The sequence below is a fragment of the Emydura macquarii genome, unplaced genomic scaffold (assembly GCF_026122565.2).
Source record: "Emydura macquarii macquarii isolate MOO-44397 ecotype Brisbane River unplaced genomic scaffold, CSIRO-AGI_Emac_v2 contig_820, whole genome shotgun sequence".
NCBI lineage: Eukaryota > Metazoa > Chordata > Testudines > Chelidae > Emydura > Emydura macquarii.
Window position 1 is genome coordinate 731,495 of NW_027130957.1, and position 121,896 is coordinate 853,390.

The window sequence follows — 121,896 nt, forward strand, 5'->3', positions numbered from 1 at the left end:
CCAATCTATCAGCGCTGAGCCAGCAGTCAGGGAACGGCTGTGCGAGCACCGCTGCTGCCGTGACTCCTTCGTTCCCGGGAACCGGCGTCACCAGGCACAGGCGGAACAGCCCCTCACTCCTGGGCTCGCCAGCTAAGGAAACGGTTCTCGCGCCAGCCCCAGCGCGCCCCAACATTGCAGCAGCCTGGCCCGAGCCCGCCAGGCAGAACTGGTGGTTCTGCCAATGGGTGAAGAATTCAAATGCAGCCCGGAGCTCGTGATCGAAACACAGCAGGCCAGATTCTGCTCTCAGTTCTGCCAGTGTCACCTCCCTCCTACACCCCTCCACTGCCCCCCACCCCCTTGGTACAGTGGGGCTACTCCAGATTTACAGCAACGTCTGTGAAGGCAGGTGCTGCAGCCCTCTGGGACGGTGGCACATAGATCCCATTTGTTTCAGCATCAACAGTCAACCAAAGGAGCCAAATAGCAGGGTGACATCTCTCCCCAGCTGAAGCACTTGATTTCCCCCAAGCCCACCCATGTGCCATTCCCCCCCACCAGAAGAGAGCAGTAGGAGGCGCTCTTTTGTGTTTCAGGACTGAGCCCGGACCCCAGCACTGACATCTAGACCACTGGTTCTCAACCTGTTTTGGGCGCGGGACCCACTGAAAACCTGGCTGGCTGGTTGCAACCCAGGAAATAGCTTTAGTGCAAAAAGCAGCTGGTTTACTCAATATTTCTTACCCACAGTACAGAATACGCACATTAATGTAATAAGTACACTGTGTGTACCAGAGCAGCAGCTCCTGCGGCTCCTGGCCCACGGGGCTGGCTAGATTTGGCACGCTGCGACCTCCAGGTTCACAGTGCCACTCAGGTTTGGACTGGCTCCCCTGATAGGGTGCCGGGTGGGCCAAATTTGTGTAAGTGGTGTTGCGATCCGACAGATGGGGTTGCAGCACCACTCACTCAAATTTGGCCCAGACAGCACCCTGCCATCATGATGGAGGGACCGCTGGGCCAAACCCGAGTGGCGTTGCAGCCCTGTGCACCCAGGTCACAATGCCCAGAGTGGGAGCTGAGCCCAGCCCAGCCAGCCCTGCAGCACCAGCGTCTCAGGAGCTGCTGGTGGGGTGAATGTGGGGTGGGCTTTGCATAACGCCCTCCCCCCCTTCCCTCTCCTGGGCCTCCCAGGAGATCTTTCGATGGATTCTGGAGACCCGGTTTTGGGTTGCGACCCACAGGGTGAGACACAACACATTGATCCCCTGGCTTTGCAGCGTGCTCCCTGTCTCATGAAAGCAGAGCCAGGCCTGGGCGCCAGGGGCCAGTCCTGAACCAACGGGGTCTGGACAACGTGTTTCGCCTCGGGAAGAAGGGCCTGAAATGAATCTTTGCACCCAGCTGACAGAGGCTGCCCGTGCATCTCCAGAAGGAAGGCCTTGCACTGGATTTCTGTGCCCTGCTGACTGGGAGAAGACCCTCGCTCGATAGTCGTGCCCACAGGAGGGGTCTCTAATGCTCCTAGGCCCCCATGTCTGGGCCAAAGCGAGCCAGTGAAGGTGTCTGTGAGAACTGGCTTCGGAGCTAGTGTTACCCTCTGCCTCAGTGACACAAGGATGCCCGGACTGGCGCGATTTGAGGCTCTGCCTTCTGTGAGCAAGGAGGTGTTCTGCGAGCTGAGCGGGCCGTCCAGGGGATGGTAGATGGTCCAGCATCCCCCTCCCACCTGCCCTATGTCAGGGCTTAATGAGCCCATCCAGCAGGTGCCTGCGGGGGTGGAGCATCTGCCAGCCATCCGGCAGAGAGGCAATGGTATATCCCAGTGCGGGACCAGGCTATGGAACAGAACCAGCACTGGGCCATAAAGGGGAAGTACTAGGCACCCAAGGGGCTAGTGAAATGCAGGCAGCTTTGGGGGAAATCAGGAAAGCCGCGATCTGAATCCTGGGCTCCACCTGTCCCCCACAGCTCTGCCGATGCCCCTCAGTCCTGGCCCGCGGCCCCCTACGGCCCCGTCCTGAGCATCGCTATGCGTGGGGTCTGTGCCAAACCCCTTTCGGTGAGAGCAAAGCGGCGGGAGGCCGGTGAGCCGGAGGCAGGGACAGGAGGGGGCTCAGATTTGTGGGATGGGCTGCACCCTGACAGCGAGGCTGTCTCCCCGGCAACCTGGCAGGAGCCAATGGCGGGAGAGCATTTGGCCCCGACTTTCCAGAGTTGCTCTCAGTCTTCTGGAAGCTGCATCTCCATGGCAACGGTCCTTGCGCTCTGGCTCCGGCTTGCTGCAGATGGGTTGCTAGGGGCCTTATCAGCTGATCCAGCCTCGGTTTTTCTCCAGCAGCCTCCAATGTGCCTGGGTTACCAGAGCAGGCAGCTTGGTGCCAACGGCCTCCCCAGAAAGGCAGGGCTGCGTGCCCTGAAACCGTGCCAGCTGGCTCTTCTTGTGTGAGCCTTGGAGGGGGGAAGGGGTGCTGAGGGCCCGTCTCCCTAGCATCAGGGCTGCTCACAGGCAGGAAACAGCCTCCCGTGAGTGTTGAAACAATGCTGGGGTTAGTTGGCTCAGGCCCAGCGTTGTACAGCACCAGACACAGCCAGGTCAGCACTATGTAAACTGGCCTCTCCTCCCCCAGCTCTGCTGATGCCCCTCAATCCTGACCTGCAGCAACTCTTGCTCTCCCAGGGCTCCCCAAACCTAGCTCTGCCCATGTACCTCAGTTCCAACCTGGAGCCCCCCCCCCCCCCCCCCACACACACACACTATGCATCTCAATCCTGATTTGTGGCACCTTTTTGCTATTCCAACCCTGCAAATCCAAGTTGCCCTTGGTCTGCTATTTATTCCATTGCTGGGCTCCCTCACACAGCTCTATCAGTGCATCTCGGGGCATTTCTAGTGCAAACGCCTCTTTTCAGTCGCTTATCGCTGTCTCAAAGCTTTGAGTCATCTGGCGACAACACCTCCTACTTGACGAATCTTTTGGAATGGTTGAAGATGGGTCATGCAGCGATTTACTTAATTATTTTGAATGATCGGAGCAAGGAAATCAGGCATGGAGGAAATGTGTTCAGAAAGTGTTTGAAAGCAAAGTGTTTGGATGACTCAATAAAACCCTAGCTTTGCTTTCAGAAACTCAGCCTGGGCCCCGATGCGGTCCTGGCTTTGCACGGTCTGCGGGTATTTTGCTTTGTAACACAGCTAAATGGTGAATATTTGCAAACTATTATTTATTTACAGTGTGGGAGCACCTAGAAGCACCCGTCCTGGATGCGGACCTCTTTGGGCCAGCCGGTGTACAAACACAGAACAAAAAGACAGTCCCTCCCCAAAAAGCTCCCAGGCTGGGTCTCCAATCCAGCAGAGCACGTAGGAACGAGCCTAGCGTTAAGTTCATGAAGAGACCCCGTGAAGTTAACGAAGCCATTCATGTGCTTGACGTTATGCACATGCCCAAGTGCCTTCCTGGGCCAGGGTCCTGCGGCTGGCGGCCACCATGCAATCACCTTCTCCTCTTGGCACATGCTGAAGGTTGACGCTGGCACTACTCATGGGGCAGTGCTCGCAGCCGGGTGAGTTTCAGGCCCGGATAACATCTTAGGCGCGTTGGGCAGGACAGATGCCCCCCTCACCATGTGCCGCTCCCACAGGTGCGGTGCAGAATGGGGCCTCAAAAGGATTGGGCTTAGCCCTTCGTGGGGGATGGCGCATCCCAGACCTGTCCACTGCGGGGTTCTCACACCGTCTTCTGGAGCAGCTGGTGTTGGCCACTGGAGCTGGGATCTGATCCCGACCGGTCCCGTGTAACTGTCTATACTCTCGAATAGGGGCTGAGTAGTGATCAACCCTCTCTGTTCCTCCAGCCATAATACTGAAGGCCTGGCATCAGTGCAGGCTGACCCAGCATGGCCCCTTGGTGTTGCAGGGGAGCCCGTGCTTGCTTTTTCCCTCACCCAGGGTATGAACAAGTCCGGACAGACCCTTAGCTGCTCCCTGGTGGCCGGGGAGGGGGGTGTCTCCTTGATTAACAGAAAAGCCAGAGCAGACCCTAAACAAAACTTTCACCCCATCTCCACTGGGTGGGCAGGTCGTTCTTAGTCCATCTGCCCGCCCCCTGAGACCAGTCCGCGCCTCTACCCAGGCTCTTCCCCAGGGGTTCTCTCAGTTCCGGTCTCTGCCCCTGGTGTTGGGCCTTTTGCCCCTCCTAGGGTAAGATCCTTCTCTGGAGTCATGGGAGATCCATCCATGGCAACTCTTCTCCAGGGACAGCGGGTGATCCTTGCTCGGCCAGGCAGCCAGCCAGTGTCTGGGGGAATCCCTGGCTGAGACCAGTCCCTTGTGGATGCCGGCTGACTGCAGATCTCTGTCTAGGAGGCTCCCTTCTCTAGGGGCACCTCTGACAGGCTCTGTTCTGGTGGGTTCCCCAGCGAACTCACCCTCTAGGCTCCCTGCTCAGCTTTCAGGCTCAGGCCTTTCCTGGGAGCTTCCTGGCTCCCTTTGGAGTTCCCTGCTAACTTAGCTTGGGTGACGTACGTTAGGTCCAGATGCTTGTTTCAGCTCCCTGAGACAGTCCATTACGCCCAGGTGGGGCCTTCATAAGGCAGTCATGGGCAGCCTGGGCCCTAACACCTCATAAAGGGGAGCTGCCGTGCGACAAGCCCCCAGGCCTGAGACTGGATCCAGGTGGGCAGACCCCTGTGTCTGTGTGCTGCCCCATTGACTTTGATCCGCACAGACCCAGTTGTAGGATCTGGGCCTGACTTTTCAGCCTATCACCTGCATGAGCGTTTCACAGGCTTTCCAAGCAGCGTGACTGCTCTGTCACCCGGTCGGGTTGAAATACGTCCGACGCGTGCGGGGCTCCGTTAGCCGGAGCTGGGATGAAAGGCAGCCCCGGCAAATCCTGGGTTCGAGGGGCAGCAGCTAAGGTGTCTGCGAGAGCAGAGCTGAGCTGGTTTGAATGTGGCATTAGGTAGGGAAAGCAGCATGAGCAGGAGCCGGCCAAGGGGAAAACTGAGCCACAATTATACACCTGAAACTCGCTCAGATACGACACTGTGGCTCGGACCTGAGGCCCACTGAAATGAATGGGCGTCTCCATCGGGTTTGGCTCAGACGCCTACCAGAGAGTCGTCTTCAGCTTGTGTTTGTGGACGCCCCTGGGGCAGGTTCTTGCTAGCAAGACTCGCTCCCTGGGAAGGTTAACCCTTCACGTGCTGCTCACTTATTTGCGTGTTTGCTTATAGTCCACAGTATGCCCCTCGGGTGGTGTCATTAGTCCCAGGGGCAGGCACTTAACAGGCGAGAGCTCAGTCCACAGCGTCCCCTGCAGTCAGTGGCGGTTTGGCGAACGGGAGCCACGTAGCGTGGAACTGGAGAAGGAGGGCCAGGGTTCGGAAGAAGAGGCCACGCTCCGTGTGCTGTGAGGCGCTCAGGAACGCACTCTTCTAGCTCCCAAACGTTCGTGCCCCAGCGTGTGCCACTCAGCACCCCTAGCAGAGATCCCTTTCCAACCACTCTGCCTGCTATTGCCCCACTTATTGCTCATGCAACAAGCAGGATCAGACCTTGATCACCCACACAATGACACTCTGGCCTGCCCCTGCCCCTCCTCTCAGCCCAGAGAGGAACATTTGACGGGCGGAGGAGGTGGGGGGTCCATCTGACTGTTGCTGAGCATCAGACGTTCCAGTAAAACTAAGTGGGGCTATTGGCTGTTTCTTTCTTTTATTTAGATCCTGAAATATTCCATTGTGAGTTTCAAAAGGCAGTTTAGCACCACGTCTCCTGCTGCTTTCGATGGCTAAATCCCTGAGACATCTCTGGCACATCTCACGCTTCATTTTATTTTCTCCCTTTATGTGTCTGCCTTAATCAAGAACGTATAAAAGGCACGCGTGCGTGCGTGCGTGCGTGTGTGTGCGCATGTGCACAGAGTGACATTTGAACTGCACAAAATTTAGAACTTGAGAACAGAAATAGAACTCAAATAAATTGCCTCACAGTCTTATGATTGAACAGGGTGATGTGATAAATTGTATATGAGCCAAGACAACATCGTCTCATGGAAAAGCTGCCCCTTTTTCTGTGCAGCTCCTGGAGTAATTCTTTGTAAAGCAATTGTCCTGCATCCTAGCTGATATTTAACGAGCCCCTTTCTCTTGACTCTCACATTTGCAGAGGTAGAACCCGTCCCAGGAGCTGGGGGTGCTTTGCAAAAGGCTGAGGTTATAGAAAGCAACAGATAAAGTTTGCTGGGGATGGCTGCCAGTGCCAAGGCAGACAGACACTGCAGTGTGAAGCACTGTCAGGCCTTTAAGAGCGTGTGATCGCTCCTTCCTTCAGATCCCCGGATGCTACAGTATAACGAAAAGCCCTGTTGTCGTCATGGGTCCAGAGAAGGGGGCAGGGATACGGCTGATTTGGAAGCGTGAGGTAAATATTGGGCTTTTAAAAAGTCTCCTCCCTTCTGCTGTATAAACTGGGGTGAGCGGGAGTTTGCATTGAACTCCTTGCTATAATCTCCAGATGGCCCAGGAGGTGGCGTTCAGAGCTAACCTTAGACAGAGCCAGTCACAAGCTCCGTTTTTCTTTTTTCCTTGTTTTAAACTTTTCTGTGCTGTTAAACAGGCAACGTTGTGCTCAGCGAAGCGGCACTCGCAGGGCCACAGAACTATGGTGCGCGTCCTACGGGCGCCGCAGCCACAGGACCAGGGCAAACGCATATGCCACTCAACACAGCCAGAGACACAGAAAGAGCTCCAGGAGTCAATGTAAGATGGAAAGGAGGCTTTTTAATTTAGGGCCTGATCCAATATGTAGTGGCTTCACTTGGGCTTGGGTCAAGCCCTCCTGGCCCCAGCAGTTAGCTGCAAATTAGAAAATACAAAAATCACACCCTGTGTAAACAGTGCTTAAAGTGATCTGAAAAAAAAAAAAAAAAGCAAGGGTCTGTCATAATGTCGTAACCTGGGAACAGCAGCTTTGGCAAGACAGTGCTTAAAGTGCGCCCCTCCGTGGCCTGGGTGGATCTAAATTTGGGGGGTTTCGGTCAGGTCTCTGAGGCCTGCCCCTTCTTTAACCACTGTGTATAAAATAAAACAGCTGATTGGGGCAGCAAATTCAACTCATGATGCCACAGATGTTCAAATGGATCCGGGGGGAGGTGGGTGCTGGGTGTTGGCAAGAGTAGGGTTGTGCTGATCTGAGCAAATCTGCAGCGTTGGAGAACTGGTGCCACCTACGGAAATGTTAAGAGCCATTTCAGCATTTTCCCAGGAATAAAATGACACTAAGTCTGACAAAGCAACAGAGCGAAATGAATCCTTCTCTGGTTCTTATCTGGCCCCGTTACTGTAGTAGCTGAGACCTTCACAGGCTTTAGGTCTACTTAGCCTCGCTACAGCTCTGTGAGGCAGGGCAGTGCTGTGATCACCCCATTGTACAGATGAGGAACTGAGGCACTGAGAGGTTAAGTGACTTGATCAGGGACACAGAGGAGGTCTGTATCAGAGCTGGGAGTTGAACCAATCTCCCAGGTATAGGCTAGTGCTTTAACAAGAGGGCCATCCTTCCTCTCCTAACCACCATGCCTGACTCTGACGAAAACCAGACCGACCATCACAAGGAGGGAATTCCACGGCTGTCAGCACTGCAGTTTTATGGGAAGTCTTGAGATATTCCATGTTTTTGTTAAAGCCCCAGCTCTTGGAGTCAGCTGATTACATGAGACTCTCAGGTTACATGAAAAAAATTAAGTTTCTAGCGCTCGTGGCTTCTGAGAAAAGTTTCAGAATGCTCAAAACCAGAAGGAAAATAAAAAGAACCCAACTTTTATTATTATTTACAATGTAATGATTTTAAGTCAGCCTTGGGATTTGGGGGTGGTTAGCAACACAGAGCGGGGACCCTCAGCTGGGAATGCTGCTTTCTAACCTGAACATACAAACAGCCATACTACATCAGACCAATGGTCCACCTAGCCCAGTGTCCTGTCTTCTGACAGCGGCCAATGCCAGGTGCTTCCGAGGGAATGGACAGAACAGGCAATCATCAAATGATCCATCCCGTCTTTCACTCCCAGCTTCTGGCAGTCAGAGGCTAGGGACACCCTGAGCAGAGGGTTGCATCCCTGACCATTTTGGCTAATAGCCATTGATGGACCTAGCCTCCATGAACGTATCTAATTGTTTTTTGAGCTCCGTTACTGTTTGGCCTTCACAACAGCCCCTGGCAACGCGTTCCACACGTTGATGTGTGTTGTGTGAAGAAGCACTTCCCTATGTTTGTTTTAAACCTGCTGCTTTTTAATTTCATTGGGTGACCCCTGGTTCTTGCATTGTTTGAGGAGGTAAAAAACACTTTATTCATTTGCTCCATGCCAGTTGTGGTTTTATAGTCTTCTATCAGATTCCCCCCTTAGCTGTCTCTTTTCTAAGCTGAAAAGTCTGTCTGGTTAACCTCTTTTCCTGTAGAAGCTGTTCCATACCCTTAATCATTTTTCTTGCCTTTCTCTGAACCTTTTCCAATTCTAATATATCCTTTTTGAGATGGGATGACCAGGACTGCATGTAGTATTCCAGATGTGGGTGTACCATGGATTTATATAGTGGTATTATGACATTTTCTGTCTTATTTTCTGTCCCTTTGCTAATGGCTCCTAACATTCTGTCAGCTCTTTTGACGGCTGCTGCACAGTGAGCAGATGTTTTCACACAATGGCTCCAAGATCTCTTTCTTGGGTGGTAACGGCTAATATCGACCGTATCATTTGTATGTAGAGCTGGGATTGTGTTTTCCAAAGTGCATTACTTTGGAATGATCAAGACTGAATTTCATCTGCCATTTTGTCTCCCTGTCACCCGGCTTTGTGAGATCTCTTTGTAACTCTTCGCAGTCAGCTTTGGACTTAACTACCTTGAGTAATTCTGCATCCTCTGCAAACTTTGCCACCTCGCTATTTACCTCTTTTTCCAGATCATTTATGAATATGCTGAACGGTACCGGTCCCAGCACATATTCCTTGGGTGATCCTGCTATTTCTCTAGGGTGTTCAGTTCTGTGCTGGAGGGTGGGGACAGAGGTCCTTCCAGCATCAGAAGTTCTGGTGGCTTTCAGCTGGAAGCGTAGAGCGCTTTTAAAGAGAGTGACACTGGCCCTTGGCTACTGGTGTCATTTACTCCTGTACAAAATGAGTACAAATATGCTGCTGTTCTGGTTTGGTAGCTTTACACAGACACACACAGCTGTTTTGCAAGGTAGGGGAGAATTAGGACCCCTCTTCTGTAGGTTTCGCATATGCTCCTCTCTGGCCAGCAACATTTGCAAATAAGTTTGGTTTTTTTTCTTTGCAAGCTTTCACCCCTTTTTTGTGCACCTTGGTTCCCTTTTAGGACTTGTTTTCGCGAGCTGCAAGTTGCTGAGGGTGGGCACAAGAAATAGCGAAGGAGGAGCAAAATGCTAACAGCAGACAACCTTGCAAACAAGTTCAAAGGAAGTTTGTGAATTTCCTGATTTAGGCCCTTCCAGCCAGCAGTGCAACCACCTCTACAGCCCTGCAAAAGGGATCTGGGCCACTGGGGCAGCTTTTCAGACACTCCCCTTTAGGCCCTGATGCAAGAGAGGTCATGTTTTTCCAAAGGGCTCAGCACTCAAGAGCTCCCACACCTGTGGCCTGGTTGATGCAGGAGCTCAGCCACCAGCCTGCCCTTACAGCGCCGAGCTCTCTGGCCTCAATGAGGAAATTCGCAAATTTTGCAAACGTGGTGGCCAACTCTTGGAACGTGCTAGTCCCGCTGCAGCCTGGCCACCCACAGCTGCCTGCTGGCTAAGACCTTTGCCACCCCTGCTGGAGAGATTCAGGGGGGGGATCTTTGGGGAGGAGCCAGGGAATTTCTATTAGCCCGGGGTATGGGGAGGTTGCATCTCGGCGGTGCCTCCCGGGGCTAAAGTGGGGGCGCGCCTGGCGAAGCACCTGCGGCCCGGTGGGCTCGGGAGAGGCAGCACCTGCGGCGCCCGGGCTGGTTTGGGTGGGGCGGCACCTGGCCCGCCCCCGGCCGAGAGCGCTGGCTGCTCGCTCCCCGGACCCCGCCCCTGCCTGCGCGCATGAGCTCGCTCCGCTCCGGCTGCTGCTTCCCGGGCTTCCCCCGCCCCCCGCTCGCTGCCCCGAAAGCGACGCGCGGCCGGAGCCTGGGACTCGCTCCTGCTGCCCCCGGCCCGGAGACATGTTCGCGCCCCGCACCTGGGCGCTGCGCGCTGCTGCGCTCTGCTGCGCCCTGCTCTGCGCGCCTTGGCTGCCTCTCGGCTGGGCAGGTAGGTGGGGGAGCGAGGGGGGGGGGCGGCTTCTCCCCCTCCCCAACTCCAGCGCCTCTGGGGCGCGCAGCGGGCTCGGGGAGCCCCCTCCACCCCGGAGCGCTCTGGCCCGGACCCCGCTGCCGAGCGGGAGCCACGGGCCGGGCTCGTGGGTAAGGGGCTGGGAGCCAGCAGCCGAGGAGTGGCTCTGTTTCTGCTGGGGTCGCATTCCAGGGCAGCCCCTGAGTTCGTTCTCCAAACAGCCCCCGTCCAGGTGACCCAGCTGAGGGCTTGAACCCTCCTGTGTCCCCTACCGCTGCACTCCTTGGCCCTGGCTCCCCCAAGTCCGAGCACCAAACCCCCCTGTCACCTCCCCCGGGGCTGGCAGTCCGCTGCGGTTCTCTGGTGCAAGGCAGAGTAAGCCCCTGGCCTGCATGGCTGGGGCTACACCAGCCTGGCTCTTTGACCCGTTCCCCAGCTGTGCCTGGGGCCAGTTCCGTAGCAATGGAGACGGGGACCAACGACGGGCCCCCCTGTGCTGTGACCCTGCTCAGAGCGGCTCTCTGGGCCGTGGTGCTCAGAGCGGCTCTTGTCTTGACTCCCTGCGCTGGGGCCCACGATGGATTTTGATTGTTCCCAGATAGGGTGTAGCTGTGGGTTTGACCGGAGATCAACATCTGGCCCCCAGTGTTGGGGGGGTTCTCTCTCTCTTTAGGGGGTTGCCACCTATTTGTGCAGGATCAATTTCCTTACTGCAACTTCCAGCTTAACCCCTGTGCCTGTGTCTTCCTGCCTCCCTGTGCGAATCCTTGGGGACTGACGCGTTTCATTTCCCAAATAAAATGCCTGGTGAGCTTTCTAACTCAGAGAGGTGGACGGCCCACGGGAGACCTAAACACATTCCTTCCAGCGCAGCTGAGTGCCTTCCAGCAGGGGAAGAGCTCTTGAGGATTCGCTCACCTTTCTGCAGCTGGCACTTTGCTGCTAAGAACTGGTGAGAGGTCGGTGCAGGTCCTATGAGCTCCAACACCCTGTTCTGTTGTTTCTAGCTCCCGCTGCCTGGCCCCCAGTGTCAATTACTGGAATAGGTGACATTCAGCAAAATGTCTGGTTCTGTGTGTCTCTGCCTGGCATGATAAAAATAACAGAAATTATAAACGGGCCTGAAACCCTGAGAACAAAGTTGTACTTTCCCATTGGTTACTGTACAGATCTTTAACTGCTAGGCAAAGACAAGTGCTTGCACCAAAACACTGTATCCATGGCAATGTGCAGTTCAGCTTGTCACTTAATGCAGGAAGGTAATTGCCTAATTATTTTCTTTTCTGTTTTCATGGTCTGCAATAGTGGGAATGACCTCTGGGTCAGATACTGCCTGGGGGTTAATGGCCAGCTGGTTTGAAGGACCCTGTGTTTCAACTTCGACCCTAAAATACTCACTGGCTGTCACAAAATAATCCTTTGCCCTCCTGTAATGCCTCTCAGCCAAGCTTCCCCCAGGGCTTTGAAATGGTGGGTGTTCCTCCCAGTTTACATGTCAGTAAACTGAGGCACAGAGGATAAGGTCCAGGGAGCCAAAACTCTGCAGTGACCTCTTTGGGAGTGCTGGGCTTTACCTGGGTGCAGCTCACTGCAGGATCCGTGCCTGGATTTTTCCAAAGGCATTGCTGATTTTGGGTGCTCAGTTTGTGATCTGGGGCCTGAGTCTTGACAGTGCTGAGTGCCCGCAACTCCTGTTGAAATCGGCAAGCGCTGCGGGCACTCCATCCCTCGGAGCAAGAGGCTCTTGAGGTCGCACCTGGAGCCAATGCCCCTCCCTTAAAAACATAGGGCCAAGGCTCCAGCGCTACGAAGGTGCCCGCCTACCTCCCGCCACGCAGGTAGCCCCCTCAACTCCAGTGCTTAGAGTTAAGCTCAGGCGCTCGTGTTTGCAGCATCAGAGCTTTGGTGAGGAATCCTGCTGTGTCGTGATGCCGCAGGCCTTGTTCTAACCACTAGATCGTGCAGCCTCCCCTCAACCCCTCCTTACCGGTGATCATTGCTTTAATTTCAAAAAAAAGAATGCAGGGGCAGGAGAGTTCTCATCCGAGAATAAAAACGAGAAGCCTGTTTAATACCCCGGGTGACTCACTTTATTTTCCCCTGGGCTAGTTTTTAAATTGGGCAATTATGAGTAAATGCCGGGGGGAAGAACAGTGGGATCCCACGAGTGACAGTGGTTAAACTTGCTAATACCTGTCAGGGGAGAAGGCAGCATTCATAAGCCAGCAAGAGAGCAAACCCCTGTTATAAGTACGCCTGGCCTGGCTATGGCGGTGGGAGGCAAATGTTGGGGACTGCTAGGAGCTAAGGTGGGCTCTGGTTTTCATCTTGCACTGAAATCCAGATTGTGGTTGTACTTCCCCGCACGAGCTGTTCTGGAATGGACCCTGGCTGTTTCCAGGGATTTGGCTGTTAGCAAGAGAGCAGGCCAGTTTGTGGGAATAGTCACGTAGCATGAAGGCTGCTATTTGTATAATTTTTTCTAGTGACCTGAACTGAGATCAGGGCTCCCTGGAACTGGCTGTTGTATGGACGGGTATTGAGACAGTCCCTGCCCCAAAGAGTTTACAGTCTAAGTAGACAAAGCAAGGGAAGGAACTAATGAACCCCATTTTACAGATAGGAAAACTGAGGCACGGTGCTATTTCAGTGACGCCAAGAGTCACCCAGCAGTGGAGCTGGGAATAGAATCCAGCTCTCATGAGTCCCAGTCCAGTGTGTTAGCCATGAAACCAGCCTTCCACTCCACTGTAATTGAGCCACCCCAGATGTACCTAATTGAATGTCTTTTATGGGCCCAATCCTGACAAGTGCTGAGTGCCTTCTGCAATGTGCTGAGCATTCTCAGTTGCTAGGATTGGGATCCACAGCTGCAGCGAACCCTTAGCTGGGCCTAGACATATCCAAGCAGTGAGGGGAGGTGTTGCTCTCCTTTGGTCAGGCTTTGCACGTGAACGAGGCAGAAGGCCGAGGAAGCAGGCTGTAGCCCTTGGACAGCAGTCCCAGAATGTGGGGCTGAGTACAGGAATCCTGCCAGGCAGACCTGGCTCCTCCCAGAGATGGGTGCAAGTGAAGAGTGCTGCAGTGACGGCGCCCCAACATCTGGCGAGAATTGCCTGGGCTTAGCACAGTCAAGAAAGGCCCTTCAGATCATCACCAGCACGAAGTGGTTTACTTCACTCATTGGTGGGTGAGGCTTTTTTAGCAGGGCCAGGTTAGACTTTTTTGGACAAATGGTTTATTTGCAGTTTCAGTCGACTTGAAACTTTTGGTGACTTTTGACCTAAATAGTTTGAGCCGTTTCCAAACAGCCGGAGGAGAAGGTCACGCAAACCATTGCCCCACACACCCTTGTAACCCTTAGCCCGGTGCTTAGGGCAGTCACCTGAGATTTAGAGAACCTGGGGCCAAATCTCTGCTCCGGAGCAACCCAAAACAGACTTTTTCAGGTCACTGAAAATTTAAAAAAAACCCAGAGTTGGTTTCACCTGAAGTGAATTTTTTCGGTTTTTCAGAACTGCCTCTGATCCCCAAAATCAGCCATTTTCTGAGCACTCTGCGTATTAGTGCTTTGAGATCTGGGATTAAAGGGTCTAGGCCAGCGCACGGTGTGGCTGCTGCTGGGTGTAAAGCTCTGGGGTGCTCTCTCCTTCTATGGAGAGGGCATTCAGCGCGATCCACCTCTCTCTCCGGGCCACAGCCAGGTGAGATCCATGAAAATGAAAGTCCTGCTTGTAGAGATGGAGAAACTGAGGCCCAGATCTTCAAAGCTATTTAGGTACTGAAGTGACTTTCCTGAGGCCACGGGGGCAGTCGGTGTCAGAGAGCTCTGAAGTGCCTGGTTCTGTCCCATGATCAGATCACAAGATTCTGCCTCTCATCATTAGACTCTGATGCTCCTAACTTCCACGAGAGGGGAGTGGCTGGAATGTCTTGAGTCTCCAAACGCTTGCTTGTAGCCGTGTGCTGGGTCTGAGGGGCATGGAGGGCAGCGTCTTTGCTGGGCCCAGCTCGGAGGCTGCGGTACCGAGTCACCCTTGGGGAATGCTGGCCAGGCTTCTGAGAAGGTAACTGCTCGAGTGCTCTCGGGTCAGAACCAAAGCCGCTGGCAGTTCGGGGCAGGAGCTGGGGACTGTGCTGGGTCTGCGAAGGCTTCCCTTAGCAGGTCTGAGGTGCACGTCAACCTCGACACCTCCGGTCCCCACGCGCCGTCCTCCAAGCGGGCGAGTTACCTGGCTGCTTGCTGTGACCTGACACCTGGCACCCTCTGGGCTTTGGCAGGAGAGTGCAAACAGCTGGAGTCCTGTGAGCGGTGCCTCGAAGGAGACGCTGCCCAGAACGTCACAAGCTGCGTGTGGATGCGCTGCGGAGCCGCCGAAGAGCCAGGTAAACTGAGGGAGCCTCTCTCGTGCTCTTGCTTTAACCCTTTGCAGACTGGCCCCGTGGGCCCTGCCCCCGCCATGCTAACAGCCCCTGTGTTCAACCTCAGCACAACTTCCACCATCAGCAGGGACCTTAAAACTGTATCACAAACTGTGTGTGTGGGGCAAATCCAATCTCAGACCCTCCCGAGGCCAGGGATCTGGGAACCAGCTAGAAACACACCCTGGCAGCCTGCGAAGTACCCATGTCTTGAGAGTTAATGGGCCCTGTTCCTTTTGAGCTAGAGTCTATGCAAGGACCCAGCACCCACAGCTGGGACGTGGTTCTCTGAGCTCTCGTGAGAACCTGTCTGTAAGCGTCGCGCTGGGAGCTGAGCACTTGGGAAGTCTGGCCCTTCGTGTAGGTGCCTGCATGGGGGCTGAGCGCTGATTGTGGGCGGTCGTCGCTTTTACACTGGTCAGACCGCGTGGTCTCTCTCCCCATGCCGATGTCTGCGACGGGTCATACGCTGCGCCCATCGCCGTGGTACCGGGAGAGGATTCCTCTGCAAATGGCATCAGGATAGATTTCCTGGCTGCCTTTCCCGTTGGGGATCTGCAGCAGCTTTCTCTGTTGGGGCTGGTTTGCCACCGGACCGGGCATTGCTAATGGCTGTCTTGGGCTCTGCTAGCGGGGCGGGGGGTTACGCGGGGCTGCACCCCGTGCTGCGACCTCTCCCGGTGGCTGCTCAGTGAGGAGGGAGTTTGCAGCCCTTTGACAGCTGACTCGCAGCCCTTTGACAGCTGACTCCCAAGCTCTGTAAGTGACTCTCCACTCCCCGCCTCGTCACGCCCGGCTCCCCTACAGAGACCATCTTGGAGCAATCTCCCTCTCGGTCTCTGGACGCTGGTCTCAGTGGGGGGCGCTGGGAATGCCCCGCACACAGCTCCCTGGTGGAGGTGACCGCCCCGCGGGGGCAGAGTCCTCCCTGCAGGACAGGCGGAGGGGCCCCGGCCGGCCCTGCGAGCTGAGGCTTGCTAGTTGCTAGTCTGGCCGCCTCTCCCCTGGCGGCACCAAAGCTGAGGTCAGGCCCAGCCGGGCAGCTCCCTTTGTGCTGTGAGAGCCCCTGAGGTGCCATGAGGAGCTGGGCGGAGGGATTGGGCCCGGCACAGAGGCGGCAGCTTGGCCTGATGTGCCTGGATTAAGATGGGGGGGATAAGTGTCGTTATGGGGGGGCCTCTCCCCAGTCACGTCATCCCCCCCCCTCCCAAATTATCCAGCCTCCCCACACGCGTTTACCTGCCAAAAATCCCGTTCTCCTCCCACCCTGTCCTGCGCCATCACCGCCCACGGCCCAGTGACTCACGCTCCCGGGTACCGAGCGCCATCCGCCCCCAGCTGCTCCTACTGGCAGGTGCCGCCTGCTCCCTCCCCTCCCCGCCCTTAAAGGGCTCTGGCTTCACACCTCCAGCCCCTCCCCCATTGGCCGACAGCAGCAGCGCCACCCGGTGGCCAGGGCAGGGCTGGCGGGGCGCTAGCCGAGTCGGCGGAGGCTGGCGGTGCTTCGTTTGTAAAGACAGGAGGGCTGGGGATCAAGCGGTAACGGTGGCGTCCTCTGCGCAGCGTGACGCGTGCGAGCTCAGGCCTTGAACGCCACCGACAGGCGAGATGCCGGGGCTGAGCCCTGCCAACCCCGGGCACAAATGAAGCTGTAGTAGCAGGGCAGGCCCGTGCCCCCGGTGAGCACAGAACAACCTCTGCCTGCGGCTTTTGTGGGTCTGCCTCCCGCCCTTCCCCTGCGCACGCTGTGGCCAGCAGAGCCACTTGCCATGCCCGCTGCCCCGTTACTCTGACGGGGGCACCGTGGGGTCCTGGCTTAACTGGGCAAGGGTAGGTAGGATTTCCCTTTCAGAGCCGAGCGAGGGCAAGTTCCAAAGAGCCTGAGCGTCCGTGTCATTCGTTCTCTCGCTTCTGTCCCGTGACGCAGTGTTAAATGAACTCGCTAAGCTGGAGGTTTTGCCAGTTCCCTGCTCTGGGGCCCGTGGAAGACACAAGATATTTGCTAGACAGGGTGCTGAGGGGGGCTCTCTTTTTTCAGATGTCACCCTGGTGCTTTAAAACCCCAGGCCCAGCCAGCCCTGAGCAGAACAGCACGTAGCATCTTTGTTTGCTGGGTGGGTGTTGAGTTTCCGAGTCCTGTTGCTTTGAGTGGAGCTTTGGCTGCTTCTGCTGTTACCTTCAAGAGCAGTTGATGTCATCTGGGGTGGCCGGCAGGGGTGGGAGAGAAGCAGAGATAATGGACGTGAGAACTGAGATAGAAAAGCGTGTGGCAAGAGTATGATGCCCCGCGACCCAAGTGCGAAGACCTGAGGAAAACCCAGTAGCTTAAAAATACCTGCCACATTGTTTAAACTCCAGCCCCTTTGGTGACTTGAACTATTGTCACTTGAGTCCGTCTATTTGGAGATCTCATGTTGCCAACTGCTAGCAACATGCAGCCACTTCTGGGGTGAGATGCATCAGATTCTGCTCCGCTGGCAATTCAGCCACGACCTCTGGTTCTGGAAGTGGCACCTGAAAGGCAGTGGGTCAGCCATGGGGAGAAGCAGTTGGCCGCCTCTCGCTCTCCAGAAATGGGTTTCCGGTGCCTCATGCTCGATCCAGCAGCTGCTTGTCCAGCCGCCATGTGCCAGGCGTGGGCTCCGGCAAGGCTCTGGGTTTCTGGAGTGAAGCTATTCATGGATCCGTAGCTGAAATGGTAAAGTTACTGGCTTTCCAAAGGGGAGGAGGCTGATGCCCCTGAGCTGAAACGAGGGTCATGCAGCTGAGTGCCAGGATCCCAAATAGGCCGGTATTTGTGGTTAGGTGTTTAATGCCGGAGAGTGCCACTTCCGGGGACAAAACAACAGGAGACGTGCTCTCCTGGCGGTTCTTCCACCCTCCAGGAACTGAAATATCTTGCAAGATAAGAGCTGGCTTCTCTCTCAGCCACTGTGTGGCTCTCCCAGGACTTAAAGCAGCTGAGGAAATGGTCAGCACAAACCTTGGGCCTGAATGGAAGCTGCTTGGAGCCAATGGAGAGGGAGGTTTGCAGGTCGGCCTAGTTCCAAGAAACGCGGCCCAGGAAAGCGTCCCAGCAGGAGATCGTGTTCCAAGCCCGGACGCTGTCCGCACAGGCTCCTGGGCGTGATGCTGTGAGGGGCAGGGGTCTGGGGTAGCTGAGGCTGCTGTTGCAAACTCAAAGACCAGATGGTGGTTTAACTTCTGGATAACACCTCCCCTCTCCCCCCAGGACTCGTGTATCTCAATGCTCTCATTACCACGCCAACCAAATGGTCCCTATCGTTGTCTCTTGCTGCCAGCCATGCATTCCCCACTCAGATCACTCTGCACAGGGGAGCAGCAGGGTTTTCTGCGCGGGGCTGGAGGCGGGGGTTGTTTGCTCAGGCGAGTTTTGTGAAAGGCTTTTCCTGCTGCTTTTTTTCCTGTTTCCTTCAGGGCCAGGGGGCTGCATTGGGAAGGGAGAACCCATCAAGGAGACATGCTCCATCTACAATGTCACTGCTGAGTGTCCAGGTAATGCCCTGGGGTGAACACAGCAGCGCGGTCTATGGGTAGAGCACAGCACTGCGACTCAGAGACCTGAGTTCTATCCCGGGCTCTGCCACTGATTTATTTTTCCTTCTGTAAAATGGGGATGATAATACTCTTCTTTGCAAGGCACTTTGGGAACCAATGATCTCTACGTAAGTGCTAGGTGGCATTATCTTTTTTTATTATTATTATTTATTTATCTGCTTTCGTGCAAGAGAATCCATGCTCCACTGCTGTGAAACGGGTCCCGGCCTCTCCCTGCAGGAGGCGCTGTGGAGAAGTGGCAGGATCACTGGCTACAAAGCAGCTGCTAGTTACTCCAGTCCTAGCTGCCTCCAGGACCCTGGAATCATCTCTGACTAAATGGGTGCAAGAGCCTCTGCCTTCACCTACCCCATGCAGAGGGAATAAGCAGGGCTCTCTGTCCTGGGAGAGGAAGGGGCAGTTCCATAGGCTCAGCCCACGGGGTCAATACTTGTATGTCTGATGGCCAATTGATGATGTCCCCAGATACATCAGCTCTAGTCGCTCCCAGCTGGGGGCGCTGTAGGGAATGGGGCAGGAGCACTGGGTGTGGGGGAGCCCCCAGCTACTCCAGTCACAGCCACGGTGAGAGCGAAATAGGATCTTTTGCCTCTAACGGCCTCGTCTTGTTCTTCCTCCCTTGCATCCTCAGCACGGAGGTCACCCACCAAGGAACCCCAGCGAGCGTCCACCAAGGAGCCAGAGATCCTCACGCCAGGCAAGTGGCAGCCGTCTGGGCTGGGTAGGGAGTGGCGGGACCGGGACCAGCAGTGGCAGGCTGGAGGGGAGGCAGGTTCTCATCTGTGATTCTTGCAATAGGCTCAGGTCAGAGGGGAGGAGTCTGGCAGGGTTTCTTTCGGTGAGAACGGGCACCCTTCCCTCCAGCGTCAGACCGGAGTCCGGTGGGGCTGGGCAGCCGAAGGGCTCTTAGTTCTAGAGTTTCTCCTGCAGAAAGGGAGGAAGGAAGTGTGTGCAGTGATTCAAGCACCGGCCTGGCACTCAGGACTCCTGGGTTCCCCTGACAGTACTGCCAATGACAGGCTGCGTGACTTTTGGCAAGTCCTTTCTCCCCTCCCCATGCCTCAGTTTCTCCATCTGTACTAAAAAGGGGAACTATGAAATTCTTTCACTTCCATCCCTGGGAGAGTCTGGAGGATTAATAGTCACCGCCCGCACGCTTTTAGGTTCATGGCAGGAACTATACAAAGTATTCTATTAGTAAAAACAGAGTCACATAGGAAATATCCCCAGTTTGGGGACCTCCAGAAGCATAGTCTGTGTGAAGGCAGGGGTGACATCTCTTCATTCAGAGCTCCCAGTGTTGTGTGCAGTGCCCGGCATGCCTTTTGTTAAGTATACAGCGCTAAATGTTATGTCCATAGTGTGTCGAAAACTAAGGGCCTGATTTTAGAAAATGTGAGGGGTGTGTGAGACGCCCTGTGTACGAACTAATATGCAGTTAGCTGTGATTTGTACGGGCAAACAAGCTAATTGCTCGTGCACAGTATCACAGATTGATCAATTCGCACACTCGGCTTGCGTGTGCGTTTGGGGGCCCAAATGTTCAGAAAAATCAGGCCTGTGTGTGACACACCCCCCTCTGGTTTTATACAAGGATTGCTTCACTCCCCACTAAATACAGCTAAGCCAACGGCAGAGTGGAACTCAGTGCCTGGGTGACAGGGTGCAGCAATGCAGAGCGGGAGAGGACGCTGTATGCAGCTGAGCCTGCTTGGGGAAATGGTGGAATGTGATGGGAACAAACGCGCTTTCCGTTCCCTTGCTTGTAAATGAGATCTTGCTCCTGGGATGAGTAGGGAGGGGAACAAGGGAGGTTGGGGCGCAAGACGGCCCTGTTATGAGAATGAGTCCTTTTCCAGGAAGGAGGAGCAGGAATCGGAGAGCTTTCAGCTAATTAAAATGAGTAACTCCATCCCGGAGCTTTGTGAATTATTGATCCAGTCTGGGCTCGGATGTGCAGTTGCTCTCTTTATCGGTGCAACTTCTCTTCCCAGGAACTCCCCTTCTGCACAGAGCTCCCACTGCCTGGTTGCTGCAGCTGGTTCTCTGTCCACACACAGACACAGCAGTAAACTCTACAGCAGGGCCTGGCAGGCGTTGTGGAGGAGGAAAGGGCTGGCATAGGGAAAGCACTGAAAGGGTTAAACTCTGTTCATTAAACAGTCTCTTTGCAGAGACCCCTCTGGGGTGTGTAGTGTGCGGGGGGGGCAGGGCCCTGCTTTTTTGCAGTTCACTCTGTTATAAAGCATGTTTCTGGGGGCAGAGCACTGCTGATCTGCATTCTCTGCCCCGGCCTCTCACCTCTGCCCAGGGAAAGGTTTAGTTCTTCCTCGCCAGTTAACTGTCTGCTGCGTTGGGATGGCAGCCGTCAGCTTCAGTGCACGAGACGGCATCTGGGTTTGGGAGACTAGATTAGGATAGGAATCCCAGCCTGCCGGCTGCGCTGGAATGCAGCCACCTCTGGGGTGGAGGGCAGCAGCCCACTCGTACACCGCACCACAGCTGGGGTGGGGAAGGAGAAATGCTTCTGGCCAAAGAGATCAGGGGGAAGTGTCATGGGATCTTGAATGACCCTCGTCCCAAACAGCCGGGACCTCGGCATCCTCTCAGCTGTCATTGCCGACGCCCCAGCACGGTGCCAGGCAGGCTGAGAGGGTGGAGTCTCTAGGTGGGATGCCCTGCCACTTACCTGGAGAGCTTTAGGGGAACCTATTCCAGAGCCTGGGGCATCTCCTGGCCCTTTCCCTCCAGCCCTGCCTGGGGGAGCCCTGCTTGGCCAGGGGCAGGAGGGCGTGTTGCATTCAGCACCAAGGACAGCATGCCTGCTCTTGGCTCAGCCCCGAGGGCCCAGAAGCCTGCTCAAGAGACGAGTAAGGAGGGAGCAGGTGGCGTGAGAGGGGAGGGAGCGCGGCGTCGCGGGGCCCTGCGCGTGGTGTCGGCCCCCTGTAACACCGCTGCTGCTTCCCCCAGGGATGACGACCGGCCCCCCGCTGACGGCCACCCCCGGCTTCCACCCGCCCGGCTTCGACTCGGCCAGCTTCGTTGGCGGGATCGTCCTGGTGCTGAGCGTCCAAGCCGTCGTCTACTTCGTCGTCAAGTTCCTCAAGTCAAAGGACAGCACCTACCAGACGCTGTAAGGCTCCCCCTCCCCCCCGCCGGCTGCCTGTGCCCCGGGGACCGGCTCTGGAGAACCGCTCTGTTCCCAGGGCGTGGCTGGGGGCGAACCCTGCCACGTGGGCTGTGTGTGATGGGGTACAGAGGGAGCTGATCCACTGGTGCCGCAGACTCGGTATTGCCCCACCCGTAGCTGTACGTGGGGCAGCTGCTAGATCCAGCCCCGGGGGAGGGGCATGGCACTGTCTGGCACCAGATTTTCCACCTGCGTTTAGACTGCACCGACTGCGCTCTGTCCACAGCCGCCACGGGCGCATTCTCCCTGCCCCGGCGAGGCAGGCCGTGCACATCCGTGGCCTGGTGCGCGCTCGCTGCACCTGCTCGCCTGGGCCCTGAGACCCCCGTGCGTGTGTCGCCGGCAGCTGTGCGCATGTGGCCGGGTCTGGCGTCTCGTCCAGGCTCCCCTGGGCTCTCCCCATGGCCGTGCATCGTTCATTCCTTCACTCTCGTGCAGGCCCCTGCATGAGTCTTCCTGTGTCCCCCCACCCCCCGCCCCACTTGTACTTCCCTATCCGCCCTGGCACAACCACTCCACTTCTCCCCTCCCCGGGGTGCAGGCCCGTCTTCCCAGCTCCCCTGTGTTACAGAGCGCTCGCCCCATGAGCAATAAGCCCCAGCTCTCCCCCTGGTGAAGACTCGTGAAGTCCGTGTCTTTCTCTCTCGTCTAGTTGTTCTTCTGCCTCCTTGTCCACCTCTTGTCTGGCTTCTCCCCACCCGCCTCCCCTGTATCGTCCCCCGTCTCCTGCCATTCTCCATTCCCGGCAGAGGGACGGGATCCGGGGTCCCAGCCCCTCGGAAACCTCCTCCTGCTGCGGACCTGGAGCTCCTTCTTCAAACCGCTCACGCTGAGCACATGCTTGGCCCATCTGGGCGTGGGACAAAGCTGGGAAGTGGCTGGCTGGGACAGGGGAGGCTGGGCCGGAGTCCCTGAAGCTGGGTGAAACGGCGGCTTGTGCTTGCTTCTCCCTGTGCTGGGGTGGGGGGGGTCCCCAGAGGGTCTGGACCAGACCCATTCAACCCCCCAACACCCACACTCTGCTCCCCTCCTCCCCAAGCCTATGCCGCCCTCCATCTCTTGGTCCATCAGGAATCCCCTTCCCAGGAAAAACACTATCAGCCTAACGCCCCTGCTCCAGGTACGATGCTCCACGTAGGAACTGACCTGGGGGCACGCCCAAGTCCTGGGTGCACACTCGCCCCATTTCACCCGGGCCCCTGTCCCTTTCAGTCCCAGCCCTGGCTCAGGGACCTTCCTGGGCCCCTGCCTCCCTCTACGCACCATAGGAGGCCTGGCCCTCGCTGGGATGACTGGGCGGGGAGCTGGGCTGGGGCCGCCTGTGTCTAACGTCAGGGGCTATTCCCTCTCTCTGTTTCCCTTGCACGCTGCCGGCGCCAGGGAGGAGAACCAGTAGGTGTTGCTGTGTGCGCAAGGCGATGGGGAATGGGCTGCATCCACAACAAGAGAAAACTTAACCCTTTCCTGGAGCTGCCTGCCGCTGGGGGGAGGGACATCTCTAGGGCAGGCGGTCTGTGCTAACCTGCTGTTTGCTGTTCGGAGGGGACGGGCAGGCCTTGTAGAGCCGGTTTGCTTGTATCCAAATGCTGTCGCCTTACCCGAAGGCAGGGCGAAGGGAGAGCTGGCGTCAGCCTTCCGAAGCTGGGCATGCACTCAGCGAGGATGGAGTTGGGTAATGCCTTCCTAGCTATTTAATGGGACGCTACCCAGTTCCTATCCACCGCAGGGCCCAGTGGTGCGTCGCGAGTATTTCCTTGGCCCGAGTCCGGCCGTCTCCCTTCCCCCTCCCCAGCCCATGTGCTACAGCAAGGCTCTTTGCTGGCATATCTGTTCCCAAACCGTCTTTGTGGACTAGGAAACCTCTGCCCCCTCTGAAGCATCCTCTGTCTGGCTCCAGCTTGGCATGGTGCAGCCAGGCAGTGGCGAAAGCATGTGCCCCTCCTGATTTGCCTCCCCAGAGCTCACGTGGCTCTGGTGAGGGAGAGTGTAGTCTGGTGGTTGAGTTGGAGTGGGAGTGCCGGGTTCTGTTCCCGCCTGTGCCATTGGCATTGCGGCGCCTCAGTTTCCCCCGTTGTACAGTAGTAATATCTACCTTTAAAATGCTATGGGGTCCTTGGCTGGAAGATGCTAGAGACGTTGTTACAGGGGCAAAGCTGCGTGTCCTATAACAGAGAGAAGCCTCAGTTCTTGGTCCACTGAAATCTGCAGTGGAGTGTGTCCGGTTGGGCGTAATTCTGCACTACCCTCCTCTCTGCAGCCTGGCCCAGCTGCAGTCCTACATACACTGCACCCCGCAGGCAGGGTCTATTCTCTCAGCACAGTAGTGGTGCAGAGGGTTGTACCATGGCACTGAGAGACAGACCCTGTCCCCCAAGATGGTTGATCTTAAATAGAGGAGACAAAGGTTGGGGGCAAGGAAGGATCATCCCTCTTTTACAGAGGGGGAACTGACGCCCTGTGAGCCCATCGGCCTGACTTTTCAATGAGTTCAGCCCCTCTTGAAAATGTGGCCCGCGGTATGTTCCGCTTGGACTCCATGGCACAGCCAGGAATTGAATCCAGGTCTCCTGAATCCCAGCACGGTGCATCAACCACGAGCCCATCAGCCGCCCCCGACGGTGTGAGAACCGCGTTGGCTCAGAGCAGCTCTTGTGAAATTCCTCCTCCAGCGGTTCTTCAGGCAGGAGCTCGTCAGGGAGGCAGCGAGATGCCCGCCTCTCGTGTCTCCTTCCTCCCCCCGCCAGCAGAAATTTCCAAACAAGCCCGTCCTGTAATGCCTTGCTCGATCGCTGAATCCCTGAGGATTTCTGTTCTCTTTAGCCCCCCACCCCCATTCTAACTGTGGCTCTCCCCCCGTGGCAGGGCAGACGACACTAAGCGCGCGGCAGCTGCTGGCTCGCTGTGGGGCCATCTCTAAAATACCCATGGCATGGAGAGGGCTGTATCCCCTCCAGCCAGCGGTACCCGCTCTCTTCCGGATGGATCGATTGATCTCTCTTCTCAGTGTAGTTTAGCAGCAGATGGCTCTAACCCTGGGCCAGTGGCGCTCCCAGCTGTGTTGCTCAGTCCCCCCTTCCCCGATACACCTCTTGCGAGGGGCGGCTGGGGTGAGATAAGGGGGTGCGTGTCTCCCCCTCTGCTGTCTGAGGGACACCGTGTGCTTTTGCTGTGCCGTTTTGTTGCCGTGCGGCTCCGTGCAGGGGGGAGTGCTGTGTGCAGTGGGCCGGAGCCTTGTAAGCGCGGGTGCTGAATTAAAGCTGCGAGGTTTGATTTCTCCAGGGTCCTCGTTGCTGGGCGGATCCCTGCATGGGCCGGTGGGTGTTCAGGACCGCTCGAGGCATGGAAACGCCTGCCAGTGCAAACTGGGCGGCCGACCCGCTGGGCGTGGCCCCGCTAAGCAGCGAGTGCCATGTTGTCCGGTTCCCCTGCCCTGCTGGGCTGAGAGGGAGAATGGATGTTTGTCCAGCTGTGTCCGCCAGGTGTGCGAAGGGCCCCAAAGGCCAGCATGCACCCGGGATATGGCTACAGCGCCGCAAACTCCGATAAGCCAGCCGCTCCCGGAGGTGGGGAGTGGAAGAGCTAGAAGGATCTCCCGGGGACGATCCCCAGCCCCCTGGGTTAGCCCTAAGGAGCAGGGGAGAGGCTGAGAACATTTGGGGTTTTCAGGGACTGGGGTTGGGGTGACAGAGTACAGCCGGACTACGGGAAGCAAGAAGCGGTTGTCCCTGTGCTTAAGGCAGCCGGTGAGACGTGGCTTTCAGGGTGCTGGGGTAATTGGCCTGTTCCTCTGAAAGCAGCCCCGTGTCTGTCTGCGTGCTGCCATCTCCCCACCCCCTGATTTATTTCCCTGTCGACACCCGTGCCCTCTTGGGCCCAGAGCCCCCCGCTGCTGCAGAGCGACAGGGGAGGTTGCCACTCTACGCTAGCCCTGTTTTAAGGACAGAGGAGGAGCCTCAGGAGAGACCTGCCCCTGGGGTGGGGGGATCTTTTCAGGGCGGAAGCTGCTATGGAAAAGATGGGGAGCTTTTCCTAAAGGGAGCGGGATCGCTTTGGTTCATTGAACAGGCCCAAGCCGCCGTACAGACAGTGGCAGTCTGGTTCCCCTTTGCCGACATCTCACCTCCTTTCCCTGGAGGGAGAGATGCCGTCTCATCCCCGAGAGCCACGATCCATTCACTCCGTGGCATCTCTGCCCATCCGGGCACCAGTTGCAGACTCCTTGCTGGGAACTGCACCGTGCCCCGCGGCTGATTTCACAGTGGCCCTCAGACACGGCCTCCCTGGGCTGGGCTTGAACCAGCGACCTGGCTACGAAAGGTTCCCAGTTTGTGCTGCCAACCCCCGGGGAAAGCAGCCTGCCCGGGGGCATGGAACGGGCGCCGAGGGGCAGAGATTGCAGGAGCCCCCTGCCCCCGCTGGTGAGTTCTCTTGTTTGTTCCACCGCCTTAGGATCTGACGGCTGAGGCCTGGGGAGGTGCGTTGCAGTGATTTCCCGTGGGAGGAGGAACGGAAGAAGAGGAGTTCAGTGCTCCAGCTTGCTATCGACCGCGCCGTCACCCTCTCCCTCTTTCGGCGCCATGTGCTGGGGCAGGAGATCTGTGTTCTGTCGAGCTATGCAAAGCGCTGCCAGGCCGGGCCCCCCAGGTTTGGAGACATGTTTTGTCCAGTAGACTCGCCCCGAGGAGGGCTAGCAAAGGACTGGTCCCAGGGCCACCCACGCCCCGTCCCTGGGGCTGCATCCCAGCCGCGTGGCTCAGGCCAGAGTCCAGCAAGATCCACTATCGCTGCCTTGTTTGGAAAGCTCAAGGTGCCCTCTTGGCCTCTCCCTGTCTCTGCATCGACCTGGGCCAGGCCCCCCCCCCCCGGCCCAGCTGTGCCTCCGATTCACTTCCTTTAGCTGCTCCCGGTTCTGGGGCTGGCCGCCTCCCCTTTCCTGCTCTAATTCCAGTGGGTGGGCATCAGCACTCCACGTGGCCTTCCCCTTCTGTCTGCAGGGGGAATATGCCTTCCCCCCACCACATGCCTTGCATTGCGTCCCCCCCACCCACCCAGCAACTCCCCTCCCCCTTCTGCTGTGTAACCCTTCTCACCCCTGCTGACCAGCCCTCAGCCAAAGGGCTTTCCCAGGGCACGGGGGCTGCTGGGGTGAGCCCCGCTCAGAGGCAGGTGTGACCCATAAGCTCAGGTGTGCTCCCTATTGCTCTTTCTCCTGGAGATCGCAAGGGACCCAGGCCCCACTCCTTGTTTCCTCTGCAAAGGCGGCCCAAGGGCTGGCTCTGCTCAGCGAGGGGGCTGGTTGTGTCCTTCCCAAAGACAGCCCTGTCTTCCCCGGGGCTGGCTGCCGGGACTCCAGGCTCCAACCCGGCTGGGGGATGGAGTCAGTGCACAGGGAGGAGGCAAATAAAAGCACTTTTTTTTTCCTTGGGTATTTGGTCTCTGGGTCATGTGTGGGAGCGCCAGGGGCGACCTTACACCCAGGGAGCTGCCAGCGCAGGTGCAGCAGGACTAGCAAGTTCCCTGCAGCTGGGAGCCCCCCGCGGGGATGTGGGGTCTGGAAAGGGGGGGGGAGGAACTGGGCTGTCTTCGGGGGAGGACAGTGATGGACGCGCTGCCTTCTCAGCGGGTGTGTGGCTAGGCAGGGGCGATGGGTTCTCCCCCTAGGCCTGCTGACAACGGGGGCTGTTAGGAAGGTGCCTCCATCACCTTTCCCCCGGGCGGCCCTTCTCCAGGGCTAGGGGCAGGGAGCTGGGCCTCCTGACTGCACCCCCGCCCTTGGCCGTGCCCCAGTCCCCTGATCCTGACCAGAGGTGAGTGGGGCCCCGCGCTGGTGTTCTCTTAGCTCCACTCTGCCATCAATCAGTGGCTGTGGGCCGCTGTAATCAGGAAAGGTGCGGCCGGGCACGTTCCAAGCGGGCACTGGCCCCCCTGGGAGCGAAGGATTCGGTCTCAGTTACACTTTCCTCTCCCTTTACTGCTAGGAAGAGAAACCACAGCCCTGAGTATGTAACCCGTGGAGCCCCTGCTAAACCACGTGCTAGTAACCAGCTATTCCCTTGTGCAGCTAGCCCTTTGGGGGGACCTGCCCCGCCCTCCCCAGGGTTAGATCTGCCAGAGGGTCCTGTCCTATCAAGCTGCCCTGGCAATAATAAAGTCTCCTTCATGGGCCCAGTGCCATCCAGCCGTGGCCATGCCTGTGTGTGACGGATGAGCCTTGAGCTGTCCCCGGACCTCAGCTTCCCTTTCCTTCACGCCAGCTGCTCCCAGGAATTAATTCTGACATGGACCGAACGAAACCCCTGTAACGACAGTGCCTGTTCCCCTTGCCCAGCCTTAGCACCAGCTGCGAAGGGGTGTCTGGGGCACTTCTCCCCATCCCTGCAGCCTGGAGAAAAGCCGTTCCCAAGATACCCCAGAATGCTAGCAGAACAGGCCCAGAGGCACCTGCAGGACGGACCCTTCCCAGTGCCTCCGGCCGGGGATTGGAGCTGGGGCTGAGCTGAGGGACCAAGAGACGCCTGTGAAACAGTAACAGGGAAAGGTGAATAGGCTCAATCTTGGGCTGTTTGTGTTTCACTGAAAGCTCAAGAAACGGGCCATTTTCTATGATCCCCCCCAATGAGGAGGAGTTTCCCACAGGATGATGCCTGCTTGGTGGGGGTAGGTGGGGTCTGGAGCTGGCGGTGACGTTTCCTGTGTTCTCCGTGCAAAGGATGCAGCCACAGGGGTGATTTTCACAGAAAAGGGCAGCAAACGTGGCGGAGGGATGTGCTGTGACCACGGGGAAAGCAGCAGAACCTCACCGAGGCGTTTATCCTGCTCAACGCGCTTTCCAAATGGCAGCCAATCTGCCTTCCCTGAGGGTGCCATTGTGAGCCCCTTTTCACAGATGGGGAAACTGAGGCACGCAAAAGGGGCTGGGGCAAAAAGTTCATTTCAGTGCTAGGAGATAAACCCACAACTGCCTGGCTCCCAGCCCTGTGCTCGGCACGCTCGGTCACCCCTCGTATTCGAGCGCCAAAACCTACAGCTGTCAGACAGCCTCAGCCCAGAGTCAGGAAGCCAGACTCCCAGATCCCCTGCTCTAAGCGCTACATGGAGATTAAACCCTCCTGAAATGGTATTTCACGCAGGTTTCTGGAGCCTGCTGTGCTGCTAGCTCGGTAACAATGTGACCCCGTTACTGAGAGGGGATTTCAGAGTTCCATCAGAAGCCATTCAGTGCTGGTCCTTTCTCCACTTCTGTGCTCCTCTCTCTGGGATGGGAAGAGACCTCAGCCACATTTCCCCAGGGACCAAATTCTGCCTTGAGTGCAGGGCCAAAGACCTGCAAGGATCTTCTGAGCAAAGGGGCATTCCTGAGCGGCTGTCACACCATCTACCCGCCAGACTGCCGGCTGCTGAGGGTCTTCTGCGACATGGACACTGACGGTGGAGGCTGGTTGGTGAGCGCAGCATCCTAGAGACAGAGAGAGATGGAAAAGGGGCATCAGGTCACATTCCCAGCTCCCTACTCCCAATGCAGTGAGAGAGCTTTGTGCACGGGTAGCAGTGTGTGGATGTGACGCGGCTGGGAAGGGGTAAAGAGAGAATCATTCCTTACACGTATGTAGCGCATTTCACCCTGAAGGGCTGGCAAGTGCTTCACACCCCATCTGCACAGGCATCACATCATCCATCACTGGAATGCAGCCACCTCTGGGGGGATGGGGCCGCTGTTTAACAGTGCACAGTAAAGCTACAGTGCAGGGCAGGAAGCAGGGAAAAGCGCTGTGTCTCACTGAAGCAGCAGGAGGGGGTCGAGATAGGGGACGTTAACCCCCAGCTAAAACACAGCCTGAGTTATCAGGCCATGAGTTAGCCGAGATCACTGGAAGGCAGACGCATCTGTCTCACCTTTCCCTGACTGCACTACACACGTGCCTTTCCCTGGGTTGCAAGATTCCCCTTCTGTCACGCCAGCATGGTGTGAGTCCCCCAGGGCTAGTGGCATGCAAGGCTGACACACCCTGAAAGGACAACAGTGCAAGGGATGGTTCTGCCTCTGATAGCTGAGCCAGAGCATCCCGGCTGGCTGTGACCCGTGGGGTGTGGGGGGAAGGGGAGGAAAGTTGGCTAGCGGGCTGTCGCAGGCTCTCACTGGCTTGGGCAAGATTAATTGTCAGCGCTGAACGTGCGAGAGCTGGGGCTAAGCAGCAAAGTCTGGATCCAGCTCTAGATGCCCCAATATGTGGGGAGTGGGAACTGGATCTGGCATTGCGTAGTGGCTCCACCTCCAGACAGATCATTTTATCCTGTCTCCAGCCATAACAAAGGCTGGGTGCTTTCGGGGAGAGGAAGGCATCAAAACCCCATGATGCATCCAACTGCACCACATTTTACTCTAGTGGGGGGATTCCTTCCTGACCCTAGCCAGGGACAAGCTCATGCCCTGAAGCCTGAGACTGGAGAGCCCATCTGATTTTTACTTCCAGCTAGTGTCCCCGTAGCTGCTCTTCTGGATCCTCCATGGCCCAGCTCAGTCAGGGCTGCAGTTACTGTCTGTAGTTCAGCTGCTCCCAGCCCCCGTTCTCTCTCTCTCTCGCTCCCTCTTCCAGGTGTTCCAGAAACGCATGGACGGCTCGGTGGATTTCTACCGCAGCTGGAGTTCCTACAAGAAGGCCTTTGGGAACCAGCTCTCTGAGTTCTGGCTGGGCAATGAGAACATCCATCTACTCACACAAGATGGTACAGAAGCCTGGCCTCTGGCCTGGGGGGGAGAGGCTCTGGCCTGTGCTGGGAACTGTTATTCCACAGTGCCTCCCCAGTGGGCAAAAGTGAGCAGCCATTACCCATCAGAGGCCTTTTAGACCCAGCCCTTAGATGCTGGTTCTCTGGAGGGTGTTGCTGAAGCACTGGAAATTATGCAATATCAATGCCCAGGTTGAGTGGGAATATCTCTTTCCCCCAGATCCCCTCCATCTCCCGCACCCTCTCCTCCAGTTCCCACTGTTGGTGGTCCCACCCTATTGCCATGCAGAGGCCCGGTGTCGCTCGCTGGGATAGATTCACCCTTGGCGTCACGACAGGCAATCCTCCCTGGAGGCAAGAGGGAGCCAAAAACCTGCCCCCTGGCTGACGCTGGGCTCTGTCCTTTCCCCCAGGCGTGTTCCAGCTGCGTGTGGACCTGGTGGATTTTAATGACAGCTACCAGTCGTTCAAACTCAAGGGGGAAGAGGACAAGTCCGAGCTTGTTCTGGGGCCATTCCTCAGCGGTTCAGCAGGTGAGGAGGGTATGGCCAGCTGCTATTCTGCCCTGCACCACCGGGAGAGGCAGCATGGAAGGTGCAGCCCGAAGGGAGGTGGGCAAAGGTGCCTTTAAGCCACTTTTATGCCCTCAGGATTCTGGGCTGCTCCAGAAGCTGAACCAGACCCCAGTGTAAATCAGAGCAACCCCAGGGATGCTCTACAAACAAACTCCCAAGGGTTGCCCCACAGTCCAGAGCAGCACAGAACCCCCGTAGCACCGTATGCTGTGGAGACAACCCCTCCTCTCCCTAGGCCAGAGACTTCACAGGGGGCCTGTGGGCTGCTTATAGGAGACCTACATGGTGCCTCCTCTAGGGAACTGCACCCCAGCCTCTTGCAGCCCTTCAAAGCTGCGGGAGCGGCACAGAAAGGCCAAGGCGGGGGAGAGAATCTGTCCCATTGTGCGTGTGAGTGGGAGAGACGGCACATGTTCTATTTCCCTTCGCTTCTCCTACAGAGAAATACGCAGCCAAACGCCCAGAGCAACAGATGCAGCGAGGCATGAAATGGGCTGCGCTTCTCCAGCGTTGCGGCCATTTGTAATCAAATGATAACGACTGATCATCATTAATACTGAACGCTCTCTGTGCTTCTCTGGGTGGTGTATGGCCCTGGATTATGCCCTGAAAGCCCCGTGCGAGGGCGGGTCTATAGGGAGCCAGGCACCCAGCACTGGAATGCAGCAGTGCTCTCCAGTAATTGGAGATAGGTGGAAGAAGACGTCTGGCTCAAACTGGGCGAGATGGGCCAGCGATGCGGAAGTCAGATCTAAATCTCAAAGGATCACACACACACACACAAATTCACCTCCCTGCTGCCTCCCCCTGCCCACGGATCGTGGGGGCCGCCAGGTCTGCTGTCAGCACTGTTGCCCTGTGTTGGAATTAGGCCAAGACCCTGAGCTGTTCGGAGGCTCCATGCTCAGCCCATGGGGAGACTCCAAATTCCCAAGCAATGTAATCGGCAGATGCTCCCCTGGGCCTGTCGTGCTGGGCAGGTTTCCTGGCTCTGCCCTTCACCCCCTGGCTCTCCCGAGAGGGGTTGGGTGGTCCCTGCATGTCTCCTCCCACATCCCGCAAGGAAGAATCTTTCCTTATCTAGCTCCTTGCTGGCGTCTCTGCCAAAGGCCAGGTGGGGCTCAGGCTCCAGGCAGAGGGTGTGCTGGGAAGCAGGGAGTGATGCCAACAGCCTGCCCCTCATACCGCAGCCTCTGATTCCTGGCAGCGAGGAGCTCACACGCTCAAGACGCTCGGCTTCCTAAATCCCAGGCAGCCCCACCGCAGCAGCCAGCGCCTGGCTATGGTTGTGGTGGGAAAAACACCTACCCGCCTTCTCCACGCATTAACCCATTTGCTGCCAAGGGCGTGTGCAGCCCTCCCATGGGTGGCACCCATGAGTGTGGGGGGCGTGAGAGGGATGCAACAGGTACACGGAGCAACACTGGAGATTGCATCTTGTCACAAACCGAGCCATGGATCATTCGGGGTTAACAATAATAATAAACCAGCCAAGTGGGAGGACAGCAAAGCGGAGGGGGAGGAAAGCAATGGGTCTGTCTCCTCCTTAGGGGCCTCGGAAATCCATTTCCTGCCTAGAAATGGTCCTGAATTACACAGACTCACCCTATCAGCCCTGCATGCTTCCCCGGAGAGTGTCGCTGGCAGGGAAAACCTGACCTGAATACTGCACACGCGGATCTCAGCTACCGCCCAGCTTTGCTAATAACAACACTTAGCACTTCCCCAGCTTCAAAGCACTTGACAGACACCATCTAATTAATGACAACAGGACCAGACTGCCCTGGGTTCTAGTCCTGGTTCTGACAATCACTGTGTGACCAGGGATAGGTCATATCCCGTGCTGTGCCTCAGTTTCCCCCACCATGTAATGGGGATAATGATACTTACCTACCAGCTGGGGTGTGTGAAGATTAATTACTTAATGTGCTATTAACATGCCAGATATTATTAAGTAGGCATGTATTATTGTCATCCCCATTACACAGCTGGGGAAACTGAGGCAAAGACCCGAAAGGCCAGATTTTCCACAGAGCTCAGCACACTGGCAGCACATTGGATGCTGAGCTCTGTGGAAAACCTGGCCCTGATAGTGCGTGCTGAGTCCTTGAAAACCCAGCCTAGCTCCTTGGACAATTCAGTTCTCTAGTGACTTGGGCAAACACAGGTCTCCCAGTTTCATAACTATTAAAGCCACATGGGACCGTGAGGAGCACATCTAATCTGAACTCTGGCATGACGCAGCCATAGAATTAAACCCCGCACGTATGGATCCCAGGCCTGTGCTCAGACCAGACCACTCACCTGTGCTGCCTCCATGGGTAGATCGCTGGGGAGGGAACTGTTCCCATTCTTCTGCTGCTCAAGGGTTGTGGCCTGGTGCTGTTGTGTCCTGTTGTGGCATTGGGGGGGGGGGGGGTCTGTTTTGTCCCACAGGTGACTCCCTGGGCAGCCACCACGGGAAGCCTTGCTCCACCTACGACCGTGGCAACGACAGCGGGATGCAGAACTGCGCCGTCGCTGTGCACAGCTCCTGGTGGTACATCGGCAGCTGCCGTGCCAACCTGAACGGGGGCTATGCGTGGGGGAGCAGAAGCAGCAAAGATATGGCATTGGCTGGGTCTCTGGCCAGGGTGTTGGCAACCCCTACAAGCGCACGGAAATGAAGATCCGCTAGCTGGGGGCCCTTCAAACTTGTGCAGCTGGGGCATGCCTGAGACAGCAGGAGGGAGATGCCCCATAGATCCTCTTGTAGCAGAGCAGCTTCCTCTCCTCCTGCAGCCGCTTAAGGTACCTCCAATGATAAAACACCCCCCAGCGCTTGAAGGCTAAAAGACTCCTTCCCGGGATCATCCCAGATCCCTGTGCATCCTCAGTGTCCCGCTAGGGCAATCCTACTGATGCGATCGCTCCCCTTACTCCAAGGGCAACGGGGCAGATCCTTACTCTCCCATCTGACAGTGCATTGTGTCAAGCAGGTGGGAGCCTGGGGACCCAGCTGATTTCAGCCCGTTGGTTGCCTGCTGGCCTGGGCTGCCTCACTCAGAGGCTATGTGGGAGAGTCCCCTGGCCTGGCAGGGATAGTGGATACTTTGGGCATCCATTATTCTGGCAGTCCACGCTCAGACCTGTTGCTTCTTGACCTGCCCATGAGTCATGTTGTGTCCAGATTCTCCGGAGGCTGCGTAGAGCCATCGCATGCTCAGAGCTTTTCCCCACACAACGTGGCGGCATTTGATCCTCTACAGCAACAGCTGTCAAAGGGAGTTGCCCAGATCAGGGCTATAGAAAGATGAAGATTTTGTGTGTGTGTGTGCATATATGTCACACGCAATTACATGCATGGTCAGGATTGCTCTGGAGCGTATTTCATACAGCGCTGCTGCTGTGTTCTGTGCACGCTGGGCTCCCGCTACAAGCATCCCTGCTAGCTGCTTGTTTGAAATCGCTCTCATTTAAACGTTCCCTGAGAGCAATGCAGACGCTTTTCTGCAGCTCCATCGGCGTTTGCCCAGCTGTGGCGGTGGCTTTGATCCCAGGATAACAGCACTGGGGAGGGCTGAAGGGCTCCACGACCTGTTTTGTTTGTTTAAGCACATTTGCTTTTGGCTTGTCAGTTTCATGTGACCTTGTCTTGTGGCCTGAAACAATTGCAGCAAGGGCAGTCCCTGCACCTACCGCCTGGTCCAGAGCCCAGTGACGTGACTGGGAACCTTTCCACTGGCAGCAGCAGAGCAAACTCTGCGACAATGTCGGCCCTTAAGATTTATCAGCCCAGGTCAGAGGCCAGAGCTTGTCCAGGGTTTTTAAGCCAATGAGCCCTAGGCTGTTAGTCCATCTAGTCTGGTGTCCAGTGACTGCTGTTTGTGGGGACAGGGAAAATCCTCTCTGGACCCTATAGTGTATTTGCACTTTGTGTGTTTCTCCTCATGTGTGTCTGTGTGTGCCTATGTGGTTGTGCTGTGTTTTGTCTTTGTTCTTCTCTGTCACTGCATTAGCGCCTTCATATTTATCAGCACCGGCCACGCCCTTTCCAGCCCATGTGATTCGAGTGTGTGTTGGAGCAAGCTGCTGGCTTGATAGTCCTGGGGCCTGAAGGCATGAGGCAGCAACCATGTGAGCACTTCCCCCCACACCTGCACACAATGCCCCGCCGATACATTGCTTACCCAGATCTGAATGGGGCCATTCAGGGGCGACATGGATTTGTGGCCCATTCAGTTCTTGGCTTCTCCGTGGAAGCTACCAGCCAGGTGCCCGGACTCCCTGGGGGCTCAGGGGGCCGTGTACGCTTTTACTCACTGGGTGAGGCCCACGTGTAACACTGCTCCTGGAAGGCGCGCTTGCCTCCAGGTCACCATGGGCCAGGCTGGACCCTTTGCTCACGTTGCTTAGCAGGGAGTCGTAGGAGCAATTTCTCTCATGTCCACGGTGCTGGTTTTGTGAGTCGCCGGCGCCAGCTCACTAACCTCCAGTCCACGGGCCCTTTGGGGCCAGCCCAAGGAGCAGGGCGACCTGTTTTGTTTCGTAGGTTTGCAGCCAGAACTCCCTGAAGCCGAGGGAGGTCCGGAAGGGGGCCTGGCGCCATGAAACCAGTTCCGGACGCTCCCCCTGGCCTGGGAAGCAGGAACAGCTGGAGCCTCGGGTGCCTGAGGGCTCGGGAGGGGGTTGCAGGAGAGCAAATCTGTCTCTCCCACCCCTCAGCAGAGAGGCTGCTTCCCCGCGGGAACTGCTACAGGGTGATTTGGCTGGGTTTAGCCAGCCGGGGCAAAAGCGTATCATGCGGCTAACATTGGACCCCATCCTGAGACCCTGAAAGTCACTGCAGAGACTCCACTGATTTCAGTGGGCTCTGGATCAGGCTCATTTAGCACCTCTGTGTCATCTGAATTACCAGGTGTTATTCCAAACGTTTAAATGTTGCTCAGCACCGTTCCCTCAGGGACTTCTAAGGGCTGTACAGCCTCCCCACGCCCCCAGCAGGCCAGAAAATGTCTTCCGTCTCCCATCAATGCAGCCAGCCGAATAAAGCCAAACCTCCATGTGCTCGCAGCTTTTTGGAAGTCCTGAGTAACGGGGGAGGCGAGTGGGGATGGACATTCTGCATGAGGCGGGTGCGAAAGGAAGCTAAGCTAGTCAAAACAGCATTTGATGTATGCGTGCAGCTTTCTGGAGCTGAAAGCTGTGTTTTTCCTGGAGTCTTGCCTGTGGCTCACCAGTGCGCTGCTTTCTCTCTCTTTCTCTCACTCACGCAAACACACACACACGTTCCTATACCCAGCTTTCCTCTCCAGGGCAGCCGTCCATGCCGTTTTGCTCCAGCCATCCCTAAAGCTGGGCAAACATCAGGCAGATTGAAACAACCCAAGCCCCTCTGAAGAGAGTGAGAGACGTTTTGTAATCCTGCGAATGAGAGAAATCCCAAGGGCTGGGGCGACAGCATGTCACACACAAGGTCAGCGCAGAGTGAATTCCTCTCTGCCTATTGCCACATCAAAAAAACTTCCCCAGTCTAGGTTTGTTCCATCATGTACAGTGAAAGCCATATTTTGGCTAGATGCAGAATTAATTTCCCTCCACCTCTCTCGCTATGGTAAAACTGAACCTCAATTAACTGAAGCTCCATTTGTCTGAACCACCCGTTTTCCATTACAAGTTTGTCTCCTCTGCTGTATGTTAATTGCATTGGAAATTCCTTCAAAAGGTCGGTTTGATATTTGATATTCCTATAGTGGAGGTTCAACTGCACAACCTTTCCTGCACTTTCATCTTTGCCCAATATGTCTTATTTACCTCTAGTTAATAATAGACTTACTGGAGTCTAAATATCTGTAGCCACATTTGAGGTTGTATGCAACGTAAGTGGTTGCAGCGCTGCCAGAAACGTGCTTGCAAAATTCATGGGTGCATCTGTCATCTCCTATCCATAATGCAAGGGCACACTTGCTCACCTAATTGCACGTGCGTTAGTGCACACACATTTGAAACTTTGCCTGTGCAAAAAGATGCATTCGCTATTTTAGCTGCTGCCTTGAAGCGCAAGAATGAAACGGACCTTTGCTTTGTGGATCGTATTTGCTAAACTTATCCTGAATTTATCATTAAGAGGCAGGGCTGTATTATCCATTAGGCACAATAGTCACAGTGCCTGGGGCCTACGAAACTTTCAGGGCCTACGAAAAAAAAGTTTATATATAAGTTTTTATTTTTAAAACTATTTATTAATAGCTTAAAATCAAATTAGTTATTTCGCTCGGGGGGGCCTACGAAGGCAAGTGTGCCTAGGGCCTATGAAGCTCTTAAAACGGCCCTGCAATGAGGCAAGTTATACTTGCTTGCCACTAACCAACCTCGGTATTTCTTTTGCATGAGTGATACACTCAAATGTTTAATCACTCATATCTTAACTGCATCACTAAACCAATAACCATTCATCTGCCATATTGCAGATTATCTACACTTTGCATTCTCTGGCTTTGGAACCAAACCGTGTCCCTTTTGGATCATCTATGCATTATCTCCAGACGCACAGAAAATCTTTCCTTCCAAAATTCTGTATTTGACCATTTTATAACGTTAGCGTTAATCACGTTTATTTGGGGCCCCAACCCTGCAATTGGATCCACGTGCTTTTGCCCCCTAGGCACCAGTCTGGCTTTGTGGGCCTGATTACAGGATCAGGACCTTGGCAATCAAATGGCTTTGCAAACGTTACAGCCTCCTGGAGGCCCCATAGATCATCTAGCCCCAGTGCAGGGTTGCAACCCAGGATGTTTTTAAAGGCCAGACTCCAGAGAGATAGGGAGGGGGACCAATGGGTGGGGGGACCTCCCAGCCGGAAGGCTCACGCATGAATGACCAGGATGGGTTTGTTTCTCGTTGCACAACAACCCTGGCGAGCCCGGCTGGGCTGCCGCACAGGAAGCAGGGAGCCAGGCGGGGACAGGCTCGCTCGCTCGCTCGCTCTCCCTGGAGTTCACAGGAGAAGTTTTTTTTGTGGGTGGGGCTCGGGGGCCCCACGTGGGCTGCAAACTTGTCGGGAATTGCTGCACCCGCCTCAGGGCAGCGCGAGGCGGAAACGGCCGTGCCAGCCTCTCTGCCCTTTTCGGGGTGGGGGGACAAATCCGCCGCACGCCCCCCCAATCTCTCTGCAGCCTCCTGGGCTGGGGGGCGTTGGAGGAGCCGGCATGGAAGAGGCCAGCCGGCGAGCAAGCGCGGGCGGGGCGGAGCGTGCAGGCAGCTACTGGCAGGACCCCTTGGCCATGGCCATCACCCCCAGCCAGCCGCTGTTCGGGGCCCAGGGCCGCCGGGGGAGCATCAGCCGGAGCCGGGCGCTGCGGGTGGTCTACGTCCTCAACGAGGCGGCGGCGGACGCGGAGTCCCAGCCCCTGCGCTGCTTGCGGGAAGCCTGCCGGGAGGTGCGGGCGGAGCTGCGGACGGTGCCCTTCGACACGCTGGCGCTGGGGGAGACGGGCACGCTGGACTGCTTCTACAACGCCGGTGATGAGTTGCGCTCGGGCTCAGCCTGCGGGAGCGGCGCCTCTCTTGGGGAGATGCAGTGGGCGGGGGGGTGGCTCCGGCTCGGGGCTTGTGTAGCCGAACAGGGCCGGGGAGGGATTTGGGGAGGGCTGCGGCGTTAATCAGGGGCTGCTGGCTGCAGTCCGAGGGCAGCCCCCACCCCACCCAGGCTGACCGGCTTTGGCCTGGGGTGTGTGTGGGTTGTGGGTACCCGCGGAGGTGTGGACAGGGCCCCTTTTCGTTGCTGTTTCTCGGTCCCCAGCCTGTGAGCTGCTGCAGCCAGCGTGGGAGGAAAGCGCGGCTGCGGCTGGACCTGTCACTCCCTCCCTGGCCAGCTGCAATGGGGATTCTCCTTCTTTGGCTTCTCTGAAATAATCCAGGGCCTGGAGCAATCTTCACTAGTGCCGTTATCAGCTGGGGTGTAGGTGTGTGTTTATACACCCTCCCCTGACAGCTGGTAGGTAGAATCAGAACTGGCTCAACTGTGTGTCATAGGCCCTGCGCTGCCAGTGGAGAGTCTTCTTTAGCTCAAATGGCAGGACTCCGTCCTTCTGGAACAGGGAATTCGGAGCTCTATCCCAAACGTTGCTGTGAAGTTCCCAGCTGAGGCGGGGTGGATTGTGAAGTCCCTAGATAGGGTTAGTTGTTGTGTAATATTTAGTCTTTATGGGGATAGCACCTTCCATTTCTAGCACTAATCAACAGTTACATTAACGCACTGTTAAAATGAGGTTTGTCTATATTCTGTTACCCTTATTTAAAAGGTGTTTGAATGTTTGCAGAGAGGTTAAGTGAGTACATTGTGTAGAGCCCAGCCTGCCGGACGCCCAGTGCTGTGCTCTAACCATCAGACCATCCTGCCTTGCGGGAGTGGGCCCCACTCTCAGTGGCCTAATCACTCCCTGGCCATGCTGCTGTGGCTACCAGTTGTGCTGCTGTCTCTGAACTGTGGATTTTTCTCTGACATTTATTTTCACGTGCCCGAGAAGTTTGCCGGAGCGCCTCCTTCACTGGCAATTTTAAAGTCAAGATTGGATGTTTTTCTAAAGGAGACTTTTCTGGTTCAACTAGGAATCAATGCAGGGAAGTTTGCTGGCCTGGGGGTGTGTGTGTGTGTATATGTGTATGTGCGTGTGTGTCAGACTAGATGATCACAGTGGTGCCTTCTGGCTTTATAATAATCTATGAATGAATCTTAAATCTGTTGTGGAGAGAGGTAGTTTTATTCTGCTTGCCCTCTGCTGGCCTGTTAGACTCCCACCCACAGTGACGCGTTCTGGGCATACCCTTCAAGGACAAATCCGACGTGAGAGCCTGGCCCTTTAAGAAGGGCTCCGGGGCCAGAAGCTACTGGAGCAGAAGGATGTCAAAGCATGTGGAAATAACTTGTGCGGTGCGGTCACTGGCTTCCTGTCCTTCTGAGGTTTCCGCACCCGACATTTGCGATGCTCCTCTTTCATCTGGAGCAGAGGGGGGGAATCACAGGCACCCGCATCCCTTGGCCTGGAGGGGGGTGGTGGCATGGATTAAGGCTACTGGAGGAGAAGATTCCTCCCCCCTCCGCTGTAGGAGAGGTTAGGCGGGGCGATGTTCTCTGCTTAACATCATTTATTCCATCTGAGCGGTCCTGTCTCACCTTCAGCCTCTGTCGCTTTCTATTCTGACTTCAGCCCAGGCAGCCCTGCTTGGGGAGGGGGGAAATGCCTTGTTTTGTCGAGAACGCCCAGAGGTTGGCTGGCAGCCTCGTGAGACAACGAGATCCCAAGACGAGAGGCTGGCTACACCCATGGGCAGTGCTCCTGGCCTGCTGAATGAGTCAGTTGCTCTGGGATGCTCTGGCCTCGCTAACTGGAGCAGGCAGGTAGCCAAGTGACTAGAAGAAGGGACAGGAGAGTCAGGATCCCAGAGCTCTGTCCCTGCCTCAACTACTGACTCTGGCTAAGCCATGCCCGGGCCTGAATTTTCAAGAGCTGCTGAACCACTTGTGACTCCGCTTGAAGTCAACGGGAGGTGTGGATCCTTGGCACCTCAGGGGCCCGTAACCGCTCCGTGCCTCAGTTTCCCCTAATGGTGCTATAATACAGCTGGACCTCGCTGTGCGGGCAGCATGTGAGGGTTGGAGTGCTGCTGTTTTTTGATACCCCTGTTGAGAGTGAAGCCCCGTGTGGTCATGGCGTGACACTGCTGCCTGCTGGAACCCTTGGCTGGGGACGGAGGGGGGGGGATGCCGCCTCTCAAGGGAAGGCCTGTTCCTGAGTGTGCAGAGTGATCGGGCTGGCTCTCTGTGTCACAGCGAGGGCAGGGCCTGTGAGTGTGAGACTCAGCATCAGGGTGAGGGACGTGCCTAGTCACTTGCTCCTGGGGTTGGTCCTGGGCACGGCACCTGGACATTCGGAGCCTGCAAAGCGAGTCTCTTTGCTACTGGCTGGGGCCCAGGGCTCAGGGGCTGGGATCGGGGGGAGGGTCGCCAGTGCCCCAGACCTGTCCTCGGCCGCATGTCGGTGCTTGACGGGACGTGGGGGCTGCAGGCTGGTGCATGATGGTCCCTTGCTGCTTCCCCGCAGATGTGGCCGTGGTGGAAGTGAGCAACTCCTGGTGCCAGCCCTCGCTCTTCTACCACCTGGGCGTGCGGGAGAGCTTCAGCATGACCAACAACGTCCTCCTGTGCTGCCGTGCCGACCTGCCGGACCTGCAGGCTCTCAAGGTGAGGGAGGCGGCACCCCTCGCCATTGGGCACTGGGGCCGCCCCGTGCCATCCGCTGCGTCCGAGCTCTGAGCCACCACGTGCGCAAGAAACGGCCCTGGGAGATGTCTCTGGTTACACGTGGGAGATGGAAGCATTAGGGAGGTAAAATCTGGGGGGGGGAACGCTGCCCCTGCTTCAAATCAGAGACCCGTGTTCTGAGAGCATCGCCCAGTGTTGGAACTAGCTCTGCCGCTTGGGGAGGAATTGGGCCTTAAATGTCAGCTCTGCTCCAGGATGCAAAGGCCTGATCCAAAGCCCACTAAAGTTGACGGAGAGACCCCCCCCACAGCTCCAGTGAACTTTGGCTCAGGCCTCGAATATAGCAACTGCTTGGAATTCTTCATCCTCTCTGGACACCTGGGTCCTTTTAGGAAAAAATGCACCAGTGCCTATGAATTCCTCCCACCACCTCTCTTCATCCGCAGCACTGACCCTAGTGCTACATCTAGGGTACAGTTCTGACCCACGCAGGGATTAAAGGACACTCCAGCTCCAAGCCACCGAGGGGTGGGAAAGCGTACAGCAAACGGCTGGCCTGCTGCTTGGCTGTTCAATGCAGACTGCCTCCTTTCCAGGCCTGCCACCCAGGGACCCTGCGCTAGCAAAATATTAAAGGTCTTGTTTTTCCCAGTAATGAGATGACCTATCCTGCAAACACCTTCCGCTTCCCAAGTTGGTGCTGGACCCATACAGGGAGAACATGAAAACAGTCCAAGATCCCGAAATAAATTTACATTTTTTCCATTCCCCTGATCGCTATGGCAGTTCGGATGGTGGGGAGAGAGAACTGAAAACTTTCCTGGAAAGGTCTGGCTGCGTCGGAACAGCTGGATTCTAGTGAATGTCACTCTCTCTCTCTCTCGGTGTATTATCCTGCTGCAGATTCCCAAATTGGCTAGTTTTTAGTGGCTAAAATGCACCGTGTCAGTTGAATGGACAGCGACATATTCACTCTCTCTCTCTCTCTCTCTAGGAGGATATCTGCCAGAAGAACTCAGTAAGTGTAATTTACTATCTGTGAATCGATTTTTCCCTTCTCTGGTTATACTCATTCCCCCCCTCCATCCGCCACAGAGCCCTGAGCTAGGGAGAGGGAAAGAAGGAGGGGTCGTGGGCTATTTTATCTCCTGAGCAGAGCATAGTGGGTAGGCTCTGGGAAAGCTTCCTGCAGATGCACCTCAATCCTTCCTCACTTCTAGCCGCCTCCCTGCTGTTCCAGTTCTGGGCTGGCCAGACAGCTGGGTCAGTGCCTCTCAGCCCTGGCCCGCCGCACCCCCTGCTGTTCCAGGCCTGGCATTTGCAAACTGCTCTGTCAGTGCAGCTTAGGGCTGGCCTATGCGCCCCCGCCCACCTCCTGTTCCAGCATGAGCAGAAACAGGCTGGGGAGAGATTCCCCCCCATGCCCCTGACTCAACTGCAGGGAGCTGATCGCATGGGACAGGCCCAGCTGAAGCTTGGAGCGGATCCCTGCTCTGCACCCCGTTGGCTGTTGTGCAGACGCTCCCACGCACGTATCTGCTGGTGAACCTGACGTCCAGGTTCAGCTGGCTCAATTATTGCAATACGAGTTGGTGGGTCTCAGCACAGCAGCGTCTCCATCCCAAACGCCACCAGCTATGTGGGGACCAAGCGATATCCCTTGCTGGGCAGAGAGTCCAGGGAATGAACGGACCGTGGAGACCGAGCCACCCTGCCTCCAATGCCTCTTCAGAGTGGGGTGTGCGTAGAGAGGGTGGTGCAGGAAGTTTGCACCGTGGCTGCCTGGGGAAGAATAATGTCTCCAGGGCTGGCAAGCCAAATGCCTTTCGGAGGCAAGGGAGGAGCGGTGACAGGTGTAGGGGGAGAGGAGAGGGGGGTAAGGAGGAGAAGCCCAGCCCCCTGACGTCTGACGTGCCCTCTCTTTCTAGCAGGATTGCTGCAGCACTTACACCTTCATCCCCTACGTGGTGACGGCCCAGAACAAAGTCCTGTGCTGCGACGCCAGCACCATGAAGTGCCTGACCGAGCTCTTCCAGCCCAGCTTCAACGTGGAGGCCTTCTTCACCCCGCTGGCGGGGCGTCTCACCAAGCTGTTGGAGGGCACCCCCACCAACTCCTGGTACCGCACCTCCTGTCCGTGCCTGCTCCTGGGGGCCCGTGTGGCTAGGGGCGGTGAGGGCTGGGCTGGGCCCCTGGAAAGTGCTCCAGCTGGAACCTGGGGGGTTGAGTGGCTGCACCCCCAGATCGGCTACAGGCAGGGGCATAAGTGCGACACTGGGGATTGAGAACGGGGGTGTTAGGTGTGGGGTGACACCCCCCAGCTCTGAGTGAGGGAGTGGCCTGGGCCTGCCCGGGGCCCAAAGCCGATGGAAGGCAATGAAAGAACTCCTATTAACCTCAGCGGGCTTTGGGTCAGCCCCTGTTCCCTGGGCAGGGTTCCCCCGACGATCTCTGATGGGTGGCAGCGTGTCGCTGTTTCGCCTTTATTCTGACTTGACCAGGTCGGGTCGCACTGAGGCCAGCCCTGCACCAAGCAGCCATGGAAAGTGCCCTGCCTGGACTCAGCCTCCTGTCCTGCCCCCCTGGAGCGCTGTGTGTGGGTCTGTAAATCTCGGCACGTCGCAGCGATGGAAGGACAAAACCTGACTCTCCCCCGGCGAGTGTCATTGACAGCCAAGCCCTTGACGATTTGCCGCCCCGTCCTGGGGGGTGATAGGCATGCAGGGCGTGAGGACGAGTATAGTGTTGCACCTGGGGTAGGTGATTAGCAGCAGGGATTGAACTGGCCAGGGAAGCTCCTTCAGAGGCCCCAGGTTGGATTCCTGTTGCCAAGGACCCGCTCAGGGCGCGGCGTTACAGAGCTAGGCTAGGTGGACGAGCTTCCCCAGCCTGCAAACCCCGAGCTGCAGGTCCAAGGCCCTCTGGTCCCTCCCCGAGGGCTGGATTCTGTCCCCGTCACAGCACTTTTCTCGGCGAGCAGCCCCATGGATCCCGGCAGGAGCAGCGGCAGAGTTCAGCACTGCTCTGCGGGAGCAATGCCGTGGGCGCTAGACATCCTGCTGTTTCAGGCCCCAGACGAGTTCCAGATACGACCTCTCCAAGGAAATGTGTATACCGCAAACTGGGCAGTTCCCGGCACTCCTTAGCCCCCTGCCCGCTAGGGACCGGCACAGGCTAGGAGCGAACCAATGATCTGCAGCCACTTGAAGCTTCTCAAAGGCACTTTCTCTCCCCTTTTTCTGTCCTCCATCCACCTTGCAAAAATAGAGGCTGGCAAACCTCTAAAGTCTGAGGCTCTCTGCAATTCCCCAACAGGTGGCAAGCCTGTTTCCTGTCAAATAGCCTGAATTTCAGCTATGATCCTTGCACCACACAGGCTTCTTGCATCCTTTTTCCATTGGGCGGGGGAGGATGGGGGAGGCGGAGGAAGGCGTACATGTGGGGCTGGAGCTGCAGAACTGAACTGTGATGCAACGGCTCAGGCATGCCGCAATTTCCTGCCTTTGGCAGATGGGTCAGCTTCTGGAGATCGAAACAAGGAACCCTTCCGCCTCCTGCTGGGGGACTCCCCGTCCTAAGAATGTGGGCTGGGGGTGGGAGAGAGAGAGAGAGAGAGGGCCTCGTGGTGGCTGGGAAATGGGACTTGGGGTGATGGCAGTTGTAGGAAAGGCCCAGAGCTGTGAGATGTTGCAGGGGGAGTGGGAGCTTCCAGGCCCGTGGGACCTGCCCGCTGCAGCCTGCAGGCTCTGCTCGGGCAATCCGCTAGCACACGGCGCCTGCTGCACGCAGCCTTCTGCTGTGGCTGGGTGGTGGCTGGTTGCACTTCCCCGACTGGCCGTTCCCCATGCAACCCGCCTTGGCTCGGTCCCTCTGGCCACTCCCGGGGCCAGTTCCCTGCCACCTGCTTTCCAGGGCTCTGTCCTGCCCACTGACTATGTCAGGCTTCCACCCCTTTCCGTGGGGAGGCAATTGCACCTTCCACTAGACGGCGCTGCCAGGGGAAGAGCTTCCTATGCTCTCCATAGCCCAGCTCCGCTCCGCTCCATCTGTGGCTGCTCGTGGGCCCAGCCCAGATGAACCCTCTCGGGGGGGGGGGGGGGGGGGTGTGTGTGTGTGTGTGTGTGTGTGTGTGTGTGTGTGTGTTGTGCTGCTCAGATACTTGTTCTCCCTTGTCCTTGCTCTTGGAGGAGGGGCGGAGGGTCGAGTGGGCCATGGGAACTGACCTCTCACCCCAGGGTAGGTGGGACCTTGTCCTGTGGATAAGCAGAGTCCAGGCACCAGGGCTGTCAAGCTGGCCCGTTCCACCACCACTGAGTCTCGCCAGGGCAGGGTGGCCGGTTGTCCCGGTCAAAGGCTGCCTCCCCATCAGGCGCCTGATGCAGGAGCAGGCTGGGCTCAGCTGGGAGCATGGTTGTTTTCCAGCGGCTATTTCCGGGAGACGATCCGCCAAGACATCCGCAAGGCCCGGGAGATGTACAGCGGGAAGCAGCTGAGCCGGGAGCTGGCAAACATCCAGCAGCGCCTGGACAGCGTGGCGCTCCTCAGCCTCGACATTGTCGTGAACCTTCTCCTGTCCTATCGGGATGTGCAGGTGAACTGCCCCCGTCCCCGGCCAGCGGGACGGGTGGGGAAGGGGGGGGCTGGGTTGCCCCGGGGTCCTCAGAAGGAAGCCTGGCCTTGGGAACCCCAGCTCCGGTTCCTTGGAGATGGCTGCAGAGGTAGGGTGGCTGCCAGGGATGCCCCGGGGCGGTGCTGGCTGGTGGCTGGCCGAGGAGGTCGCTGGCCCTGGGTCTCAGACACGCGTGTGTAATGCCGGCACGTGGCTCTCCAAGGCGGGGCTGGCATCCGTCGTGGGGATCTCCAGGGTCCCGGATGTGGAGCTCTGGGACGGTCCCGTCCTTGGAGAGCAGAACAGGAGCGCTTGGCGGGTGTGTCACTGCAGCTGGCTGCCCGGCAGGCCTGGCTGTCACGAAGGTGGGAGGGGGGAGGTCTCCCGCAGGACCCCACTGCCTGCCCTGCCCTCGGGTGCGCCGTGAACGCTGAAAGCGTGGCGCAGACGGAGCTGGGATTCCTGGCTGCCGAGCTCCCCGTGCTGCATTCAGCCCCGTGCGTTCCCTGCCGGGGAACCTCCTGCGGGGTGCGGCCCGCGGCCTGATTTCCCTGACCCCCCCGGCCTTCCTCGGCAGGACTACGATGCCATGATCACGCTGGTGGAGACGCTGCAGGCCCTGCCCACCTGCGACGTGGCCGAGCAGAACAACATCCGCTTCCACTACACCTTTGCCCTCGAAAGGTGAGGCGCCTCCTTGGGCAGCGGCAGGCCCCGCTCCCAGCCCCACAGAGCCTGGGGGCCCCCCTAGCGCTGGGACAGCTGGCAGAAGGTGCTCAGCAGGGGAAGGACGGGGTGTCCTGTGTGTGGACAACGCCTGTTGTGTGTGGAGAGGATTGAAGCCTCTGGGGATAGGAGAGGAGATCAGTCCCCATGGCCCGTTCGGCCTTTGGCCTCTGCAGCGACCGAGTGCGGCGGGGGCGTGAGATCACCTTGGGAAGGTGGTGCACCGGCTGACGTGAGAGCCACTGGCCCAGCGAGCGGAGCTTGACTCCTGGTTCTTTCGGGCATTTGCTCATTGCACCTGGTGGTGCCTGGGGCAGCCTGCGACCTGGCTAAGCACATGCAGTGTCCTTGCAGGCGGAACCATCCCGGGGACCGGGAGAAGGCACTCTCCGTGCTCTTGCCGGTGGTGGAGCAGCAGGAAGGGGTGGCGCCCGACCTGTACTGCATGTGCGGCCGCATCTACAAGGACATGTTCATCAGCTCTGGCTTCACGGACACGGAGAAAAGGGACCAGGCCTATTACTGGTGAGAGTCTGGGCGGGAGGGCTATCGGGGGCGGGCTGGTTCTGAGCACAGACACGTAGCATGTACGCTTGCGTCTGGGTGTGCAAAGGGCTGAGTGTGTTCCTGAGCGTGTGCATGGATCTGTGGGCTTTGTTGGGTTCTGGACACCTGGGGGGATCCCAGGCTCGGTCCCTGGCAGGGACAACGTGGAGGCAGATGAACTGAGTTTGTGCGGTCTTCCAGATGAGACCTTCACAGCCTGTCTGCTGCGAGTGGGTATTAGGGATCCCCCTGGCACCTGGAGAATCCTGGCTGCCCTGGCACTGGGATTAATGCCCCTCCCTGCACTGCCGTGTATCGGTTGTTTGCTGCCCACCACCCCACAAGTGGTGCTGCCTGGGATGTGGCTGGGTGACGGTTTTTGTCATGGGCGTCTCCGCATGTTCGAACGTCCCAGGTACAGCAAAGCCTTTGACACGGAGCCGAGCCTCCACTCTGGGATTCTCTCTGCCGTCCTGCTCATGGCAGCCGGGCACCAGTTTGAAACCTCTGTGCAGCTCCGCCAGATAGGTGAGTGGCTCTTCCCCGCCCCCGGTGTGTGTGTTGGGGAGGGGACCAGGTGTGACTAGGTGTGAGGGAGCAGGGGCTCTAGGGTGGGGGCACTGAGCCATAGGGGGTGGGGCGATGGCTGGGCGGTGCTGGGCTGGCTGGGCTGGTGTGGGATCAGGGGAAGCATGGGGACGAGCTGAGGGGACGGGGGAAGGCGGAGCGGGCTGAGGCGGTATCTGCCTCAGTTGCCCGTGTGTGTCTCCGCCCTGCCCTGCCCTCAGAGGTGAAGAGGAGCCTTCTTTCCCCCCAGGGGTGAAGCTGAGCTGCTTGCTGGGCCATAAAGGCAGCGTGGAGAAGATGCAGCATTACTGGGACGTGGGCTTCTACCTGGGCGCCTGGATCCTGGCCAATGACCTCAGCAAAGTCATCCGGGCCTCGGAGAAGCTCTACATGCTCAATGCCCCCGTCTGGTTAGTGGTGGAAATAATGCCAGCCCCCCAACGCCCTTTGGGGTCTCCCATACAGCAATAGCAACAGCATCCTGCCCTGGGTGGGCGGAGCTCTGCCTCCAGGAGAGGGAGCTCTGGAAGGGGAGGGCGGGTCGGCGTTTGACTGACTCTGGGGCTGGGTTCCGCTTGGCCGGCCCTCGGGCAGCTTCTGGGGCCAGGGTCTCCCATCGCGGCCCCTTGTGTGATAGGCGTCACGCGGGCTTGTGTGCTGCGGCGAGCCCAGTGGCCCCGTGGGTCTTCCCCGCTGAGCTGTGGGAGAACTGGTCTGTCCTGGGCACAGGGAGACCGGTGGGACGGCACTGGGGGACTGTCAGCACCCAGCAGCTGTTCCCGTCGGGTGGGTGGGGCGTGGGAGGCAGGAGGACGGGCTGGGGCCTTCCTGCACCCCGGAGTCTCTGTGCCCAGAAGCTGTGAAGAGGGGGGAACGTTGGTGCTCAGCACGTTACGTCCAGGCCCCTCTTTCCCCTAGTCCAGGCCTGAAGAGATCCCGAGTTTTGCCTCACGTGAAGCCGGATTTCTGTGTTGTCTGGGCATGTTGCAGCCCAGCTGATGGGAAGTGGGGGAGAGGCAGTTGCTGGGGGGTCCCCCCCCTTTCCTTCCATCTCACTCTCTGCCCTGGGTTCACTGCAGGTACCTGGCCTCCGTCATGGAGACCTACCTCTTGTACAAACACTTCAAGACCTGCCCGGAGATCAAGACGCCCAAGCAGGAGTTGGCCGACTTCTGGATGGGCTTTCTGCTGGGCTCCTGCCAGCCCTTCGTCTCCATGGAGCGCTGCCCGGTGAGGAGCTCCCCGGCCCTCGGCGCGGCCGTCTCCGGGCGGCGGCTCGGCTCCGGGCGCCGAGTCCCGTTCTGCCGCACCGCTAGGGCCGCCATCTGGCCTGGCGCATGCCGACAATAAGGGACTGCGGGCGGGTGATCGGCACCCGGGTCTGAGCACCTGGGTGAGCTGTGGGAGGACTTGTCTGTCCTTCTGGGCAGGTTTCGGAGAACTGTCAGCGCCCGAGGCATTTCACCTGCGTCCTCAGGGCAAAGCGGGCAGGTTCCCAGCCCCTGGGCAAGTGGGACCCGGGCGCCAGCCCACCCACCCCCGGCCAGGCCAGCTCGCCTGGGCGACGAGCCCCACTGCCCGGGGAGGGGTTTGGGTGTGGCTGGGGAGGGGGCTCGGGGCACAGCCGAAGAAGAGCCCAGCCAGCTCGGCGGTGATGGCAGGCCCGGCGGCGCTCGCTGCCCCGTCACCGTGATAACAAGCCAGGCGGGGGTACAGGCGCTGCGGGGGGGGCGGTGTCCAGCTGGCGCGTGGGGTTCAGTCACCAGGGCTGCTGTGTAGGGGCCCGTCGCTGGCTCCTGGCAATGCTCCTGTCCTCCTGTCCCTCCACCTGCTCCTTCAGCCTCTCCTTCCCGCCTCCCTCCCAGGTGCTGATTCTGGAGCTGACCAAAGTCCTGCAGCCGGCCCAGCTGGTCGTGCGCAACGGCGAGGCCGAAGGGTCGGTGACGCTCTGCCACGTCTGCCCTCCGGAGGAGGTAGGGCGGCTCGGAGCCTAGGGAGCAACCCCACCCCATTGCTACCTCTGATGGCTACGGCTTTCCAGCCTCTCGTCATTCACGTTGTGTGGGGGTTTTTTTGGGCTTTTTCCCCCCCCCCCAGAGAGGGATTTCCAGCTGGACCTTTCCGGCTTCCTCCATCCGTGGAATCAGGTGAGGAGTTTAACCCTTCGGTTCCCCCTTGAGGTAGCCTCTCCGTCGGCCTCAGCGCTCCCTAGTTAACCTGTGTCCACCCGGGAGTCCTCTCTGAAGAGCTCTCCTCTATGGCCCCCCCTGTGCAGTAGGGAAACATCCATCTTGGTTCCCATGCCCAGGGCTAGCTGGGAGCGTGGGGGTTAAGCCTGGCCCAGAGTAGACCTGGCTCCCCCAGCTGAGAGCCTGTCCCTTAGTGGGTCCCCTAGTAGGTGTTGGCCCCCCCAGCTGCCTCTGGCACAAGGAGCCTGGGAGGGACCTACCCGTGGGCAAGGGGTTGGCAGCTGGGGAGGTCCTGTGCTAACGGAGCACAGCACAACAGGCTCTTGCAGTGACCAGCCCCTGGCTTTCCAAGCAGCCTTGAACCTGGAGCGCTCTGGTTGGCTTCTCTGCCCTGCAGGGGTGGAGTGGGGGGCTCAGAGCACGGCTGACCCTGGGCGCCCTAGGGGGCTGGCGCGGCAGGGGGGAGGCAGCCCGTGGGGGGAGGAGCCATGTGAACTGGAGTGGCAGCCCCAGAGCTCTGGATGTGCCTGCACCCCTCCACTGCAACCACCTCCCCAGCCCACCCCCAGGGCCACGCAGCCCCCTGGCTCCCGCTGACGGGGGGGGGCCCGGGCCAACTGCAGGGGCAGAGCAGCCCTGGAGCCGGAAAGGTTTCCTAGGGTGGGGCTCAGGTGGGAGCAGCCCGCCACCCCCCGCCAGGCTCATGGCGGCTGCGGCCCCGCTCTCTCTCCAGCATCTCCAAGTGTGACGAGCGCTGCTGCTTCCTGTACGTGCTGCACACCGCCGAGGACTTCCAGCTGTACTTCCCCACCCAGCACCACTGCCACTGGTGAGCCGGGGGGGCGGGGCAGGGACCCCCCAGCGCCATTGCTGCGGGTGGGTTGGGGGTGCTGGGGATGGGGCAGGATGGGGAGACAGAAGGACCCCCTACCACCATGGCGCTGGAGGGCTGTTGGGACAGGGAATAAAGGATCTGACCCCCTAACCCAGAGCCCCTGCTGGGAAGGGGGGGCAGCTAACTCTGGGCTGGGGTTGGGGGGCCAGGCTGGGGAAAGCTGCTGGTAGAGGAGGGAGCCAGAAGAGACGCCAGCCCCAGCCGGGCATCTGGCAGGGATCCGGTGGTGCCCATTCTGCAGGGCTGCCCAAGGGCCCGTCCCACACGTGGCATTGCCGCGTCTGCCCGGGGATCCCGTGGTTCTGCATGGCAGCAGGGTCGGAGCTCTGCCGGGGCGGGTCACCGGTGCCGGGGCACGGCGGCTCAGTGGCAGGGAGCTTTTCCGGGGCCCGTCCCTCAGCCTGGGAGCGCCCCCGGGGGGACGAGGGGGTGGAGCAATGACGCCGTGCCCAGACACACTCTCCCGTCTCTGGCGGCAGGTTCTGCGAGCTGATCCACTCCTTTGCCTCGGAGCTGGTGGCGGGGGGCGAGGAGGCGGGCAGTGGCTTTGACGAGGATCTGGAGGTAAGCGATCGGAGCGCGCGTCGCTGGTGGGTGGCCTGCGTGAGCCCCAAGGCATGGTGCCAGGGGCAGCACGGATGGCCGAGTCGGGGGTGAGGGACGCTGCTGCACGAGGGGTGGAGGAGGCTCTAGGCAGGGCCTCAGCCCCCCAGCTCTGACTCTGCTGTGGCCTGTGCAGTACGACTACGAGTACACGGAGACGGGCGACAGGGTGGTCCTGGGCAAGGGGACCTACGGGGTCGTCTACGCCGGGCGGGACCTCAGCAGCCAGGTGCGCATCGCCATCAAGGAGATCCCGGAGCGGGACAGCAGGTGGGCGCTGCGGCGGGGGGACAGGGCAGTGCTGAAAGGGACATGCGCCCCTCGGTCGTGTTTTGGGGCTTCAACCCAGACCAGTAAGAGGTTGTGTCGTCGCTTGTCCCGTAACCCTGAGTGCCCCGGAGCTCCCTGTCTGCAGACAAGCACGTCCTGAGTGTCTGTGTGGTGAATAGCCCTGGGTCAGCAACTCTGACTCCAACCTGCCGGTCACACCCCAGCCACACTCTGATCTCCACCGGCTCTGATTACTACTAGCCAGGTGACCTCCCCCTGACTCTCAACTTCCCCCAAACCATCTGCCCTTAAATGTCCAGCCCTCTCCTGTACCGTTCAGAGTCATGAGGTCCCCTGCTCCTTTAAAGAGACAAACCCAGCCACTCTTTGCTTTAACTGGAGTTAATAATCACTTCACGGCCAAGCCAGCACTGGATTGTGACATTCCCCCAATTCCTGCAATCTGGACTGGTGTGCAGTTGTCACCCTAATTCTTCACTCCTGGGCCCCGACTTACTCTGCTTTGCTGTGTGAACCACCCACTCCTGGCTACGAGTAATCAGTCCCCAACCTAGTAAAGGAGCGCTTCTGGCCAGCCACTCATGGGATAGACCCCCACCCAACACCCCCAGTCCCAGATGCTACCCCGGGTACTGCCGTCTTACAGGGTTCAGTGCTGTACACTGCGCCCTGGAAACTTGTTTACATTTGTCTGTCAATTTTTCAAAGAAATGGAGATGCACCAGCTCTGTCGTTCTGAGTGAGGTCTCTGCACACACTCACCCCACATGCACTGTTTTAGATAACGCAAACAAATAAGTTTAGTGACTACAGCAAGATTTTAAGTGGATATAAGTCAGATTAATATAAATCAAGGAATTAATAAGTCAAGGAGTTGGTCACAATCAACTAAAAGGTAACGCGCATCCTGAACTAAGATTAATATTTCAGTAGCTTATCCATCTCTCCTGTTAGCTCACCACACTGGCTGGTTGCAATGCCTCTAGCAACCAGGCTCCCCCACCCGTGGGTAGGTGCCAGTCCTCAATGCGGCTTAGCAGATGGATTCCAAGGGAGAGACTTGAGGCAAAGACGCCTCTTTCTTCTAACAAGTTTCCTCGACACTCCCTGGGATCAGGTGATCAGCCATGTCCGGCCACGGGCGTGATTTCTTCCACTTGATCCAAAGCGCTCAGAGCTGCTCAGGCCAGCCCATTGTTCCCGCACGCCTGCCTCTGCAGGGCCTGGAGAGAGCTTTGTGTTTGTCTGCATCTATTCAAGCCACGTGAGACACACATTTGGGGATATGACATAGCGGCGTTTCATATCTGTACATACGTGACATTGCAGGAAACAGGCTACCAGAACAGTAACGTATGCCAGAATGTAACCAGAACAGTAACAGTATGCCAGGAGCAGTCCAGAAACACCTGACGTGACGTACTTTGCATCAGACAATACACAGCTACACGACCAGGGTGAACGATACACAAATCACACTGTAAGGGTGTACATGGGCTGCAGCGTGTCCCAGGGGTTGATCTAGAATAAAAGTAAAACCAGTGGATTTAATCTGAAGAGGGAGGTCTGAGGTGAGTGCAGGTGTAAGGGATAAAGCCAGAAATGGTGACAAACAAATACAAGTGAAAAACACGTTTTAGTGACCGAGACTTAAAAGAACAGTCTTGGTTCAAGGTAGGATTCTTGCCACACGTCCCTCCAGCAAGACAGCCGCCCGCTCTCGGTTTCCCAGGCAGGGTCTCCCACAAAGTCCAAAGCACTCGCTTCCTTTGTCGTCTTAGGTGAAAGATCCCTGGGGGTTCCTGGCCCCCCTCTTCTAGTCCAGTGAACTTTTGAAATGGCTCCTTCTCAAAGGCCGGTGTCCCTGCTGGGAGGAAGGTGCCGGGGAGTCTGATGGGTTTATTCCCCACTAGTCTTTTCTACAATGCAAACTGATCTGTCCCGGCAGCCTCCTGCGTGCCGGAGAGTGGCCACTCGACTGTGTGTCTGGATTGAGGAGTCAGCCTTTCCTTTGTCAGGAAAAACCTGTCTCCCCTGCTCTGTCCAGTTCAAACACATTGTAGTCCCGTATTTCCTCCCCAGCACTGCAATCCTCTGGGCATGTGCCATGCACGCCCCACGCCAGCATATCTGTGGTCAGGGTGTTACCGGTTTTCCGATGACACTTCACACGGCAGCTGTTAGATACAGATTTGTATCAAGTGAGGGGGGATCCACAGAACCAGTCGGGCCAGCTGAAACTCCCCGCCTAATACCAGTGGCCCCTGGTCCTCTGGCAGTGGGTCACCCCCCTGCCCTTCCACGCCCCCTGGGGGAGTCAGGATCCCCAGCAGCATGATGATCTGGGGGTGGGGGCATGAGAGGTAGCTGGCTGTGCGGGTGAACAGATGGCTGTGAAGGTGCAAGAATCCCAGTGTGAGCTCGCTAGTGTCAGGGCGGATGGGCACGTGCCTGGCCCATGGCCTGGCTCTCCCTTGGCCTGCCCACCCCACTGGGAGGGAATGGCCATGGCATTGCTGAGTGAGAGGCACCCCCACTCCACTGCCCAGCCCCCCAGGAGCAGGCAGGCCAGGCCCTGTCCCCTCACGCCCCCAGTGCCCCCTGTCTAGGTACTCGCAGCCCCTGCACGAGGAGATTGCCCTGCACAAGCGCCTGAAGCACCGGAACATCGTCCAGTACCTGGGCTCCATCAGCCAGGACGGCTTCATCAAGATCTTCATGGAGGAGGTGCCGGGAGGTAGGCTGAGCGAGTGCCCTGCCCTGCCCGGGCTGGGGCTGGCTCCCCGGGGATGCCAAGGAGGGAGGCTGGTGTCTCCTGCACGGAGCAGGGCGCCCCAGCCTGGGGACATGCTGGCATCCCGCTGGCCTGTCCAGACTATCGCGGATCCCACGTCTTGGGCCAGCTCCCTCCTGCCCCTGGCCCCTGTGGCCTGCGGGGTCTTCTGGGGGCTCTGGAAAGGCAGAATGTTTCCTTTCCATGGCCCCAGTGCCTCCGCAGGCTGCTCGCCCCATTCTGTGCCAGCTCTGGGGCTGGGGTGGGGCAGGGCGGCCCCCTCTGCTGGGGTGGGGGGGCTCGGTAGGGGAGGTATGACCACCCATCTCCTGCCCCCTCCGCAGGGAGCCTCTCATCCCTCCTGCGCTCCAAGTGGGGTCCCCTAAAGGACAACGAGCCCACCATCGTCTTCTACACCAAGCAGATCCTGGAAGGGCTGCACTACCTGCACGACAACCAGATCGTCCACCGGGACATCAAGGTGAGGCCTGCCCGGCCCCTGGCCCGTGGGGTGGTGGGCTGCGGGAAAAGGCAGCTGGCTAGGGCCACCCAGCTTCTGGGGCACAAGGCTGTCCCCGGACTGGAGAGGGAGGATGGACTGATCCAGGGAGTCTGAGCCTCCGCCGCCCTCTCGGCTGCTGGCTGGGGGCCGGTCTCTCTGCGCTCAGTCCCGGGATGGCTTCCAACACCCCAACGTTTGCTGCGTCCCCGTGGGCCGCCCCAGGCTCTGCAGAGCAGCTGGCGTCCCAAGCAGGGCCCCTGCTCTGGGAGTTCTAGGGCATCTGGTCTCAAAGGTGAGACTCGGGGATTGTCCCGTCCCAGACCTGCTGACGAAGCCCTGCCGTGTCCCCTTGTCCCACTGATGACCTGGATCTGCAGGCCCTGCCCCGCTGGGGATCCACCCTCGGCCCCCAGATCAGGGCAGAGGGGGAGTGAGAGGCATTAGCAGATCTTAGGGCGGGGACGGGGGATGCCCCCCACCTCTGAGCACTCTCCCCAGGAGGAGCTCGGCAGCTGTGACCTGGTCTTCTGGGGGGGGCTCGTTTTGACAGGGAGACAACGTCTTGATCAACACCTACAGCGGGGTGCTGAAGATCTCTGACTTCGGGACCTCCAAGAGGCTGGCTGGGATGAGCCCCAGCGCCGAGACCTTCGCAGGTGAGGGGCTCCGGTGCATCTGCTTCCCCACCATCGGGTTGTGGCGGGGAGCTCCCCACGCGGATGTGGGAAGGGGCCAGAACCCCCTCGTCTGCATTTGCCATCTCCCTCCGGCTGGGGGACAGGGAGGCCAGTGCCAGGCACAGGGGCATCCTCAGGACCTGGCAGGAGGGAAGGGGTCCCCAGCCCATCTGGGTTTGGCAGGGGCTCGCTGGCTTGCAGGGGCGCTGGCTGATCTGGGGCAGGCAGGCACGGGTGCTGGGGAACGGGGTCTGGTTTCCCTCAGTCGCTCTCGTCTTTCCCAGGCACGCTGCAGTACATGGCCCCGGAGATCATCGACCAGGGCCCACGAGGCTACGGGAAGCCGGCCGATATCTGGTCCCTGGGCTGCACCATCATTGAGATGGCCACAGGCAACCCCCCTTTCTATGAGCTGGGCAGCCCGCAGGCCGCCATGTTCAAGGTGATGCCGGGGCTCGGTGGTACCGCCGGGGGCTCAAACTGCTCGGGCTCGTCTCTGCCCATGGGGGCTGGTGGGGAGGGTTATGGCTCCCCCCCAATACAAACACCCCCAATACAAACACCCCAATACGGCAACCTCTGGCCAGAGGGCAGGGCCTGGCGGGGCTGCAGGCTGAGGCCCGTTGGGCCACATGCGGGAAGCTGGTGCAGCCTGCACAGAGGGGCACCTGGGGGGGCTCGCTCACGCCTTGTAGGGGTGTGAGCCCAGAGACAGTGCCCGGCTGTATGAGTACCGGGGCCCATCCCTGCTGGGCGGGATGGTGAGCCAGGCCCTGGGCAGGCGTCTGTGACGGCATCTCCCTCTCCAGGTGGGCATGTTCAAGATGCACCCCGAGGTGCCTGACTCCATGTCGGGGGCAGCTAAGGCCTTCATCCTCCGGTGCTTCGAGGCGGATCCGGATAAGCGGGCGCCCGCCGCGGCCCTGCTGCAGGAGCCCTTCCTGACAGCACCCAGCAGGAAGAAAGCCAGGAGCCAGGCTGCGCCAGCCGCGGAGGGAGGCACACGGGGGGCAGGTGAGCTTGGGGGGCAGGAGGAGAAGATTGGGAGGAGAGGGAGCTGGGGGAGCCCTGAAGGGAGGCAGGAGGAGAATGGGGGGAGGGGGAGCTGGGGGGGTGGAGGAGGCCCCGGGTTTTGGGGTGCCAGGACGGGATCTCAGCAGGTGAGCTGCGTTCCTGGAGGAGCTGAAGTAACTGGCTCTGTCTCCCTGCAGCCAGCTCCCCTGCCTCTGAGCGGGCCCCTGCAGCAGAGGGGGTCAGTGAGGCCAGGAACAGGCCCTCACAGGCCCCCAGGACAGCTGCCAAGGCAGACAGCAGCCTGCCGGCCGGCAGCTCCAACAAGGTGGCCCAGAGAGGCAGCTACGTGGGGTATGTCTTCCCTTCTGGGGGCAGGGAGAGAGGGGAGGCTGTGGGTCTTGGGCACAGGGGGTGGGGGGGCCATAGGGCCACACTCTGCACCCAGCAGCACAGCTGGATACTGCTCCTCCAGCCTGATGGGTACATTCCCCCCTAGCCGCACCGCGGGGGAGCGGCAGCCCCGTGCCCCACCGTTTATCCCTGGCTGGGTGTCCTAACCCCTCCCGGGGGGGGCACGCGGGCCGGCTGCTCCACTGCACTGGAGAGGGGGCGGTGGCTGTTGCACACTGGAGTCGAAGGGAGGGACCCCCTGCCCTAGGGGATCAAGCAGCCAGACATGCCCAGGCTGCACCCCAAGGTCTGCCCCATATGGATAGGGCCAGACCTGAGGGGTGGCAGCAGCCTGGATTTGTAGGGCAGGGGTTGGGCGGCACCTGGTGGCCATCAGCTGTCACTGCAGCTGAGTCTATTGCAATGGGTTTCATCTCCATACTTCCATCTCCCCCCGCACAGATCACTGGGGTGCATGGGGCAGGCGAGTGGGGAACGCAGCCCCCCTCTACTCCCCTGAGCTCACCGTCCAGCCTGGCCCTGCTCCCTGCACTCCCGTTACGCAGGGGTGTCTGGTCCCGTTGGCGGCTGGCAGCTGCTGCTCTGGCCGATAGCAGGGGCCCGGGTAGGGAGGTAGTTTGGAGGTTTCTTGTCCTGGGATTCTTGGTCCAGGAAGATTCAGATCAAATGACCAAATCCCCCGGCTGTCACCGGCAATCCAGTGTCCCTCTGCTGGTCTGGGTGGGCGTCCCTCACACTCAAGGAGAGGGGCTGCAGCGCACCGGGGTGGATGCCCCTGAGTCTCCCTGTCCCACCAGCCTAAGGGGCCTGCAGCGCTGTGGGGCGGGTCCCCCTTGGGTATGTGAATTCAGACAGAAGGGCTGCTTGGCTGCCCGTGGTGGGTGTCTGGGGACTGACTGGGCTGCTCATATTTCCCCTCTTTCACCCCCATTGCTGCGGCTCCTGTCGCTGCCAGCCCCAGCGCTCAGGGTGTCCGGAGGGCTGGATGGGGTAGCTGAGCCAGGTGCCCCAGGCAGCCCTGGAAGGGAGGGGTCCTTCCCATCCCAGGCTTTGCAGCAGGTCAGCTGCAGTACTGGATCCTCTCTCTAACACAGGGCTTGGTGTCGTGTGTCTCCTCCCCCCCCCCCCCCCCGCTCCCCAAGTGCCCAGGCTTCACTGCATCTCCCTGCTGGCCCCCATGTGTCTTTCCAGGGCTCCCGAGGAATCAGTTGGCTTAGATTGCAGCAGCTCCTCCGCCCCAGAGGAGAGCAGCAGCATGTTCCTGCTGAAGAAGGACAGCGAGCGCAGGGCCACCCTGCACCAGATCCTGACGGAGGAGCAGCCCAGCATCGTGGCTGCCTTGGAGGAGGCCCAGAGCCAGGTCAGTGCTGGCCCTAGTCCAGTCCAGCAGCCTCAGTTGCAGTGTGAGTGGGTCCAGCCCCTCTCCTGTGTGGGGCAGACAGCACGTGGCCCAGATCCCTCTATGTCAAGTCTCCCTCAAGTCAGGGTCTAAATCTCCCTGCGCAGGGCTGTGGACCACTCGTGGTGGAAGAGACAGGCCTGGGGCCCACCAGCTACGATGCACAGGACTACATGCCGGAGGAGGATCTCCAGTGGCTGCAGTAGTTTTATGGCCTTTATCCTATACCTGAGGCCTGTAACATACGACCTCCGTCCACTCGCTAGCTCTGGCTCAGGCTGTGTCTGAGACCCCTCCTTCTGCCAGCTCAGCCTTCCCGGGGACAGGTGCCCTTGGGAGGCTTCCTAGCACCAGTTGGGCTTGCAGCCAGAGCTCAGGGCCTGGGCAGGGTGTGGGAACCCCGCTGCTCTTGCGCCCCCCCCCGGCTGAGCCTTTCCCTTGCCTGTTCAGAGCTGGGACGGAGTGAGGCTGTCTTCCGAGCACATCGCCCAGCTGGTGTCCAGCCTCAAGAGCTACATCCGCTCCCCCAGCCGCCAGCAGCTCAGCCAGGACCTTCTGAGGCTCCAGGCCCCGCTGCAGGCAGAGGGCTTGAGTCTTCACCATGTGCAGGTGCCGCTCTTCAGTTTCCAGGACACGGTGAGTACTCAGCCCTTCCCAGGAGGCGGCCGGGTCAGGCCAGGTCAGGCCACTTCTCCCTCCTTCCCACCCAGCAGGACTGAGCATCCACTGCCTTTACTTCTGCATCGCTAGCCTCACCAGGGTGGTCACGGGAGCATGGTGGGTGTGGCTAAGGAGAAGGGGCGGGGCTCCTGGTGGAGACTCCTAGAGAGAGCCTGGGGGTGCCCCTTGCGGCCTGCAGCGGGGTCCGCGTGGCAAGGTCTCTGGCTGGCTCCAGTGCCAGTGCAGCCCATCCCCTCCCTGCAGGTGAAGCAGCTCCTGCGGCAGCACCAGATCAAGCCGCACTGGATGTTCGCCCTGGATAACCTCATGGGCCAGGCCGTGCAGGCGGCTTTCACCATCCTCTTGACAGGTGCGTTGGGGACGGGCGATGGGGTAGACTGGCTCTTGCTCTGCTTGGATCCCATGGGGAATCGGGGCCTGGCTGGGGCTGGCCGGGTGGAAGCTGGGTCCTTGACGGAGCGGCTGGGGAGGGGGTCCCATCACAGTGCTTTGGGTTGCTGCCACGGTGAGGCTCCATATTCAGGGCCTTGAGACCCAACTCTCCCCACCCCATTAGCGGGCGGAGACCCTGTGCCCAAGGCAGCCGGGCATTGCCCTCCCTGACGCCTGGGGGGAGATGTTCCCACCAGGAAGCCCCTCCAGGCACAAGGGCCTAGAGGCCTGGGAGAAGAGAGGGAGCCGGATGCTACTGCTAGTCCCGGTGCTGCCCCACAGGGAGCTGTGGGGCTGCATTGATCCCTAGGATCCCGGTGCCTGGAGGCATCCCTAGCTCCCTCTGCCCCCGTCCCGGCCCCAGGCCAGACACCTTGTTTCTCCCGGCGCTTGCAGAGCTGCCGGTGAAGCCGCAGCGTCGCCTGGGGAAAGCCCAGAGAGGTGCCAGAGAGGAAGAAGAGGAGGCAGAGGAAGACCCAGAGGTGCAGCAAGCCCCTCCTCCACGGAGCCAGCCCAGGGAGGGGACCCCGAGTTCTGGTATCGGCACCGGCACCAGCACCCAGCTGGGCTGCGGTACCCCCCTGGCAGACTCCGTGCCGCTCATGCTGCAGCTCAGCCAGCTCCGCGCGGAGACGGGCAGGTAGGAGCACCCGGCTGCGGCCCCTGGTGGAGGGCAGCACCCCACAGCCGCCCACCCGGCCTGGATCCACCCCCCCAGGGTGGGGCCATGTCCCCACACTGGGGCTGGGCGCCCTGCTCCCAGCCGTGGCTCTGCAGTAGCATGCCAGGCTGGGGGGGGGCAAGGGGGTGGTGCAGTAGCAATCGCCCTCCCCGGCGTGGCCCTCGAATCCCAGCCTCTCTGCCTTGTTCCCCCCTGGCAGGCTGCAGGCGATGTTGCTGGAGAAGGAGCGAGAGTGGCAGAGGCTGCTGCGGAGAAACCTCCAGGCCGCGGAGCGGGATGCCAGGGTGCCAAGGGGAGCCAGACCCCTAGGTGAGTATGCCGGGACGTGCTAGAGAGGGGCTGGGGGAGCTCTGCGGGGGGGGGCGAGGGAAAGCCGTGGGAGATGGGCATGGCAGCCGAGTCCCCTCCAGTCCCCAGCGTGTCTAGAACACACCTTGGTCTTCCTCTGAGCCCCAGGTGGGGGGCCCGTGTCTCTAGGGCAGCGCGGGGCGGGGCGGGGCTGGATCCAGAGGCCTGGGGGAGGAAGTGCCCGGCGCTGACCCGGCTCCGAACCCTTCTGTCTGCACAGCCATCTCCATCCCCGCGGCCCAGCGTGGGGCGGAGGACGCCCTGCTGGTTGACTGGTTACGGAGCCATGGAGCGGACGAGGATGCGACCGAGAGGGTGCGTCCCCTGCGCTGCGCGAGCCACCACCTGCCACGTCACCGCTCGGCCGAGAGGCCAGCCCCGGGCCCCACCGCGAGCCCAGGCTCAGCCCTGCCGGGAGGAGAGGCTGCCAGCGGGCCAGACGCTTTTCCGCCTGTCCTGCTCCTCTGGGGAGCAGGTGGAGCTCAGCTCCGGCACAGTCACAGCCAGAGGGGAAGCATGGCCCCGGGGCCCCTTCCCTCAGGAGGGCCCAGCTTTCCAGTGTCAAACGCGCCCTCCTCTTCCCCCCAGGCCCTGGAGCTGCTGGACCCCTTGGGAGGGGGAGATGAGGTGGAGTTAGCAAAGCCCAGAGGTTTGTGACCTGCATTGCCCCTCCTGGGGATGCATGGGCAGGAGACGGCAGGTGCTGGGGTGACACCCCCCCACCCTCCAGCGCTCCTTTCCCCATGGAGCCAGCGGGATGGCCCCTCCCAGCTCGGCCTGCAGCACCCCTGGCTGACCACCTCGCCTGTCCCCTTTCTCCCCCAGTTCCTGCAGCACAGTTTCACCCTGCCCGATCTGCTGACCTGCGCCACCCGCGACGACCTGCTGTACGCCGGCATCAGGTACCACGGCCCCAGCCCCAGCCCCATTGCCCTTGCCCTGAGGGGTGCTGCTGCCTGGGACAAGGGGCTACTCCTAGGGATTGTCCCCCCCAACCCAGCAAGGAGGGCTGGGGTCCGAGGGGCTTTGGTGAACCACGTGCAACCGCTGCATTTCACTGCAGCTGGGCCAGGCTCTGCCCGGGAAAGTCACCGCCCTGAGTGAGGCGGTATTGAAGCCCCGTGCAGCCAGGGCGGGGAGGGCAGCGGCCTGGAGGGTGTCTCACTCGTCTCTTGTCTCTCCCTGCCAGGGGGGGGCTGGCGTGCAGGCTGTGGGGAGCCATCCAGGAGCACCGGGAATCCCTCGCCCAGCAGGCCCAGCGGGAAGCAGAGTGAGAGACCGGGCAGCAGGATCCTCCGCCGGGACGTCGGCCTCACCATGCCCGCAACGCGCTGCCATGCCCAGCCAGAGCGGCCCAGGGCGCTGCCACCGTCACGCCCAGCCCACCGGCCACCCCGCCTCTGCCCAGAGGAGCCTCTGGCCCACTGCGCTACTTGACACTGGGCCCCACGGCTGGTAGCCATGGGGGGAAAGGGGGCTGTAGATGTCCCACGGGAGGCAATTGCCCTTTGTTTGACCCGCACCCCAGGCTGGGGGAGGAGATGGCCTGGCGCAGGCTTTGCTGGAGAGCGAGGAGGATCCTGCAGCGGGACGGTGGGGCTTTGCTGTTGGAACTAACGGGACAGCTGGGGCCTCAGCCCCCCCCACCCCCCTCTGACTCTTGGCTACAGCAAGCGGGGCAGTACCCAGCTCTGTGCAATAAACAACCCCCCAGCTGCACCCCCGGCTGCCTCCTCATTTGGGCAGAAGGGAGAGGAGAGGGCAGAACCTGTTTGCAAAGGAAAAAGGAAGCCAGGGCTGGCGTCCCGCTAGGGCTGTGTGACCACTGCTCCCCGGTGTCGAGTTGTGCGCCCAGCACCCCCTTACCTCCCTGCCCTGCGTGGGGGGGGGGGGGGGCAGAAGGTGGCAGGGAGCTGCCCAGGGCATGCTCCCACCAGCAGCACCAGCCACGTGAGCTCAGCTCTCCACCCAGCCTGCCGGCTCTCCTGGGCCCGCACGGCTGCAGCGGGGTTTATTTTCTGTACAATCGCACAGGGCAAGGCCGGGCCTGGGCGCCGGCAGCTCTGTGACACGCGAGCGATTCCCAGCCCCGGGGACCCAGCCCCCCTGCACTGATGCAGGGGTCGGGGGGCGGCATTCAGCCAGTACCGGAGGGGGCAGGGGCTAAGTCCGAGGGGTGAGATTTGTCCGCAGGGGCAGCAGGGCTTCCACCCACTGGCGGGGCTGCGCCAACAGGCTCTCCCAGGCATGCCGCTCCTCCTCCGTGGAGTCCATCCAGGAGACGGGCAGCCCGTAGCTGCTTCCTGCGTGACGACAAAGCGGCACCGTCCACTGCTGGGCATGGGCGGGTGTAGGGGTGTCTGTCCCCCACTCGGGAGAACAGCCTCCCCCACCTCCTGCCCCAAGCCCAGTTCTGCTGGTTACAGCCCCTAGCCCCCCCGCCGTGGGTCACACACAGCCCAAGCTGTGACCATCTAGCCACAGCCACCAGGGCCCAGCCCTGTAACACGCACGGCCTTCTGTGCCCACAGTGGCTGGCAGAACAGGAATCAAGTCAAACCGGGCCAGGGGGCCCGGCCCAGCTGCAGCACCTAGGCAAAGGGCTGGGGGTCTGGCAATAAACACGGGTCCCTGGGGGCACAGGCGCAGGGGGCAGGTGAAGGCCCAGCTCCTGCTGGGACCTGCCATGGCTAACTGAACTGCCGGGAGGGGGTGCAGGACAAGGGATGCAGCCAGGACTGGAGCAATGGGCCAGCGGGAGGGACAGGGGTGCCCCTGTCTACACGGCCCCAGCCTCACCCTCCTCTCCCCCCCACGGGCCAGGGCTCAACATCTCCCTCCCCTGGCATGGAGGATGCCCCACCCCTGAAGCCCCTGCACCTGCACCTCGCCTGGCATCGCTGCCACCCACCCGGCTCCTGGCTCACCTGTGCCCAGGCTGAGCCGGATGCCGCCCAGCTGCTGCTTAGAGAAGGCGGCGTGCTCCCAGAGGGTGAACTCGGCGCAGGCCTCGCTGAGGTCCTTGGCCTGGAAGCCGTCGTACACCATGGTGTGGTTGAAGGCAGGGCTCAGGCTCCGCTTCACCACCCGCGTCTTCTGGCAGCTGGTCTTGCTGTCGTCGGGCAGGACGTAGCTGGGGGGGGAGAAGAGCCTGAGGCGGGCGCCCGCTGGGAGCCCTGTGCTCTGGGGTGACCCCGGGGAATGGGGGGACTGGCTTGTTTCCCTGCATGGGAGCCAATGGCTTGGGGGGGGTGGGAGGGGGGAAGGAAGCCCCAGGGGGCTTGGAGCTGGAGGGAAGGAAGCAGCTCAGCTGCGGCCTGTGGGGCCGGCCAGGGGGAGAAGGGTGTGGTTGAGCGGCCGGGGTGAAGGCAGGTTGGGGGGGGGGAGTGTCAGCTGAGGGGCAGGGGCGGGTGAGGGACCCCATAATCCGGTCCCACAGTGGCTGCAGCAGGGAGCCTGGCTCCCCGTCCAGGCATTGCATTCGTCCGCTGCTGCCCTGGCAGCGCCCACTGCCGTGCGGCCTGGTTACAGGGCACCCTACCCCCCTCCCCCCCTGGCCTGTCACCCTCCACCCCAGCCCCGGATCTGCTGCCTGCGGCACCCCCCACCTTACCACTGAACGAAGGAGTCCATGGTGCCGCTCTGGATGGGAATCAGGCTCTGGGCAGACTTCACCCAGAAGTGCAGCTCCCCCGTGGGAGGGAGCCCAGCCCCTGGAAGAGAGCAAGAGACGAGGGGAGAGTGAGGGAGGGGGCCTGCCCCGCCGGGGCCCCCGTCTGCCCCCCCACGCAGAGCTGTGCGCCGCCCTGGCTCGGCCGGTGAGCACGGCACCCGCCCAGTGTCACTGCTGTCACAGCCCCCACCCCATGTGTGGATGGCTGGGGAGCGGGGGCTGGCCTAAGGGGTTGTGCAGCGGGGGGGCGGCGCAGGCCCAAGTCTCACCTTCAGAGCCGGCGGGGATAAACTTCAGCGCCAGGTGCAGCTTGCCCCTGCTGGCGAGAAGATCCGGGGAGACCCGAGTCTGGGGGGGAAGGAGCAGAGGCGGCGTCAGGAGCTGCTGATGGCTGGGCGTGGCACGAAGCGCAGTGGGATGGGGGGGTGATTGGGGGGCACACGCGCAGGGCAGGACTTTCAGCAGCACCCGTTCGCTGACATGCTCCGTGCCCGGGGGCCTTTCTTAGCGCACAGCTGGCTTTTTGGCCCCAGCCAGGATCCAGGGGGGTCTGGTGCCATGGCGGGTTCACCAGCCGTCCCACGCGCACGCCTGGGCGCCGGGACCTGAGCAGGGAGCAGCTGGTGCCCACCAGCCTGCTGGAAGGCCGTGGGGGGCTGGCAGCGCTGATGGGGGAAGGGGAGGCATTGCCCGCAGGAGGGCCCCTCACCCTGGGCTGCAGGTTGAACCACTCGGGGCTCGTGTTGCTCCAGTCCCAGGAGCTGAGTGCGAGTTCCACCTCCCCCATGAAGAGGTTCCGCCCCAGGGAGTCATGGTGCCAGACGGACAGGTTCAGGATCCGGCCCTGGAGATCCACCTGCTCGATCTTGTACTGCAGCCCAAGAGCAAGAGAGACGATGCAGCCCCCGGCCCCCACAGTGCAGAGTTTACACCCCACTCCCACTTCCCAGACCCTGCCGCCCCTCACCCCAGGCCAGCTCTCAGCCCCATGGAAGCTGCCTCCTGGCATGGCCCGTGTGCCCTCTGGGCCTAGGGCGAGTCACCTCCCTATGGGCCAAGCCGCCAGCTGTTATTGGCCAGATCCCACCCCTTCCTAAGACCCAACCTCCTTGCCCCAGATGCCAGAGAGCCCTGCCCGCCCCCTGCACCGTCCTCCTTCCCGCCCCTGATCCAGGGAGAGAGGGAAACCCACTGAGACAGGCGAGACCAGCTGCTTTGGCCAAGCCCCCTCCAATTTCCCTTAGGGGGGCAGCAGGAAGGGCCCACCCCAGCCCCCGCCCCTCCCCACTCACCTTGAGGGTCTCGTTGAAGATGGGGTCCAGGCTCCGCTTTTTGACAGCCGTTTTGCGCTTGCTGTGGGTGGATTTGTCCGGGAGGAGGTAGGTCTTCACGTACCTGGGAGTGAGGAGATGGGGGGGGGTCACGGGCTAACACCGGGCTCCCAGGGCAGCTGGGACGGTTTTCATTAGGGGTAGGAGCCTTGCTACCAATACAGTTACGCTGGTGCAGCCCCCCCGTGTGGACACAGTTGCACGAGGCTAACGGTGCCCTACAGCTCACCTTCAGACCAGGGGGAAGGGCGCGCCCCCGGCTGAATCGCCAGCACCTTTTCAGATCACACAGCTCGTGTGGCCTCCGCTCCCCGCAGCCACGGGGGGCATGTGGCCAGACCTCCGCCCGTATCCGGGATGCGCAGGCCTGAAACAGGCTGTGGCAGAGACTTGGGATGCCGACTGTAGCCCTGTTAAGGGCATCTCCCAGCTCCGGCAGGCTTTGACTGGGCCTAGGTCGGCCAAAGAATCCAGGAGTCCCATTCCTGCGGGAGAGGAATGCCCCGAAGGCCGTCTGGATCCCCGCTGTGGCTCCTCTGTGGGCAGACAGGGGCTGCCCCAGGGGCAGGGCGTCTGGAGAGGGGACGTTTGGCTGCTCAGCGGAAAGCTGGCAGCCCAGCGCCAAGCTGCGGCGGGGAGGGGGAAAGCCCCGGTGGCCGTTGGCAGGACGGAAGGGCCGAGCACAGGTGGCCATGTGGGCTCCCTCCCAGCCGTCCCCACCACGGCACTCACGGGTCCGATCTCTGCTTCTTGGCCTCGGCCAGGTCCCGGCACTGGATGACCTGGATCTGCAGCTCCTTTTTCTTGGCCTCGTAACGCAGGGAGACCTGGATGCAGCCACGCACCTCCACGTTCCCCAGGTCGCTGTCGCTGTACAGGCTCATCATGCTGCCGCTCAGCTGCGGGCAGGGACGAGGAGGGGGTCAGAGCAGGTGGGGCAGGGTGGGATGGTGGGGGAGAGAGAGCGAGAAAGAACGAGAGCTGTCAGACTGGGGGGCCCACGCACAGAGAGAGGCTAGCCAGGTGAGTGGAGACACGGCGATCGATGCAGAGGGGTGCCTGGGAGCATGGCGACGGCCCATTGAAATCCTGCATCACCTGATGGAGACGCTGCCTTAAAATCAACAGAGCCCAAGGGGGCCAGAAGCCGAGCCCGCTCCTGACCTCCCAGCTGCAGTTGTCCTTGCAGGGCCAAGGGCTATCAGAACAGCAGAGGCCCCAGCATACACCTCAGTAGGCTTCAGAGTACACAGAGGCCCGATACCCATCCATCCCCCCCCAACTGCCAACCAGTGACCGGTCCCCAACAGCTTTCCATCCTACCCTCTGCCCCAAGCTCCAACAGCCTCCAACCCTGGCCCACTCCCGGCCCTCGCCCGCACCCCGGCCCATACCGTGGAGGAGCTGAGGCTGGACACAGAGGAGCTCATCACTTCGTTCCAGGGGCCCACGCTGTTGCTCTTTGGGGTTAACCCCGCACTGGCTTCCTGGCCGGGCTGCAGGGCTCCATTACTCTGGGGAACACCAAGCAAACCGGCCCCGAGTGAGATGTGGGCTGAACACATCCCTGCTCCTCACCGGCCCCAGCCCGACATGGGACCAGCCCGTCCCAGGGAACAGAACCAAGACAGAGCAGTGGCCCGGCCTCCCCACTCTGACAATGCCTCGTGCTGGCCGTTTCAGCAGCCAGCGTGCACCGAGTAGGGTCTGACGGTGCATTAATAACAGCCGGGGCGAGGGTCCAGTCACTCCTGGCCCTGTCAGTAGGTGACGAGGGTGAGGGCAGGGACAGGCTTGGGGAGTGAGGATTTCTGCCCTGGTGTTTGTCTAGGACATAAAAGGCCAAGGACCAGCCCTGAGCACCTTCCTACCTGGCCTGTGACGACCATGGATGGAGCAGTCGTCACCTCTTCTTCCTCTGCACTCGAGTTGTTGAATGGGTTGGTGCTCTCTGCATTAACGAAGAGCTGGTGTTAGAGCTCAGTCCATGGGGCGCCGGGCCGGGATACCCCCGGGCAATGCAGCTGGCACAGGGGGCGCCGGGCCGGGACACCCCAGGGCAATGCAGCTGGCACAGGGGGCGCCGGGCCGGGACACCCCAGGGCAATGCAGCTGGCACACGGGGTGCCGGGCCGGGATACCCCCGGGCACGCAGTCTGTAGGGACCAGCTGTGTCTGACCATCTCCGTACCTCCGTGTACCCCATCTTGTCCACGGGAAAAGGGCAAGCAGAGCCTGGGTTGTCTCTGTTCTCCAAGAACCTCACCCCACCCAAATCCCGCTCTGGACAGGTGGGCGGCAGCAGCGGGAGAGCAGTCGCTGAGCCTCTCCCCCTGGGGGGTTGGAGCAGCGCCGCCTTGCAGAGATTCAGAGCGCCATGCGGGGTTAGCACGAGAGGAACCCGAGCACGAGGGCAGCTCCAAAAGAGGATCTGAGACCTACCGGTAGTTAGCCAGGGCCAGGTACTCTGGTGTCCTCCCCACCCTCCATGCTGCACAAGCACCGGTGCAACATCCTGCTCCCCCACACCGCGCAGGGCAACCCAGAACAGCCCCAGCGCCATTTACCTGGCTTGACCTCAGGAGTCTGTTCCCTGCCCTGGCCTGCATCCTGCAGAGACAAGAGAGCTGGTTAGAGAGACACCGAACAGGCCAACGCCGCTTCCCATGGGTTCCGTGGGGAACTATTCTAATTGGGCTGATCTGCATATGCAAATCACATTAACGACGATCCAAGATCTTCAGCCTGTGGTGTCGCAGAACTAGGAAATTCACCAAGTAACACTGACAGCAGCAAAAAAGCAACACACACACACACACACACACACACACACACACACACACACACACGAGGGCACTTTCCATATCATTTGTATATGCAAAACATGCTTTGTCAGTTTAAATTATGCAAATAAGACCCCGGGTCCTCTGTAGCATGGGGCCGGTTTGCTCTGGAGGTGTAAAGCACACTCTCTAAAGGACGTTCGTTGGGGTTTTAGGGACGTTTCTAATGTTGTGAGTTTCACCAGAATAAATCCACGGACCCGTGGTACTGGCCACAGACGGACCCAGCTGGGCTCCCCAAACTCTGGGAAAGCTCAGCTCCGGATCCGCTGCTGAACTCCGCAGCTTGGCTCCAGCTCTTGGTATCACCCGGGGAGTGGAAGATTTGTGAGTTGTTTGCAGCCCCTCTCCCCAGACAGAGGAAGGTCGAAGGCCATTGGAATGCCTGCCTTGTACCAGGTCACTGGCTTTCCTGGGAGAGGGGAGGAAGGAACCAAGGACGTGCATTGCAAAAAGCCTCGTTCCTGCAGAGGCAATGGAGCCTAGCCAAGGACTGGGAAGTGTCTGAAAATGGCAAGTCAGGGCACATCTCGACAGTAACGTAAGCCCAGCGTGCTGGATGCCTGTAGAAACACCTAAGCCTGCTTTTCCGGTTAAACGTGCAGCTCACGTGGTATTTCCATGCCGGCAGGCAGCCCAGCTTTTGCATTTCCCAGCCTCTGGTGATTTTAACCAGGTGGCCCCAATGTCAGTGCTTGGGCATGGGACGCAGAGTGAAGTCCCAGACCCCTACAGCCGGCCCCGGGTTGCCAATGCTGCAGCACCTCGGCGGTGATGGTCCCTCACTAGACAAGGCCCAGCCTTAACCAGGATGGGGCGGGCCGTAATTCCTGTGACCACACCACTAATCACCCACCTCACCAGGCTCGACTGACCTGAGTCTCTCTGGGCTGGGGCAGCTGATGCGCGACCTCTTTGGGAAGCCTGCGAGAGGAGAAACCGATGAGTCCCTTCTGCACAAGTCCCCAGGCTAATAAGATGTCTGGCTTCCTCCCGCTAGGAGCACGCACCCCGGCCCGCTGTTCATAAGACCCGTCTTGCAAAGGGTGGGGGCATGAGAGACTGTACACAGCGCTGCCCTCCTGGGCTCAGCCTCCATCTGGGGCTGTCTGGCCATCTCTCCCGCCCCCTTTGTGGCTGCCCACATATTTATCTCCCCCTCTGTTTCTGCTCCTTTCCCTCTTCGGCCCAATCGTCTGTTTCAACCTCCCTCCTGCCTGCCCCACCCATTTCTCCCTGCCACCCGCAGCCCCGTAGCACCTAACCCGCTCTCTGGAAGGGGACACCGAGCTTTGCAGACACAGAGGATGCCAACAGCAGCCGACACCTCACTCCCCCTGCTCCCCGTCGGCCAGTCGAGATTCTCCTCCACACACAACCCTCCCTAAGCCCCACTGATGAGCCCTTCCCACCCCTCTCTGCCTGGAGCCTGCAGACATCCCCCTCCGCTCCCACCGTTGCACACGCAGCAGAGGAGTGCATGGCATCAGGAAACTGCTACCAATGCATGCTCCTTCCCTTTGCACAACTGGACGTGCACACACACACACACGCATGCAAAAACACACGCGTGTGCACGAACACACACACACACACACACCCCCAACTCCTCCTCTCTCCACTTAAGCCGAAAAGCTTCTCACCTGTTCTCAGCATTTGGCACCTCCAACGTGCCCTCCTCCTCGGACGCCGGCTCACTGATCACATCCAGGTCCCCCACGCTGGCGCTGTGCTTCAGCTCCCGCTCACCTGCTCACAGTGATAATACAGCAGGGGGGCATCTGAAGGGCCTGACGCAACATCTCCCCCTCCCTTGTCTGGCCCATCCTGGAGACTCCTCGGCCAGCATCTGAGTCCCAGGTGGCTGAAGTCGGGGCGTCTCAAGTGTGATGCCCCCCCTGGGACAAAGCTGGGTCCTTCACCAGCGTCCCTGCAAGCTGCGGCCACTAGATGGCGACAGCCTGACAGTACAGCAGGCTGACAGGGGACAGGAAGCCCTAACTAACATCAGCCCATCAGCTGTGAGAGTCCAGAGGCTCAGCTGCCCTGCTAGCCAGCCGGACGGCCCATGGACATCAGGGCTCACCCCGGGATTTCAGGCTGGGCAGCTCACCATGGGTCAGATGCAGAAGCGTTTCCTTGCTCCTGGGAGGCCAGGGCCTCCTCCATTTTCAGAACTGTGGCAAGGGAGAGCAACACAGGCTGGGCCGGCAATGCAGCCCTCTGAGGAGGATTTGCCCAGCATGCCTCAGCTCAGGCAGCGTGTAGTGCCGGGTCCCCCTCCTCCACTAGTCACCCAGTAGAAGCCCCACTGCAACCCCAGCGAGGTCACCGGCCACACCCTCGCCCCGCTCTGACCTTTGGGTTTCTTCTTCCGGCGGATGGAGGCCCGAACGATATCGGACCCGAAGTGATTGTGCCGGTGCCGCTTGGAGCGGACGTCGCAGAACCAGTCCCCGGTCAGGCTCTTCAGCTGGCTGGGATCAGCAACGGACTCGCGCAGTTTGCTAGGGGCGAGGAGAAGGGGAATGTTTGAGCCATATCCCGGAAACATGCTTGTTGCATCACGGCACCGGGCACGAACTAGCAACCACAGGCCGCTGCTGGAGTCCTTCCTGCTTCAGATGAAAGCAGCTGGGCTTTCATCCCCCCAAAACCATCTGTTCCACCCCACGCCCTGGCGGCCAGGAGACACAGGCCCCTCTGTACAGCACCCTGACTAGACTAGGACCAATGGCCTTTTTTAAACCCGTGCTCAGCTGAACTCATCTACAAACGTGTTAGCTGCCCACGGCCAACCCCAGGCTCCCCCATGGTCCAACACGGCAGCCAGCAGGCTCTGCAGGGGACTGGAACAACCTCCCAGAAGGGGAGCAGGCCAACCGAGTCTGAGCAGCCGTAAGAAACACGGCAAACCCTGTCTGCTTTGAAAAAGCCTTTCCACGGTACGAATGATACACGCAGCACTAGCAGCCACTTCTATCTTCCGCACCCCAAACCTCGATGCTGATCCCCCTGCACCCCAACGCTGGCACCTCCTGTACCCCAAACCCTGATGCTGATCCCCTGCACCCCAATGCTAATCTCCCCTCTGCCCCAAACCCGATAAGGTTCGCCCTGCACCCCAATCCTGAAGCTGATCCCCCAGACCCTGACACTACCAAACTCCAACCACCAACCAACAAAACAAAAAACCCAATCTTAAAAAACCAAACTAACAAGCCTCCCCCAAGCCGAGTTATTATGAGGGAGAGTCTCCATGAAATCCATTAGGGACATCTGTGCCATTGCGTTTACACACCCAGACGCTAAGGTGATGCGCAGCAGGATAAAACCTTACGATAGCAAAACTGTGTCTACACTAGGGCCGCATCCACAGTAGGAAACAAGGCGTGTTTCTAAAAACGTGTTACCAAAACCTAGTGTGGACACAGCTGTTGCAGTTTTAACCTGTGTTTGCTGGGCGAGGTGAAGCCTAAAAATGAACCTTTTAAGCCTTTTAACCTCGGGAAGATGCAGCCACGGTGCCAAGTGGTGAATAAAGCAGCGTGAGCGAGAACAGGCTAGCGACACATGGCTCCTTCTCCGAGCAAGTGCAGGGCGAGGACACATGCACAATTTCACGTCCGCAACTTGCCCTGTGTCTTCACTGCAAAGAGAGGCGGGTTCTTACAGGGAGAGTGCGAGCCCAGTGCAAAATCCGTGTGGCAGTGAGGGGCTGTGGATTTTACCTCCATGTAGCTATCTGAGTTAAGCCCAGGTGGGGTATTGCATTGCCCGTGACTTGGAAGGCAGCGTGGCCTAGTGGATCGAGCATCAGTCAGGATTTAGCAGACCTGGGTACTATTCCCGGCTCTGCTGCTGGGTGACCCGGGGCAAGTCACTTCCCTGCTCTGTGCCTCAGTTTCCCCATCTGTACAAAGGGGGATAATGCGGCTGATGTCCTTTGCATGTTGCTTTGAGCGCTGCTGATGACATCGAGCTGGGTGTTGCTATTTGACACATCAAGGTACGTGCTGGCTGGGCGCTGGGGCCGCAAGCACAGGAGCGGAGTCGCTGTCTCAGTGGCCATCCCCACCTTTCCGCAGGGAAGAACGTGCTATTTAAAGCCCGCCCGGCCACTCTTGTTCCGGCTTGTTTGAGTCGAGCTTAAATCAACCGGGAACCAGCTTAAGCTAAAAAGAAATAAGCCGCTCAAACTGGAACGAAAGCCTGCCCCAGTTCAGCTAATGCAGCGCACGTGTGCGCGCAGACGAGGTGCGAACCCGACTGCTTCTCCGGCTCTCACCTGATGCGCCCCTCCTCCAGCACTCTGAGCCGCGAGTCCCTCCGCAGCACCTCCACGATGGCCTCCTGCTCCTCCTCCGTCAGGAAGCTCAGGTCCAGCAGCGCCTCGGTGTCTATGTCCTGGTCCATGGCGCGCCCAGGGAGCAGACGGCGCCGTCCTGGGGCCGAGCAGCGCCTCCCGGGGCCCTCCTCCGGACGCACGGCGAGTCCAAGAACAAGCACCGCGTTTCAGCCCCGTCCCAGGCGCCTTCGGCCCGTCACTTCCCACCACAGACCCCCGGGGGCGACGGGCAGCCGTCGGCTAAAGCCATTCCGCCACCCCGGCAGGGCGCGTAGGTAGCCCGGCGCTCCCAACACAGGGGCAGGAGAGCAGGCAGCAGCCTCAGTTCTGGTCCACGCTGCTCCGGGGGCCCGGAAGCAGGTCACACTCCATCCCGAGCGCCTGCAGAGACAAGGCCAGAATTGCTGAGGACACATGAGGCCCCTTGGACCCCCGAGCCCTTCTCGAGGCAGAATGGGGCGGGAGCACAAGGGGAAGGAAAGGGCCGGGGGGGCCCAGCCGCCAGCTCCAGATCTGCTCCCCGCTTCTGAGGGACCCTGGAGCCAGGCCGGGTCGGATGCGCTGCCAAGCGGTACCGTTGTGAGGGGCTGGACTTGCACCGCTGCCCGGGGGGGCGGGCGCGCGTCCCGAAGGAGCTGACTCCTCCGGCCAGCTAACACCCTTCTCCTGTAGAGAGCCGGGGAGCTGCAGGGTGTCTGGGGCCTGCCGCTCAGGGGCAGACCCGGTGTCCCCTCCCTCGCCATTGCTCAGCTGCAGCTTCCCCCTAAGACAGGCCTTTCCCCACCCCCCAGTGCACAGGTCCGGCTCCGGCTCCTCACACAGCCGGCCCCCGACGAAATGAGTCTCGGCGGCTCCACCTAAATAGCCCCCGGAGGCCTGGATGGGTGCAGGGCAGCACGCCGGGCTCTGCAAATCGGGAACACCCTCTGCAGCCCCGCAGGCACTTTCTAACCGCCCCCCTGCAGCGGCGGAGCTGGGAACAGACCTCAGGAGTCCTGGGCCCCAGGCCTGGGCTCAGCCCTCAGCTGCTGGGAAACTGCCCTTGCCAAGACCAGCCGGGCAGGTTGCGATCAGTCGAAGCCAGCTACACCATGACCTGTGCCAGGCTCACCCAGCACAAGCTCAGCTCCTCCTGGCTAGTGCCCGAGGGGCACTTCCTGCCCGGCCCTCTGGGCCATCTCCTGGGGATTGACGGGACACACTGGGAGGGAAAAGCCTCTGTTAGCTTCTTAACCGTCACCTCCAGGGCAGATCTCGCCGCCAGACGCCTCCTTCCTGCCTCATGCAATGTCACCCCCGCCCCCACCCCACCCACACAGTGCTGCTGGTTTCCTCATTACTGCCTGCAACGAAGGCCCCGAAGAGACATCCGTGACTGTCGTAAACTGCCCGGTTCAGCTCACGGCCATCCAGCCGCCTGGGGCTAGAACGGGGCAGCCACAAAGTGAGGTCTGAAGGGAGGAATAAAACATCCAGCATTTCTCTGCCCCTTCCGCGCAAAGAACTCACTGCACCTCAGCCACTGGTTCGCAAAGCCTCGCCGGTGACGGGCATTATTGCCGAGGGGGAAACTGAGGCACAGAGCAGGGAAACAATTTGCCCCAGAGCGTCAGTGGCAGAGCCAAGAACAGACACCTAGCTGCCTCCTCAGACACACAGCGGCAGGGTCCGCGCAGCGTTCTCACTCAGAGCTCTCTGGACATTTGCAACAGAGAGGATGCAACATGGCACTGATGACTGGGCTAGACTCAGGCCTGGAGAAAGGGGGTGCAATTCCCAGTACTGTCCGTAGGAATCGCCCCGGCTTCCACAGGGGTTTTATGTGGCCCCAAACAATTAAACCAAAAAGCAGCTCAAGCAGCTCCCTGGAGCAGCTCCCTGGAGACCTGGCCAGTGTCATCGGTGAGAGAGTCCAGCGCCAGGCGACCCAGACAGCCCTCGCCTTGCCTCTAGCAGAGCCCCACTAAATCCACAAGCCAGACGCAGCAGGGGAGCCTGACCCCGGGCCAGCCAACTCAACAGCCGGGAGCCAGCCGGCTGTGTTGTTAGCACCCTGCAGAGTCAGTGTTTGCAAAGGGTGTTTGCTCAGTTAGTTCTGCCCATGTCAGGGCTGCACCCCGCCCTGCCGGATGATGTGGCCCGGGGAGCGCTTAGGGTTGCCAGTCATCCCTGGGTTTTTCCAGAGGGCAGCCAGGGAGGTGAACCTTTCCTGGAGCAGCAAAGTATGTCGCTGTACCTTTAAGGGCCGGTGCATTTTGTGGCTGTGTTGCAACGCTGTGGCATGGCACCAGCAAGAGAGGCTTTTCAGGTGGGCACGGGAGAGCTGGAGTTTCCTGCTGTGGGGAGCCCAGGGGGGCGTTCAGTCTCATGTCGAGACTGCCCACATAGGAACTAGCAAGTGCCAGGTGCAACGCTGGTTTCTGGGATGTGGCCAGCAGGGATCGGACTGAGACCCCCCCAAACTCATTTCACACACACCGCTGAGAGCCGAGGTCTGACTTTAGCCTAGCCGGCAGAGAGAGACGCCAGCTCCCGGGCTGCAGCGCGTGTGGTTGTTGCCACACAGCGAGCGAGCTGTGCAGACCTGTCCCTGCAGTTTGCATTAGGAAAGCGCTTTACGGGACAGGACCGAGGGCGGTTGCATCAGAAGCAGCCCCAGGGGGGCGAAGGGGCATGGCCCAGTCCGCTGCCTGCCATGGAGCGGAGCGACGAGGAAATGAGATCGCATGTCACACGCGGGCAGGGAAGTGGCTGCAATAGCGCCAGGCTCAGAATTAAGCCCTTGCCAGCAGCCTGTGCGATGCTCGCCCACCGTGGCTTAGTGGACAGAGCCCGGGGCTCGGAGCCGGAAACTCCCGGGTTCTTTGCCTAGCTCCATCCCTTCTCCTCTGGCTGCTGGGGGGCAATCAGAGGGCCGGTTTGCTCTGAGGACTCCAGCTGGCCCACGGCAGCCAGTCCGTGCCCGCAGCGTCTAGGGCTGGGGGCGGCCGGCAAACCCACGCTGGAGGCACTGCCACGTGCCGTGTAAGCTTTGAACCCCGCGTGGAGGCTGAGGCTAGGTGTGGGCAGGCGCCCGTGTGGCCCACGGCAGACTGGCAACGCCCACCCTGGCACAGCACAGACCAGGCGGGAGCCAGGCGTCCGACTGCAGGGGGACGGGCAGCGTCTGTGCCGTGGGATTTCGCACCGAGGGGTACGAGTCCGACTGGCTCCTGCGCCTGGGCGGTGCCCTCCCCATTGCTGAGCAGGCTGGTATTTAACGGGACAGGCAGCAGGGAGGGGGATGGGGCATAATGCAACACCCCTCCCAAAAGGAAAACATTTGCAGAGTCAAAGGAGCAAGACACACCACGCAGGAAGCGCCAGGCCCGTGTGGGTGCAGGTGGCTCTGGGCATCACCCAGGCACTGGGAAAGGTGCCAACATCAGTACCACAGGAAGGCCCCAGACACCTTCCTCTGGGCAAGGACCGGCTCCCCCTCCTCCGGCCTGCAGGGGTTGGGTACGGCTGGGGGAGAATGCCCGCTCCCCCGGCCTGCCCCCCTCCATATGCAGGAGGAGCAGGGCTGGAATCCAGTCCAGCCCAGGGCTCCAGGGCGGGATTTGCCTGCCTCTGTCCCAGGAGAGCAGCGCAGGGCTGGGTGCCAGCAGGGAGGTGCAGCCCTGGCTCGGTTCACCTGGCGTGGGGCAGGACGGGGAGCTGGCATTCTCCTAGCCGTGTGCGGCCCACACGGGGGTGGGGAGCCGGGCCTGCTGTGCAACCCCAGCATCTCCAGCCGGTCCGTGCAGGGGCAGCCCACTGGCAGCTGCCTGCCCTCTCTCTGCCCCCCCCCCCCCCATGCCCACACTGCACAAGGGCAGCCCTGCGGGAAGGGGGGGAGGGCGTGGACCAGGAAAGCTGAAAGCCAGCAGCAGGTCCCAGCCTGCTACCCCCAGCCCCTGCAGGCACGGGCGGGATGGCACCGGGAAGCGAGGCGCGCCAGCTCCGCCCTCCCGTCCTGCCCCGTCTCCGAGCACAGCATAGGGGGACCCGGTGCCCGGGCTGCCCCTGGGACGGGAGGCCCAGCACTCAGCCCCAGCCCCCTCCTGGCTGCGGGTTAGATCACCGGGGAGGGCTGGCGGCTCTCTCCCAGCGAGCGCTGCCCTTTGCCGGGGTATCTTGCACCAGGCTCTCTCTCTGCTGCTTCCCCTGGGGGAATCCCTGCCCTTCTCCTCCCGGCCCCTGACTCGAGGCATCCCCTCGCCCTAACCAAGGACTGCTACGGAGACGGGGCCGAGGAGCCCCCCCCGGAACACATGCCTGTCTCCAGACCCCCTCTACACACACGCGGCGCCTTCCCCCTGCCCACGACACGCAGCCCCTGGACTCCCCCTCACGCACCCTCTCGCCCCAGATGCACGAGGACCAACTCTCCATCTCCGGGCCCACCACTGCCCCTCTCCCACTGCTGCTGAGCCAGAAGTCAGGGGAGAAGGTGGCAGGTTCCCCCCGCATGAAGATCCTGGGCGCAGCCGGCACATGAGGATGTCAGACAAGCCGGGACAGGTGAAAACAAAGCCAGCTGCAAGGGAGAAGAGGGGCCGACCCCTGGCCCAGCCTGCAGCTGGACCTGGGAGCAGACGTCTGCCTCGCGGCTGGGATGGCTCGTAGACTTTACGGGACCATCTAGTCTGACCTCCTGCACATCGCAGGCCACAGAACCTCGCCTGGAACAGACCCCGAACCTCTGGCTGAGTTCCTGAAGTCCTCAAATCATGGTTTAAAGACGTCAAATTGCAGAGAATCCACTGGTTGAAACCTGCAGGTGATCCGTGCCCCACGCTGCAGAGGACAGCGCAAATCCCCCAGGGTCTCTGCCACTCTGACCTGAGGGGAAAACTCCTTCCCAACCCCAAATCTGGTGCTCAGTTAGACCCCGACCATGTGGGCAAGCCCCACCAGCCAGACACCTGGGAAAGAATTCTCTGTAGCAACTCAGAGCCCCCCCCATCCAGTGTCCCGTCCCCAGCTGTGGGAGATATTTGCCAGGCTACCCGCCCCTGCAGGCAGCCTCATCATCCCATCCCATCCCCTCCGGACACTTAGCAAGCTCAGTCTTGAAGCCAGGTAGGTTTTTTGCCCCCCACTGCTCCCCTTCGTCCTTCCAAGACAGAGAAGTTGGGGTCTCTGGGAAGAGACTTGACAAAACAAGGCCTTGTCTGCACTCTCCAGCCCGCAGGGATTTCATGACACAGATCATGAGGGTAGGGGGCCTGGGCCAGTGTGCTCAGCTGAGCCCTGCTCCGTCCTCCCCAGAGGTGGCTGCATTTCAGCAGCGAATGAAGGAGCCAGGGTGGTCCAGGGCACCGTGAGCACCTGGAGGAGGTTCCTGCTGTCTCTGCTCGCCCCCTCCGTGGGCTTCAAGCTGGGCTCCACCACAGGCAGCATCCTGTTTACTGGCTGCATACGAAGCCCATGCACCTCTCCGCGAGAGGGGCCACCACACCAGGCTGAGGTCTGACCGTCCCGCTAGAGATGCTCGCTGGGGTTTTGCTGCTGTGCCCGGCTGGGGCGCCCGGGGGTGGCACATGCGGCTCCGGGGGCGCGGAATGCCAGCCCTGTTTGTTTACCAAAGCGACTCCGTCGAGCTGAGGCAGAGTGCCCGGAATAAACCTGGCTGAAGCAGGGCCAGCAACGCACAGACACAGCCCCACTCACGACCCACAGCCCCAAGCAGAGACGCGCCCGTCCCTCCAGAGAGGTGCACCAGGAGCTTAAACACAGAGTGTGCCCAGAGCGCTTCCCAGGCTTGAACAACTCTCAGCCACACACCAGGCTCTTCCCCCCCCCCCCCCCCCGGTCAGCCCAGCAATGCGGCCACCTCTGGGGTGAGACGCAGCAGCTGTTTCACAGCGCACAACATCACTCCGTGCACAGAGATACGCTCATCCCTGCTTTCCATCTGGTCCCCTGTGTCTTTGGTTTCCACCCTGACCACCCGCCCCTGGCCACTGTGGCCGTGGTTTCAGATCCCGCCCAGAGAACAGCCCCCACGGCAGGGCAGCTACGCCGGCTCCTGCAGCACCCAGCACAACTCCAGCCCCTTCCAGCAGAAGTGGAGCCTTGGTGCCCAGGAAGTAGGGTGCGCCCAGTCCTCAGAGACTCTGCATCCCCACCCCCAGCTGTACCCCAGCCCATTGGCCTGGCCCGGCCAGTGCTGTGGGCAGGAAGGAGGAAGATGGGCCAGGGAGGCCTGGCATGCTGCAGATCTGTGGGGCAGTCCCGGCAGCCAGCTCCCCACACCACCCCCTCCCCCGCAGCCTTCTTCACGGTGTTTCCCAACAGACCAGCCAGGCATGGGTGTGGGAACAGCAGCCAGGACAGAAACTACCCGTGAGCCCAGCGCAAAGTTCTCCTTCTCCGGCTCAGCCAGCCAGCCAGCCAGCCACCCCCTGGCTCCCCCGGGCTCCCCCCCTGCAGGTAGGGGCGAGGTACAAGGCCTGCGGGGGGGGGGGGGGCCGGCTGCATCGGACCCTGCAGGCTCCGGCTTCTTTTGTGCCTTCCTAACCCCCTCCAGTCTTTGCACAGGTGGAGGGCGCAGGACGCCGCGTTACCTGTCCAGGTGGGTGCCCGGCGCTGCAGGGACGAGCAGGCGGCCAGGTGAGCTGGGGCCTTGCTGGCACCTCCCCAGGGGCCCTGAGCCGGCTCCGGAGGAGCAGAAGTTTGCTCTCTTCCGTCACCCCCACCCCGGCTGTGTTTGCAAAACTGCGCGGCTGCAGCCTCGGCAGGAGACCTAAGGCTGAGTCAACCGCAGAGGGGAGGAAACACCGCCCCACACAGCCGAGAGGAAACTAGGGCCTGGAGCCAGAGCCGCCCGCTGGACCGGACTGGCGGGTGGCAGAGCCGCGGGTGGGGCCGCCACGCGTGCTGGGCGGGGAGTCTCTGCAGCCCAGGGCCGGACCCGGCTGGACCCGGAGCTCTTCAGGGCAGGGTCCGGCCGCCTGGGCAGCCAGCAGGAGGGGGCCTGATCCTGATGGAGGATCCTTAGGTGCCAGCACCATACAAAGCCCTTCCCCCCATCCCTTCCCCTCTGAATTGCTGCCCGCCCCCACCCCCCTCCCGGCCAGGCCCACGAGGGCTCCCCCAGAACCGGGGGGCACCCCGCCGTCACTGGGGAAGGAGTAACCCAGTACCCCAAGGTTGGCGGGGATAAACTGAGCTGAGCCTGCGTCCTTCCCCCAGGCCGAGTGCCTTCCCCCTCCCGCCTGTGGCTTGGGGGGGGTCAGCTCAGTGCCCCAGGCCGTGCCCGCCGGGCCACACGCAGAGGCTCAGGGGAGTCGCCGCGCCACGCAGCCGGCCATGGTGCCCCTTGCCCGCTGCTCTCTGCCCCTCTGGCTATAGGGGGACGCAGCCCCCGCCCCCCCCCCAGCATGTGCAGTCGGGTCCTCGGCCCCCCTCATCACACCCTGGGGGGCCGGTGCTGTCCATGGTCGAGGGGCTCCCGGCGGAAAGTCCTGCCCACCCTCGGCAGGGGCGGCGGGGCCCTTCGTGCAGCCCGGGAGTCTTGTCTCGCTGTTCTGCAGGGGCTCAGCACCTCTCTCTGGAGAGGGGCTATTAACCGCCCCCAGCCAGAAGCCTCCTGCTCGCTTCCACCGGGCGTGAGGGGCAGCCCCCGGGCCAGGGCCCGGCTCCCATCTCCGGGCCGCGCACCCCTGGGGGGCTGGGCCCTGGCAGCAGGACCTGGGCTTTCAAAGCCTCCTTCCTGCCGCTCCCTCCCCGCAGACGGGCTCGTTTGGCGGGTCCCAGGCTGGACCCCGGTCCGGCTCTGCGGAGGGGACAGGGCAGAAATCAGCACCCCCAGGCCCAGGCCAAGGGCCCTGGTGACCACAGCAGGACGAGACGTCAGAGCATCTTCCCCCGTGAGGCAGCAGCAGTTTTCATGAGTGTGCTCAGATCCTGCATCCTCCTCCCAGGGACCTGCTTCTCCCCGGCCCCAGGCCAGCCGCGGGGGGCACAAAGCAGCGGGGGGCAAACCCAGCCGGCCCCCCTAGGACAGGCCTCGCCACTCGGGCATTGGGCTCCCGTCATCTGTGGCCACAAGGGGGCACACGTGAGCTCTTGCGGAGGCTCTAGCGCTGGTGAAACACCAGCCCCCGACTGCACCCCAGAGTCTCCAGCTCTGCTCCCCCCAGCGGGGTCTCCTGCTCCATGGGGACGAGAGGAGATGCCAGGCAGGGCCTGTGCACCCGGGGACCCCACCCAGGGGGCTCTCCCACTTCTCTGCTTCCTCTGAGAGGAAGGGGGGAGTTTCACTGTCCGGTGGAGGGGGCAGGCCCCATTTTGAAGCTTGCTGGGGGCGTCCCGTGACCCCCGGCCAGCCCAGCCTGCAGAACCCATTGCCCCTGCTGCAAGGAGAATCCCGGCATGCAAACGAAGGGGGGAGGAGAATTCCCCTTTGATTCCTGGGGAAGACGCCAGGGAACAGCCAAAGCCCACAGAGCAGGGAGGGGGAAATCCTTTTGATCTGAATTAGGAAGCCAGGGTCACCCGCACGGAGCTGGGAGGAAGCAGGGCCAGGGAACCTGCCTTACACTGGGCGCGATCTTGCAGAGGGTCGGGTTTGCGTCAGACCGTCCGTCCCGTGTGGCTTGCTGAGAACGAGGGGGAACGAAAGCAAGAGCCCAGGCGCAAGAACTCAGCCCCCGCAGGGGGCACCACCCCACGCTCCCACGCCCCTTCCCGGAGCATGGGCCGCCCCGGCGCTGGGGAGCAGCTGCCAAGTTCAGAGGCAGGGTCCCCCGGAGATCTGGGGTGTCTGTGCTGGGCCTGGCCGTGGGGAGGGGAGTTCAGGGCCTGTGCCGTACGCCCCGCTTTGCACAGGGCTCTGGCGGGGCCTTTTGTGCACCTCAGGGCATAAAAATAACAGTGCGAGGAAAACGTCACCAACCTGCTGCGTGTAACCGACCCGCCCGCAGCCCACGGCCAGAGCCCCGTCTCCCAGGGACGTGTGGCTGGGCCGACGGCGTCTTGGGTCTGCTGCATTCTCAGCCCCAAACTACCCCCCTCCCCAACGGCGCCATCCCCCATCACTGCAAGGTGTCTTTCTGCCTGCCTCCATCCCCCTCCCCTCGCATGGCCACCTGGGAGCCCTAGCTCCATACAAGGGGCTCTCGGTTGCCCAGACCCCCAGTTTACCTGCAGTGGGTTCTTGCAGCCCATCACCATCCTTGTCGCTTGGAGCAAGAAACCCTGCCTTGCTGATTGGCTAGACGCAGGCTTGGTGCCAGGAGCCAGACACAAAGCAGCCCCAGGACATGGTCCCAGGGTATGGTCCCAGGACCATCGGGGCTGGAAAACCTCCATTCAGCCCTGCAGACCCTAGGCCCCTTGGGAACTAAACTGAGCCCAGTTCCCAGAGCACATGTCATGCAAGAGACACCCTCCCACCCCCCTTGGGCCTAAGCACCCCACATGCTGGGCCCTTTTCAGCCAGGTCCCCAAAGAGACCCGGTGCTAAGTGAGCCCCCACTGAGCCCTGCCAGGTCCAGGGTGCGGAAACCCCTGATCTCTAGGCAGAGGAACATTTCCACACAGGCCCGTCCGTCCGTCCGTCCGTCCATTGCGTCCAGGTGGGAGAGCAGCCTCCCCGCAGCCCGTGTTCACGGCGGGAACGAGTGTGACTGGAAACTCGGCGGCACGCTGCCCTCGCGGGCCGTGCCTCCCTGCCCCCCGCTGCCTGGAAAAGACAGGCCCAGGGGTTCTGGCTGCGTCAGAGCCATCTCGGAGCTGGGCTGAATTCTCCTGGCTGCAGAGAGGGAGGCGGTGCCAGCATGCAGGTGGGAGCAGGTGGTTCCCCCCCCAAGGCGATTCATTCCCTCTATTTACAGGAAGATCATTGGGGCAGGAGGAGGCAGCCGATGGCCTTTCCCAGCAGCTGCGTATCAGAGCCAGGAAGTCTGCTGCTAATGACCAAGGGACGCCCAGCACAGCTGGAAAACGCACCTGGGCTGGGGCTGACCAAGTCTCTGCCAAGAGCTGCTGCCAGGGACTCACGGCAAGGCAGAGAGCTGGGTTGCGGAGTCCCAAGGGCTCCCCACCTCCCCTGAAGCATCCGGAGCTTAGTTCCCGAGACACAGTGGTCTCCAACGCTCACTCTCTGTCACCAGGAGAGGTCTGTTGCTTTCCTCCAGAGCTCTCAGCACCCTCCCCCATCACCGCATGAAGCCCATTGGGCACGTTTTCCCGTCAGATCAAATCTCCCCTCTCCACCCGCGCGCACACACTTTTTATACCAGCAGCGTCTAAGTCAGGCCTTGAAATGGGGAGTTTTTAAATTGTAACGATTTTTACCCCCAGCCCCTGATAACACAGTCCTCCCTGCCCCTCAGACTGCTAATCCCAGCCCAGCCTGCCCCAGCCACGTCAGTCTGTAGCCCTGACTTCACTCAGGAACAAGCTGTGCTAGGTGGTGCTAACATCCTAGTGTAGGCAGGGCAGGTGTCATTTTCACACCTGTTATTATGCCAAGGTGAACGTTAGGGGGAAACCAACAGGTGTGAAAAGTACCAGGCCTTGTCCGCACGAGGACGTCACCCTGTGCTAGCTGGCATGTGGTGAAAACACACTTCTTCCCCCTAGTGTAGACACACCCTGAGAATCAGAGGGCTGAAAGAGATGGCACAAACCCGCCCAGGGGTGTATCCACCCTCCCCTGCAACCTGTGTGAATGAGATTACAGTAGGGAACCAGAATCCATGCCCCTGAACTTTTCCCAGGGGCAGCAGAATACAGCCAGTGGGTTGTAGGGAGCTATGAAACCAGCGTAAGGGACAGAGATCACGCTGGGGACAGCTGGGGCTTTTGCCTCCACCGCTCTCCGGAGCTGGCTGTGCTGGTGAGCCGGTGACACTCGGCCAGCTGCTGTGGGTCGTGCTGCTGAGGAAGGGGGTGAATCAATTCTGTCCAAGGGACGCGGCTATGCACGGGCCACACGCTCTGTAACGGCCAGCAGCTGCCAACTCAAAGGTGCCTTTGTTGTTTGGAAGGGGGCAGTAAAATGTAGGACCCCTGGGTTCTCATCTGCAGCTGACAACCCTTGAACCAGTCTTAGACCAGCGTTTTCAAGAGGGGCCTGGCCCCAGGAGTGTATCCATCCCGGGCCACCTCGGGCCTGGTTTTCAGAGGAGCTGGGTTCCTGCCTTAGCCTCTCAAGCTGGCCACCAGGAACTGCGGCACCCGCAATCAGCGGCCACTTCTACAATAATGGGCCTTCACCCCGGCTCCCCTTCACCATCCGCCTGTTCTAGCTACAAGCATCAGGTGATCGCAGAGCAACGCGGCAGCCCTTTCACTTCCCCTTTGCCCGGCTGGCAGTGAGCACACAGCGCAGGGCAGCAGTGACTCGGGCTGTCCGTGCCTCGGTTTCCCTCGGCGTCCAACAGGATAGAATCCTGCCCGACAGTGCGTGCCCCCTCCAAAACTCAGCCCCTGCAAGACGTTAACAGGTCGTGCTCTCAGTGTTTCCCTGGATGCCATCACCCACCCCTGCCCCCACAGCCTACAGGTGCTGGACTCCAAGGGGAGCAAGACCAGGCTGTGGTGAAGGGCAGATCGCTGTCGCCTGTTGCGAGGATGTGTAGCAGGAGGAGGACCGTCACCCCAGCTGACAAGAGGAACAGGGCCAGAGCCCCTCCTTGGCTTTCAGAGACTCCCGCCAAGAGGCGCCGGGAAGGTTCACCCCAGCCCAGCACCCCCTAGCCATACAGCGCTTGCTCTGGATCATGCCGAGGGTTCCCCCTCTGCTCTCCGGCTGCAGCTCAGCTCCCCCAGGGCTTAGGGCCTTGGTTCGTTTCACACCAACGTCAAGGCACAGTTGGAGAAATCATTTACTGGTCAGAATATGGCAACCAAACCAAACAGGAGCCCGTTCTCCCCCACCTCGCGGGGAAGGCAGCCGGCATCCCGTCCGAAGGGTACTGGTCGGCTCATACGTCACATGGGGTGACCCCTGAAGTGACCCCCCCAGAAGAGGTGGAGAGTTTTCGGGGGCAGCGTTCTACGTTGCAGGTCCTTAGGACCAGATCTGTGACGCTATCGAGGCGTCTATCCAGGCAGCCTGGTCCCCGGAGGGAGTTAGGCACCAGAGTCAAAGTCAATGGATGGGGGATGGGATGGGGACGCCTAAGTGCCTAAAGCCCTTCTGAGAGCGAGATTAGGCTCCTAAAGCAGTTAGGCGTTGTGCTGCTGAGTGCAGCAACACCTCAATAGCGGTCAAAATCTGGGCCTTCATTCTTAACGGGAATTTACCAGCCGGGACAGTTGTTCCGTGTGCTCAGTGCATTGAGAAAAACAAACACCCCCTCCCCACCCGTCCATTCCCCCGGAGTACAATATTTACAGCAATAAAACCCCTAAAAGAGCCCCCGCCATGTCAAACTGCCCCTCGGACAGGAATTCTCTCCCAGCCCATCTCCTGTGGGGCGCCTGAGGGGAGGAAGGATTCGCTGGCGCACCCAGGATCCAGCCAGCGTCTCGGAAAGCTGCCCGAGGAGAGACAGAGCCTCTACACACAGCCCCTATGCAACCCTTTCATCCGAGGATCCCTGTGAAATCCCAGCTGTCCAGCCACTGCCGGGTTGGGACCCCTAGCGGGCGTTCCAACCTAGCCAGGGGTTTTCACTGGCTGTTCCTTCCACCGGCAGTCGCAGCCTCAGAGCTAGAAGAACCATTCCCAGGGCTCTCGCTCCACATGCTCCAGGGCATCAGCTGATCGCCAGCTGGGGTCAGGAAGGAATGTCCCACATACCCCGAGGTCTATTATTGCCGAACAAGGTGTGTTATATCAGAGGTTTGCATTGATGCTGTAGAAGGGTGCCTTGCCGATCTAACAGAGCCAGTAGGTTGCTCCCGCAGGGCAGTCCTTGTGTTCCCACTGCAGCAACTCCCCATGTGGGGCAGACCCTCCCACCCCAAACAAACCCTAATGGAAGCTTGAAGCCAAAGGGAGGCAGAAATCGCCTTAATAAAATGCCCACAAAGCGATCTGGCCATGGGATGAGTCCCACGGCCAAAGGGGTTCCCCTAAGGCCAGTAATGCAGTGCAGGAGACAGAACATGCAGGGGCAGCTTGTGCCTCTCTCCCCCGGCCAGGTCCCACTCAAACAGGAGAAGACAAAGGCTCCAGTTCCCTTGCAAGGAGTGTAACCGCTCATCACCAAGCAGATGAATTGGTTCAGGAGCCGGGCGACACTAGGCCACCCCTGGAAGCTCAAAGCCATCCAAAGAGCCCCACACCGGCTCCCAAGAGGACCAGGGTCATATGTCCAAGGTGGAGACCTGGGTGACCCGGGGGTCGGCGTCGATCTCGTAGCGATAGCGATACTCCTCCATGAGATCGTGGCAGGCGTCCCGCGTGCTGTTCACCCACTTCTTGATGCCCTTGCGGTTCAGGTAGAGCACGAAGAGGAAGACCACGCTGATGAGGCCCAGGACAACGCCCAGGAAGACGTACGAGGTCTGCAAAGTGCTCTTGCTGTGGTGTCCAGAGTGGCAGCCCAGCTCTGCCCCGGCCAGGTCCAGCAGGGATGTGTTCTGGAGGTCCCGGGGGAAGACGCAGGCCAGTTTCTCCACGTCGGACACCTGCTGGCTCTGATTCAGCCAGCCCACCAGGTCCTCGATGTCACAGTTGCACACAAACGGGTTGTCCCTGAGGAAGAGGCGGAGGCGCCGCTGCCTCCCCAGCTCAGCCAGCGCCTCGATCCGCAGGGTCTTGAGGGCGTTCAAGGTCAAGTCGAGGTGCTCGAGGTCAAGGCCAGCAAAGGTGGAGTTCTTGATGTCCACCAGGGAGTTGTTCCTCAAGTCCAGGTGCCGGAGGCTGCGGAGGGTGGAGAACATGCCCAGTGGCAGGTAGACGATCTCATTGTTGGTCAGCTCCAGCTTGGAGAGGCTCTGGAAGCCGCCCCGGGCTATGGCAGCTGCCAGGGGCCGGACGGTGGAGGAGTTGTAGAGTGAGCGGCTCAGGTTCAGATCCCGGATGGAGTTGTTCCTGGAGTTGAACGCGTCGGGGTGGATGGTAGCCAAGCGGTTATTGCTCAAGTCCAGGTAACGCAGGCTGGGGAGGGCAGAGAAGGCCTGTGACTCCACAGTGCTGATCCTGGGGCGAGAGAGAGAAAGGACAATGCTCATGTCAAATATCCCGAGAGACCCAACAGAAAGTCTGACCCTGATTCAACCCCTTGGGAACTGCCTAGCATTGTGGAACTGGGGCCTTTCACGTTTAGGTCGCCCTTCCTACCCAGCTCTGAAGCTGTTACTCTTCCAACCAGGGACACACAAAAACCTTTGCATTTTCCCTTTTTCCATGAACAACTGAATCCAGAAGGGAATGGCTCCAGCTGCATCTCTGTAGAGCCCAAGAAACCTGCATGTACAATGACATATTTGTTCTCCCTCTGGAGATATTTCATGCATCAGGTCACGTGTGTCCTGCCCTTGGATTCTTTAGTAAAAAGTTTTCTACTCCCAGCTTTGCCACTGACTCACTGTCTGGCCTCGTACAAATCACGTCACTTCCTCTGGGCCTCGGTTTCCCCATTTGTAAAATGGGAATGAGCTTAGGCACTTTTGTGACGTGCTTTGAGAACTGGGGGACGAACACCACCACGGAAGGGCTAAGCGTCAGCCTGGAATTTGCCAGTGTCCCTTTAAGAGAAGCAGAATTTTAATCACACCCACAGACCCAAATTCCACTGTCAAATGCACACATGCTGGTCTCCAACATGCAAACGTCTGTGGGTGGAAACACATCCCCCCGGATCTGCAGGAGTCAGCCACCCTCCAAGAAGGTGATTAACTCCAGATCCCCCTCATCATTCATGCCTCCCACATGTGAGCGACAAAGGAATGCCCTTTTATGCACTGCACTGTTTATTCCTGTCTTCCTTCCCAAGTCACGTTCAGGAGCATGAATTATTCCTGCCCTTAGCTAGGCTAATGTGGGGCCCAACCCTGCAAACTGCGGCATATCTGCAGTTCCCACTGACTTCAATGGGAGTTGAGGGTATTCAGTATTTTTCTAGCCTGGGGCCTAATTCTCCCCACGAAGGAGATGGCTGGAGGCCTGTAACATTCCTGTGACATCTGGGAACATGCTGATCCCAGCTGGCTCTTTAATGTGGATTTGGGACATTCCTTGTACGAATTTGGTTCCATACAATAAAAACATAGGGGCTTAATCCTCCCCCTCAGTCAGCCGGGTGTAAATCAGGAGTAGGATGAGCAGATAGCAAGTGTGAAAGATCGGGCCGGGGGGAGGGAGGTAATAGGCGCCTGTATAAGACAAAGCCCCAAATATTGGGACTGTCCCTATAAAACCGGGACATCTGGTCACCCTCCTCAGGAGTAACGCCACTGCAGTTAGTCAAGTCACACTGGCGTCCTGGAGAATCAGGCCTGTTTTCTGGCTGCTTGAGACACGTGTCACAGAGCCAGTTCCTCCTGGGATTACCGGAGAGCGGTTTGTCTCAGTCCCACCCTCTCAAGTCATAAGCCAGCCGGAGCAGCTTTCCAGAGGCGCTCAGAACAGGTTCAACCCCAGCGCTTGCTTTGCAACACCTGAAGTTTCAGGCTGAGGCGCAGGCAAATTTCCGTTAAATATTGGCCAAAGGCAGAGGTGGGAATGGAAATTACTGATCAGAAACTGAGGCTCGTGTGTGCACCGCTTTGTGACACGCTGGTCCTTTAAATCTATGTTTGAGCACGCCTCAGAGCTCATAGCTCCCGCGCCCCACCTCCCACCTCTGCAGTCAGATGCTTTTCTCTCTGAAGTGACTTGACCCAACATTGATTTTACCCGTCTAGCTCCACCGACTTCCTCCTGATGGACACCGGTGCCGGGTCTGAATCCAACCCATCCCGTGTATAGTTGAATATTTTGGGGTGTTTTCAAGCAGCAGCTGGGATTCCAGGGGTGGTGGACGTGACCCGTATCAGCACCTTCGGAGAGGTAACTGACTCAGGTTTGTCCGGCACCGTGAGAGCCGTGGGTCCCAAGGGAGTATTTTTATTATTAAGAGTAGCTGTTTCTGCAGAAACCCAGACACAATCAAGGGGGAAATGTGCGCTCTGCCTTAAGCACCCTTCCCACTTAACCAGACATAAGCAGCAGGTTCAAGTCTCTCTGCCCCACCAGCCAAGACACCCTAGTCGCTGAGGCACCGGATTAGACAGCACCAGAGCCTAAAACTTTGATGAAAGGGCTCAATCCTGCTGCCACTGATCTCTACACTGCAATTAAAAAGCCACAGCTGGGCCGTGCCAGCTGGCTCGGACTGAGGAGCTGTTTAATTGTGGTGTAGATATTCAGGCTCAGGCTGGGCTCTAGGATCCCATGCCCAGGCTCGTTGCCACGGTGGCTAAACACAGCTCCGAAGTCTTAGCCGCTTTGCAGGGTTTTGTAGCCACGGCGGGAGCGTACGCAGGACCACGCAGGAAGGAGAAGCTGCGGCAAGGTTTCTGCCTAGACATGAAGCCACTTAGATGCCTAGTTAAGTTGCTAGAGAAACACTCCCGGAGAAAGCTGCAGCCTCACGAAACCCCCGCAGACGCTCACTGGGGCTGCCCTGCGCATAGCATCCAACCAACGGTTCTGGAGGTCTCCATTCCCGCCAGCGCCTGCCCCCCGACCGCGCGCAGCAGAGAAGCAGAGTCACGAAGCTGGGCTGGAAGTTGGTGTTCATTGCTTTGGCAGATAAACGGGACACAGGGAACTGGGAAGCAGGTTCCGCTTCCTTACTCCACTGTGTATTTGAAGATCATGGAACTTGCCTTATTTATGCTGCCGTGGTGCCCAAAGACTCTACATCAGGATCAGAGGCCCATGGTGCTCGGTGCTGTACAGACACACAGGAAGACACAGGATGTGCCACGAAGGGCTCACAGCTAAGGGCCTGATCCAATCCCCACTGAATCAACCGAAGTCTTTTCACTGACCTCATTGGGCTGCAGATCACGTTCCAGGAGCAGGACACAGATGCTGCTCCCCAGGAGTCACTCACCTTTTCGCAAGGTTGTGTGTGACGCGGGAACCATTTGGCAATATTAAACAGTGCGCGCGCACCCCAACACAACCACTGCAATATGCTCCCTCCGCACGGTCCCCAGCCCAGGCTGGTTCTCTTGCTGAGAGTTCCCCGGCTGGAACACAGCAGGTGACTCACCTACATCTCTGCCAGCAGCAGCCAAAGCGCTGGCATCAAAAGCAGATGCTCATAAGGAAGCTTCTAGCACCTTTCAAGGAGTTCTACAAACACTGATGCATTAACCCTCACGACTCTCCTGGAGCACGAAGTACCATCATCCCTTTACCCCAGAGAAGGAAGCAGAGACACAGAGAGTCAAGCCAAAAGGAGCAGCTGCTTCTGAAAACGCAGGCCTTGGTGACTTGGTTGGACAACGGCTTGCCCAGGATAGCCACCTGCCTGGAATGGTTTAGACACAACAAATCCTGCATCTTGGGGGGGGGGGGGGGGGGGTGTTAGACTAGATGGCCCTGGCGGTCCCTTCCAACCCTCCGGTTCTAGGTACAGAGCCCGGGAACTTGGCTCAAAGGTCCTCGCTCCAAGCAGACTCACTAGCTCTGATTTACCAGAGTGCCGCAGACACGCTCCCGTCACGCTGCGAGTGAATACGGACACAAAAGAAAGCAATGAATTCCAAGGCCTTCGTATTGTCCCCCGGCTGGGTGGGAACAGGGTCGGGCTGGGCCACGGCCGCAGAGCTGGGCTTGTTCATTCCAGCGGGGCTGTCTAGCCTCTGCCAAAGATCACAGGGCTGGGGGAGCAGAGTCGCTGGTGCCTGATGGAAGCCCACTCCCCAGCTGCCTCTGGGTAAGCGAATGCACTGCAGTTTTGCCCCCCAGACAGGCCAATGGCCGCTGCATGCTGCTCGAAGGCTGAGCCTACGGCGGGACAGTCGGCCGGTGGTTTCATCGCTCCGCGTCAGGCACCTTTTCCTTCTCAGTCCAGCCCTGGAAGCGGAAGCTGCTCAGGACCCACGTGCTGGCAAAAGGTGCTGGAGGCTGACATCTTCTACCCGCAGAACAACCACCGCATGGGCAGCAGTGCCAGCCCCCCACCGCACCCCCCTTCCGACCCTGCCAGCGTTCCTGGGCTCCGAGCCAGAGGGAGGGAGCAGAGCCCATGGCCCAGCCAGGCTCGGGCCCCGTGGTCCAACTGGCCGCCCACGGGGGCTATTAGAGCTGATGGGCAGCTGGTTTTGGCGATGTGGACGCTGGCCCACTAAGGGCAGGACACATTCAGGCTCCGCCTGCGTAGGCCACTGACTGACACACACGGCCTGTGTCACCGGCGCCGGCTGGCTGTGGGTTAGAGATACAAGGCTCCCTCGCCCCTTGCCTCGCCTCCAAGCCTGTCAGTCCCAATCACAACCCATCTGGAGGGGCAAGAGCCAGGCGCCAATTCCCAGGCAGGGGTAACGACCCCGTCCCCGGCAGGTCGGAGAGCAGGTCGCAGCCGCTCCCTGTGCTCTCTTCCCCCCACACACACCCCGAAAAAAGAGAGAGGTTCCCAGCATCAGCTCCACCCTCCCGCAGGTTTCCAAGCGGTGTCGCCTGTAAGCTTGTTGCCATGGCGATGTCAGCACCTCTCTTTCCCTGGCGGTGGGGTGAGAAGCGCTGGAGGCGGAAGGTGGGGAACTGACACCAGCCACACACGGGAGGAGCCTCACCTCGGCTGGCCTGGCAGGGACAGGCATGTAACCAGGCCAGCCGCTGATCCCTGCTGAACACAGACATGCAAAGCCCTGATTTGGCAGTGGGCAGCAAGCGGCTCTTTTAAAGATGCCCAGGGAAAAGGGGCCGGCGGTTTCAATGCTCTAACCCCCGGGTTTTGCTCCTCTGAAGGCTGGCTCTGAAAAGTTACTGAGGACACAAGTGGCACGAGTTCGACGGACTCCGCTCAGCTCCCCAGGGTACTTTGTTCCTAGCACAAAAATCACGACACAAGCCTGGAGTGCGTCGGCAGAGCTGCATGTGGGGAGCGCAGGGCCAAGACAGAGGGGAGAAAAGCCAGGGACACGCGCCAATGATGCCGGCTCCAGCATGACCGTCGGTGCTGGAACGTGTCACTGATCAGTGGGGCCCTGGTACATTTTCAGTGCAGGACAGCTACATCAGGACAAGCAGGACGTCTGCCCCACGGGCAGCCTGGGGAAGCAGGAATGGCATGAACAAAGCCCCTTCCCGTTCTCCAGCGAACAGGTTCAGCTGAACAAACTGCCTTGAGGAGCGATTGGCCCGGACGTACGAGGGAACCAACATTCCTGTTAGGGCAATGCGTTGTTAAGAGACGCTGCAGATATTCCCCCCCCTCTCCCCCTCCGCCTGCCAGCTCTGTTCCCTGCAGACAGCTTTCCCAGCGGCTCCTGCCTCTCTGTCTTAGCCAGGGGGAACATGGGGACTCAGCGGAAGGGCTGGGTGAACAACTGGGACAGACAGAGGAAAGAAGCATTGAAAGGAGGTGGCCAGCATTCCTAGTGAACGCCTGCAGCCATCCCTGCTAGATGGAGCCCAAGACTGTGTGTAGGTCAGGAGCACCGGGGTGGGTTTTCCTTTCCTCTCTCCTAAGCCAGCTACAGCCCTGTTGGTACAAAGTATTTCCTCCCCACCACAGCTCCCCAGCTCTTGCTGGAGGGAGCATCCTTGGCCTCTTTCCTGTCCATACACTGGTTCCCCAACCACCATCCTTTGGCAGCTCATGTTCAGACTCACGGTCCTGTAACTCCACAGCGAGGCCTGACCAGAGAGGGGTGCATCCAAAGCAGGATTAGGAGAACAAATCCCTCTCCATTGAGTGCAGAAGAAGCTGCAGCCACAGGCCCCTCTAAACCAGCAGAAGCCTGGTGCATTGGAGAGCTACAAGCCAGACTTCTGATGTGGAGCTAGCTAGCACCACGCGGCCCGCTGGAGAAGGAGCCAGGTCCTAATGCACCAAACTGCCCCAGGCTCTTCAGAAACGCCCCCATTCTGGACAGGCCTGGTCTGTTTTCACACAGCTGTGCTGCAGGTCTAGAATGACTGGGATTTATTAGGCACAAGAAGTGGTGGGCGTTTAAAAGTAGGCAATGGCTCTATTAATAAGTCTAGACCTTACAGCCCAGGAGGGGAACATTGCACTGGCGAGACGCCAGTCTGCCCCATCTGGCAGGTGTCAGTGGAGATGAAGCACCCATGCAAGCCTTCCCTGCCCCCCACCACATCATCAAGGCTAGCTCAGTGCCTTGCTGGGACCCCATATGGAACAGGGAGTCGGAGTGCAGATGGTAGAGGGCGTCTGCATGTGGAAGGGCTTACAAGCGACGTCTGATCAGAGGGGAAATTGACCCCAGTGCCTCTGCCTACTGCAAGTTACTAGCACCTTCCCCTGAAGCCCTGGCAGACAGGCTGGAGGTGGACCACCGTCTAATCCAGCTGGGCAGTGCCTGTGCAAATCAGCTCTGGATTTCCTACCTGTTTGCAGCCCTCCATACCAAGGCTCAAGGATCCAATCATTGGCTAAGGAGCCTTCCACCCCGAGGCTGCTGGTTTGCATCCAGCTGAGCTCGGTAGTGACATCTGACAGCATTCAGCTGCCAGCATGACACGACTTGGGGGGGGTCTCAGCTCAATTCTTTCACAGAACCACTGGTACAAACGGCCCCTTGCTGGTTGTCATGACGGGCAGTTCAAGGCGCATGGCCAATCTGCACACCCTTTAACACACCTGAGACACGCTGGCAGGGCAGCTGGCTTAGAACACGGCCACAGCCCTGTTCAAAGCCCCCCAGAGAGACCCAAGCAGCACTGCCAAGACACCTCAGCCAGCCTTGCCAGCAGCCCAGGTGCAAATATTCCCAACACGCCATGAAACCGACACTAAGAACCAGACCCAACAGGCAAACCCACGTCTCAAGGGACCCCTCTGATGTACTTGCAGCGTCCCTCCCGGTAAAGAGGGTTGGGAATGACAGACAGCGTCAGACCCCTGGTCCAGCCAGCCCAAGATTGTGTCTCTGACAGCCGCCAGCACCAGCGACCTCAGACAAAGGTGCAAGAAACTCTGCAGTGGGCAGTTGTAGACTAACCTGCCCACAGAAATTTCTTCCTATCCCCTTAGATAAGAGACTGGTTCTTTCCCTGAAGCATGGAAGGGAGAGGACTTAGTCATAACGGACAGAAAGAGGATCCTTTACTGAGGCTGCTGGGCACAGACAGATCCTGTGGTTCCCTCTGGCTCCTGGACCAACAGCTTGTGCTGCTAGTCACCATACAGAGTCTCCCTGAGTCCTAACCTGGACCCCACAGTTGTTTGGAGGGCGTGCTCAGCACATTCCAGTACCTGGCCCAACTTCCCAGTACAGCTGTTTTCAGGCCCCCCTTTGTGTTTGGATTGTAACAGTTCCAGTCACTGTCACAAGAAGTTTTTCTGGTGGATGCCTGCAGGGCAGTCACACTGGAGCAGCTCTGCACCCTTCAGAAGCCAACTCGTTCTCAGCAATGCTCTGCCCTTAAATCCATCACAGCGCATGAGGCAGGGGTCTGCAAAAAGTGGCATGCCCTGCCTCCCGTCTGTGCACCAACACCACAAAGAGCTCCCAACACACTGAGCTGAGGACAAGTTCAGATTTAATTCTGCTCTTGCCAGCTTCTCTGAACTCATCAGACTTCGCAGGAGGTGGAAGTGGAACTCAGGCTTCTTATTTGCACCACACTGATCTGGGCCGCTATCTGGGCTCCCCCAAATACTTCACGCAATACTGTTTGCCAGCCTGTTCCACAGCTACGTTAGTGCATTGGCTTCCCGCATCTACCAAGGCAAAATGAAAGCTCTCTCAACACTGGTCCTCTACAGGTCCTAAGATCTCTGGACACAAAACCTCCTGAATGTGCTCTGCAAGTTCAGAACCCAAAGAAGCGCCAGAATGCGGCGAGACCAGTGACAGCTTTGCTTTCATATGGACTCGCTCATCAGGACTGGGCCCCGGAGGGTTTGGTACACTTCAAAGGTAGCCCCATTTATGCAGCTCAGGAGAACTGGAGGTGGCGGCTCCCTGTGCCATCCAGCAGCACTGTTAGTATTTATAAGAATGGGAAAGTCAGACATTTACACGGGACTGAGCCGCTGAGTCCCGTGGGAGAGAATGAAAGGCCAGGGGCAGCTCACTGCTTAGAGTGCCCAGGTTTCTTAGTGTGAACGCAAGGACCCATTGGAAAAGCTGGAGTGCAGCAGAAGCCCCTCTCCTATCCGAGTCAGATGCAGACGGCGCTAAGAACACCTTAACCGCTCGGGTCTGCGTAGCCAGTCCAAACACTCAGAGGTCAGCTCCTTGTGTTAATTCAAGGGGCCAATGGGCTCTGAATGCAGGAGAACCAGAAGGAGCCCAAAGGCACTTGCATATTTCCCACTGGATGCACATGGAGGTCATGTGGGGGTGTACAGATGCAACATGCATAGGCTTGTACTCATTTCTATTGCATAAACATGCACTGGGAAGGGTGTACGGTGCCAGGACGTTACAGCCCTGGACATTTAGAAATGGGGTACAGATGCCAGAATAACCATGCCAGGTCAGTGCTCCATCTAGCCTGCCGTGCCATCTCTGAATGATGCTTAAGAGGAGGGGCAAGAAACTACATGAGGGGCATCTATGGAATGACCCACCCATAGGGGAAGTTTCTTCCTAGCCCCCACCAGTTAGCAGCTGACTCATGCTCTGAAGCAGGAGCATATAGATCCCTTCTGAGCAATGCTGACCCTCCCTTATGTAAAGGGGTTATGTGGATGTTCTCGCTATTAACTAGAAGCATCCTGCTAAGGTTTTGGTTTCAGTGGCATCTTGCGGCAGTGAGTTCCACAGATCAGTTGTGCACAGTGTAAAAATAAAGAGTCTTTCCTCTTACGCTGCCCCAGGCTCCAGCTCTCACCCCAGCCTCCCTGGCAGTCTGGGCGTTACCTGTTGTTGGCCAGGGAGAGGGTGACCAGGTTGGGCAGCCCTCGGAAGTCCTGGCTGCTGATGCGAGCGATCTGGTTGCTGGTGATGAAGAGGTTGCGGGTGTACCCCGGGATCTCGGCCGGAACAGCGCTCAGCTCCTTCAGGACACACTTGACGGTCCTGGCGGGTTCTGAACACTCGCAGGGGACGGGGCAATCCTGGCAGGCAAGCGGGGCGAGGAGAAGGAGAAGGCTCAGGAGCCCCCAGGACCCCAGACTGGCAGGGGGGGGCTCCCGGAGGGACATTTCCAACACGCCAGTCTCTAGAGTTTCCGCCTGCAGACGAAGGGGGGCCACTAGAGTCCAGCACCAGGCTAAACAAACCAACCCACCCGACAGCCTCCTCTGAGAGCAGGTAGCGCAGACGCTGAGCCCAGGGTCTGTGCAGAGGTGGGCATGCCAGACTGGTACCCCGGACCCGGGCACTGCACCCCGCTGGGCACTCCCTGCCCCCACGCCAGGCCCCTTAAGCAGTATCCCCTCCCCCCCAAATTCCTCCCCTCTTTCATATACCCTCCATCATCTCCCTCCCCTGCCCCCTCTCCCTTGGGGACCCCTTACCCCACCCACCTGTCCTCTGCAGACTCCCTTGCACCCCCTGAAGTGTCTGTGCATTTTACCCCCTCCCCTGGGATCCCCCAGCCGGCCCCGATCCGTCCCCCCACCTCGCCCCCCGAGTGACAAGCGGCAGAAGCAGCCCTTTGCCCGGCTGGGTGCGAACCCCCCTCCCCAGGGCGGGGGCAGCCGGGACCCCGAGCCCAGCCGAGCCGAGGCCGGCCCCAGGTACTCACCGGGTCCCCGCTCCGCTCCCACCGGGCTCCGCCGAGCGCGCACAATGGGCAGAACCAGATTCAAAGGCAGCGGGCGGGGCCGGCGGGGCGGGGATTCGCCCGCTGCCCGCCTCCTTCCCTTCCAGCCACCGCGGGCCCGGCCCCCCTTGCCCGGCCCCAGGTACCTGCTGCTCCGGGGGCTGGGCCGGCCGAGGGACAGGCGGCCCGTCGGAAACCGTCGCCCGCAAAGCAAAGGGTCCCCTCCGCACATCCCAGTGCCGCTTAGAGAGAGCCCAGCCCAGCCCAGCCCAGCCCTGCCCATCGGGACTGTGAAGCTCTGACCTAACGGCCTGCCCTGCACCAGCTTGCATTCAATTCCCTGCTCTTCCCCAGAAAGCCTCCCCGTGTAGCTCCGCTTCTCCCTGCCTCGGTCCCTCTCTGTACCCTGGGGATCACAGCACAGCCTGACCGTGCTATGAGAACCAATACATCAGCCATTGTGAGGCGGAACCGAGATACCGTGGTTAAGGGGGCAAGGTAGGTACCGTGGCTAAAAGTTACCTTCCCCGTCCTCCTCCCCTTGCTCGGCTGAACACCCAGACACACACAGACAAGTATAAAAATGCCCAAGGATTTAAACCTCCGGCTGCAGGTAGAGACACGTTCACTCCCCCTCCATGCATTTTGCAATACCTTTAGTCTCTGGACTATGGTCCTAATTTAGACCATGAACTACATTTGGCTCTTCCAAGAGCCAGCATCAGCTAAGATTAGGTTAAAAGACAAAACCTGCAATGCGAAATTTCACACGACCAAAGCAATAAGGAAGATTGACTGACTGACTGATTGATTGATTGATTATGGGTGAAATTATTGCTTTGTATTATTGAACGGCAGAGTAGCCCTAGTCATGGGCCAGGCCCCCTAATGTTAGGTGCTGCCCGAATGAAGAGAGATTCACTGCTAACTTTGGCATTAGACTGGGGACAGAATTCAGTCTGGCTGCTGTTCAGACAAACAGGCTGTGAAATATTTGGTACTGAATCTATAGACCCTCTCTAGGAAGTTTCATCACAGACAGAATGCTGGGTTACAACAGTGCAGAGGAAAACAATTCCATTAAGAAATTCAGGTCATTGCTCTCACGTTTTTTTGGCGTGACCCAAACTCCCAAGAGAGAAAAATTCCTTGTAAGTCACTGCAGCGGCATCTAACAACTATTTTTGTTTCGATAGCCTCTTTCATCTTGAAGGGTCAAAAAGCACTTTACAGGCCCTCAGGTGCCGGAAGGTTATAAGGCTTCACCCCACAGGTCCCCCCACTCCGGGAATTGCATGGAACTACTTTGAAAGGCTGAGTTAAGCCTGCTGGCATCTGAACCTGGGAGTATAGGAAGGTATTACAAACCAGAGGCTTAAACCTCAAAGCCACCCCCTCCGGGTGTAAACAGATAGTGTTTGTTCCAAATTGCCAGCCCCCTCTTTTTCCATGGATCATGCAAGCACAGCAAAGGAGGAGGTAGGCCAAGCTTCCGCCAGTGTGCATGTGCCTCAATCCTGCCCTGGAGGGAGCACTGGAGGAGTGAGAGGGGAGCTCAGTTTCCACGGGCTGTTTAACCCTTGGCTTTTCTGCAACAGGTGCCAAGCAGGGGGCCCATCAGCGTCGACTCTAGCTGTGTTTTTGTGATGTGGATGTACTGGCTCACCGAACTGCCATCTGATAGGAATGACTTTCAGTCGCTCCCAGCCCAGGAGGGACTCAGGCTGGCCACCTAGAGACAATCGATAGCCCCCCAGCGGGTCACTCCCCTCAGCTATACGGATTTATGACAAAGCACTAGCGGTTGTTTCAGCCCAGTGAATTAGTGGGTGGGCTGAACATCCTTTGATTTCTTGCTCTGAACAGAGGCGCCATGCACATGGGGCTGGTAGGAGTTACAGACTGTCCCTTTGTGACTCAGTGTCCCAGGAAGATGGGGAATGTGAAAGACATTTTCTATTTGGGAAGTATTTATTTCCTAACAGGCTTATAAATCAGAGCAAGCATCACCTCTGCTCAGATCAGATGGTGCTGCCAGGTTGACAGCTGGGACTCCGAGGGATAGAATGACTCGGCTTCCCAGCCCTAGAGTCTGATCTGTTTTCCCCCACTCAGTGAAACAGAGGGGATCTCAGACCTGCCAGTAATACACTATAACCTCATTCTGTATAGCGCCTTTTACAGCTAAGAAAGAGTAGCAGAGGGAGAGAGAAATGAAGGTGCAGAAGCAAGGGACGCAAGCTGTGTGCTCAGCCGAGATGTGAAAACAGATGGAGAGTGGAGCAGGTGGAGAGAGAGATGGAAGCTGTTTCAGGTGGCAAGAGCTGCAGTGGAGAAGGTTCTCACACCGCCCCTGGAGAGACAGAAAGGAGGCTGGTGCTAAATGTGTGAAGAGAAAGGAGAAGGGAAGTAGAGTGAGATAAGGGCCCTGATACTTCAGCTCTTCCTCACGTGTATAGTCCCATTGGCCTCAGTGGGTCCACGCGTGCGGAAAACGGCTGGAAGATCTAGCCGTTGGGGTCAGTTTGTGGAGGGTTTTGGAAATCAGTGTCTTGAAATGAATGGGGAGTGGATGTAATGAACGTACCATCCAAGGATGCTGAAGTTTAACATTAGAAAAGATGTGCAATAATTAAAGGGTGCTAGGGAGCAAATCCTGTTTCCTACAACAAGCCCAAATAGGTGGGATTGGTGCAGGGAATCCCACAAAGCCGTGGGGGATGGAATCTTGAGCAGCCCCCAGAGCAGCTATAGAATCAGAAACCTTTGCAATGCCAGTGTGTGCGCACACACACACACACCCCGCACCTTCCACAGGCAGCAAGGGCCAGTGGATTTATGTTTCTGCCTTTACTCTCCCCCCACTGCTACCCCAAGGCCCACCTATGTCCCACAATGCCATGCTCCCCATGCTGTTGGACACTGACATGCAGGGGGATGGAGGGTGAACCCATACCCACCTCCTTCCCTGCACTTGGGGGATTATTACCTCCCTCAGGGTTAAAAGGTTTGACAAAGGCCATTTGATCTGCAGTTCCCAGGCTGCACCCGGAACCGAGAAAGCAGCCAATGCACTGTGCTGGTGCCAAGTGGGCAGAGCTTGGGTTTCTTGGTGTTAGAGCAATGGCTTCAGACTTTCTCAAAGTCTTGCTTACTACCAGTTATCACCACGCTCCCTCTACTATAAAAGTGAACATATCCTTCCATCGTTTCCCATCACGAAAATCAAGATTCACGCCTGCACTCTGAGCGGAGTCAAGGCTGTAGGTTACCAGTCAGCAGCTCTGTTGACTCTACGTACAGGGCTAACGAAACAGAGCTTGACACATGGCCAACCTGTCGTGAGTTATAACCTTGGAGTACAACCCAGGGACCTTGCACTAGTTATTTGTGACCAGGAAAAAAACCCATCAACCCAGAACTTCAGTCTTCTAAGAGCAACTTCTTCCGTAACCCAGGATGCCCAGGCTCCCAGGGTCAAAGAGGGCATCTCTAACCTCTGCAAAGAAGGAGACAGGTGTCAATGGGAAGGTGCTTCAGTTTTGTGTCACAGATGAAGGAGTTATAACCCAGCAGGAGAGATTCAGCGCTAAACCCATTTGCACCCATGTGCCAGCTGGGAGGGTGGAACCATTTGGCAACCTGTTGCTCGGGCTGGTACAAATCAGTATGATCCAATTAACATTAAGTCACCTTCTCCTGATGCTCTAATGGTTGACAACAGCTTTTCTGCCCTCCCACCATGTGCTGTGTGATCCTCAGGGGTGGGGATGGGTGAGGAGCGGGAAGGGCGACTGCCAGGAAGTCCATAGGTGCTGCAGGAAGCGGAGTTGGTGATGTGTCATTCTTCCTGCCAAGTCCACATGGAGCTAGGGATGAGTTGTAAAGTCAAAGTCCTAACTGATGGCAGCCATTAAGCAAACGGTCTCGTTCCCTAATAGTAGGGCCATCGAGCCCGGTGCCTGGCTAGCTTTACCATTCGGCCTCCTTCAATTCACCCCTTTCAGTTTCAATTACAGGCTTTCCCCTCGCTGCCTGCCCGAGCAGATCAAGCGCTAGACTGGGACGTAGGAGACCCAGGTTCTAATCCCAGCTCCGCTGCTGGCTTGTGGGGTGACCGTGGGCAAATCTCTCCTGTCAAACGGGGACAGTGATACTGAACCTCCTTTGTACAGTGCTTTGAGATGGATGGCTGAAAGGCGGTTGTGGGGCTGTGCTGCGGTGCACTGTTAAACAGTTGCTGTCTTCCCTCTCCCCCCTTAAGAGGCTGCACTTCGGTGCTGTGTGAAGTGATTCTTTACCCACCTCCTAAGGAGGTGATCTTGTGGGTCTTTAATGCGAGTCCCGAGGCTCATCGAGACACTGGCACAGAAGGCACCATGGCTGCGCTAAGCACTGTCATCACTTCAGTTCAAGTGGCAGGTTGAGAAGAAGCCTCCACAAGGCCATCTGGGCCAAACGCCCCCTCATCTCCTCCCACCAGCTCTATTCCCAGTGCTCTCTGCCCTTCCCTCCTGTTCTCTCCTTTCATGTGCCGATCACAGAGTTCTCCCCCGGCGCTGGGGATGGAGCACTGAGCTCCCATGTGCTGGGAACCGAGGGGTTTTATCTACACGGCCAAGCGGGATCTCTCCGCTTTTCTATCATGTTTTTGATCAGGGATGAAGTCTGAAACCTTCCCAGTGAGATCCGGACAGCTGGCAGCCCCAAACCACAGGCTTCCTCAGCCTTCCCTGCCCCAGGGCTTCAATTCCCCTCCCTTCCCCTGAAAACAAAACGGATTATTTGGTTGCCGTGCATGACAAGAGGGGATGTAGCCCGTGAGGCACCAGACACCGCTGCTGTCCTTTCAAAAGCTCATAATGTGCTAATGCTTAAGTGCAATTTGATATGATTCACCAGGGAGCCCTTTGATGCAGGGGCTGCTAACTGGATGAGAAAGACATCCCCCTCCATCCAGCTGTGACAAAATGACCCCACTTCAAAGCCAACCTTCCAGCTAACCCTGCAGCTACGCGCCTGACCAGTGGTGCATACAGCGCGCTCCCTCCCTTTCACAGCCTCTCCTGCTGGGTGTGTTTTGTCTTGTCCCCCTTCCCCCCTCCACTACAGGAAAGAAATTCTCTTTGGCCCAGGAATGTTAATTCACATGGGGAATGTTAGGGGTCCTCCCTGGCAGTGAGGAATCAGACCTACAGACTCAGGGGATGCAGCCGGCCTTGAATGTTTACACACGACCTACTGCCCTTGGAAACTTCCAGTTCTCTAGTCATCCATACGGTCTTCTGGGAAAACATGGTAAAAAACCCACAAAAAACACTGCGTTTTAAATGTTTAAAAAATAAAACCATGCAGAATTCCCCCTTCCCCTTGTGACATTTTTTTTTAAACAAAAACTTCAAAGCTTTTTTCATCATAACAAAATGAAAAACGGCCTAAGCCCAACTTCTTTGTCTTTTGCAGGTCACTTTTATTTGGTGTTATGGGCATGAGACAAAGGTGTTACCATTACATGCTGTTAGTCTGGCTCCTTGGATGGATCTGCCCTGATTCCCTACCCCTGAGCTGTGACTCGTGCAGCCTTTCTCAGCTGTTGAAATGGTGCAGAGGGGATACAGAGGCCTTGACTTCTGAGTTACTTTGTGAAAGGGGGCAGTTAGACTGTGACCCATGTTATGACTCAGCACCATCCCTTGCATCTAGCCAGGAAAGAGAGGTTGGTCGCAATCCCCCTGGCCCAGTTTGTGCATCCCTGGACATCATGTCACCGAGACTGAGGATCTACATTGCAGAACTGGATTTTGCCTGAGATGAGCGTGGATAGTGGGGCAGATTGAGATTAGATATTGATATATCCCTGCTGGAGCTCAGATAAACTAATTCTAAACTAAACCCCCTCTGCTTTCCAGAAAGAAAACGATCACTTAAACAAAACGGACCTTCATCATTGCACCAGCATAGGTGCCTTTACTAGGACTCTCTTTGGTTTGATTTAGCTGAGATCAGTGTCTGCATACCAGCTAGACAACTGCTGCCTGTAATAGTTGACCCCAACCTGAGCTGTGTGGCCCTGAAATTAGAACCTGTGGTCCAGAAGTCTAATACAAAGCATACGCACACAGACGTCAGTCTAGGATTTAAGCCCACGGCCTTGGAGCATGTACGGAACCCATGCGTGAGTGCCCAGGATTCACAGTCCCAGCTCCTGGGTGTATTGGATCCACACCACACTAAGGCCTTGTCTAGCATTTATGCTGGCAAAACTTTTGTCGCTCAGGTGTGTGAAAAAAACACACCCCTGAGCGACATAAGTTTTGCCAGCATAAGATGCTCTCCTGCCAACATAGCTACTGCCGCTCGTTTAGATGGTTTTATGGGGTCGGTGGGAGAACTCTCTCCTGTCAACATAACGTGGCTACGCAAGTGCTCTTCCACGGCTCAGCTGTACCAATACAGCTGGGCCACTGTAAGTTTGAAGTGCAGACTAGCCCTGATGCCAGGTTCTACGCTCTCAGCATGGCAGTGCAGTACGCACCAGCAGACTAACGTTAGGCCTGGAACTGGTAACTTTCACCACATGGCAGCAAGGCCCGTCAGCTCAGTCAGGCTGGTTCTGTAGACAGCGTGATGGTGATTTCACAAGTGCATGGTTATTTGTTGGAGGTCTCCTTGAGGGACTAGAGAACTGGTGTGAAAGCTCTTGATGTCTCCCTGAAGGGACTGGGGTGTTAAATCTTTCATCTCGCAACTGTTTGTCAGACATTTGAGTTATATTGGGTTTAACAAAACAAAATAAAGTGCTTTAGGAAACAGGTACAAAATCTTTCTCTGCTTCCAATCACTTCCTTGGTTCTTGTGATTTCACAACCCTATTAGTTTTCCAGTCATCCACCGAGACTTCCAGAAAAAGAAACAAGGTTAAAAAAATCAAAGAAGTAGAACATTCCTGAATTTAAACATCAATAATAATAATGGTGATGACGCATTGTGCATTGTAAATTTACCTTTGAAAGTTACCTTACCAATAACAGCTTTATGTATTATTACTGGGAGGTCTGTACACCTCAAGGAGGTGAGTCAACGTGTTAGTCTCCATGGCCCAGATCCTCAGAGGTAACTACCACTGAAATCAAGGGGAGTTCAACACCTAAAGACTTGTGAGGATCTGGGTCTAAATGCTTCACTTGCAGACATGGATTCTAAACCACTTAGGAGGTCATCTCATTTTCACAAAGGTCCCTTTACGCCACTGTGGCAGTGCAAAGGAGCCTTAGTATAAATGAGAATCTGGCCTTTATGATTTCCTAAAATAACCCTGTGCTTTCTAAATGCTCGTTTTGTAAATTGAGCTCTAATGGATTAGTACCACTTTCTGGTACTGGAAAATCTCTCAGCTACTGATGGTTGTCAAGGTGAACTTGTCTCACTCTGCCATCAAGTACAAGGCAACAGGAGCCTACAAAGATGGTAGAACCCACCTGCTGATTTGACAAAGAGCATTTGGTAGGTCGGTGCCTGATTCTGTGTGGTGTTGATCAGCGCTTTCAACTAACACTGAGTTCCATGGAATGTGAGAGCTCTTATCCAGATCCACAAAGATACTTAGGCTCCAAACTTTCAGTGGAATCAATGGAAGTTAGGAGCCTAAAATACCTTTGTGGATCTGAGCACTTAGTCCCTCTCCACATCAGGAACACAACATGTAAATGGCTTTAAAGCGAGAGAGAAATCAGAACACTGCAGCCTATTCATTACTTTCACTATCATTTGGAAACTGTATATGGAGCCTTCCAGTTGTAAATTGCTGATTTAAATCTAGTCCAGGACTGTAAGGATTGAAATTCATTATCAGATATTTGGAGGTAATTGAAAATCTCACTTTGATTTACATGATATTTAAAAATGGATTTCCTCTTTGTAGTGCCTGTAACTCTCACACACATTGCAGTATTCAGGGATGTAGGGAAGCATTATGATTGCCCCTGTACAGATGGGAAACTGAGAACAGAGCTATTAAATGACTTGCCCAAGGTCACACAGAAAGCCTGTGGCAGAGCTAGTAATAGAACTCATGAGTCCCAGTCCAGTGCCTGAGCCACGAGGCCATACTTCCTCCAACTAGTTCTGTCTAGTTCAGGATAGAGAGGCAGTGTCCCGCAAAGGCTAGCGCACTGGACTGGGACTCAGGAAAGCTGGATTCTATTCCCAGTTTGTCCACTAACCCTGGCCTCAGTTTTCCCACCTGTAAAATAGGGATAATGATACTGACCTCCTTTGTAAAGCACTTTGAGGTCTACTGATGAAAAGCACTACATACGAGGTTGTTTTTTTTTTATTATTATTAGTTCCCAGTGATCATCACACGAATGGGACTCTCAGAAGAGAGACCACAGAGAGAACAGGCATCGAGGGTACATCTATCCTGCAGCTGGAGTTGTAACTGGCCCCTCGGGCAGATGTGGATATGCTACTTTTGATCGAGTTAGTGCACACAGTGTAGTCAGAGCAGCTTGTGCTAGCTGCCCGAGCACAAACCCTTCCATGATTTTAGGTATGTATATTTGTGGGGAGGAGCGGTTGCATCTCAGGAATCCCATGACCAAATTTGTTCCACTGACTCTCCTTCTGCCCCTGACTTGCTCCAGCAGTTTCTCAGGCACAAGGCCCTGGCGTATGCATTTTAGAACACATTGAAATATCATCCTTAACCTTGCTGGAGCTAACACTCCTCCGGAATTCAAGCTTATCCATCCACAGTCATTGTGCTGCTTTATTGATTTAGAAATCAATTTAGATCAAGCAGTACAGTCTCCTAGTGTGGACCCAGTTATTCTGGTATAAAGGTGCTGATAGGGGTACAGCTCATTCACATAAATTGAATATTGTTACACCACTTTCTATTACAGCAACCGTGCAACACACAGGAAACAGTAGAGGGGAGATTTCTCAAAGTGAAGTCTTAAGTACCCATATCCTTTGAGCAGCAACTGGGATGGTTTCACAGGTCACTAAGCCAGCATCACACTCAGTCATTAGGGGAATCGCAGCCACTGGTGCTTCAAGAGCAGAGGTAGAGATTATGCCAGCCAAAACAAACAAAGCTTAAAAGAATTTAATAAAGTAAAAATCAGGGCAGGGGCCTCTCCCGTGACCCTGCAGCAGTGATCTGCTTTTCATTAGGGTAGCTTTGCCCACTCCAGTGCCTCTAAGCCCCGGTGCCACTGTGAAGTTCCACTTCGTTGTGGGCTCTACCACATAAAGCAGACAACAGCCTGTCACAACAACAAAGGAGAAATTCTCCCAACCCAGGATCACTTGCCGAATGAGAGGAACTAGCCACAAAAATTCTTCAGCCAAGGAAACAGCCTTAAAGATGCAAGCTAAGGAGAATAACCCTTGGGAAAGGTGCAAGACTAGCTTCCCTGAATACTGAAGGCTTTTCGCCAGTGACAGAACAGGTATGTCCGGGCAGTAGCAGGGCAAGCTTCCCACATCCTGGCCCCTGTTGCTGTGCCTCAGAACTGATTTCAGGATGCAGCACAGAGCAGCGTCCATGGCCCATTCAGTCCTTGCTCTCTGCTGAGACCGCAAACAGGAGGGCTGAACATGGATTGAAACGGTCTGGTTTCACCTAGGCCAAACAGCCATGAGGATAACGCCTGGGGGTGTCTTTCTACTGCCACTTCAGTTTTGCTGCTCTTTAAAGCAGGGCAGGGGAAGGTTACCAGAGACAGGAGCAGCGCATCCAAAGCTGCCTGCTAAGTAACATCACCGGGACACAGAAACTTCTCAGCAGTGACGTTCTTTGAGTGAGGGAATCAAAGGCTAATGTGCAGCTGGTAATAATTTTGAGCTCCGGAGGAAAGAGAAGAGAGTTTCCATGTGTGCTTCCCCTCTCTCCAAGGGTCTTATTCAATACTGGCTCACTCAGACCCTCTCTCTCTCAACTAGCTTCATACTTCAGGTTGGGTTCTAGTTTTGACAGGGGCTTTCGCAAAGCAGGACTTATGAAGCCCGGTGCAGCTTCCTTCACACATATGACCAGCCCTCTGATCTCCAACTCAGAGAAGCCAGCTAGCAGCACACATAGCAATGCAGGGAGCAGAGCAGAGCCTTCTCCTACCAGGGAAAGGAATGGAAACTGAGCAGGGACTAGAAGGCAGTATGAGCCATTGGGCAGCTCTCTTTTTGGAGCAGTTATTGTCAGATGTTTGGCAGTAGAGTATGGGCTCCTTGGCTATATGGGTCCTGTGTGACCACAGGTGGAGGCTTCAGATCCCATAGCCTGTGACAGTGAATAAGGGGATTTGGGCAGAAAAGACTTCACTAAGTGCAGTGTTACTATTTTAGAGAGAATTTTTGAAGGCGTGGGAAGAGTAGACATGACCTATTTTTAAGTTGCCCTTTTTCTTCTACAATCCAGCGTTGGCCACTGGCTGTCAGACAAGGGCAACTGGTTGCCTGTTATGTAGTAATCCTTCTATTCTAAGGCCCATTTTATACCCTGCAACCCTACTGCATAGGTGGGGGATGCACAGGGCCTGTGTGCATGCTACTGTTCCATTCAGCCACTCCGTGGTGCGGCTAGACTACAGCTCACATTACACAGTTGCGAGAACCTCCTTCCCAAGGACTGCTCCCCCCGTCCCCCCATGCTTTCAGTGAAATTAAAGAGGCAGGACCTTGGTCTTTCTAGAGGGGAGAGGATGGCTCCGCAGAGGGATAAGGAACTGGAGAGAGCCTCACACCAGCCTTCTAGGCAAACAAGGATGCAGAAGAATTAAACAATGGAAAGGGAAGCTATTCACATCTAAGTGGGCTAAACCAGCTCAAGCAAGAGGGGGCTTATCTTCCATACAAGAGCATTCTCCTCCCCGGAGGTTGGCTCAGCACCTGCCGTCAGCAGTGGGCAGGAGCTTTGATGATGCATCTGTGTCAATGATCTCCAAGGATTAGCAATTCAAGCCTATTGAGCAGTAACAGCAAGCAGAGGGGATAGGGTGGGGCCAGCCACAAGGATCAGCAGCTTGGATGAGACCTCAACTACAGTGAAGGCTTGGACACAATCCCTTTGAGCCCCATCCCAGAACAAGGAAAAGGGCCTGTTTACACTCCCCATTTCAACCTTGCTGTAAGGGGCTCCCCAAATTCAGTTGCAACTGTCGTGAGGACAGAGTGCGAGATGCTGGGGTAGGGGGAAGAAGAGAACATGTGCTTGAAGAGCCCCAGAGCACCAGCCTGAAGCACCAGGAATGTGAGACCATCCCTGTGCTGCCTGAGCACCAGATGGGCCAGCAGCAGGACCACTGAAAAAGGCAGCTCATTGCTGATGTAGCACTAGAAGTTGGAGTCCTGCAAATGGTAAGCTTGATCCTGAGCCCACAGCTCATTTCTGAAGAGGAAGCCAAAGCTACCCTGTTTGAGGCAGGATAATGCTTGGGCCATTTGTCAGTTCTGCCAAGAACCCCATTTTCTCCCATCACAGATGGCAGGGGGGAGTGCTGAGAGATGGCATCTGGCTGACTTGGGTCAGGAAGCCTGAGGTGGGGCAAAATTACAGACAAAACACACAGTCTGCAGCCCTAAGACGGGCGACCTAGGGTAGGGGAGAGGGCACAGTGAGCTGGGGCCGGGAAATAAACACCCCTCTTCTTGCTGACAGCTACAGGAAGAAAAGGAGACAGAACAATGAAAGAACTGGCACTTGGAGACATATGCAGGAACAAGTTTATTTTCCCCACCATTGGAAATATGAAATTATGAAGCAGCAGAGTCCAATATTTACAAAGTAGCCCAACGCCCCTCTGAGATAATGAGAGCAAACCACAAGGACAGCGGCCCTGACAAAGAACAGAGACAAATCCAAGGAGCTCTCTGCAGCAGAACTGCTTGAGACAAGCAAAGGTGAGGGATGGGGGGCCTTGATGCTAGGGGGAGAGTGTTTTTAAGAGGGAAATATAGAACAATGGCGAGACCTTACCAGTAGGTCTTAAAGTTTAACACGGCTATCCTAAAGGGGCAGCATGTGCTTTATAGGCAAGATGAGAAAAGCTGCAAGCAGCAGCCACTCACTGTCCATCAACCAAGGCCACACACTTCAGCCTTGTCTACACCAAGAAAAAAGAAAAAAAAATCAGATGTGTAGCTTCCTCCAGGAGCAGCTCCAGGTTAAATAAGATGGTTATAAAAAAACCACCTGCCCTACCTACACTATAGCTTCCACTGTCATTGTCACTACCACTGCTGGAGCTTGATGGATCTGAATTTTGCCAATAGTGAGACAGCCCCCTGGTTTCCTGCTTACATCTCTTTGCACAGCCCTGTTGCTCCCAGTTCCCCTTGGCCAGTCCTACTGAGTGGGACAGCTTTGCACATTCGGGGCAGGGTATTTCCGCTGGCTGCAGGATACCTAAACTTAGTATTCCCCTGAGTTAGCCACCTTAGGATGCCCTGAACAGCTGCCAAGATTCCTTCACACACCTTCAGTATCTGTGAAACCAGGGTCGAGGCCACAGTGGGAGCAGGTCAGTACAAAACACTGAGGCCAGCCCCATTACTGCCACAGCGGTCAAAGTGCTCGCTCATTCATTCCCAGACTGATGCCTGAATCAGTTAAAGGACTTGACCGGCTGGTGCATTAGACAATCCCAGCTTCAGAGCCTACAATCCTCTGGTTTGGAGCTATTAACGTATTTCTAATGCTCCTTACAGGGAGGAGAATTCAGCGTGTATGCATGGTGGGCATAGCAAATATACTTTCTGAATAGAGAAGTGGGGATTGTTGCCAGTAGACTTGCTCCTGCTTCAGCCACTGACAGTGTAAAAGCTTCAACTTTGGCACCACTTGTATAGCTTAAGAGATCAGGAAAGCACTGTGACCTGTTTCTTACAAGTCAATCCAAGGTGTATGAGGACTGCTGCTACTGCACAAAGCAGGCTGGCGTCTAGCGCTAGGCAGAGAGATTTCTAGGTCTTCCCTGATGCCATTCTTGGCAGGTCACGTCAAGTAGTAAAACAGGAAAGCGGGATAAGAGTCTTTCCTATTCAATTGGCCAGGCCTGTTATTTGGCAAGTCACTAGCAACTTCACCAGGTAATAACTGAAGCAGCACAGGGTAACTTAATAAGACACCGCACTCTCATTGTAAGGTTCACTTTGATGTGAGACCTTTGATATCTAATCAGCCTGGAGTTTATTTAGCAGCAGCCTGCTCTCCATTCATGCTTGAAATAACTGAATTTAGGAGAGACAGTGAGAAAAGGATTTCAGTTCCAGGTGTAAGAGAAAGACAATACAGTGTCTACACCGTCTCCTTCCAATCTAGAAAGGAAAGTGTTTGGTGATAAAGAGAATTGGATGCCGGAGAGAAGAGAAGCCCCTTTTCTCCCCCTTAGCTGGAGGCGAGTGCACGGAGAGTTCTGAAAGCCAGAAGTCTGGTTTGGAATCGTCTCTCAAGAGGCACAGGACCCAACGAAAGTGACATGCAGCTAAGCAAGTGATTTAGAGAGCAGCTGAGTGTTGTTGACCATGTCAGTTACTCGAGGCTGGAATTCATTGGCTGCTGCAGAGTTGTTCTTTTAAAGCATCAGAGTTACAAAATGAACCCCCACCCTTGATTAAGGAGGTGTGCTTAACCTGGTTCATAGCAGATAAAAGCCAGCCATCACAACGGGTAATCAGAGTGGCACCCTCAGCAGAGACACTAAGGAATAAACAGACATGGAAACTGATTTTGCCACCTTGGAGGAAGTGCCTACAGGTCAGGCCTGAGGCCCATTTACTGGCCAGTGTCTATGAGATGCTTCTCCTGCCCATGTCTGTGCTGTCTCTACTCTGGTGAGTGAGCAGATTCTAGGGATGTCAAACTGGCATCTTCACCAACCATCGTTTAATTAGCTTTCATAAAGGGTCCCATAAGGCACGTCTAGTGCTTCCATATCAGTGTAACGTGGAACTCCCATCTTTTCAAGGCATAACAGTGACTCTACCTTGGAAGCAAACAGATCTTCATGTTCTTTAACACGAGACCAGACGTAGCAAAACTGCCATCCTGCACTATGGGACAGATACTACCTTTCAAAGGCCCAGGCCTAAGGGAAGCGGCTACCTGCGCTTGAGGAACTTTGTGTCTTCAAACACTTCTTTTAATAAATATTTTACACACACCAGCTCGCTTGGAATTCACGTATTTCACTCCAGAGCAGAGCAAAGATGTTTTAGAGACCCACAGCTAAAACTTACCATCCCTCCATATGCTGTTGCCATACCAAGTCTACAGCAAGTGTTAGGGACTTCAGAAAAGTAAACTGCTGCAGAAAGACAGAGTGGCAATTTTATGAAGACGTGGCAAAGGAAGGAGCAAGGGAGCTATATTTTGTGAGTCATGGACCAGGTGATGTGGGTTCCGATCTCTGCAGGAATATGCTACCGGAAGTGCACGAACTGCTACTAGCCACTCTACAGCCTGAAATCTATGCACACTTTAGTGCAGTTCCTCTCATTGAGTCTGCTAGTTTATAGTCAGAGCTGCCCCGCCATAGGATGAATGTTATCAGAGGAATGCTTTGTCACCAGCACCTTTGTTTCATTACCAGCTACAAGGGAGATTGTACACAAGCATAGTGGCATTACATACCCCAGTAAGTCAACATGGCCACTAACAGACTTGTATCTCCACTTGGAAATGTGTGCTATAGGAGATTTGTGCAGTAAGGGGATCCCTCCTCCCCCGCTCCAAAATTCAGAACTTGCACCATACTTGGGAAGTGTAACAGTTCAGAAGCATATGATTAAGTTTGCTGAGAGGAAATAAGTAGCTATGTACGGGCAGCCCTGGATCAGAGAAAACATTACAATGAGTATCTGCTTGTGCTAAGGAGGCAGCCCAGGTACTAACAGGCAGGTTTAGCCCTTGCAACATTACCTTGTGTTGAGATTATAGCTTACAGGGCGCACTCCGAAAACTAACCATGAGGGGGGTGAGGTGCAGAATTCAGAGGCCCCAGGCCCCCAAGCACTGGGAGACCCCAATGACAGAACAAAACAGAAGGAAAGACAGCAGTCCGAGGAAACAAAAATTAGAGCCGTTACTACACAGTGAAGATGCTGTCTTCTCTTTTAGTGACTCCCAGGGCCGTGTCCCCAGCCTGTTGGATCCAGCAACCACAGTTTCATCCCGTGTGCACCAATGGGAAGGGAAATTCACAGTTTCCATCACCGCAAGTGAAGGGTCAGAATGATCGTCAGGATCACCCCCAAGAAAAGGAAAAAGGGAAGCCAGGTCTTCATGAGCCCCCCTATGCTGCAAGAAAAAGAAAGGATTAAAAAGAGACGGGGATGAAAAGGGACAATGAGGATGGGTAGGGAGGGAGAGAAATGTTTTGGGATGATTGGAGGAGTTGCAGGCTGGAAGGTGAGGAACCATGCTACTTTGTACCCATCACCCTAATTTGCACTTTTGCATCATGTAATTTACATATCATGTCACATCCCAGATGTTCTTTTCATCAGGTTAAGACATGAAACCAGCTCTAACCAGATCTAGTTACCAGTTACAGTTATTTAGTTACTAGATCTCAGAGGCCACTAGATTGTACAATTTTTCATCTCTGCTGCCAGTTCAAATCCAGCCCAGCAGTTAGCACAGACTGGTTATTTGGTGGCTATATGAAAAGAGATGGTGACAACAAATCAGCTCCTGGTCATAAGTTACACAAAATCTGCATCAAAGTGCCATTACAGCTGGCAACCTGAGAGGAGCCAAGGGCTGAATAAGTCATAGAGACTGAACTCCCCTGAAAACCCCTAGAGGAGATTCTTCCAGACCAGGAGTAAAACACATTAGCAGGGCAGCACTGGGGAAGCTTGTACTCTACTGCCCTGCTCCGTCTGTTCTGTGGCTACCGAGGATCACAATCTCCAGGACTGAGAAACTGGCCCTTAAGTTATTGAAGAAAAAAAGCCCACATGAACGCTATTATGGTGCTGAAAGAAATTGTGGTGGTAAAAGACTGGGAGAGAAATCCAAAGAGCAGTGGATGGAAGCCCTAACAAAATGTGGGATTCACTTTATTACAGCATAAAAGCAAGAGAAGAAAATCTGTGACTGGCCCAACATACGCCACTGCCCAGTGTGGCCACAATTATGAACACCACAAGCTGTGGCTAAACCCAGGGGTCAGGCGGCCAAAGACTTCACTATAGACTAGAATTTGCTTTAGATTACACTTTTCATAGGCCAAAGCCCCCAAAGCACTTCACAAAGCAAAGTGTCAGACTCCAGTATCTCAGGAGGCAAGCTCAGCAAACCTCACACACACCTTGGCCTTTAGCTGAGATAAAGGGCTGCTCAGGACACTGGTGAGCTCTCTTTCCTCTTGAGCTTTCAATCTGGTCAGCTACCAGTCAGGGGAACCTGTTCTGAACACCTTGGTGAAAAGGATGGCAACCCTGCCAACCTGGCTCTGCACTGCAATGTCAGGATTCCTTATGAGCAATGAGCCCATAACCATCTGGCCAAGGGCAGGTACGCTGCCAGCTGAGCCCTACTGTCCTCAATACCCAATTGAAAAACATATGGGTGAAAGCTTTAACCATCTCTCTCTGGGGTAGTGAGAAACATTAAAGAATCAGAAACTTTGAGAAGCTAGCCCTTCAGTAAACAGATCCCCTCGCCTTCTGGATCTGGACTGGTCCACAGCTCACCTTACATACTTTCCATACAGAAGGGAGAAGAAGCAAAGTTTGACCATGTTCCAGGAGCTGCTGTTATCGTATCTCATCAAGTTTAAGGCCAGAGCCACATGGGAGTGGCAGTTGTCACAGCAGAGATTGTGCTATAATAGAAAAGGACATGAAGTTAGAGGAACCTAACAGAGACAGAAAAATTCTAAGTCCATCCCCTCTTCTGTCTGGTGCAGGATTGTCCCCTAAAATTAGCCAGATAATAAGTTCTCCAAGGCAGGGAGAATATCTAATAGAACTCAACAGGACCCCAACCCCACTGGTGCTTTTGAATGCTAGTGCAGAACAAACTCCTAAGAGAGTATATTCTCCAGTTTCGCAGTAAGTACCAGGATTCTAAGCGCCCATCGTTTCCTTTGAGAAATTCTTCTCTAGTCTAATAAGAGCTCCCCATTAAGTTAATGCCAAACCCTCTTGGTTACGTACAGGGTGGAGGACCAATACAAGAGCATAAGCCTTTCAGTAGGCAAATGTGAAGATGTAGAGACTTGAAGATTGACCATGACACAAAAAACAGCCAAGAACTGGCTTTGATCACATAGTTCTTATCAACTGCTTCATAAAAAGGGATCAGCCATCAAGAAATTTCATTTCATAGATGGGAGGAGAGCAGGAAACGTAGGTTTGTCCAAGCTCCATAAGGGAAGCATTTTGTTAAGAAAAAAATACACGGTAAATCCCTTTTCATTGCACCTGGTTAAATCAAGACTAGCCCATATGCAGGCTGGGTTTCAACTTCAGTAAAGTCTTACCATTCGGTGCTTGTACTCCTCCGAGGCATCGTGCACAGCCGTATCCCAAGCATTGGGACTGCTGGAGTACACTTTGTTTGGATCCAGTTTCCAATACCTGACAAGAAAGACACCAGAACTACTAGTTTAATCGCTATCCTTCTGTTCCTTCACAGTTTCCTTTCCTTCCCCATTAGGAGGCTATTTAAAGCAGGAGTCAGAAGACAAACCTGCACTCATTCATTAATGAAGCTCAGTGAACTCAAGGACCTACACTGTTCAAGAGAGGTGCATATGATAAGAGGGCATCAGGAGCTATACTTCCACCCCTAACCTAAAGCAGCGTCACCTCAGATAGCAAGGGATTATTGTACGTGTGGGGCAAATTAGAAAACTGATCTCCAGTTTTTTTGTTGAATTTAAAAACCCAATTCCATCCACATACAGATAGTTTGATTTGCACCCTGACAAATAAAAACGTCAATAAGAAGATGTGTATTGACTGTATCATTCAATTTTTTATATAATTTACTTTCAGCAACTGATTGCCACAAATTCTACTTTAATATAAAGTCTTAATTACTATAATAGCCATGTAAATATTAAGTCTCTAATTATTTTAATTGCAGTCATGCTTCTAATAATAGATTTAATTTAATGTTCTCTCTTGGGAAGCACAGAAACACTAGCTGCCCCTTTGAATTAGGGCATTTGATCTCTGAGAATGTGACCTATATTATTCATGTTTATGTTGGTTTCAGTGAATTAAGAACATTTACACGTGAATTTGTTAAAAGTTTAAAAAAAAGAAACAGCAGCACTTACTTCACTGGCTTCCCAAAAGCCATGTTGTCTTCCTACAGAAAGGAGAAACATCTCTCAGGAGAACACCGACCACACAAAATTCAATACATGCATCTTTCCTGTAAGGCCAGACACTACGCTTGTATAGTGGTCTGAGTTAATTATCAAGTACTTTCCTCAATAATCTCATTTTACCTAAACATAGATCTTATTTGTGTGGATACAGATTTAGATTCTCATTACTGCTGTTGGAATGAGAGTTTGGTTATATGTACTGCGTATATTGCTACATCTTCCATCTTTATGACATACACACCTTATTGATTCCTTCTTGATTCCCTTTGTTTTGGAATTGAAGTAGATTTTTTTACATATTGATAAAAGCTGTACATATTCTGATCTCTCAGTGTGAATTACATCAACAGACTCCTTTACACTCAAAATCCATCAAATTAAGATGCAGCATGACAGAGTGAGTATAATTTACATGTTGGTAAGCAGGCATAACTTTCAGTCAGTCCAAGGAAGTCATGTTATTGTAAAATGCAACTTCTCCTAGCTCCCTCAATTTGTAAATTACACCAAAATTGGACTCCTGATTTTGACCCCAACATGACAATATACATGTGTGTTGTGGGACACATCAGACTAACCCTTGTCACTGGAATCTAATGCTTCTTTGGAAGTACAAGAGGTCAAAAGGCACCCTTCCCTTACTGCTCAATAAACCAGATTAGCCAATCCTTGATCGCAGTAACCAGTTTATCAGCACTGGCCAGCAGTCAACAGAGAGGAGACTAATATGGCTGTGTTGGTCACAGCTTTAGACTGCCCTGAATCCAGTACAGAGCTAGCCAGTGAGAAAAATGAAGCATGCAAGAGTTCTCTGCTCTTCAGGGATTTATGCAGCAATTATTTCAAACTTTCATTGCACTTTGGAAATGTGAAACATGTAGGGAATGGTTCACAAGCATTTCACAAAGGTGGGAACCAAGCAGACTTCAGGTTCCTCATTCATCAACTAGAGCCCCCATCTACTTACGGAGACGTAGTAAGGGCCTGCAAAGTCCCGAATGACTCCAGCCGACGTACAGATACCCATGTGGCCGATGATAGGGAAGAGCCACCTACCAAGGTAGCAAACAAAACGTCAATGAGTCAAATGTCTCACCCTAACCACATCCACGTCAGGAGACTGCTAGAATGACTACACAATGAACTGTATAATACAAAAGAGACAGCAAGCAAGTTAGATGTAGATGGCGAAAGAGAGAGACATGACAGCTAGTAAATCAGAGCTGAGCACAAACTGACAGAGGCAAGGTCACACAGAAACACACACATGTACAGGTAGGAGAATATGAAAACAGATAACGTCCAAACCCACACCTCCTCTGACAAGCAATTCCACAAATTTAGGCTTCTTTGCATGGGCACCAAGACTTTAATCTTTTAATATGATGATTAACTGTAGTTATTACAAGGACAGGAGCCAGAGGGCCCGATGCTGCTCTCAAAATACACCACTGTGCATGCCACCTTAGACCAGGAAGGAATGAGCCTTCAATCTTTATCTGAAACAACCCCATTTTGTTTTCCTGTGTAAATGCACTGGCTCTAGAAAAAAGTTTTCTTGAAGACAAACTGAATCTTATAAATTAGTAATGAAAAAACTTAGGTCATCTAACCCATCTTTATACCAATAACTATTTTATTAAAGTATTTTTATTATCGTAACACCTAGGAGCCTTAGTCATGGACCACTGCTAAGTGCTGTACAAACACAGAAAATATGGTCCCTGCCCCCAGGGGCTTACAATCTAAGTATAAGTCAAGAGACACCAGGGTTGTTTTCCACTGGAAAGTAGTTTTGTGCATCCCAGGCAATAAGCTCCCACTATTAGGAAGAATATTTCCTAGTCTAAATGGTCCCATTCCTCCAAAGATTTCCTGGCATCAGTTTATATTTTTATTCTATTATCATCATCTTGTGCTATCCTAAAATCTTCTCCTCCCTCGTTGGTATTTATGGCCTTCAGGGACTAGCAGAGTTATGTCCCCACACCCTACGGCTATGTCTACACTATAAGCGCTACAGTGGCACAGCTGCAGCGCGCAGCAGCGTAGATGCTTCCTACATCTACAGAAGGGCTTTTTCTGTAGATGTAGTTAATCCACCACTCCACAAGGTGGTAGACCTAGTTGCATCTACACTGGGGGGTTAGGCAGCACTCAGTCATTACACTTTTTGATTGCCATGTATTGGCATGATACTGTTGGGTCTGAAGTTCTAAACACTGCAGAAGAAATGTCTACATTAAGAAGAGCACCTAGTTTTAACATTCTAAATTCAGATATTGGGACGTACGGCTTGGGATTGGGAAGAGAGGAGGAAAATTTGATAGTTGTGCCATACAACAAGAAATTTCACAGCATTACAACCATCTTATGAGATTTCTGATGATTCTGCAGGAAGTTGTCAGTATTGATATGGGAGAGGAAATCCATGGCAAAGTACAGATTTCTAGTGGCCCTGTTAAAGGATATATTTCTCACTCCTTAATCAGCTAATTAAAAAAGCTGAAAAGATATTGCCTCACTTTTTTTTTTTAAACAGTCTTTTAATCCTGGAATGTTTAAGCAGGTGAAAACAGGCGTTATAATGAAAGCTGGTGTGCAATCTTAAAGCATTCATTAACATGAAAGCTGTAAAATGATTTTTCTTTTTCACCAAAGGTTGAAGGGTTATCATTCAGATTTCTGGTACACTGCATAAAATATCTTTTTTTCCTTGTCTCAGCTCTGCCACAACTAGTCCCTACCCACTAAAAACACTAGCAAACAAATCAAAATAACTTCATTGTGGCTTTAGATGCTTTAGTTGGATTGCAGCAACAGGTTATATTGATTCCAAACTCCTCTTTCTAGTGTGCTGATTTTGCATGTATTTGTTTGGTCATCACTAGGATGGCTTTGTTTGGGTTGTTTCCTCCAAGCACATGTAAAAAATGGAAAAGGTATGCCAAAATAATCCAGTCATGATTATAAAGTATGTAATATTTTAACTAAAGTTGTTTGCTGTGAGAAATTGAGGGGAAAATATTTTTTCTCAAATTGTTTCAAACTATTTAATAAGTTAATTGTTTCAAACAATTAATAAATCCACACACTAGGGCATATCTAGAGCCAACTGTAAAAATTCATGGAGCTGCTCAGAAACAGCAGTGACATAGACCATGCCTTCTTACAGAAAAACCGGAGAAGTCACGGGGTTTGGACCTGACACACACACACATCATACAGGCACTATCAGGAGAAAAGCCACGGAGAAAGGAGTGATTGTCAGTGGGCCCCTGGCTGCACTAGTGATCATCCACACTCATTTTAGTGGGAAGTTTCCATGAGGTTTGAAGTAGAGGTTCAAATCTAACTTTCATGGTTCCTCACTGCAGTCCCAGGATCCACCCTTCCCACCCCCTGAACAAAGCTGTGTTTCACAGCTGCTATATACATTTAGGGTGAGTGGCCAGAGCTCACCAAGCCACTCCTCAGCAGTGCAGCAGGCTCCCTCCTGTGACCCCCACATCCCTGACTCCGGCACTCACACACTTCCGGCAGGACTAGGGAGCTAGACAGGGAACATTCAAAGCCCGGCAGCTCAGGGAGAGCACCCTGGCTTTTGGACGATCAAGCTGGTACCTCGACCAACATATTGTACTGCACGTTTTGTTCAGCAGGGTTTGAAGAGAGAGCCTCGGCCCCGGCGTTTTATTTTTGGTTGGTTGGAAGGTAACGAGAGAGCATCATGCCACTGTAAACCCCCCCCCGCATCCTCATTCTGCCGGGAGAGCCGCTCGCCTCTTTCCAGTGCAGCGCACGTCCCGTCCGAAGCGATTTAAGCTAAACCCAAAAGCTGCACCAGAATCAGCGCGTCCACACGGGAGACGCACACCAGGCCCTAAGGGGCTGTGGAACGGGGGCGCTCAGAAGCCCAGAAAGGAAGCGCAGCAGCATCTGGTAGGCCCGAGGAGAGACGAGCCGGGGGGGTCCAGCACCGGCCCGGCCCATTGCCTCTCCGCGGGAGCCGGGTGCAGTGCCCAGCGCCCAGCGCCGAGGCAGGCAGCGGAGGGGCTCAGCGCGTTACGCGGGGGGCGGCGGGAGGGTCCCCGGGTCCCAGCACGACCTGAGGGCCCCGCAAGGACTGAACGAGGGGCGGGGCACCCAGGGCAGCCCCGCGCCCGCTGGGACCGACGGCAGCCGGACACACGGAAGCGGCCGCTGACAGACAGACAGACAGACAGACAGACAGACCGACCGACCGACCGGCCTGAGCCAGGCTCCCACCCCGAGCGCCCCCAGGCAGCTGCCGAGACTGATACCGAGGGGGGGGGCCTGGGGACACGGCGCCGCCCCCCCCGGCGCACTCACGTCAGCACGGGGATGGGCGTCCACACCACGCAGTAGGGGAAGCGGCCCCGCTCGGGCTCCAGCCCGGCCCCGCCGCCGCCATTGAACTGCTTCATCTTCCCCCCCGCGGCCTCCGCTTCCGCCATCGCCGGGCATGACGTCACTTCCTGGAGACCCCGAGACGGCGCTTCCGGCCGGTCCCCGCCTCCCTGCCCCGGCCGGTGGTAACTAGGGGAGAGCGAGGCCTGCCCCGCGAGCGAGCGCGCGCGCGCGCCCCCTGGCGCTGCCTGGAACGTGCTCCCTGCGCTCTCATGCACCACCGACCCCGCCGCCCTCTATCGCCAGCCTGCCCCGCCCCCACACAGCTCTCGTGCGCCCCCTACCGCCACCCCTAGCTCTCCACACAGCCCTCGTGCGCCCCCAGCGCACCACACAGCCCCATTCCCCTCCCCCCACATAGGGCCCTGGCACAGAGCTGGAGCAGGTGTACAGGGGGTAGGGCTGCAGATTTCCCCCCTACATGGCCTAGGGGAGCTGACCCCACGACAGCTAATAACCTTGGGAGCTCTGGGCCTGCTTTCAAAGTTGGGAGCTAGGGCCTGAGTCCTTGGAAGGAGTTGGGTCAGACCGGTCTTTGCCTTCACACAGCAGCAGGTTCATTGCAACTTCCCCAGCTAGACTCTTCTCCACAGCAGCCTGGGGTGGTGTTACAAGCCCCTCTCCTGGAAGTCCCCCTCTTCCAGGTTACGTCAGCCCATGAGCTGGTGCCTGCCCGTAGCACCTGTCTCACCCGTGGCCTCCTCCCCTCTGGCATCTTCTCAGTGTCCCGGTCCCAGTGCTGTGCGTGGCGATAGTTGTATGCCTAGGCGTAGAAACCTCGTGAATGAATCTGAACCTGAACTCCAGATCCCAACATCCCCTAGACTCGACCAGTTCAGATTTAAATCGGCGTTTTGGGACCCGCTTCTCTCGTTCTACTGAACTATACTGTACCTGCCTTTCAAAAGTCAGAGCCTTTGCTGTTTCCCCTTCCTCTCTTGACCATTGCTCTGTGGAGAGTCCAGAATAAATAATGAAAAACCAGCTGTGCATTGGCCCCGTCCTCAAAAAACACAGCCTTATGTTCTTAAAAGCAAATCTTTCCCCTACCTTCCAAGGTGGTGCAATATTTCTTTGACCGGTGTAGCCTAGTAATAATAATTTCTAAGGGCTGATTTATACATGCTGGAGTCCATGGGGAAAGGAAATGCTACAAACTCATATGAACTGAGAGTTACATCAGTCCCTGGCTGGATGCCCAGAAAGGAGATGCTCTTCATTTTCTAACAAAGAGCTACAACAGCTTGTGCCTAATGATGCCAACTGAAGCATCAGGAATAGCTACGTATTGTGTGTTAGCACTGCCCTTGAGGGATCCTCTCTTTCTCCTGATAGAAAGTCTGCATCACTGATGTTTCATCTGCCTTGTGACAGGTAGGCCCATGGAGTTGGCTGGAGCATTCCCAGTTTGGAGCTGGTACAAGCTGTCCTCTCTGCAGGAATGACAGATTTCTCTGCTTTCTCTTTGCTTGTCCAAGGTTTCAGAATCCTTCCTTTGTGGGACATGCTGAGAATTTATTCATCCATTGTTGCAGGAAAAGTTTTGGTGTTGGATTTTTTTTTTTTTTTAAATGCCACTATAGCCACAGTGCTTTTTGTTCTTCAAAAGTTCCCCCAAAATGGGGTGGTGTGTGCTCAGTTGCTGGGAGATCTTAAACCAAAGCAGTGAGACTTGATAGTGATGGATGACTGTAACTTTTACTGATCATGTCTGCATCCCATGGGTATCCCACTCAGCAGCACTGGCTGGACACCAGCAGGCCTGACCCTCTTTTGCATGCGCTAGGCTCAATGTAGAACCTGGGCTTGGTAGTTGGGACTTTTCTTCAGTTGTTCCAAAGTCCTAGCTGGGAATCTGTAAGGCAAACTTGAGGGTATTTATACTGGGAATGAAAGTTAAAAGGAATTAGGACAAATGGGAGAAAGCGTAGTGACAGCAGCACACCTTAGGTAGGAGGGAAATAGGTAAAAATCAAGAGGAGAACAGAAAATCAAGTAAAATATAAGAACAGTGGGAAGAAATAACGCATCCCTGGCCCTTCCATTGTGAATCTGAGCCAAAGATCCCATATTAACTAATCAAGTTTCAGCCACATTCCTGTGAGGTACAGCAGGGATAGGTTCTGTGTTTAGAATAATATTTACAAATCCAAAATCAAATTAGAAAAATAACTGCTTTATTATGAAATTTAATTCAACCACCTGAGAAAGCTGAAGAAGAAATTTGTTTATTCCAGAGTTCCACATCCACAACATTCTCAGCAGACTACAGCATGATAACTTGCTGTATTAGTGGGAAAATGGGTTAATTACCATATCAAACCACTCACATTAGCTCACTGTATCCTGAGAGCAGAACACTTTATCCTAGCTCCTACCAAAAGCTGATGAACTACCTGGATGAGCATCACATACAGCACACTCCTTTATGTACCCCTTTTATTACGCTTCTGGAAGTCACTGGCTCATCCTTAGGCCAAGATTGGTGACTACTTCCCTTCAAGGCTAGAAGATAGCTGTAACACCAGCACCCTAATGCAGCATATAGGAGCAATGAGTAATGCTTGCGGTGTTGCAGAGTGTGAATCCAGCCGGTGGAGCTCTGCTAGTAAAAGTCTTGGACCAGTTCGTGTGCACAGACATCTCGATTCTTTCTCCACAAGGTCTCTTTAAAACACCAATGGGTTGCAGTGC

The 121,896-nt window shown here is 57.1% G+C and overlaps 6 protein-coding genes and 2 long non-coding RNA genes across 12 annotated transcripts; 5 read left to right on the forward strand and 3 right to left on the reverse strand.

The window, feature by feature from the left end:
- Positions 1-9,695: 9,695 nt before the first annotated feature.
- CD164L2 (CD164 molecule like 2) lies at positions 9,696-21,447 on the forward strand. Its single transcript, XM_067543287.1, is given in 6 exon segments — positions 9,696-10,183; positions 10,186-10,288; positions 14,591-14,695; positions 18,170-18,247; positions 18,942-19,007; positions 21,281-21,447. Coding segments are annotated over 6 exon segments (621 nt in total). The 5' UTR covers positions 9,696-10,081.
- A 3,558-nt stretch (positions 21,448-25,005) lies between these two features.
- On the forward strand, positions 25,006-33,479 carry FCN3 (ficolin 3). Its single transcript, XM_067543351.1, is given in 6 exon segments — positions 25,006-25,063; positions 28,767-28,942; positions 30,095-30,224; positions 30,641-30,760; positions 33,239-33,379; positions 33,382-33,479. Coding segments are annotated over 6 exon segments (723 nt in total).
- Positions 33,480-37,572: 4,093 nt separating this feature from the next.
- Positions 37,573-62,204, forward strand: MAP3K6 (mitogen-activated protein kinase kinase kinase 6). Its single transcript, XM_067543288.1, has 29 exons — positions 37,573-38,302; positions 40,885-41,024; positions 42,040-42,063; positions 42,974-43,164; positions 45,468-45,636; positions 46,232-46,338; positions 46,735-46,905; positions 47,342-47,454; positions 47,744-47,903; positions 48,573-48,723; positions 49,359-49,466; positions 49,591-49,640; positions 50,416-50,511; positions 51,057-51,141; positions 51,317-51,450; positions 54,081-54,208; positions 54,589-54,725; positions 55,297-55,402; positions 55,708-55,865; positions 56,233-56,437; positions 56,635-56,788; positions 58,040-58,208; positions 58,698-58,883; positions 59,172-59,277; positions 59,757-60,000; positions 60,242-60,351; positions 60,611-60,705; positions 61,216-61,292; positions 61,580-62,204. Exons 1-29 carry the CDS (start codon positions 37,657-37,659, stop codon positions 61,662-61,664), a joined length of 4,305 nt encoding a protein of 1,434 aa, XP_067399389.1. The 5' UTR covers positions 37,573-37,656; the 3' UTR covers positions 61,665-62,204.
- A 142-nt stretch (positions 62,205-62,346) lies between these two features.
- SYTL1 (synaptotagmin like 1) lies at positions 62,347-79,554 on the reverse strand. Its single transcript, XM_067543289.1, has 15 exons — positions 79,179-79,554; positions 72,526-72,966; positions 70,596-70,744; positions 69,881-69,986; positions 69,113-69,161; positions 67,962-68,004; positions 67,266-67,345; positions 66,789-66,908; positions 66,127-66,293; positions 65,356-65,458; positions 64,773-64,934; positions 64,333-64,411; positions 64,004-64,103; positions 63,318-63,523; positions 62,347-62,693 (listed from the first exon to the last, which is right to left on the reverse strand). The coding sequence occupies exons 2-15, from the start codon at positions 72,651-72,653 to the stop codon at positions 62,554-62,556; spliced, it is 1,632 nt and encodes a 543-aa protein (XP_067399390.1). The 5' UTR covers positions 72,654-72,966; positions 79,179-79,554; the 3' UTR covers positions 62,347-62,553.
- Positions 79,075-82,686, forward strand: LOC137149717 (uncharacterized). The gene is made up of 2 exons (XR_010918827.1): positions 79,075-79,186; positions 82,452-82,686. It is a non-coding gene; the product is annotated as an uncharacterized lncRNA (long non-coding RNA).
- Positions 82,687-83,762: 1,076 nt separating this feature from the next.
- On the reverse strand, positions 83,763-97,069 carry LOC137149718 (trophoblast glycoprotein-like). 2 transcript variants are annotated; one of them, XM_067543292.1, is made up of 3 exons: positions 97,020-97,069; positions 95,572-95,885; positions 83,763-86,716 (listed from the first exon to the last, which is right to left on the reverse strand). In XM_067543292.1, exons 2-3 carry the CDS (start codon positions 95,853-95,855, stop codon positions 85,879-85,881), a joined length of 1,122 nt encoding a protein of 373 aa, XP_067399393.1. In that variant the 5' UTR covers positions 95,856-95,885; positions 97,020-97,069; the 3' UTR covers positions 83,763-85,878. The 2 variants fall into 2 exon arrangements, with proteins under 2 accessions (XP_067399393.1, XP_067399391.1); XM_067543290.1 differs by lacking the exon at positions 97,020-97,069 and adding an exon at positions 96,401-96,500.
- LOC137149721 (uncharacterized) lies at positions 96,797-100,082 on the forward strand. The gene is made up of 2 exons (XR_010918828.1): positions 96,797-96,916; positions 98,017-100,082. It is a non-coding gene; the product is annotated as an uncharacterized lncRNA (long non-coding RNA).
- TMEM222 (transmembrane protein 222) lies at positions 99,657-119,442 on the reverse strand. 4 transcript variants are annotated; one of them, XM_067543297.1, is made up of 6 exons: positions 119,125-119,442; positions 115,739-115,823; positions 114,718-114,749; positions 113,914-114,010; positions 113,123-113,253; positions 99,657-99,917 (listed from the first exon to the last, which is right to left on the reverse strand). In XM_067543297.1, the coding sequence occupies exons 1-6, from the start codon at positions 119,247-119,249 to the stop codon at positions 99,911-99,913; spliced, it is 477 nt and encodes a 158-aa protein (XP_067399398.1). In that variant the 5' UTR covers positions 119,250-119,442; the 3' UTR covers positions 99,657-99,910. The 4 variants fall into 4 exon arrangements, with proteins under 4 accessions (XP_067399398.1, XP_067399396.1, XP_067399394.1 ...); XM_067543295.1 differs by lacking the exon at positions 99,657-99,917 and adding an exon at positions 100,138-100,287; XM_067543293.1 differs by lacking the exon at positions 99,657-99,917 and adding an exon at positions 107,919-108,080.
- Positions 119,443-121,896: the final 2,454 nt, after the last annotated feature.

Bases quoted from the DNA above. Each gene is read 5' to 3' on its own strand.
- MAP3K6 (XM_067543288.1), top strand. From the start codon at position 37,657: ATGACCAGGATGGGTTTGTTTCTCGTTGCACAACAACCCTGGCGAGCC. The intron at 46,339-46,734 runs GTGAGGCGCCTC...GTGTCCTTGCAG, and splicing joins TACACCTTTGCCCTCGAAAG to GCGGAACCATCCCGGGGACC. The intron at 49,641-50,415 runs GTGAGGAGTTTA...CTCTCTCTCCAG, and splicing joins TCCTCCATCCGTGGAATCAG to CATCTCCAAGTGTGACGAGC.
- LOC137149718 (XM_067543292.1), bottom strand. From the start codon at position 95,855: ATGTCCCTCCGGGAGCCCCCCCCTGCCAGTCTGGGGTCCTGGGGGCTC. The intron at 86,717-95,571 runs GTAACGCCCAGA...CTCTCGCCCCAG, and splicing joins CTCTCCCTGGCCAACAACAG to GATCAGCACTGTGGAGTCAC.
- TMEM222 (XM_067543293.1), bottom strand. From the start codon at position 119,249: ATGGCGGAAGCGGAGGCCGCGGGGGGGAAGATGAAGCAGTTCAATGGC. The intron at 114,750-115,738 runs GTAAGTAGATGG...TCCTTTCTGTAG, and splicing joins CAGGCCCTTACTACGTCTCC to GAAGACAACATGGCTTTTGG. The intron at 108,081-113,122 runs GTGAGCTGTGGA...TTCTTCCTGTAG, and splicing joins CTGTATGGAAAGTATGTAAG to CTGTCAGCAAGAAGAGGGGT.
- SYTL1 (XM_067543289.1), bottom strand. From the start codon at position 72,653: ATGGACCAGGACATAGACACCGAGGCGCTGCTGGACCTGAGCTTCCTG. The intron at 68,005-69,112 runs GTCAGTCGAGCC...TTGTCTCTGCAG, and splicing joins CCCAGCCCAGAGAGACTCAG to GATGCAGGCCAGGGCAGGGA. The intron at 64,104-64,332 runs GTGAGACTTGGG...GCTCTCTTCCAG, and splicing joins TATCCCCGCCGGCTCTGAAG to GGGCTGGGCTCCCTCCCACG.